This window comes from Melanotaenia boesemani, chromosome 17 (genome assembly GCF_017639745.1).
Source record: "Melanotaenia boesemani isolate fMelBoe1 chromosome 17, fMelBoe1.pri, whole genome shotgun sequence".
Lineage (NCBI taxonomy): Eukaryota > Metazoa > Chordata > Actinopteri > Atheriniformes > Melanotaeniidae > Melanotaenia > Melanotaenia boesemani.
The window spans coordinates 19,065,560-19,209,738 of NC_055698.1; the positions used below are offsets into that span (position 1 = coordinate 19,065,560).

General features: G+C 38.1%; 1 protein-coding gene and 1 long non-coding RNA gene across 5 annotated transcripts; one reads left to right on the forward strand and one right to left on the reverse strand.

Annotated features, from left to right (window-relative positions):
• Positions 1 to 1,017: 1,017 nt before the first annotated feature.
• Positions 1,018 to 116,372, reverse strand: trps1 (trichorhinophalangeal syndrome I). 4 transcript variants are annotated; one of them, XM_042012609.1, is made up of 12 exons: positions 116,257 to 116,372; positions 96,349 to 96,809; positions 72,514 to 72,618; positions 63,464 to 64,168; positions 62,924 to 63,039; positions 59,346 to 59,946; positions 58,933 to 59,147; positions 58,343 to 58,553; positions 57,900 to 58,140; positions 52,463 to 53,225; positions 11,904 to 12,026; positions 1,018 to 7,240 (listed from the first exon to the last, which is right to left on the reverse strand). In XM_042012609.1, exons 4-12 carry the CDS (start codon positions 64,164 to 64,166, stop codon positions 5,678 to 5,680), a joined length of 4,536 nt encoding a protein of 1,511 aa, XP_041868543.1. In that variant the 5' UTR covers positions 64,167 to 64,168; positions 72,514 to 72,618; positions 96,349 to 96,809; positions 116,257 to 116,372; the 3' UTR covers positions 1,018 to 5,677. The 4 variants fall into 4 exon arrangements, with proteins under 4 accessions (XP_041868543.1, XP_041868540.1, XP_041868542.1 ...); XM_042012606.1 differs by lacking the exon at positions 72,514 to 72,618; XM_042012608.1 differs by lacking the exons at positions 72,514 to 72,618; positions 116,257 to 116,372 and adding an exon at positions 115,724 to 115,922.
• On the forward strand, positions 115,914 to 116,710 carry LOC121657205. Its single transcript, XR_006013533.1, has 3 exons — positions 115,914 to 116,214; positions 116,309 to 116,492; positions 116,629 to 116,710. It is a non-coding gene; the product is annotated as an uncharacterized LOC121657205 (long non-coding RNA).
• The last annotated feature ends 27,469 nt before the right edge of the window (positions 116,711 to 144,179 follow it).

Below are 144,179 nucleotides of genomic sequence, written 5' to 3' on the forward strand. Positions count from 1 at the left end.
GTGCTGCATTTCCAGCCTAGTCTGCATGTTGTCCAGCTGAACTCCAAAGTATTTGTAGTCATCCTCCAACTCTTCTCCCAAACTGGAAATAGTGTTTTCCTTATTTCTGTTCCTCCCAAAATCTTCTCTTAGGTTTAGTTTATTTTTAAGATGAGATTGTTTCTGCACCATCTCACAAACTGATCAGCCAATTCCCTGCAGCTTCTTGTCGATCAGTGATGCACTTTACATCTGAACAGTCATGTGAATATTTTTGCACGTTAACAGGTCTCAAGAACTGTATTGGAAGTCTAAGGCACGAAGAAAATGGTTACAGTGCAGCCTCATGTGGTTCTCCTGTGCTGCTGACAACCTCATATATTTCAGTCTGCTTATTAGGTGGTAATCAGTCTCTCTAAAATCCATGCTTGATGAGTGGGAAATTATTACATTTTACTTTGGTAGCAAAGCTTAAAAAAGGTACAAATAAAAAACACCACCTGCTATTTACTGCTGAAGTGAAAACTGAAAGATCCCAGGTCACCAAAATTATAGGGAATCCATCTTTAGTTACAGTTTGAACTGTGATGCATTTTCTAAGATGGAAAAAAAAGAGTTAAAAATCTGATGCATCTGTCAAGTGTAGGAGAAAGAAAAAGAAATCAGGTAGGTGGAATTAAAGAACAGATCAAAAGAGAAACAGATCAATGACGTGGAGATTATAGTTACAATCACACAGCCCAGGCGGAGGATGGTTTGAAGGTTTAAAATGGTCCCTTTTCTCCAAACATTTGCCTGACTTGGGATAAAAGATTTATGTACATCTAATTAACCTGCAGCCTCCAGACTTGTGTCACTCTGACCCAAAGTTCCCAGCTCGTCTCAGATCAGAACCCACTCTTCATGATGAGGATTTACTTATCCCCACCAGGCCGCAGCTTCTACGGAGGATTACAAGAACACACACACACACACACTTTCCTCTCGTTTCTTTATTAAACCAATTTTGAATAAAAGACACATTGCCCGTTTTGAGAATGTTTGTTATTACTTTTATTAATTATTATCATCATCATTAACGTTATTCTTCAAGTTTAGCTGTGTAACAAACTTTTCTTGGCTGTCAAAATATGTTGAAATATTTTGCAAGAAATGAAACCTAAAAACAATGACATACAGAAAAGTAGCAGAATAAAGTACAACATGAGAGAACCAAAAAAAAAAACCAAAAAAAAAAACCAAAATCTTTTCTATAAAAGCCGCTCAAATGAACAGAGACAAAATCCTACTAAAATATACTGATTAAAAGTACATAATTAATGTGTGTGCATGCATGTGTTCAGCCAATAATAAACTGGCCTTGGTTAAACACTGTACACTCCCAAACGTACACTCACTTCGTACCACTGTGTGTGTGTGTGTGTGTACTGTCCCTTCCTTGGCACAAAAGAACTTAAGTGGAGTGCAAGCAACAGCATCATTTTCTATAACACAAAGACAAAAAGTAAGACACTTGTTAAGGCCTCCCAATGTAAACACTGACTTGAAACGCCATCGAACCTAAAGCATACACATCACTGAAGTAAAACAAGGCCATGTCACGCGTGTTCGACAGAACATGATTCCCTAGCATCATTGCATCACCGCAACCTCGAAGTAGAAAAATGTTCTCCAACAGTCATTTTGATTTGAACATCTATTTATGTGGTAGTTTAAATGGCTTCTGTGGGTAATGCAGACAAAGCTGGTAAATGAATGGGAAAGATACATGCAGATGGGACAATTTCGATAAATCTGACCAGATTTCATCATAAAATATGTTTGTTCCACTTTCAGGTTGCTATCAGGGTCTTTCTACAAAAGCAATTTGATTAAGATGACACTGTTTCCTTCCAAATGCTTTTTTAATAATCTTTTTTCTTATAAGAAGTAATTATGGTCTTATCAAACATCAATCCTCTTGGAAAAGTGGTCAATCTAAAAGCAAGACAAAACATTTTAAACATACTAGAAGTTGATTAGAGTCAACATCAGCAGAAAAGTCCAGAACATGAATACTTGAATAACTCTCAATCTTGTCTCAAAATCATTTCCCATCTATCTAAATAAAAAAGAGGTATGCACAGACATGGAGGGACGACTGAAACAAAAACAGGATGGTGGGGTTTAACACAGATGCACTTTTTCCATCAGTTTGCCTCATCAAATTCCTCCAATACCCCAATCTGTTCATATATTTCTTTGTCTTGAAATATATCGTTGCATTAATTTATCCATTTTTTTTTGTTTTGCTACATTTACAAATGTAAACAGTATTTACTTCACTAGCAGCCCCTAAAGAGGTACCAAAAGATCCAATTATAAAATCAGTATACATTAGCATAATGCATTGCTAATAATAAAAGCAATTCTAGCATAAATATATGCGTATTACTGACTCCAACATTGCTTTGATGAAGGGAATGAGTTCAACAAATAAAGGGTAAACTTCAGAAGTAAATAATATTTAAACCATGTTCCAAACTGAACTTAGATGCCTTCACTTGTTACTCGGACAAAATAGCTAAATAGTGAACTTTTTGAGCCCAAATTCAAACATGATTTTAAACATTATGAGAAAAAAGTGTTTTGTTCTATCTCAGGACTTGAAGGTGACAAATTCTGACTGTGTGTACATGTTAAGCTTTCATGTCAGTACTTTAAAAGAAAATATGTACTTTGCTTTTATAAACAATGACAAATCATCCCTCAAATAACAGTATTCAAGATGTTCTAATGTCAAAGACTGCTTTTGGTTAAAACTGCAAGTATGAACATGGAAACGGCGCTCCTGGTTATTTTAGTCAGAAGTTGGGCTATTTCTTCTTGTAGCATTTCACACAGGAGACCGAATTAGCTTTTTTTGGTCTTTTTTAATACATTATTGATTCAATTTAATTATATTTAATCTTTTTTGGACTCAAGAAACATTATTTCCTGATATTCTCTTCATTTAACCAACGTTACATTTAGTGGAGAAAATAGTTTCAAGTTATGGTTATGGTGCCGAGCAGAGTCCAGCCAGGGTGTGGACAAAGAAGCTGTCCTGGTGTGTGTGTGGTACTCGGAGATTTGTCAACAGATCTATTAGCTGGTTATTAAGTTTGCTTGACAGCTTACTGTCGACCAGCCTGCATCACCTTTGCCAAGATGTGGACACTGATGACATGACTGTATGTCAACGCTCTGATTTTATCAAACACGAAGTATTGGCCTCATGTCAGCTGAGCCTCCACATTTTTCATACGTAGTGCACATAAATACATACAAGTGGGGAAAAAAGCTAACTAGTGAAGAGCTGTTGTAATAGCAACAAAAAATGGATATTTGTCCAGAGACTGAACATAATAAGTTTGACCAATCATATAGTTTGTAAAATCGGTAGATGCCTGAAAACCAGTACAAAAAATGATTCTGCCTGACACAATACAACAACAAAACAATCATGTCTGAAGAAAACACAACAGGTAACCAGGCACTGAGCGGAACATTTTTCATTCTGTTCTTTTGGATAAGCATAGAAAAATATTTTTTCCTCTCATTCGTTAGCTCTGTCCTTGCATCTTTTCCAACTCCATCTATACAATCCTTCAAAGGAGTCCCTTTATTTTGTTTTCTAGCAACTAAGGCAGCAAGGCTGGAGGAGTCTCAAGATGGCTAAAGATGCTTTTTAAGGACTCTCAACTCTAAAAGTTAACATAAAATAGGATAACTGTAGGGCTTTTCTGCGACTATGTGTAAACGATGGATTGAAAACAACTAATGGGAAATATAAGGGATTAATCAGGTAGAGTTGGAAACGTGGTAATTTTACTTCAATGAATTAAAAAACAAAGTTACTTCATAATGTCTTCTGATGGTTTTCAGTTTTTTTCAGGTTTAACATGAAAAAATTTCCCATGACTAGAAAAGAAAATGCATTTTGCAGATGCTAACATGCTACATAGAGGCAACCTACTGAACTCTCCGCAACATGAGATAAAACACTGTAGGCAAGAAGCTCTGTAGAGTCAGTACAGAGTTTATACAGTTCACCCAAACAAGTTGATCCTTTCCATAAAATTTAGGGGTTTACTCCCTAAGCTCCTAAGTTTCTCTATAAAACTTTATAACCTAAAAATATCTAGACACTAAGAAAAAAAATGTTACTACACACATGTTGACCTATTAACAAATAAAAAACACATATGTTGGAAAACAATGTAACATGCTATAAACCACTGAATAGACCATACAACATGTAAAGATGTCTCACATGCTGTGAAACAGGCGGGTTGGTGTGCAACACGTGTGACCCCTGAGGACTGAGAAGCTTAGCACAAGCCTTCATTATGTTTACATCATCATTTGGGGACGGACAAAGCCTTTGATCCTCACTCACATTCTGTAAATGCAATTACGCAACGTGCACACAAACCCCCTCTGTTGTTGTACCATTGCTGTTAGACGGCTATTATCAACAAGTCTCATTAAGAACGCAAACAACAAAGACAAAAAAAAAAACAACAACAAAAAAAAAAACAACACTCAAAATGTCTAATTTTTTATAGTACCATTTCCTGCAAAAAAGCATTATTTTTCTTTACAAAATAAGATAAGTGTAGCAAATTGCATTTTTGTACGATAACACCATCATCATTATTATTATTATAATAATTACCATTATTATTATTATAAATGTTAAGCAGGTTAATAGATGGTTGTTCTATTAGGCAGGCAGCCAGGCACATAGCTAGTATCATGGCACAGAGGAAGGTAGAAAATAAAGTCACTTAGTTGATCCAAATGGATGAAGATCATTTCAGTCTGGACTTAAACCGGCTTTAGGCAGTTTTCAAAAAGGCAGGGTCATATCGAGCCCGAGCAGTCTTCAGCCACCATGCGGTGATGGTGATTTTGCATTGATCTGGAAGCTTGATCCGTTTTAAAAAGAGCGAGGGCACAAGAAAAAACAACCGATCAGGTTGTTACAACTGAACTGCAGCGCAGCCCAAACCGGTTTCAAACAAACCGGGTCAAATAATCATGACTTGATTGTTCTTTTTTTTTTTTTTTTTTTTGTTTAGGCAATTTACAAAGAGAGAAAGAAAAACAGGCAATGGGCAAGAACTCAGCTGATCAAACCAGATCAGATCTGGTGGGGATGAAATAAAACCATCTGAATGACATGTGAGACTAGTTTGGACCAGCTTCTTTGAACATCACAAAGTGTTTTGTTCTTTTGTTGTTTTTCTTTTTTGCTGTACTATGGCTATGCAAGTGCTGAACTCCTCAAACCTCCTAAAAAAAGACCAGTCTGACTTTCAGTCCAGCTTCCAATCCTCTTATATGGAAAGCACATGAAGTGGCTGTTTATAAAAGGTGATTTCAGCTGCATGCTCGCACCCTGCTGACTTCTTGCCACAGGACTGTCAAGTGACCGTTACTCAACAAAGGATTTGGGCCGTTTCCCCAGACTACCTCTGCTGTAGTTCAGCTGGGTCCTGCAATGATTTTTCTGACCGTTTGACAGCGGAGTGCTTCCAGCATGAGGATGCGTTCCATTTAGTGCCCAGGATAAGCCCATTTAGACATGAGCTAGCCTCACGGAACATGAAGGCATAGAGCTTATTTATCCAATAACACGTTTTTAAAGGTTTACATGAGTCAAAGATGTCATTTAATTTCCATCTGTGATCCCGTCTAACTTCTGAGACTCTGTCATGACTTCTGTTGTTTTAGTGATGTCATCTTTGATATCTGTGCTTCCTGATTCCTCTTTTGTTTCACCCTGCTGCTCTCGACTTTCCTCCTTTTCAGCTGCCATTCCGCTGTCACCGGCATCGCTGCCTGTGTTTTCCTTTGCTTGGCTGTCATTACACGTTCCTATGACATCATCACAATCACATGTGATTTCTCCATCTTTTTGCTCTGAAGTCACATCTTGACACTCGTGATCAGACATTTGAGTTTTGCCGTCTTGCGTGTGACCCGTCTGTTGTGGCATTTTGTCTGTGTACCTGTGTAAGCCCCTCTGTATGTGTGTGGTGAAGTCGTAACGATCCGCACACACGTGGAGGCAAAAACTGCACTGGTATGGTCCCTTGTCGCCGTGGCAACTCATGTGCAGGGCATACATAACCTCGTCTAGGAAGTAGATCCCGCAGTGGGAGCAGCGATTGGTAAGGTCGTCCTGCGTGGCTGCTTCCACCTTTGTGCGATTTGACGCGACATTTGACTGACATTTTGTCAAATTATTTTTCTCATCCTTCCCCACCTCACTTGTGTTCCCACCTTCATCTGTCCTCTCCTCCTCCTCCTTCCACTTCCCTCCCAGTGTCTCAGTTAGAGGCGACTCCTGTCTTTTCCTTTCGGCGCCATTTGTTGACATATGTGTGTTCAAGGCACTCTCTCTTTGTCTTATTGCAAGATCCAAAGGAGCATCATTTTCTAGTGATGAAGAGGACGAGGTTTGGGTATGAGGAGGAGGTGGGTAGTGAGGAGGGGCTGGAGGAGGTGGAAGAGGAGAGTAGGGAGAGGCACAGTAAGGCACCGTGTAACTTTGCTGGGGATGCTGTACCGGAGTCACCATTGTACCAAGATAGTGGGTGTTATTTCCAAGGCTGCCAGGGCTGCTTAGATTACTGATACTACCAGGGAACCCAGAGGTGGCTGCCATGTTATACTTGGTCAACAATCTAATCCAATCCACATCAGGCTTAAAATCAGGGGAGACCGTTAATGGATGGGCCAGCGAGAAAAGAGGATATTGATATTTTTCAATCGGTGAACCTGGAGGAGAATAACTAGAAGGTTTGGATGGACGCATATACTTTTCAATAGGACTTCCTCTTTCTGATCCCCCTCCTCCCTTCCCACCTTCTACTTTTGATGTCATCCCTCCCTCTGTAATGCCCCCATTGCCCTCAGCTACCATGGCTGAGGCGGGGTGGGAGGGGAGGAGGAGAGGAGGCATGCGTCTGTGGATCTCCAGCGTCTGATTGGCTAAGAAAGCCTGAGTGGATCGGGGTGAGCGCGAACGCGGTGAAGGCTGCTGGTTTTTCACAGATGAACAGCTCCTGTCTGACTCCTCCCCGTTCATGCGCTCCTCGCTGGTGATTCGCTGTTGTTTCTGGGCGGGGTTTTCAGATGACAGCGAGTCAGGGTTGAGCCGTTTTCTGGTTCGCCGTCGGATGATTTGTTCCCCGTTGTTCTGCTTAATGATGTTCAGGGGTCTGGGTGTCTGAAAGAAAACGAAAAAAAAAAAAAAAAAAAATCAGTTTTAACTTTATTGATAAGTTTTTATTTATTTTTTAATGTATAGGCAACTTTGGTCAGTTAAAAACAGCCAGTAGTAGCATATCTCTCACTAATGGAGAGAACTACTGGCTGCAGTTTTTGCCCTGACCACAAGGGGGAGCACTTACATCTTATGTAAATGCAGGAGAACTTTGTTCCTTGAAGTTTCATTTTACAGCAAAAAACAGTCTGTCTCTTTCAAAGTCAATAGAAAGGTCAAGTTTTATAATACATATTCATTTTAAAACCAACTTCTGTTACATCCAGAACACAGAACTCCTTTAATACTCATGACTTGTTCCATTTCCACTCCAGCAGCCAAAATACATTTCTAAACAAATTAGGAGTTTCTTTCCCGACAGTTAAATAAACACTACAGAGTCAGTGATTATTAAACAACTAAACATGCATAATGAATCATAACCTCGGGATGCAGTCAAGTTCAAAAGCTTGTCAAAGTTGCTTAAATAATTTTATTCAATCTGCCAGGTTGAAAGATTGCCCACATAGTTCCAAAGTAGTGATTTTAAACTCTTTAGTTGTGTAACTGAATTGATGTAACTGCTCCATTTAATTAAATTTGTGATTATTTGTGTGATTATTTATGACAACTAGGAATAAAGGGGGAAAATAAATGAGTTGAAGGAGTTTGTCACTGTTTATGTGTATTCTTGTTGCATTACGGGGAAAGCCTACATTACTGTAAATGCCTACATTAAAACAACTGTCTGTATGCAGGTAGAAGGTTAAAGTCTGTCACTTTTGGTGTAGAGTGTGTCTGGTATAACAGAGCCGCTCCTGTAGATATTTAAGAAAAATCATTCATAAGTAATCCAAAGATTAGTGTGAAAAGTCTCCAATGCTTAAGTGCGCAAATTGATAAGTACAAAAATGAATAAATAAATAAAGATCTGACCCTGATTCAGCAATCTACTAATGCACGTGTGGACAGGTGTCATCATTCAGCAGGCAGACAGCTAACAGTGTCTACTGTTCACTAGGGAGCTGTCTAAATGATGACTTTCACACACAGTTCAGACACGTGGATCAATATCAAAACGAGATTACATCATTGAGACCAGTGACACTCTAAACGATGACAAAATTATAACGCTGACACTCATATTCTCTAAGGGATTTTTGTGTTTCCAGCTAAAGAGGAATAAACAAAGAGGTGAGCTAAACCACGAGGGGAAGTGGTGTGCAGAAGCAGGAGTGAGAGGAAGGTCATTAACAAAGAGAAAAACAAAAAAAGAAAGAAGGCACTGGAGACCCACTTCTAAACTACACCTTCATTCCAAGGAGCTAACTCTAAAGTAATATTAAACATATATTAATATTAAAAATATAAAAAGTTAATTGGGCTCCAACTTCTGCTCTTTCTGTACCACAAGAATGTTTTTAGCCACATCACCCATCCTAATTGTGGCCATATGTAAAGGCTAGTTACTAAAAAAAAAAAAATCATTCAAATACAAATTCAAAACTTTCCACAAAGACAGAAAGTAAAGATTATTCTAATTTACTTCTTAGTTTTAAATTGTATTAATACCCTTAAGTTATTCCGTGTGAGCTAAGTTCTGCTCTGAAGACAAAGATGTTTTATTTAAAAATTGGTTTTTATGGCTGTTACAAGCACTATTTTTTTTATGTTCAGTAAATTGTTGCATTTTCTGAAAAATGAACCAGTGACTGGTTCATGTTAAGAGGGCTGTTCTTTTCCTCTTTTAAATCGTAACTGATATTTAATAAGACAAAAGTGTTTCTTATCCAAATACTTGATTACATAGGATAACTGATAAAATATTTGATTACTTAAATAATCATTCGCTGCAGTCCTCGTTAAATCCTGTGTGAGATACTCAAACCAAACGTGGCAGAAGGAATGCTGCTCAGTTTTATGGTTTTAGTGTTGAATTAGTACAATACTTGGGCTTGGTTACTGCTGGTAGACAAAACTCCTGATTTATTTATCTGTTTTCCAACTTCTCTTTTCCAGTGCTCCTCTCTGCATTTTCTCCTTATCTCTTTCTCTCTTTCTCTATACACCCCCCAAACTTTATTATCTCACTCTGCCTCTATTTTCTCCTCTTTGCCTTCCAACCCTTTCTCTGCCTTTATTTGTCTTTTTTCCTTCCTTACTCTCCTTCTACCTTTTTCTGCCTCTTTATTCATAACTCTCTCTTCCCCTCTAAGACTCAAGTGTTTTACTAGCTGCTATCCCCCTCTAATAATGTGTGTAGAGCGTATAAAAGTTTTATTATGGGATATAAAATATGGTTGCCGTGAAGACTGCCAAGAATACAGGGAGCTGGAACATGATGAGATGAACGGGTTGAACCAAGGACATCTGCAGGGGCAGGAAGGAAGAAAGTTTCTTGTCACCCTCTAAAAGCTTTAAGGCTCCATTTGATAATTGTAGGATGTTGTAACATGATGTATTTATTTACACCATGTTGTTTCACAACAAAACATTGCCATGAATTTTTTACGAGCTAAGCTTAAAAACTGTGTGAACATGAATCTGGTACATCAAAAGTACCACATTGTTTTAATGCCAGTGATATGTAAAGCACAGAGTCGCGTTAAATACCTTCGGAGCATGTCTGAAATGAATAAGCTTGATATTCTAAAGTCAAATATATTACAGACTGAGTCTTTATCTAAGCTGCACTTCACGCTGTTTAATTAAATTTGGGATTTCCACTGACTTTCCTCAGGCTTAGATCGTAAACTCGACTCCTTCCATTATATTATATTCACTTTATGAAGCAGGCTTTTCAACAATGCCACTTTTCCACAGCAGGATTCACAAAACAGAAGCTGGAATTTAACTGCATTATGCACCATTTAATTTGCATAGTATGCTAATTAGCCACCCGGGGGGAATGATAATTAGTGGTCAAAGCCACCCTGTGAATGTACTAAAACACAGTGCTCCATAAATGGTGACATTACATTTGTGAGTCTCTTATTATTAGTGGATATGGAGTTGGCACTTCAAATTAATTTCTGTAAAGCTTGTTACATACTCCGCGAAAAAAAAGAACTTTGTTCTTGCTCTCCGGGGGGCAAGAAAAAAAAATAAGAAAAGTTTGTTTTGGCTTAGTTTTTTCATACTTCGTGAGAAGCTTAATACACAGTGGGGGACGGGGAGGGCTGTCTGTTTCTTTATGTGTAATGTACAATTGGTTCGGTCATTTCACGCATTATGAGAAACTTTCCTACTTTCAGATTTCATTCTTTATGAGAAACTTTGTCCGTGGCAAGGTGGAGCTGTGCATGCTGTAGTGTCGGTGTCTGTAAGGGCCGTGTGTTGTGCCCATTTCGTACTTTTCGTACTGCTCCTTAAAACTATCCATTCAACGTTGAATCTTTTGCATCAGTGGAAAAGTGGAAATGAAAAATTTCTAAACAATAACACAATTTTTCTCAGACACCCTATTACCATGAACGTTCTGCTCGGCTGATGTTTTTAGAACAAGCCGTAGAACTCCCACACCACGATCACAAGAACAAAATGACGTTATTCTGTTGTTGTAGCCTAGAGAACAACAACAGTTTTCTGTTCTCGTGGAGGATCTAACGGCCTTTAGATGACAAAAATTTCACCTCACTTGCTGAGATCACAGTGCTGTCTTATAGTTTAATTAGAAAAAACTTGAGGGAATATTCTAACCAGCAATTAAAGGCTAATATTTATTAGTAGTGCAAGTTTGATCAAATATGCAAATTAGACAATTTGCTTTCATTTCCAGAGTTAAAATCTAAAGATTGGATAAAACAAGGATTAAAGAAAACAGTTAAGCCCATAAATCAGCAGACAGAAGGGAAACTTTTTAAAAAATGTTTTAAGAAGACATTATTATTAAAATGTAGCCATCAATAATTTCTTAAAAAAAAAAGAAAAGAAAAATCTCAATATAAACATTTAAAATATGGGAAGGGGTTTAAATGGGCTAAGCAGAATTTTTAAGCAAATTATATACATAAATAAAAGAAAAAAAAGAAACGAAAAATCAATATTTAGAGACAAGGCAAATAAGGCATTTACTAATTAGACTAATATGCATACATGTGAAAAGACAACTTTAGTGAGTATTCTGGTTCTTTTCTTTAAACAGACATTTTTAAAAGGGCAAAAAAAGGCTAAAAATATCTTTCTTCCTTGGCTCCAAAAACTATTATTTCAGTTTTGTCTTCATTTAACTGAATCGAAGTTCTGGCACATCCAATCTTTGTTGGATCGGACTGTAGTCTCCTCGTGAGTTGGTTATGTAGATTTGTGTGTCACCAGCATAATTGTTGTAACATATTTAGTTGTTGTCATAATTTGAGCGAATGGAAGCATGTAGATGTTGAACAGCAGTGGCCCAATGATGAGGCCTTGGGGAACCCCACGGTTATTTTGGTTTGCTCAGATTTATAATTACCTATAGACACAAAGTAGTCCCTGTCTTTTAAATAGGACTCAAACCAATTAATTGAAGTGCCAGGAAGTCCTCACAGTATTATCTGAACCCACCAAACTTCTGTTGCTACTCAGTTTAGTGTAGACATCCTACAGTGTGAGCATGTACTGGCTCGCCTGTCTGTTAATCACTTACCGAATGCAGTTTTTGGTATAACCCACATGCATTGCAGACATAGCCCCCGTTGGCGTTTTTCCTCCACAGCGATGTCTTGGTGGTGAGACAGTTTGCACAGAAAACTCCACTACCTCTGCGCCGCTGCGGAGAGAGAACAGAAAACATTAGAGACTGAAAGTAAAAACAGAGATAACAATAGAAAGATACTGTGAGGATGACAGGGATGTCAAGCAATTGAGAGAAAGTAGAGGAAAATAATCCAGAGTATGTAAACTTAATTTTGATCCTTTTTAATGTTCACACCACTTAAGACAAAGTGACTTATAGTTAAGGTTAAAAGACCAATGGAAACAAAGAACAGTGTGGCTTGCTGGCTGATAGATGACTGCTCTCATTTTTCATGCCAAGTAGGAAACCCTACTGAAAACATTTCTCTTCCCCGCTGTGATCTTCACTCCAAAGAACATACTTATTTAAAAAAAAATAACAAAAACCCAAATAAATCTGAGAATAAACCTAAATGTAAATGACTCTTGAGATTGCCTAGTAATTTTGTCAAATATGACTTGTAAGACATGAGGAGACTTGCATCGGCTTTCTGCCTTGCAGCAGGCACATTGCAGGCCAGACTTTCTTTGACTTTTACTGTATTAGTGAAAGTGTTTTCATATCCACACCTTTGCAGTTCACAGTACAGTGGTGCATGAAAAGGTAGTGTGTGTATGGAGGGGTGGTGGGGATGGAGGGGTGGGGGTGAAAAGGTCAATTGTGGTACCAATGTGCTCCATCACAGTAATGAGCCAATCAAAATGTTTCTCCATCCCATTAAGTCTTTGGCCCTACTCGCCACCTTTTTGACCCTGAGAGGACAGCGTACCTCATCTTTCTACTCCATGACTTTGTTTCTCCCCGTCTGTAAATGTCTAGCCAATCCTCTCTCTCTTGTCTTTAAGTTAAATCTAATCATTGTTCCTTTCCCTTGTCTTCTCCTTTCTTCAGCCTTTCCATTCTTGTTCTCAACCATAAGAACAGGAAATGGAGTATTAGCTATGTTTCCATCCATGGGCAAAGCCATTTAAAACAAACTTTTAAATTATATTTATTATCAATGTATATATTACATTATAATTTCCCTTAGTGGGCTAATAAAAAATAAATACGCTTCAGAGTTGTTTGGTGTTTGGACAGAAGTTGGTGTAGCGTCATCAGCAGGTGGCGTTACAGGCTATGTTGTACATGGTTAGTAGTTATGATCAAGAAACAGAAATCTGAGGAAAAAGATAAACTAAATTCTGAGGGAAAAATGAAAATGTCTAGTAATTATTTTCAACTAACTATGCTGTGTTTCTTCACTAAAAGAAGAACCAGCTGATAGTGACTCATTGTGACAAAGCTGTTCAGCATGACAACTGAAAACAGGTGATTCTGCCTCTCAAAGAAAAAAACTAAAATACCCTAAAGTGAGCATAAAAACTTTCATGCAAACTATTTTTCGTCACTTCCATCAACCTTATATAATGCACATCTGCAAAAATGTGTACCATAAATTAATGATACCCACCAAGTTAAATCTAAATTTCACACATTCTGTGTTCATTTCATTCTAGTGTCAGTCTGATTTTTTCCTCTTCCCTCCATCCTGGACTTTTCCTGTCAGGACCTTCTTCTGTCAGTGCCGGCCGCTTGTTGTTTTATGTTTATAACACAGCTAGGAGCAATGCATTCACTTCTAGAGGAAAACACAGAAGAATGCCTCATTTCAATCAGGCTTTCTGCAGTCTCAGAGCTACAGATGGAGCCACTACAAGCTCTTCCACGGAGCATCTGTTTTGTGCTGCCAGCTATACCCACAAGAGTCTGGCGAATGCAGCTCTTTTTAGTTTATTTCTGCAATCTAATGCAATGCAAGAAACACAGCACTCTTGTGTGTCCTCTAAAAGCAACATACAGACATGAGCATACTTCATCTGCACGGCCTGATCACGTGCGGACAGCAGAATTTGTAATGTGAAGAAGAAGATGGTGCTGCAGCTGTGAAGAGATTAAATTTAAATGCTACATGATGAAGTTGGAGAGTTTGCCGGAACCTGATGAATCACAAACTCAACAGGCACCAATTTGAAAGAAAGTGCACTTTTGTGTATTTATCCTGCAAAAAAACCTTTGTTTCTCGCTTTTAATGTGTGTATTATAAACCATCCCGTTTCCAATAATGCTGCATGTTATAAACACCTGAGTTAATTTTACCAGAGTCTCTGTGGAACACATGTTTTCAACCATCTGACATCAGACAGAAGAATGCTTACATGACCGAATCCTCAGTGGCACACTGAGTCGGAGTGAGTGTGTGCCTCTGTGTGTGTGTGTGTGTGTATGGTGCACACACACCATACGGTCACCACATGTAGAGAGACAGAGCCAGGTGATTGATTGATGTGCACTTCCTGTGTGTGTCTGTGTATGCGCATGTATATGTGTGTCTAGTGTTGCAAGCCAAACAGTGCGTCTGTCATCAGAATTCAGTTTCCCTCCGAGCATCCAAATCACTCACATATGGCCCCACAGCTGCCCCTCACTGCAACACACACACACACCTGAAAACATTTGCTTCCACTGGCTAATGAAGGCAAGCTAGATTTGGATGAGAGGCTGTAATCCAAAAAACGTGTGTGTGTTAGAGATACAGTGGCTGGACTTGTGCTACGATGATAGTACAGAGTGTACGTGTGTCTCTGAGGTAGTGGTTCAGGTGTCTGTTACACAGGAAAGTACAGAAATAGACCGCACAGCCACACACAGCATTTGGCTCATGATCTCCAACTTCCTCTTCAGTCATCACCTGGTTGGCTTGATATTTGTGCCTCTTCTGTACACACACAGACACACACAGCTCAGTGTAAACATACAGTTGAGCATTAAGTACTGTAACATACCTGTCGTGGTATCTCAGTCAACAAAGTTTCTGTGCTGGTGTGTGGAAACAAACTGCGTGTGAATCAGTGTATGTTTTGTTGATTTATTACAGATACCTGGCCTCTCCCACTCACCCCAGCCTGCAGAAAGGGGCTGTGGGTAATTAGGGCTCAGAGTCTTAATGACATCTATTTATCTGCAGCCTATAATTGTTCAGTCGGCACCACCAATAACGCCCCCTGACACACACATACACACACACACACACACACTGGCAGTGCACACATTGGAAAAAAAGACATTTAAAACTCTGAGATGTTCAGTGGTCAGAAAATTCTATTTAATGCTACTGAAGAAACCTTAAGATTTATAGTTAGATTTCAAGTTCAGGTGATACAAACAAGTTGGAGAACAGCTGACAGTGGACCATGCCTGGAAACAATTTATTGTTATCATGACAATGTAAAAGAAAAAAACAAAACACAACGAAAAACCCTAAAGACAGCCTTAAGCGTGTTTCTGACTTATTTTGATGGCACAGTGACATGTATTATGTTCATTCCTGTAGCTGTCCAGCAGCGTCCCGGGGCCGAGAAACCCTTCACAACTTCGGGTTCCTGCCTGGGACCACATGATACTTCAGACTTTTGCTTTATGCACCGCATCACACACCAGCAACTGGATATCAACACACTATCCATTTTACAGTCCACCGTGGCTGAGTCAACATTGGACTGACTTATATTTGCTCAAGGTAGGAAGCAAGATGGATGCAGTGCTTCTTTAACAATAAAACAATATAGAATATAGAGTGCTTTGCCATCTAGCCCACCAGCCAATCTGGCTAGGCAGCTAAAATCTAGCTAGCCAACTATGTAGCAGCGATCTGTGAATGTATTTTTACTAGATGCACAAATTTGCATCTGAAGCAGCATCATCTTCAGTTGAAATGCCAGCAACACAGTGAGCTGCCTTCTGTGTTGAGATATCCGCCTTGTGATTCTGTGATTTGTTTGAACATGCTGAATAATCCAATATTACTATACAACAATTATGTTGCATAAGATACTCAAAGGGAGTGGGAAGAAGCTCAAGCAAGCCTTGTTAAGTGCTGGTGTGAGAACCACCAGTCTGCTCCTTTAGTTGTCATTCGCCATGATATGATTTTAAAGCCTTATCTGGTATCCATGCAGATTTTTCAGTGGTTAATAATGTGTTTCTTTTTGTGGTTTTACTGAAGTACCGATATGAAACTCTTGAGAAGTTAAAAGGTAGTCTAGAGAAATGAATCCTTAAGAACTAAAACGCAGAGGTTGACAGTATAAGCAGCTTTTTCTTGGTCTCGTGATGTTTATAAAAAAATGCCAAGAAGAATTAAGAGTAAAATCTACACAGGTGACGCTTCATATAAACCATTTACTGGTGTAATAGCTTTCACAATCAGTTGGGTCACTCTCTGCTCTAATACACAAACAGCTCTAGCAGAAAGCCTTTCGGTCCCTTGTGGTGTTAAATTTAATGGAAGAACGCATAAACACGGCAACACAACCCGACTGCCGTTGGTTGGAGAAAGCAAGCACTCTGAAAAGAGGCTACATTTAAGCTATCTATGTATCAATACTCTGATTTAAAATGTGCTTTTATTTTCCTTTTAAGAGTTTTTACTGCTTCGCCAACTTCCCATGAAATGGGCTACAGTGCTTTTTTTTTTAAACTCAAACCAAATTTAGGGTTGTTTTCAGTGGCTTTTTGTGACTCTCCTTATAAAATGTACTAATAAATTATAAGTAAAATGTAAAATGCTTTTTAAACATCTAACATATGGTTTAACCGCACAGTGGTTGAACACTTCAGCTGTGGCTTTTATTCAACTTTGAGATTCTCTTGAAGCCATAAATCTGCAGATGTTATACCAGCTGTTTACACTGCGTGGTCTTTTGGATCTTCAAGAAGGAACTGGCCGGAACAGATATGCATCCAGAGGTTTAGGTCGTGTTCTAACACTGGGCCCTTCAAATGTATTTCAGCATCTGCCAGCAATGTGTAGTAACGTCTTTCAGCTCTAGCTTAAAGCCTACATGTGAGCTGCTGCATCTCAGAAGATTTTATATCCATCTAAAAAAAAATCAACTCTCTCAGAAACATGTCCATTTCTGATGATAACAGTTAATATTCAAATAACTTTCAAATCTTTTCAATTGCAACAGTGATAAAACATGGAGAAAACATTTTTAAAAACTGGAGGTGGAGGGACAGACAAGAAAGAAAAATGCACCTAGACCCTGTGGTCTAAAATGAATTTAAAAAAAAGAAAGAAAAAAGAGAGCTTTTGAAACAAAGTCTTTTAAAATTAAATTACATTTAATTCACTTAAGGAGCAAGTCAGCCCTGTTTTTAACATACAGATGCATACACACAGACTGACATGCATACACACATACATTTGTATGCACACTGACTTGCATTAAATCAGCAATTATTTAATCAAGCGAGAAGACTAGCTGGAGGAATTAACTGAATTCCATACTGCCAAGACTAATATCCTATACAATGGATCAGACACACACACACAGTCTTACATACAGATACAAAGGGGAAGAAGAAACAGAACCTGAGTAGGAGGATACAGGGATAATTTCAGATAAAGATTCCCCCGTTCTCACACAGACACACTGAAGGCATTTGAAACTAATGTAACAGGGACCTCCTGCAAGTGCTGCCAACCATCCACTGCCTCTGAGTCTTAGCACAGGTGAGTTTGCCTGCTAATGCATATGACTGCAGAAGTCCATCTATGGACTATAATTTAAATTACTTCTCCTAATAGACCGATTAGATTTCATTTCAATGATTTCAAGCTGGATGGATTGAAATTAATTCCATTTGTAGGGGAAAGATAAACAAACAGAGGGGGGGGGGGCAGATTCGACACTATCTCAACCATGTTAGGTTATTTGTGGGACTGACAATTTAAATTCCTTTGCAGAGCTACAGATTTGCTTTATGTTTTATCCCTTCTACTGAAGCAGCGATTAAACAGACGTTAGGTGTGAATGAAGCAAGCAGGTGACACTCATTGCTCACTTTCTAAAACGCAGATACTGTTAATAAAAGAGCAAGTTCAACAAAGAATTTGCTTAATAACAAAACACAAGATTCCAGTGAGCAAATGTTCAGACAAACTAGAGACCTCAGGTGGAGAAACAAGGCCAAACTCTTGAAGGCGGGCCAAGACATAGCTGATGCTTCAAGTAGATGACTGTAAAAAATTTGAATGACAGTAACAGACAGATGTACAGGAGGCATCTAACAGAAGAGAGAATGATGGTTCAAACTGGCATTGTAAGAATATAGGGTTCGAGGGTTTTTGCCCACTCTGGTGATTGACACCTGCCTCTATGGTACAGCTGATTAAGAAGAAGTGAAACTCTATTCTTCAAAGATATCTCGCACCTTGCAGTGGAGGATAGTGATCCAAACATACATCAAAGTTTTGGCAGAATTACTTGCAGGATTACTGCATGTCGCGGACTTCCCCCACCAGGTACCGCTATTTTGTTGTTGACTGAATAAACATATGGAAATCCATGATGTTATTAAAGCAAACAAATACCAAGATATCCTGACATTTTAAAAGAATATTTTTGTTCATCTGAATGCATGTGCGCATAGAAATGACTCAAAAACTAATTAAATAAATTAAAACTGCAAAAGTCACTGGGAATTAGAAGATTCATTATGAACTGAGCCTCTGGGCTGTAGTTTTGGGTTGGAGATGCTGGCACAGCACAACCACAACATACAACAAAAGGCTGAATTTCCTGTTTAAACGACAGCAACATTAAGGCATAGAAAAAACATGTGGAAATAAACTTCCAAAAATGCCTTGCCCTCACAACTCTGAAGGCGAGCAACCAAAAGGCTAATTATTCTTTTTAGGGATTATTAGAATAAATAATGATAACACTGTAGAAAATGGGATAGGCTGCACCTTTATGTGAGCTAGCATAAACCCAATAGGTGAATCTGGTAAGAAATTTAGGAGATGTTGCACAATTTGTTTAAAAAATGTCAATACATCTTATTTATTTCAACAATTAACCAACTGTTGATTTTTAATTTGGTCACGTATGGCAGCCTGCAGAAATGCTCCAACAGTTTGCTTCAGCAGGCCTCAGATTTCCCCGCATAATCCAAATGATATCTACTTTTAAAAGGCTGTGGTGAAAGAAGTTATAGCACATCAAATTTCAGGAAGAAATCCTCCACTGTGAGGCTGCTATAAGAGGCTGGCAACTGGGGGAAAATTGGGATAACTTGTAGAGTAAAATCCATCCAAATACATTAGGTATGCAGAGTGAGCAGCAGCAGCAGAGTATGAAGATGCTGGATTTGTAATCATTTACTGCAATAACACTAGCAAGGGCATTCCCTGCTCTGAATAAACAGTACATATGGCATGATAACAGTGTTTGAGGAAACACACCTGGTACTATTAAAAAAGTTGACTTAAAACTACTTTAGCTCCCAAGTCATAGTGGTATTGTGAGGTCAGCTTAAATGGTCAAACTTATTATCAGCTGTCATAAACCTGACCAGATGAGCCAGACTTGCTACAAGAGAATCAGTTTCACCCCTGCCAAGAAGATCAGGTGTAACAACCCCTTTATCCCTGCAGCCTTAGGCTTGTACGTGATGGTATAAGCTGAAAGAATGTGATGATCGCTCGTCATTGATTCGTGTTGGAGGCCTTGGAGACTGCGATAATGATGACGATGGTAATTTGTCTAACAGTGGTGGCCTGAAACTCTTTATCAGCAGCTTTTAATACGGACAGTCAGTTTTTAGACATCTTTGTCTTCCTGTATGAGCAAGATGCAGCATAACCAATAACTTATGAAGAAATGGCAAGATTGACATGCATGTTTAATATGTGTGGGGATAAACTTAGTCTATAAATATGGGCTGGAAATGTAAAACTACAATTTATCTGTTGCATAAGAAACATCTTATTCTGGAAGTGTTTCTTTGTGCACATCTTCTGTTTGCAGAGGCACAAGTAAAGAAGAATAATAGCTGAATGAGAAATAGAGAAACTACAAAAAAACCAGAGCAGGATGACATCATTGTAACACACGCACATACATCTCTACTTCACACACAAGAAGAGCGAGGTCAATGTCTTTGTCTCTCTCTATCTCCTATCCACCAACACACACACACACACACACGTAGGCCACAGTGTGTGGCCCACTTCCCCCTTTTCTTCCTTTCACTCTTTGTGATTACTCTTTTCCGGCCTGCTTTTCTCCCTCTGCCACTCTTTTCACGCTTCCTGTGTTTAGTTAATACTGTAGTTGCTACCTTTTGTTGTGCAGCAGTGATGGTCTCAGTATCTGTGTGACTTAAAGCAAAAACACAGACTGGACTACACTTAAGCAGAATCCAATTTTTAGTCATCTAATTTTGATAAACGATTGCAGACGCATGGACTTTGCAGTTATGCATTCTAGGATAAGCCTGATAACAAGTAAACAATCAGCAGGGGGCTGCATGGCGTGCAGGTGAAGCATCAGAGAGAGAGAAAAAGGGAAACTGTTCCACACTGATCTAATTTTGATAAACAGCATGTGGACCTGGAGTCTATGGACCTGGTGATCACAGCTGGGGTGTTTGTGAGCGTATGTTCTGCACTAGTGTGGATGTGGGTTTCTCTTTTCTTTGTGTTTGGATCTGAACTACTGATATCCAGAAAAGTGTGCTAGTGTTTTATCAAACAAGTCATTTTTATAAACCTTAAATGTATCATTTTGATAGGATTAGATATATTGTGTATTTTCTTCCTTTTGTAATTGAATAAAAGTTCTCCTGGGACTATTTATGTTGTGATGGGGCATGTTGTACTCTCCAATATTTATACGCAAGTCCTAGACATCACTCTTGAATCTCTTCTTATTCCCATGAACCAGACAATCCATAACAAAAAATGTGAAACTCCCTTGGTGATGTCTGAATATTACAACTCGTGATGAAAAGTCTGAAGAGGGTAGGATAATTTCCCTGATCCCTTGAGTCCCCCCCCCCCCCAACGTTTTCAGGTGATACATATTCTTCATTAAAAAGCTAAATGTGCATTTCCAGGGTTCAAAGTTATTTTTCTTATCTAAAATTATATTTCCTTCCTTGAGAGTCTGGAAAGTAGTAACCCACTTCATGCTGACCAGTAAAGCACCATGTCAGTGTGTATTTCAAAGGAATGTATGTGAATGCTTGCACAAGAGTGTGTGTTAGGAAGAGAGCATGTGTGTCGTCATGGGAAGGCCCCTTAGGTTGAAATTAAAACACCAAGCTGCAACACACACACACACACTTGCACATAATCTGGTGTGGAAACCAGGACACTGAAACCTTAACTCGTCCCACTGCCCAAGGAAGAGAAAGCAAGAGGGAAAAGGATACAATGCGGGAAGAGTAAAAGTTATTATGATGTGCATCCTTAATACCTGCAGTATATCCAGTGGTATTAAGTGTCTTATTAACTGTCTTTAACTCTGTTTTACTGTTTATCTGAGAATGGGTCAGTGGGCTGATTCCCACACAACAGAGACCAATCTGACCCATTCAAGTAATCTAACTTGGCCATGTAAGAAATTTATATGTGAAGTCCTGAAAGTCAGATCAGATGAAACATCTGAAATGTAACCCAACACACTAAACTCATCTAATTAGGATTAGGGAATAAGACCAATCATAGAAAATTTCTGAATGATTTAAGGCTCATCTGCTGTGTTTTAAGGAGAACCTTTCTGAACTGGGACTATCCCACCAGTGCTTATCTCAAACTGGTTCATTCAGATAGAAATGTTGTATCACTGCGTAAACAGGGAAATATAATTAGGATTTAAGCAAAGCTTCTAGTGAAAGATTCCATAACCTAAGAATAAGGTTTTCCATGCATGAAAGATGCATGGATGGGAAGCCAAGGTGTAGCAACAGCTGTCTAAGGATATCTGGCAACTTTTTCAAATTCATGCACTGTAATATTTGACCATCCAAAATGGTAAAATTTTATTTTACTGCAGAGCTGCACCTTTCGTTTACATTCCACACACAAACTACACATGTGCACACATATTCAATAGTAACCTCATCCTGCACAGTGGCAAGTCCTGTTTTGCTCCCTTACGTACATAATAGATACATTTCAAGCATTGCTATATGTCGCCACCGTTTATACTTCCATGGTTATGAAGTCAATTCACCCACTAGTGGGCAGTGATGAGTTCAGAGTTCACTCCCGCATTCTGATGTCAGTTTCGGGGGGGGGGGGGGGGGGGGGGCACCTAAGTAGAACAAACTATCATCTCAACCTCAGGCTATTTTATTGTATCACAGAAAAGCAGCTTAACCTCCCCTAACCCATCATTTTTCACTGGTAATGATAGCTGTGATGGTGACTTTGTTGTTTTTACCAAATTATGCACACTGCTGCAAACACACACACATCATTCATACATATTAATTGCCAAATGACCTTGGACAGACAAGAGAGAGTGAAAGATAAAGAAAAAGAGTGAACAAGAAACCAGGTACAGATGGAGAGAAATGTGAAAAAACTTAAAGACTGAGAAGAAATTATAAAAAGAAGAAAGAGAGAGTATAATCACAACTGAGCTACATTACAGAGAGAAATACACTTTTTTAACCTCACACCCACACAATCCTTGCCAAATGACTTCATCTTTCCAATTAGCCTGGTCAGAAAAAGTGAAAATGGGAGAACCAGAAGAAGAAAAGGTGAAGATGGAGTGAACGGACAAAGAGAAAATGAACTTTTGACAGCATTGCCATTTTTATTACCGTTAATTCCCAAGCAATAAGCTGTCCTTCCCAAGAACATTCACCAACCCCTCTTAGTCGCCCAGTTGAACGACCTGTGTATCAACACACCTGCCTCTATGTTTCTCTGTACGCTGTCAATATGTATTGACAAAAGTGGAAAATACACCATTTATGGCCGCAGGGGAAGGAAACATAAATAAATAAAGGGATAGAAGGTGAGCAAGATGCGCCTGGAGGGTCGTCACTGAAGTGGAACAATTTTAGAGCTTCTCCTGGGCTCAGTCCAATGGCAAATTGGGGAATTTTATTCTGCGGTATACGAGCATGTTTACGTGTGTGTCAGAGGTCATGGCGGTAGGAAATGAGCAACACCGAGTGGGCACAAGGTTCAAGGTGAGCAATGAGAAGAGGAAGACACAGGGAAACACACATGGAGTGAACATACACCCATGCAGAGAGGGGAATTCAGTCACAGTAGGTGCTGACTTCAGTAACACAGGCTTTGCAACACAAGTGAAGGAGCTGAGATACAAAGTAAGCAACAGAGCAGCGATTCATCTGAATAACCCACAGCATGGTTTAGCACAGCAGCTTCCCAATAAAAATATCAAGAATTTAGCTATGACTGACTGCAATCACTCCCTGTGTTAGTGTGTTCATCATAGTGCATGTGAGTGAAGGACTGTCCAAGTTTCCTTCCACTGAGCTTGTTGAACTTTGTTCTGCTTTGATACCCTCTAAAAAGCCTGGCTCTCATTTCAAGATCTAGGAGCTGCTTGATGGATTCCTAAATTCACCATTTTTACATCTATTCAGATATTGCTCTGTCTGCCATCTAACAGGTCCATCTCAACCTATTCACCCAGTGTTTACTTTTTTTTCCTTTCTTACCATATTTACACAGTTGTGGAAGCACTTCATGCCAAGAGTACTAGAGCCAGTCATAAAGAGTGCCTCAAATCAATGATACACTGTGACCTTTGAGCATCATTACTTCAGAGCTGACAGTACTGTAGCACTTCTTTAAGCAAGTCTCAATATGAAGCACCTGTCAGAAATCCCCTAAAATATTTCATGGTGAGGTTGGCTGTACATTGACTTTGACACTGAGCAGTATTGATAATGGAGAAATCAGTTTGCTGAATGCTTTATGTGATGCATCAGATTTCAGGAACAAAGGGCGTATGGGATGCTCCTGATGAGGCTACATTATTATTTATGGGGAGGGACTTTGAGCTGTTGATACGGGTGCACTTGTTACAGAGAGAAAGATACCAGCTGCTATGAAATGTTTAGTCTCAGTGGCTACAAACAGACACACACTAAAAAAAAAGAACGCACCATGTCTAATTAGTTTACATTGCTCCCATGTGGAAGCTGCTAATTTAAAGTTGGCTTTATACTCTCCATTTAAATAAGGTTGCTTTCAGCTTGATTGGTGATCCTTGATTCTTGTCACCAACAAATAGGCAGGAAGAAACTGTTTGGTATATCATGTGTATGTGTAAAGGGTAAGGGTCTTGTTTTAGAGTAACAGCTCTGTGAAGCTGTAAAGGCAAAATATGTATTCAGATGAATGTTAATGTCAGCATACTCCTAGGTCCCGTTAACAACTGGCATTAACATGCATCCTGGGCGATCCAATCACCTGTGAACAACTCTATGTATGTCATTAGTATGCATCTCAGTTTGCATCTGGAGGGACTATTTGTGCTCAGACCTTACTTCCCCAATCTGCATGCAAACAAACAACGCAGCCTTTATATAATTTCTCTTTGCAAAGACTGACTGAATGAGTCCTGCATACCCACAATCCCCACAAGCACCTCAGTACTGAAAACAAGCCTTAATCTAAAGTTACCATCCAGACCTACCTATAGGAATTGCAAGTCATTGAGTTTCACTTTGCAATAGGCCAGTTCAGCTCTTTTGAGTAGTCAGTAGTAGAGTCCGATCAATTGATCGGCTGGCCGATTAAATTGGCTGATTATGTTATTGCGCCATTTTCCACTAGACTGAGCTCTGACTCCATTCAATCCTCAGTCCTCACCGTTGTCAGTAATTACAGCAGTAGCTACAGCCAGGCAACACTACAGGGGTGGGCAGAGTGGAGCTTGACGTCAGGTATGTTTATAAAGACGGTGTGAAATAAAGAATGACTCAACATGTTTCCAGTTTCAGTTTAACTTTGTTAACTGTGTCATGATAGTGACCTGTGCTGTGTTGCGTCTGTAATGCTTTTCATTTACGTTGCATTGCTAAAGTTGCGCTTACCTAGCTTAAATTACTCTGTCTGTTTATGTTAGCAAAAATATCGCTGTGGTTATGCCAACCTAGAAAAGCGTTAGCTAACAGCTTAAAAGCCAGTAGGTAACTGAAATAACATAAGTGTACAAAATATTTGAGTACAGAACGAGTGTTCATCACTCCATCAACTGCGTGTTGAGATGCATTTAAGGAGGAGCGATGTGAACGCAGAAAGGAGGAAAGTTAAAATGATGAACATTACTCTCTATCTTCAGCAACTGTCATAAAATTATACAATGAGACTCAGGCTGTAACAGCAAAGTACTGGGTGTGTTGTTGTGGAGTAACATAAGCGCCAGACTATTTAAGACCATTATATGTTTAAAATGCAACTCTTAACATTAAAGGGCATCAGAGGGCTGCATACATAATGTTTTGCCAGTAACTTCACTCATATTGCTTATATATAGCATACACTTATGGCATAAATCTAAATATATCAGTACAACTGATATCTATATTATTGCATGCTCCATAGAAAGAAAAACTTGCAATTCATATTTAAAATAAAATAAGTTATTTTATTCATATATATATATATATATATATATATATATATATTTATTTATTTATTATTATTTTTTTTTAATTAATTGGTCAATCAATCTGTTATCGTGATTTTTTTTCTGCCAAATACCGGCCTCAAAACAAATCCATATTGGTCGGGCTCTAGTCAGGAGCTCTAGATTCATGTTCGCTATAGATCATGCAGTGTTGTCTCCTGTTGAGTGAACATGGACGTCGTTCGAGTTGGAAAATTGGTGGTGATAATTTCATATTGAAAACAGCCTGGGAGTTTAAGAATTTGCAGAAGCCATATGATTTTCCAGGGATTTCCTTCTTTTTTTCAATCTTCAAATGTGTGCTGCAGTGAATGTACATGGTGTCCCACAGGGTAATGCTTTGAAAACTTTAATTCAAAGAAACAAAATGTTAGCCTTAAAATTCAGGGGATCACCAAAATTAATAAGGATTTTTAGTCTTGAAATGGTTTCTGTAAAAACATTTCTTAAAAAAAAAAAAAAAAAACCTGAATTAAGATGGATTGTCACAGGATGTATTTTTCTAAATATATGTGGTTTATATTTTATAGTATGGCTGATGCAGGTCTGTTTGTGTTTGTTCTGTGTTACCACTGAGGCTCCAGCGATGCTAAGTGGTGCCACAAGCTTAGGGCCCATTTGACATTTTCCTTCTTGACAAGGCCTCAGGGCGGAGTTAGAGACTGAAACATCAATATCTGGATTACTCTAACTCTTTCTCCAGCCCTTCCTCCTTTCATCCCCCCTCTTTCTCAAAGTCCTTTTGCTGCTCTGGGGCCACACACATACGCAAAGGAAAAGGGATGCACATACACGCACACAAACACTTAGGGTGTTGATGGCCATGCTTGAGCTGTCAAGAGGAACGGAACAGATCAGCTATACTCCAACTAGTGTGTGTGTGTGTGTGTGTATAATCGATGTTTCATCTTTGTTCCATTTGCTCCAGACAGCAGCATGTATGATAACCCTCATGTTATCAGAGAGACAGGGAGAGAAATGGTTGCTTGGGGAATATCACCTGACACCCTATTTGTTGAGAGATATTCATACTGTGATTCACACTGCCCTCCATCTGTTGAGAGAACAGCATCAGAGCATGGAAGTAATCTGTCTGGCAGCAAAATTTAGGCGTCACTTCATGAGGCCTAATTGCATTTCTCAAAAATCCTCTCACACATGTGTCAGAGCCTCGACCAAACAGCTAGATCTATCACTGAGTTTCAAACCTGGCTTATAATCAAACTTGTCTCTGCCACAAGTAAAGGTAGCCTGCTAAAGCTACATCAAGGCCAGAAAGCCTCATCTTAACTGATCTATACAACACAATCCAATAAAGTTCATAGTGTTTATATTTTCTATAGCTGATTTAGTTCTTATGTTATCAAGTATGTGAAAACATAAGTACTAAATTACCTGATCTGTACAACACTACACTGCTGTTTACTCTGCTTCATGGATCTCCGCAGTGTGTTTGTGGCTCCACTATCTGTATTTTTTTTTTCCTTTGGGGGGGGGGATATACGCCACCTTAATAATGCACAAAGGCATACAGAAACAAAAACAAAAAAAACCCCAAATGTATAAAATGTTAAAATTATACTCATGTGTAATAATAAACTATTAAATGCAGAACTAAATTAAATAAAAGCTGAATATGTGGAAACCTGAAAGTAATTCTTCTACACAGATTGTGGAAAAGGGTCTTATTTAAGCAAATGCGAGCACATTTTTTAACCTGTGAATTAAAGACTTCAGTCTGTCATGGTTCAGACTAAAAGCTGTGCAGATGGATGCTTTAGAATTAGGGCTGTCAAACGATTAAAATTGGTGGTGATTAATCACCATTCGCGACTATACCTGAAATTTGCCTGTTTTTACTGTACTGTATCAACAGAAAGAACCAATGCTTACAAATATTTACTGTTAATAGTTAGATATCCAATGGTCAGTAAATGCAGCATGTAATGTACTTCTACATGATGTTCTGAAACATCTCTACCATGTTCTGGATCATAATTCTAAATTAAAACTTCTTTTTTATTATAAGAATAAAATAAACAGCAGATGTGGCGACTGTAGTTAAACAGCAAACATTGATGAAGAAACTCTGATAAACTGATGATCTGGATAAAAACAGGTTTTTCCTTTTATCATTGAAGTGTGTTTGTGCAGCAGCGATAAAAGTCCAACAGCAGCTTCACCCAAAGTAAACACCTGCTGATAAATTATACCATTAGGATGTTTTTCTTCACTTCTTTAAATTAGATGATCACTTTAGTTGTAATAATCAGTTCAATAATTCATAAAATCTAGACCTAGAAAAGGACTAATTTGTGCCGCCCCCCCGGTCAGTTCTCCTGCCTGGCCCCTGTCAGAACTTTTCTTGACCTGCCCCTGCATAGCTGAAATCCTTTCCACAACTATTTTCTGTTGTCAGCTACATGCTTTAGTCAGCTACTTTGTTAGAGAAGGTTCTGCCAAAAACAATACTTTGAGGTGAATATGTGACGTGTGAACCATGAACCGCTAGTTTCCTCCTTCTTAGCTGATCCGTAAACACTAAAACTACTTTTCAAGAACATACGTACAACTATATAAGTCATGTTTACATTCTTTCTTTTTTTTGCCAGTTTAATAGAAGTTACCCATGCCTTGGCTTTACCTAAATTACGATGAATCATTAACCCTTTTCACATTGCTCATTGAAGGAGGGGCTGTTGCCAGTTTGTTGAATCTTGCTGTCCTACCTTCTACTTGGTTAATATGAATGAGCAAAAACAAATAATGACATAAGAAGTGTATGTATGAGAATAGTTGGTAGCTGTTAAAAAGGGAACAATATTAATTATATTACAAAATGTGATGCTGTGATCTTTCTGAGGCACAGTGGTTGAAAAAAACTACAAAGAAGATTTTTTTTTATGTCAGGGTGAGGAGCAACTGGGTTACTCAAGGACAAGGAATCTCAATTTTTCTCTATCAGTACTTGTGTGCCACCTCTGCAGAAAGCAATCTGTTTGAGAAGGAGACAGAGAGGAAGAACAAAACACAAATGTGGGGAGAAACATTTGGAAAACGAGTGAGCAAATTACTACTGGTGAACAAGATTTTGTACTAACAGCTTGATTACCCTCCAAAACCATGCACAAACTTACACATACATACACATCATCATTCATCCAGATACTGCCTGAGGGCTGACTTATTCTTCTCACACTGCTACATGCACTCTCATAATGAGACACACAAGCTTGAAGGCTCACTAAAGACACCTACAGCTTTGCAAATACCAAGATATTCAAAGGGATAGTTCGCATGTAATCATTACTGAGAGGGAGGAAAAAGGAAGGAAAAAAAACAAAAAAAAAAAAGGGGGGGGGGGGGGGCAATAAAATCATAGAAATAGAATGACAGAGGGATGGGGGAGACTCATTGTACATATTTTCCTTTTTTATTTTCATTTTATCTTCAGCAATATCTATCCTCACATCTCTTCACAGCAAGTAAATAAATCAAAAGGCAGAAAACTTACAGGTTGGAGAACAGTAAACATTACAGGGTGGAGTAGAACTACTGATTGTTTCAAACAGTAGCTGTGACACAGAAATCCAACACAAACAAAGGCTATGTTCATATTAATGCTGAAATCTGATATTTAAGTGGCTGGTAAATGGTCTTGAGGTGACACGCATGTGCAGAGAAAAGCCTGACGTCTGTTTACGGAAGTAAATATGGATGCATCATGTGTTTGTGCATCAATTTTGAAGTACTTGCACGGTTACGCCCAAGTAATGAATAAAATGATTTGATATTGCCATGATTCAATATTGCCACACTCCCCTTCCAACGGAGCAGAATTGTGACATTAGTCTCACTTCTGTGACGTCAAAGTCGAATGAAATGCAGCATAACCATTTATACTAAGGTCGCTTCTAAACAGGCCGAATATGTATCAGATCTCGGAGCACATATGAAAGTGGCCTGGGTAGATTGATCTTTCTATATATATTTATATATGAAAATGGACCAAATTATACGTGTAACCCACCCAGAAGAAGGATAAAACTGTCCGTCCATCTGCGTATCTGTCTTCTGCGTCAAGCATAAATGGACCTTTAGAATAGGCCAGTTGTTCCTAAACTGGGGGCTTGATCAGGTAATGCTCAAGTAATGGTCAATAGTGGGTAATAAAGGAGAGACTGCTGTATGTCGCAAAATTATGAAGCTAAAGAAGTTCCAATGCTACTTGGGAAATTCTCATCCTGAGCACAAAGGAAAGTCTGATGATTGCTTTAGAAATAAACTATTCAACTGTCGTATATAGCAGAGTTGTTTTATTAAAGCAGCATCCATATCATCTAAAGCTCAACACACCTGAAGTGACCAAACGCTCAACATTGAATTGATTGTTCCTTCTGCTACTGACATGGTTTAACTACAGTTAACAGAGTTGCACCCAGTAAGGGGGGCAGCTTGACAATATTGTTATCAATGAAATGGGGGTCTTGCAGAAAAAAATGTATGAACCAGTAGTAGGCCTACATTACCATTATCTTTACAAATAAAAAAAAAAAAAAGATTATGGCCCTTTGGTAAGTTAAAGACTGAAATAATTTCTTAGGCCACATATGGATATACACAGATACGTCAGCATTTTTAAGGGATGACTTCCTGGAAAAAGCTCAGTAACAGTAAGTATTGTTATGGAAAAAAATTACAATCTGATAGAAACTGTAGAAAACCACTTGAAAGTGCTGTGAGACAGCTAATCAGTCCTTTAAATCTGTTTGTCATGCTGAAGATGACTGCAAAGAGTGTCTTTAGAAAGTCAGAAAATTGGGAGCTTTAGATCTATCTGTGCTGCTTGTCGGCAAGTATCAACAGGTACTTCATCAACCTGAGATAAAGAGATAATGAAAGGTTGAAAACAAGGCACTTCCTGTGAATTTAACAAAGATCAGAGCATTGTTGGACTTTCCTGCAAGTGTTTCATCCATTTGTTAACAAGGCAATTATGAAATACTTCTACAAAAACAGAACCTATATGGTAAACAATAACATTGCTTTTGTTTGGCTTTTCTCTGTTAAACTGCAATCTTATTAATATTAACATAAATATACAATTTTTGTCCCTTAGTCAGCTCTTGATGAGGTAAAGTATTTAAAATATTTATGATATTCTGAAGAGAGCAATGAGTGTGGGGAACAATGGGGATATTTACAAATCTTTACTGGGAAAACTTGGATTAAAAAGATAGGTTGATGCTCTATGTCATGTTAAAAGGCTGAATTTGATATTTGACAGGAAGCGATAGGTTCAGCATTATGCTGCTACAGGTGTGGATAAAACCAAGACTTTATATCCAGACTAATTTCACTTACCACAAAATTGGAAGTAAAGTCATGCCTGCAGCAGAAGTTTGTTTCTAGGAAAGGCCTGTTGCTGTCTGTGGTTGAGGTAAATACTGTCTCCACGTACAACTTGAGGAAATACAATACGTGCTCAATGTGTTCTTTTAAAATAGCAATAGGACATGCGCAAAATAAGTACGCCTCATTCAAGATAACCAACTTCAATAGAGAAATCAGACAGATGACAGCAGCCTATTAATCCTGAATTACCAATTAATTACCCAAAAGATACAAACATACAGTAGATGAATAACTGCCAAGAGTTGGACATCCTTAGCACAGATGGTATAAAACGCCTGTAAATATAAATTAAAGTCAGTTACACTGCAGAAAACTGTCTTACACTTGCACACGTGTACCTATATGTAAGAGAATATGTCCATATGATTTCTCTCCATCAGCCTGAAAATAAAGTGTTAGGACCACGACAGGAAGCAACGCACATGCACATTCCCATGAATCAACTCATACTCCTTCACATACACACATGCACGGTGAGCAACAATGTTATGACAACAACTCTGCGTTTTACAGCCCACTATAGCTGCACATCTGGAGAGCATCAGGACGTGCAGGCACAGATAAAGACACACACACACAGACACACATACAGATGATGTCGAAGAAGAGATGGCCAAAAAGAGAGGGTGCACACACTGCCAAGAAAAATGCAAAAGTCTTGTTGCTGTTCCCCTCCTGCTTCCTCCTCCTTATATTATCCCTCTTTCCATCTATTTCTCTCCTGTTCTCCCTCTCTTTCCTTCCTTCTGTTCTCGTTGTCTCTCCTCTAATCCGATACGACAGAGACACAGAACACAAATCTTCCTGTTGGCAGAGGAAGCACAGTGAGTTTCAAGTCAGAGAGGGGAGAAAGAGGGGGAGAGAAAGAAAAAGATTGACTGTTGAACACTAGTAGAAGTGATTTATGAGGTTGGAATCTGTGCTGGAACATATGTAGACACTCCTTGTCTTTGGTTACATCTTTCTAGGATACACACACATACACACACGGATCACAGTCTTTAGCCAATCTAAGTGTCTGGCACGTCGTAGGTTGGTAGTTGGTGTACAGTGGAAAAATACACTTATGTGCACCACATCCTCTGTAAGTTACATTTGAATAATTACCTGTAAACTGTACCCTATACAAACCGCACATTAACACATCCATGCAAACACACATACTCACATCCTCATTAAGCCGGCAGGCTTAAAAACTTACACATTCAGGTTCTCTGGACATCTACGTTTCTTCAACATTTTTAGCTACAATCCAACAGCTTTTACTAGAAAAACATCCAGAGTATTTGGATAGAAGAAATTTACCAAGACAAAAGACCACTCGTATTTCTAAGCTAACTTCTTGGGTGTTTAGTTTGCATTTATTTTGAGTATATTTGTCTTTGATGTTACATTTAAGGTGACCTGAAACAGCTGCCAGGGGGCAATTTTCATCCACATTTATAAGTTATAAGTTCTAAAAACATGACAGTGTGGTTTAAGGGCCAAACACAACTGTCTTAACCTGCAATACAGCATAAAAAACTAAACATTAATATCTACATAACTGAAACAATTATTCAGTTAGTGAAATCTTCATTTCCTGCCTACTAAACAATAAAGACTAATAAGGTTCCTTCTGTTCAATACTAAAACAATGGCTGACACATTTTTGTATTTTGAGGTGTTGGTTTGAAAGTAATTATGCCAGCTTCACACAGGGAACATGGCATGTAAGTTGTGTGCGCCTTGCTTAACAGCAGCTGGTTTGTACTCGTACCAATGACCTTTCTGCTGTGGCGCTACTGCAGCGTTGCAACTGCTTGTACAGCCGTTTAACACAGCAAGCTTCACATAATGGTGAGAAATACAGAGTTTTGTTAAATCTAAAGAGAAAAAATGTCAATTGCCAAGCTGTTGCTTAAGAACAGTTACATTCAGTTATCGACGATGACTGAAAATAATTATCCTCAATCAACATCAAGACAGGTAAACTGTATTTTTAATGAATGTGATATATTTTTTGTCCACTGAAAATAAGATGAAAATTGTATCGTTACAGATTTTAACTCAATGTGATGACAAGCAAATATTAACATGGATCTTCTGTACTAAAACCTCGTTTCCAATAAAGGGTGTGTGTCGGGTGCGGATATGGTTTGTAAATTGTAATCTTGTTGCAATTCCACAGCCAACCATAAACTTACCTGAGAGGCAGAGTATCAGCCGGAGAGCGATAGATGCCTCAGCTACATTATAGCATGACGGCATCGTAATGCTGCACCTTCTTTAATGTATAACCAAAATACGACTCATAAACAAAAGAGGAGAATGGTGTTCATCCAACAGTTTCTGTTCTTCTCAGGGGTGCTTCGTAACGTCCTTTTAAAAGGAGATTCAATCAACAAAAAGAAAGCTCTAAAGAAGGAGCCATTCCTGCTTTATTTTTATGCCAACTTCAACAGGAAGTGACTTTTTTGAAAACCAATCAGCCAATTGCAGTGTGTCAAAATTTAGGTCACTTAGATTGGTACCCCAACGAAATGGTCCGAAAGAAGTAGGACGGGCTGGATATTAGGTTACCCTTCCCAGTTTTTGCGCGTGGAAACACAAAAGAAAGAAAAGTGTCCCAACCATAGACTGTATATAAAAGATGGACAGAGCCTCTGTGACGTCACCCGTAGGTTTTTGAAGAGCAGAAGTGAAGCTCGTTAGGCGTTTCCTACCATCGCCATCTTGGCAGCGTCACGCGTGCCGTCGCTCCTGGAAAATACAAAAATGGGCAAAATGGCGGAACTGAGAGGGGGGCTGTGAGTGTGGGGGTGGATGATTGATGTCTATCAAACGCTGAGCTGCCTGTAGCTAAGAGCTAACTGAGCCAACCCTGATCTAACATAAGTTAACTGGGTAACGAGGTAACGAGGTGGGCTAAAGCTAAGGCGCATCATTAGCTAGCTAAAAACCGTGGTTGTGCTGCACTCTCCCTTCTTGCCGTGGATATTGGATACACATCAATCAAAAGGACATGCCCCTAATTATGTCGAATTTCAAAATTAAATAACTTCCAAACAGATAAGTTAGAAAAAAATTCACCCCCCTTACAGTTGTCATGAAGGTAAACTTGACCTATTAATCCTAAAATGGCTTTTTGTACCAGGCTTTAAACAGCTTTCTGCTGTGAAGTTGGCATTTTTTACATGGGAGTCTATGGGGATTTGCTCTGTTTTGGAGCCAGCCCCTAGTGGATGAGGGGTGAACTGCAATTTTTTGTGCGACCTCCGGCTTCACATTTCACCACTGGAGGTTGCCGCTTGGTCCCAACCCAACCCACCCCTCCCCAACCCAAACCCATTGGTGGAAACAGGGCTTTAGCATAAATGCACCTAAGACCTGACTCTACCAGTGAGTATGGGATGAACAACGAAAATAGAAAATGGGGGAAAGCGTGCACGTACAAGGATTACTAGTATCAATCTAACAGATGCACCAAGTAGTTTGCCTTCCAATTAGTGGATTCTGTAATCTAGTTTTCCTCCTTTACATGCCCTACCAGTCCTTCTCCTCGGTTCCCATAGTAATCATTCAAACCTTATTACACTGATCCTTTAATTTTATTTGTCATTAAATAAAAGGCGTACACATACAAATAGAGATCACCACACAAAGACACAGACGCCCACGAAGAGATAGAAACAAATGCCATTTAATCAACCAGTATAAATAAATAAAAACTTTGTATTTCCCATAAGTCCATCTGGTCCCCTGCTACTCATCACACCCACAGCTTTCATCTACTGGTCAATAAAGCTAGCACACACACCCACATACACACACTAAATGAAAGGCACGGATGACCACACACATCGGACTGTGAATCTAAATGTAGATGAGTTCAGTCTGCTAGAACCACTTGCGGCAAGAAGGAACCTTTATCGAGCAAATCTATTTGTTTTCTGTTGTTTCACTTACTGCAGTTTGACCATCCTATCAATCGGTTTAACAAAATGTTATCGACAAGCGTTTCTTCACTTTAATTTCACAGTACTGCACGTTTTAGTTAAAATGTGACTACAGTTCAGATCCACTGGTTCACTTAACAAACTAATGTACAAGAGGAGAGAAAGAAAGTCAAAAGACCACACAAACACAAGCCAAGGGGGAGAATAAAAAAGGATCCTCTATACATTCATTTGCTGATTGATGAATTTTACCTACCCAGCCTGCATGTCTCAGTTATTTATTTATTTATTTTCCCTTACCGATAGGAACAGAATAGGATTATTTGAAGTCTGATGCAACACAGAGCACAGAGTGTAAAATGTGTGTGTGTGCAAAGAAGTCACTTGTATTTGTATTTCTCTACTAGACTAAACCCATGGTAGTGGTTAACCAAAAGCAGACATTGTGTTAGGGCTGCTGGTCTTTGTTGTTGTAATTTCCAATCAGCCACATTGCTCCTTTTACCGCTGAATTACAGGTAATAAAAGGTTGCAGAAATTAAACTCTGGGAATAATTAAGTATTTTTAATTCCAATTCTGGATGCTTAGTAATGACTGTTTTTAGTCTGTTTAGAACACAAAGAGTTCATATCCCTTTAATGTAATTTCTGAACCTGCAGAGCCATCAGGCAGAGGATAACGATGATTCACTCTGCTATAATGTTGTTTATGTCATTAAATAGTGTTTTCTAACCCACAACATGATGTTTTCTTAAACCTAATTAAATATCTTAGCACCTAATCCTCAACAAGTAGTTTTGATACCTAAAGCTAACCCACAGTAGCTGACCTCCAAATGTAGACAAGTATATTTAGTGGGTAAATATAAACATAACTACATTAAATATTGAAGTTTCTTGTTATAAACTTGTTGATACTCAATCCTTCAATCACATTCAAATTTTCCCCAAAATAAAGACAGAAAATGTTTAATTCTCAGCGTTCCCTTAGGACAGCATTGCTCCTTTTCTTTTTTTATGTTCATAGCAACATAGTAAACATAATATTAGCTATTTCTATTGCGAGCTTAGCAAGGCGCACATTAGGGCAAGCTGGTCCTTCAGTGCCCTCTACTGGATCACAAAGGAAACTTCTACTGGACTAATTGTCCAACGTGTCCATGTTTAGAGGTTTATGATGTCATGTACTTAAATCTTATTTGGTCTGTTAGTAACATCTGAACGCTCGTCACATGGAAAGAATTTGTTTGAATTTGGAAGAGAAGAATCACGATGGACGTAACTTTGCTATTAATTTAATACCCATTCTATATAATGACATGTTTGACTAAAATGAGCAAAAAGGTAATAATCCATAGCCAGAAAATCTGGATATTTGACATTCCAATGGTTTCAATAATGAGTAGAGAATTTGAAAAACTCTTACCAAATGCATATCTACAAAAGACACTTGCAAAAAAGCCAAACCCCCATCCCTGCTCCCGCTCTGAATGAATTGTTTCTTGTCTCTGAACTGATGGAGCGATAAAGTTGGTTTAAACAGCCGTAGACACACCGGCACACACTGTTAAGGCAGGAACATGTGTTTTACATCAAGAGCTCCCAGCTATACAAGAGCTAATGTTACCAGCTGTGTGTGCATGCGCGTCCATGTGTCAGAACAGGGGTGCAACATGTCTTTGCAATCTTCTATCAGTTTTTAATCTCCCTTCGGCAGAAAGAGGGAGAGAGAAAGAGGGAGAAGCACTCAGTGAGAGAAAGTGATAATCGCAGAGCGGAGAAGAAGGGGGTGGGGGGGCAAATTTATCCCCAATCTCTCGATCCTCCCATTATTCATTTTGTTTTGCAAGGCTCTTTGGCTTTTTCCTTGCCTCAGGCGGAGTGCGAGCGAACAAGCAGGACTTTGGTTTGCATGTGTATACATGTGTGTCTGTGTTGCGGGGGTTATGTGTGATTTAATTCTTATTGTCTGAAAACTGTGGGAGTCTACAACTTTTATCTTGGCTTCTTGACTTAGAATGCTGCGTTGCAGGCAGAAATGTCAGAATTCATTCCTCACTTGGTGCATTCACACTACTCAACAGTTATTATTTAGCTTGGAGTGGTTGACTTGTTGAGTTTGTTTAGGCCCTCCACGGTGTTCCTGCTGCCCAATTTGCAAAGCTGTAGCCTCTGTAATGTCCAGGAAATAAGTGGATGCAAGCATGGAAGCCCTGTAATAATGTCTCAGCCCATGAACTCCCTGTGCTAGTTTAGTTGGAAACTGAAACTGGATCTCAATCAAAATCTTATCATCTAATTCTTTTGTCCAATAACTGTGTGCAGAAGTGTTTAACTCCTTCATTTTGACAAGAACAAAGGAGGTGAAAGTGAAATCTTCATCGCTAAATACATTAGAAACTGTCCAATTACAGTAAATGACTAAAAGCTTTTCTCTTGCGTTTGGCCTACAAATTAGATCATGACTTATTGCTTGGATGAGGTTACGCAACTTCCACCTTATTGTGAAGGAGGTTTCAGCCTGCAGTAAATGTGCAGGTGAGAGGGCTTTTGGGACTCAAGACGTCGGCAATTAGTACATTTCAGAAAATGGTTGAAGTACACGATAGCAAAGTCTACTTTATTTATATTGTGGAGCTGGTTTACTTTATTCTAAGAGTACCAAACATACATTTTAACATTTGTGATGCTCTCATAGATTGTACATTAATGAGGATGAACTTTCCAAACACACTGGTTTAAATATTTAAGTTCAGAAACAAGTTATTGCCATGTTGGCCTCTCTGAATCTCAAAGTGATATTTTTAACTAGAGGGTATAAACATATATCTACAATATATCAACAAGACTATGACTAGTTAAAAATATGTACCTCCCCCGTTCTTGAAAGATGTTTTAAAGTTGGCACATAGCTGGGATTTGTACCTGAGCCCTCTGCATCGAGGAGCTATTTCTTCAGTTCATGAGGCGCCCGCTCAACCAGCTGAGCTAAACATCATTCCTGAATCACATCCTTTGACCATCAAAATGTGACTTTGGGTTGTCCTGACAACTGTAACTCTTAGATATCACATTTGTATCTCTCATGCTGTAGAAATGATGTTTTCTTGTCATCACACAGTCTGTTGAACAACTAAGTCAAGCACTATTAAATGTTTTGTGTTTCTTCTTCTTTTTACCAGAACAGAAACGTGGAAAAATAGGCTGCTGAGACCAGTTCTGACCAAGTGAATCTGCTTGACTTGTAAATGAGTTAACCACCAGAATAACTTAAAATATTACATAGTGTAAGGTCAGCACAGGAAAACTCCTCCACAAGATTTCAGCATTATGCATCACAACAATATTCAGCTTTGTGGGCTCTGGGGGCAAATGTGATTTACTGCTTACTCTTGCTTATTGCAGAAACACTGCTTTTGAACATTGGCCAAGTCTGGGTATATGTGTGTGCGCACACACTTTCAGACCTTATTAGGTTGTACTTGTGGTGATGCTTAACCCCACTCAGAGTTTGGCAGCTGCTCCCTTTCTCTCTCTGTCTGCCTTTATTTCCTTCCCCTGTGTTTTCTCTGTCCTCAAATCGTCGTCTCCCTGCTCTCTCTGCTGGTCTTCTCTTTCCTTCCTCTGTCCACTGCTCCCTCGGTGGTCTCCAAGTAATATAAAACTTGTTTCCTGGCTAAATTACAAATAATGGGATTTCAATAATGATGATCTTACACATATGTCTGCAAGGTGTGTGACGGCTTATATGACAGAGTTCTGTGTGTGAATGATTAAAACAGATTTATTATGTATATTAACTGCTTCCGCTGTCCATTTCCCACATATAAACAAAAAACAGTAAACATAAACAACGTTAACATGACACAGAAAAAGAAATTGGCGGCTAATCCCAGCTGACAACAAAATTGGATCTTATTTCGGGTAGATTTGAGTATAAAATATTATAATTCTGTTTTAGTCAAACTATTTCCCCAAGTTCTGCAAACACAGTTGTGCTAAACAAAAACAAAGTGGAGTAAAAAAAAAAGACAGCAGTAAGCAGATGGGCGATAAACAAGTTTAGCCAGAATATGTGAAGGGAAAACTGAAATAAGTTGAGATTGTGTCATTAAATATTCGTGTGTAGAACTTCAACAAAAAAAAGGAACTTTAACGGTTTGTGGGCTGCAGTAAATTGATTAATTTTATTACTGCTTATCAGGTCTATTTAACAAACAAGGTTAAATAATGCTTTTTATTACCTAAACTGATTTTGTTTTGAGCAAAGATTTTGTCATTTAACTAACTGGACTAATATTGTGTTTCTTTCATTAACAGACCTGGTGACCAAAACTAAACTGTAAGATCCAAGAAGTGATAAACTTTTTAGAACAAGAAGACTTAAAGAGACAAAAAGAATTTATTCCACAGTTTTTCCCATCAGTCTTACAACTATTATCAGCAGAGTCGACGGGTCTCTTGGCCTCAATGCAACTCTGAGGACTGCAGCTTTGAGAGGGAGAGTTATTCTTAATCAGTGAGCCGTGTTAGATCAAAGGAATAACATGGATCCACTTTCAGAAAAGAGTTTCTTTCCAAAACGGGTTTGATTATCTCAGTGACCAGAAACCAAAACACATGAATTAACGCTGGACTGGAAGTGGATCCTATCTGACTTGGCTTAGATATCGGAAAAAATATTCTGTTACAGTTAGAGAGATGGCTCATGGCTCCAACATTCCTGGGAGAAGAGGAGATAACAGCGTTGTAATTGTGTTGATCTTGAACGAACAGACTTATGAGGCCAGTTTCTTTGCTTTCCTCTAATGAGTAACAAAAACATGGACTACAGTTACAGTCAGATGCTGTGTTAGTAAAACTGAGTGTACTTTGTAAGACCTGACTGAAGTAGAATCATAAAGATAACTTTGAAAATAAACACACACAGACTCAAGGACATGGAAGCACATTGGTTACAGAGAGAAGCAGACAGAGACACACAAACAAGGGCATGCATGCACGCACCCATTGTGTGGCTGCACCTGGCCTATTAAAGAACAGGATAGATGGGACTAGGGGACCCAACTGTGTGAATGTTTTTGTCAGCATGTGTGTGTGGACAACCTCAGAAGCCAAACATCTGCAACAATGACGCACCTTCAAGTAAGAGTTCACACAATCCATGTAAATGTGCACACACAAGTTATGTCATTTTTAACTTGATGTTTAACAACACATGAAGTGTACTGTCTTGCATTTCCCTGCAGATTTTTTTCTAACTACCACCCAAAAAAATCCCAAGTAATCCTCCCCCCGAAGAAAATATTCTGAAGTATCCTAATAATTGTAATAAATTTAACAAAATGACTGCAGGGTTGGGTGATATTTGACAGTCTTTCAACTGGCCACTATCGGTCTATTAACTAGCAACTGCAGAGAGGCAGACATGTAATGTTCACAGATAGCAGGGCAAGTAGTTCCCACATCCAACATGGTTTAAAATGGGGAAAACCAAAATATCTTAAAGTACGTTGCAGCCTTTGCAAACATACACTGCTGTTAAAAACTCTGACACTACCAATTATACCCTAACCTAACATGACAATCTGCACATGCATTGCACTGTTACTTTACTGACCTGTTTCAAACTGGGGGTCCCAAAATAACTTCTGGGGGTTGCCAGATAATTTAAAAAACAAAAATTATATATTTTATATATGGGGTGGGACGTAATGCTTTATTTACTATTAATTAATTACAAAAAACAGTTTCCAGTACACCGATTAGAGCTACACACACATCAGTGAGTTTTCAGACCCCTCAAACGATTCCTTCTTTTAAAAAGCGACTAGCAACAAATCTACAGACTTTTTCTGGTGATATTGGAGATTTTTGAAGACTGACGTGAAAGCACACATTTACTCTACTCAAGGATTTATATATTTGTATAAGATATATGTACATATACATACACACACACACACATATATATATATATATATATATATATATATATATATATATATATATGTGTGTGTGTGTATTTTGTGTGGTTATCAGTCTCTTATACATCTAAAAACAGACTACAGTTTCATGTTTCCTTCATTTCACTGGCTCAAAAACCTATCTATCATAGGGTAAGAATGAGTGGGACACTTTTCCGTTCATGTTCAAAACTGCTTCTTTTTTTGCCACTTTAAATGTATTAAAGGTCCCATATTATGCAAAATTCACTTTTTAATGGTTTTGGAACAGTCATACTGGTCCCCCCGCATGTGTAGGAGACCCGTAAGTGTGAAACTCTTTCAGGCGCTCTCTCTCCCCCCTGCTCCACCTCTAGGGAAGTAAGCGCTGAAATGAGCTTGTTTGAAAGCCTGTACGTTATGACGTCATAAGGGACAATAACCACTCCCCACAGAGCGATGGACCCGTCTACCGGCTCTCAAAGCCCGCCCTCTAAAAATCACCTAGCGCCCAGTGTTTTTCCCTCTTCGGCAACCCTCGTTAGCGGACATGGCTAAGCGACAGAAGCACTGTTCTGTTTGTGGCTGCATAAATGAACACGAAAACGTTTTTTTACTTCCATCCACTGAACCCACGAGGACTGAGTGGATTAATTTTATTTTTGGAGGAAATGTACCCGGAAAACTTCCAAAGGTTTTGCATGTCTGTGGCCAGCATTTCAAAGAGGACTGTTTCCACAACATGGGGGCATGGAAAGCAGGCTTCGCCAACCGTTTGAAGCTGAAGCCAGGTTCAATACCAACTGTCCGTGACACAGCTGGAGAGGTAAGAGCTGGCAGTTATTTTATCGTTTCGGCCTTATTAGTCTGATAGCTTGAAAATATATTAACCTGTCAATCACCTCATGACGGGCGATGCGATGGGCGGAGCCAACAGCTGAGCTGCTCCACCAGGGTTCCGCCCACCATAAACGGCACATTTCTGAAGCTGCTAAAAAGAGGGAGGTGAAGAGAAGCCGCTGCACTCAAACTGAGGGTCGATTTGTCCATACCATGGCGGAAATATTTCATTTAGATATTAATGAATGGTCTCAGATTGGGAATAAAGTGTATAATATGGGACCTTTAAATAAAACCATAAGCATCTGGTAACACTGGACAGAAATACTTCAGAGAAAATCTGACGGAAGTTTGCAGACAGACGTAGTTGAGAAGAACAATGAGCTCAAAATGCAATTTGAGCAAACTCAGCAGATCTCAGCAAAACTTAAAACCTGACAAAAACAATGCTCTTGTGACACAACCAGACTGCAATACATTTAGCTTCAGCTCTCCTCACAAAGCTATACAGGACAAGTAACACAATACAGTACCCAGGACAGTAACACAATATGAGTCGATATAAATACTCTAGGAACAAGTCTCCAGCAGTTGAAGCTGTGTTAAGTTGTGTCGAGTCCTGTCGTGTTGTACAGCCTGAGAGACACAGAGAGAAGAAGAAAAAAAGAGAAATGGTCTTAAGGGAAATTGAGTGTACAAGATGCATCATGCCAGTGGAGGAGAATTCATAAACACGCTTCCACAGAGAAACACACACATGCATACACTTGTGGAGAATCCGTAATGAGTGAAGACCCCACAGGGGACACAAAGGGGGAGACAGACAGAAAAAAAAGGGGAGGAGCTATGGAGGAAAAGACAGAGTGAGAGGGAAAGAGATGAATCTTTCTTTAGCTTTTACCCCTTATCAAGTATGCATGGCACTGTGTATGTGTGCGTCTATAACAAGTTTGAGGTTGAATATATGTTTCCACTGAGAGGAGTTAAGACCTAAAATCTCTACTCTGCATTCCATTCAAACACAGACACACACACACAAACACGCGCACACACACACACACACACAGTGGGATGGTGCTATCTGCCGCACGAGCTCATGCCCAGGGCAATCTTACTACCTTGCCAAGAAGGCCTTCGGCCGCCAAGGTTACCATGGCATTGCTTCGTTACAAACACACACACGCATGCATACACACTCCTTCCCTCTCTTTTTTTCTCCCTCTCATGCACACCGAAGCAGGGTGTGACTGGATGTCCTTAAGTGAAGTGGATTAAAGTGTCAAAATGACTTGTAGAGCATGCGTGTGTGTGTGCATATAATGTATATCTTTTTAAAGAATATGTGTGTGAGTTTTGTGAATCTGAATGTGGGAAACCACACCTTGAGATTCTCTTCTAAATCTACTTTTCTTGTAAATGAGGCGTGGCACTACCATCATGATTTCTATCCACAATAATGAAACTTTATCCAAACAGAAGATAGTTTGAACAATTTGGGGGTGTAGCACTAGAGCAGGGCTCATCAACTCCGGACCTCTTGGGCCAGTGTCCTGCAAGTTTTAGATCGTTCCCTGCTGCAGACAAGCACAGGTGTATTAATGAGGGCTGCATTCCACTTAGAAGAAGCTCTGTGTTTGTGGATGTTCTGCAGTTAACTAACATGCACTGTAAAAGTGGAAATCAGTCCTTATTAATACACCCAGGATTTGCTAAATTTGTATATGTACTAGTTTATATATTGCAATTCACATCATCACTGCTGTTTTCAAACATTGCATGTTGTGCGTTTTCTTAATATGACGCAGCCTTAAACTTTTCCCACAAACTCTTTATATGAGAATATAACCTGTGTGAAGGTTTTGTGACTTTGATTGGGTTTGGTTTTCCATAGATGCAATTAAATCTGACGAATGGTATATGAAGAGAGTCTGAAGACCGTCTTAACACCCCATAACTTGTCGTGCTTTTGGATGTCTTCTTGAGCGGGTTCAGCAGGAATCCCACTGTTGTCCTACTGGCAGAGGCTGATTCTGCATTAATTTTAGAAGTCTTACTAGTTACCTTTCAAGCCTAAAACGGCATTGCCAGATATATCTCAGACTTATTGACATGGTATACGACATCCCCACCGTTGAGAAATCAGATCAGGCTTTTTCCACTAGAGCTCCCACCTTATCACACTACGTCTCTAGCTACCATGAAAATCAACTTTAAAACTTTCCTTTTTGAAACACATCGTATTACTGTGTTTTTGTGAGCATGTGTCTGCTCTTAATTACCTCATCCCTACTCGTAGAGCACTTTATAACTTTAAGTGCTATACAGATAATATAATAATTATCTCTTCATTTGTACGCCGATCGGCCAAAAAATTCTAACCCTTGACAGGTAAAGTGCTCATCTTATCATGACAATGTTTAAGGAGAAAAACTGCATCCTGACTTTCACATGGATGTAACTTTGACACCTCACCTGGTATATTATAGTCTGGATTGATGGATAAAAGCAGAAAAAAATGATCATTTATGCATCTATTCAAATTATTCACCAAACTTTTCTGCTTTTTTTTGCTCTAATTAATCAAATAACACCAGTTACCTTTGCCACAGCTCTGATTGAGGTCTCATTTTCTGAACAAGTCTCAGATTAAAAGTAGAGATAAGCGAAGGAAAGTCATCCAAGAGAGCCAGGAGACAGGAGGAAGGGGGAATGCAGGCAGGGTTTTCAAATTAACTATTGGTCAGGGGTCAGATGGACATTTAATCTAACCAATCAGCTTCCTAATTACACAAGCGCTGCCAGATTGGCATATCCTATTCATTTGTGTGTGTGTGTGTGTGCATGTGTGTGTGGCGCTGGATAATGTTGCGTGTAGAGGTCTTGTTGTAGCAAAACGAACATCTGGCCTCAATACTGGTTCCATGTGTGAACACACTCTTAAGTTGGCATGCATGTTTGCGTGCACAGAGCACACATACACAAAGATATACACACTGTACTGAACCGATCCTGATTTACAGAGGCACACATAAAGAAAAGACTACTAAAACCGAGGGACTGGAAGTGCAAGTCATGGCAGAAAAACAGAGGAATTGGAAAAAAAAAAACAAAAAAAAACACACACACACACACGCACACACTTTCAGTTGTGCGTGTGTGTAAGCTGATTGTAACAGTAATTGATGTAAACGTCTAAATTACAGCTAGGAGCTAAAATAACCACTGTGTTTTACCGTTGCCATGTCGACATGATGAAAAACACCTGGCTGTTCCACTGGTGGGGAGGGTGGAACATGTGTGTCATGGGCGCCCAGCTGAACCAATGAAAATGCTGCATGACTAAGCGACGTTTGTCTGAACAAATGAAGTACTGCAATAAGACAATATCCGAGCACACAGCATGCTAGGCCCAAACCAAACTCATTATATGACATTATGGGATATAAATGAGTCAGGAAAAAAAAGGCAGTTGGTTCTGTTTCTTCTGTAAATCATTTTAGATTGACATTCTTGTAAAGCCATCATAAAGCTGTATGCAAGCTATCATTTTTCCCTCTTTTGTGCCAAACAGTTGCAGGTTGCCATAAATCAGAGCATTTACAGAGTGCTAGTAAAGTTCAGATGATTTCTAAAAGATCTTCTTTGATCTCTCATTGATTCCAGAAGGAAAAATGCCTCATTTTCTGTCTGTTCTTTGGAGGAAGGTCTGTAAATCCAGCAGTAAACCAGGTGCAAACTAGGGCCAGTTTATGTTTGTCAGTTTGCATAGCTCTAAGCTGTCTCAGAGTGAAGGATTATGGGAATTAAATCTAAACCAAGTTACAGACACAAACTGGGCAATGATGAATGCTGGTTTGGGTGAGGTTGGTTTGAGCTAGAAGTGAAACAGCTAGAGCACACAATCTAGCTACATAGGTGGAAGAGCATCTATAATGCTTTGCATAGAACCAGTAGAGGTGGAAAGCACCGTCATACCAGGACCTTAAGCTTTCCACGTCTACGATGAGTGAGCCACATGGGAAATGAGTCTGAACTTTCTGGTTAATGGGACATCTGACTAATCAGGGCCCTGCCCTGCTTCCACAAAGTAACCCAAAGAAAACCCACACTGTTAAATCCCAGGATTTCAAAAGCGATTTACTGCACTTTCCTGTGAATGATACACTTTCAGAAGTGGTATGATGTTGCAAAAAAAAAAAAAAAATCCTCATGTTTCCCAAGCACCATTAGAGGGAGTGTTTGACTTTTAATCTTTATTCTAAAACAAATCAGAATCAGACAATTTAAAGCACACATGAACAGAGGATTACCATCACAAGAACACGTGCCAAGTAAAAATGCAAACACTTAATGTGCACGGGCCAATCACGCCAAGCTGTCACTTTTTCCGAAATGTCGCGTGTGTGAGCGTGGCATGTATGGAATTACCTAGAACAGACCTAAATGTGGTTAAAATGGTATTATTTGTTATTTGAGCCGAATGTAATGTTCCTAGCAGACAGACTGCTGTGGACTGTCACACAGAGTAAAGCCACATGCCACCATGGCACACATACACACATAACTCACACACAGAAACGCACTTAATTACACATGGCCTTATCTACCAATATTTCCATACAGACGCCATAAAAAACATGCAAGTTAAAGTTACTGAAAACAGGTTCTATGATTTTGTTTCCGTTACATTAAACACAGCCAGTCTTTTATACACTGAGCACACAGACACACACACACTTGCAGTTATTCATTTTATTTTTTTTCTTTCCAGTATGACTGCGTTTATTTGAGTCTGTGTCCTGATGGGAAATGTGACTGCTGCACAAACAAACTGAACCGCTTAGAACAGACAACTCTGTCTAAGAGTGTGTGGATGTGTTTCCGACAGACAGACTGCGCGAATATTAGCGTCAATTTCTTTTTTTTTTCCATATGCACGCGCACATAAGCTCAAACATTCCAAGTAGAGAAAAAATAAGGCACTTTTCACCCCATCCTTAAGAGACGCTGAGCATCTTCAGCAAAGGATCTTCATCTATGGGCTGAATTTTTTAAGGATGTCTGCAGAAAATGTGCCTCAGAGTTCAGCCTGATTTCAGCTGTACTGCCATATCGATGTTTAACGGCTGGTGGGCTGGTCAATAGCTAGCGGCAGGTAGTACAGAGGTAGCTGCTGGCATATGCACTTTACAAGCACGACGCTGCTTGCCTGACAGACTAAAGAGAATCAGCACACAGAAGCAAGTCACGAATGTTAACCAACTTTCTCTCCGAGTGATCGTCTTGCATGTAAATACAGCCCTAATCCAAGCCCAGCAGATGTTTGGGGGTGATTTTCTCCAAGGATAAGGTAGATGTAAAAAAAAACATTTGAAAAAAAATCAGCAAATGTAGACTAACATGTAGTCGTAACAGACCGCATTTCATAACAGAGCAAATATGTTAGATATTAGCCAACAAGAGGCAGAAAATAAATAATTAACTCGACCACATTATTAAGTATTCTTCAAAAACACCTACCTAACTTACCGACAGGTATATCTTGTCTACAGGAATTTCTCTGGACAGAAAACCTTTATTGAAGATTCTTCTCCAAGATCAGACTGAGAAGTATAAGACAAAATTCAGCTTTTTGTACATAGTAGGTGGATGTCTCATCATTCAGCTATAAAACTACTGCGCAGTCAACCCTCATGTCTGTCCACGTCTTAGAAGATATTCGGTTTTGTTATGTTGCTTCATCCTACTGCCAGAAATCTGTTTGTTATTACACATGTTATGTTATTACTATGCTTCATTATATGCAAACTCAAAACAAATCACACTTGTGTCTGTTCTCAGTACCAAAGGTTTGATAGACTTCTTTATGGTTGAAAAGAAGAAAAGCTCTTCTGTTTGATATGGCTGCTTGTATGCAATGTTGATATTACAAAGAAAATTTTATATGAATTAGGATGTTGTGTTTTAATGGATGCACAGGAATGCAGTCTGTTAATGAGCCATATATTGAAACATTTGTTTATGTATGTTGAGTCATATCACCGCTGCAATGCTCAATATTGCAGATTGCATGTTTTTTTTCTGTTATGATATAGTGCTAATGTTTAAGCTTTCACATCTTTTCTCTCTTTACAATCTACAACAAAACAAACCAGTAACCTAGATATACAAATGATGGAAGGACTGGTCAGTTTTAGGAACTCTGCAACTGCAAAGCAAATAAACTACAAACGAACCTAAAATTTATGCATTTGTTCTCAAGTCTCTTGTTTCCCATTTCAGTGAGATCGCTATATTGAATAAAATAAAACATGGGTAAAATATATCTTCAACACTATGAGCCTATTACTAAGGTCCACCTCACATCTTCCTAGAGAGATTCTTTTTTTAATTGTTCTCAACACAGCTTTTTTAACTATTTAAATTAATCACTTTTTTTGTTTTATTTTTACACCCCTAAAAATAAGTGTGCTTTGGGTGTAAACTGTTGTGTTTGATTGTAGAACAAATTGGCACAGGTACAACAAAACATAACAGACTTTAAATAGATAATATTCCCTTAGGAAAACAAATTATTTTTACAGGAACACAGTTTCTGAGCATGAGGCACACAAACGGACAGTGTTTTACACACACACATGTACACTCACACACAGACAACCATAAGCTCTGTCATTTCCTGCAGCGGATATAAAGTGATGTCAAATTATCAACATGGCAAATAAGTTAAATTCGTTCTCTAATTTCCCTTCAAAACACACACTCCGGCAGAATGCAAATGCAGATTTGTTACGCGTGGTTACACACACAAACACACAAATGCATCCCTGAATTGACTTCCATGAAAACACAAACAGAGGAACGAAGGGAAACACAACATCAACTAGTAAGAACTGCATGGAAATCCAGCTGTGTGTGTGTGTGTATGTGTGTCATTTGTGTGTGTGTCCTTTAAACATAATTAGGTCCATCAGGCAGAAATGTAAACAAGAGAAACTCTTCTCTGATCTGCTGAAAGCACACATTCCCATGTATCTCTTTTTGGTTGTCTTTCTCCCGTTTGCTCTGTTGACTCATGTTATTGAATGCCGTGCACGGGCCTCCTAAAACCCCAACGGTTCACGTTTTAGTAATGCATTACGGCCACATGAGATGAACACAATTATACTGTGTTTGTAAGATCAGATCCACAAATTCTCCCTCTCCCCGCTTGCGTCCATTTACCCTCTCTGCTGTCCTAGAGGTGGAATTCCTTTTGAAGATGAAATCTGGAATTTATTAGATGTACCAAATTTTCTGTCGATTCACATATGTTTAGAGATATCTACATGTGTTCACATATGTTTGGCTCAAAGGCGAACCTTTTTCAGCCCTATTACATTTAAAAGGCCACCATTACTCAAAGTCTGTCTCATTCCATTTATAAACTAAAACATCAACTAAGCGCTCTCTTTTTATTCAGTCTCTAAACTTCATCCCATTTCCGTCCTTGTCTTATACATTCAGTCAAAAAAAAAATAAAATAAAAAAATTTCAGACAGAGAAAATATGTTGAATGCAAAACTAAAACACAAAGCCAGTAGTGAAGTGAACAGTCTCAACAAGGTAGCACTGTGAAACAATTACAGATCAGGCCCTTTAAAAGGAAAATATTCTCTCCTCCCTGGAAAGCAAAAAGGCATCACACAGCAGCATACTAAGAACTCAGATTCTCCGTGTGTATATATGCTTGCCTATGCCCGTGTGTGAGCGTGTGCGCACTGGAATGCATTTTTGCGTGTGAGCTGTGCATCAATCCCTGTGTATCGGGTGAGCTGTCCTTTGAGGAAAAGGAGGGAAATGAAAGAAAACGAATGAAACGAGAGGGGGAGAAACGGATCGATGCAGCAGAGAATAGAAAGCACAAGTGAGGATGAGGGGAAACGCGCGCAAACACCAACGCAGAGACCCGCAGACGGGCACAAAATGAAAACACACTCGGACACACCCAGGTGGAGATTAAATATGACTTCGGGTATTTGTTGCTGCTTTTGTCTCTTTTTAATCTCTCACTTCCTCCCTGCATCCTCCCATCACATGTTGTTTGCAAAGAGTCAATTTGTATTTTGGACATTTTCACTTACACAACATCAGTCTCTGCCCTCAAAGGTTTCATTTAGATTTAACTGAATGCCCTGTGTGTGTGTGTGTGTATATCATGATAAACAGTAGATGTGTGCTTGTGTGTTCTAAACTGTTTAAGATGATGCCTTGCATTGATGCCTCTCCTTAATCCTCTCCCAGTAATGATTCAACTCCACCCTATCTGTGCATGTGTTACATTTGTTTTTCTGTGCGATAGCGCATGTCACGGAAACAGAACAAATGCTGAGCTGTGTGGGTGAAAGATAGCAGCAAAGACCATATCTTATAGAGCTATTAAACAAACAGACCATGCTCAAGTTTTCCTTTATTAAAATGTTTCTTCTTGCTCTCTGCTTCTTTCTTAACCTCACCCACACGCTTTTTCTTATTGATTGCTTATGAATACATTGACTCTTTCAGGCACACATCTAACACAGACATGGGTTAAACCGAGTGTAAGCAGATGTCTTCACAAAAAAATGTGCTTTAGCCTGAACTGATCTACTGACAGGTGTACCATTACAAATACAGGACCCAAGATTTAAAACAGCTCTGTCACAGACCCTCTTCTGTGTATATATATATATATATATATATATATATATATTGTATTGCAGAGATATTAGTAAAGTACCCATGCTAAATGGCTAATACTAGCCCAAAGTCTTGTGTTAGTAGGTGAGTGAAACTGTGAACACAATAATGGTTTGGGTTCCGGTTAGGGGGCCACTGAAGAGAGGGATCAACATGGTGAAGAGCTGGCTGGTTAAACAAAGATTACTGTTCTCTCCTGACATTCCCCCTATAAAGCATCCCATCTCCAACATTAGCATTAGGAGATGCTGTGGACATGTATGACCTGTTTATACAGACAAAATGTTCCTGCCTGTTTCAGTGAACACTATGGGCTGTATTCTGGACGTATTCTGACCTCTTATATGATGGCTGAGGCTCTGGGGCATTTACGGTGTACATGAGGCAAGCATCTCTCCAAAGAAAACCTCCTTAAAATCAGTCATGTTGCATAAATAATCCTGTGGATGGTGTGTAGTTAATCTGATACGATGTTGGTAGTTAATTGGGGCTGGAAGACATCATATGGAGAGCATGCATTGATAACTGGCTTATGGGCAGCTCAGGTTATCAAGAGTTATTTTGTTTTTTATCTGTGCAGATCTGAGGCCCAGTTTGTGGACAGCAACTATCCACTATTCATATAGTGGCAGCTCTGACTTTCCGTCACCTTTATCTGGCATAAGTCCTCCACATTTTCTGTTTTTCTGCAAATGTCTACCTCTTTAGGTAGACAGCATTGTTTGAGTAACATCCCATCATTTTCCCTGCATTACTGTACTAGAGGATCTTCAATATTTGTGATCAGAACTCATCATTAAAGTTCATCTTCTTCTCACAACATCAACCCTTGGCACAAAATCAAAAGCTTAGCCTAATTTTAATAAAAAAACTTGGGAAAAGGCTCTTTTAAAGTGAAAGTCTAGTGAAAAGACATGCACTATCAGCTCTTAATATCTGTTGATTCTATCCAGAAAGAAAACAGGGAAATCTATCATCAAGGGAAAGTTTCATGGATTTTTGTTTTTACAGATTTTTTTTTCTCTCAGGGAAAAATAATTAAAGTTTTAATGTTTCTTTAAAACACACTTATCTGTAACTCTCCACATCTCGTTCTTCATTCAAATATGCAGGTTTTTTTTTATTATTATTAATTTATTTCATCGTTAGACTACTACTGTCTCACTGAGACATAGCCCCACCCACAATAATGAATGAACCTCGTGCTGCCCCACCCTGCTCGGTCTGCCAAGTTACTGCCAACACCTCACGCAGACACACAAATGCACACATGCAACAGGCCACACCACAGCTGTACAAAGAAGCCATAGACTCAGCTCATACACCGATGTGTGTATTCACACTCTAGCCCTCTCACACTCCACTACTACCACTTACATAGACCCATGTCAGCCTGAACATCACACACACACACACATATGCACACACAGTTGAGCCTATTCTGAACTAATGTGATCAGAGCAAATAAGCTGTGTGGCGATGGTGAACCACAGTCTATTCCTGCCAGTCCATGACATCACTGTGAAGTGAAAGGCATTGTGGTCCACAAAGTAGGGTGAGGGAGCTGAGTGACAGGTGGTAACCAAGGTTATTGTCAGTTTGTCCCCTGGTTGTTATAACAACATGGAAATTTTTCAGTTTTGAGAGTTAAATCCTAATAAAAACAAAAAGCTAAAAATGATTTCAGTCGATGGGAAAAGAAAGTAAGTCATACGGTCATAAACACAGATACGGATACCCGCGTGCATGAGGAAACGCTTGGACGTGCTTTGCTAGCAAGCATAAATTTGCATAAACCCTCTAAATACGATAAAAGAATAACAGTTTTCATTGTAGCAGCTCGCTGCATGAGATCTAATCCTCCTATTTGATTCAAAGGGAAGATGATTTGGGGATGAAAGTGTATTAATAGAGGCACTTGACTAATGCTCTCAGCAGGTAGGATGTGGATATGAAATCCGATCTACAAAAGCCTTTATTCAGAGAGCCTGGGCTAAACACTTATGTCTGGGTGTTAATGAGACAAAGAAAATAGATAAGGCTCCATGAGCAAAAAAGATCCAAATGAAGGAAGTGCGAGTGTTTGTTCTCCTTACCCTTAGCAGGGATTGGGATTCCTCTTTTGTGGCTCCTCCTTTCCCTTCCTGTGCTCCTCCTCCACCAGCACCTCCTCCGCTTGTGTACTGTTGAGGGGGCATCTGGTTCTGTTTCTCCCCTCCTCCTCCACCACCTGTAGCAGCTCCTCCTGGTCTCCCACCTCCAAACAGCTTGGTATCTCCCAAAAACGACTTGGTGTCTCCCAGGTAAACCATGCTAGGTGAAGCCACGCCTCTTTTCTGCTGTGAGGCCTCGTGATTGGCTGAGACAAAAGACAATGAGAGGGGGGAGGGGAAAAGAGAGGGGCTCCCACTTCCTGCTCCTCTTTCTATTCTTTCAGGTCCCATACGCTCCTTGGGCACCCAAAGTAAACCATGGGCCTGCTCGCCTCCTCTTTGTCCAGGTCCTCTTGTCTCCCCAAGAACCCAGCCCTTCTCTCGCTCTCTTTCTTTCTCCTCACCTCCCTCGCTTTTTACGACCCCGCCTGCCTCCTCCCTGACTCCTTCTGCCAACCTTCCCTCAGGCGGCGCAAGGGAGTAGAGGAGGCGTATATCCCCCTTGCTCTCTTCCTTAATGGCTAGCGTAGAGGGAGCTGAGCAGCCATTAGCTGAGAGTGTCTGCGAAGGTGTCAGCGAGGCAGGCAGGGAGCCTAATGAGGGAGAGGAGTCGTGACAGTGGGCGGAGTTAAAATGGTCGAGGAGAGCTGATGAATCTGGAGCCGTGAAGTCACAGCGTCGACATCGGCAACATGCGTGGACACGCCTGCAGGAAGATAAAAATGATTCAAATTTTTATTTTCAAGTTTAAATCAGGGGAGACAGATTTACTCATCATGTGAAACATAAATAGTTTAATGTTGGAAACGTGACTTTTTGTGAAATGCATCTTCCCATTAAGAGTCATCTAAACTGAGTGAGTCACAGTGAAGTCATAGCAGCAACACTAATGTGACTAAAAGCAGCACCGAAGACATAACTGTGTTTCATTTCCTCTTTATGGCAATACTTAGTTCATCTATGCATAGGCCCATTTAAAATGTAAAAGACACTCATTCGCATTGCTTGACAGTGAAATTGCTCACACTTTGGGGGGGAGGAGGGGGAGGTTCCACTCCCGGAACCGACTAAATCAAAAGTGCATTACTTCTGCTTGATTTCCTCCAACCACTCAGGTAGAGTTTCATGCAGCTTGTGGCCAAAAAGTGACTCAGTATGCAGCTAAATCACAGTGAATTACTTAAAAATGGCGAAGAACATAAATGAATCTGAATGACAAGTACTGAATTACCCATCAACAAACCACCTTCATTTCCTGTTGGCCCGGCCCTAAATGACCACCTATATATCTAGGATAATGACATCAGAACTTTTTCCTGGCTCAGAAAACCGTTTTGGTGCTTCTTGTGCGGGCCAACAAGCAAAATCAATAAACCATCTACAACACAAACTTGGATTGCTGTTTACAGCGGCCTTTGGTGGGCAGCTAATTTACATCTATAGTGAATGGGAACTACTAACAAGCAGCTGCCACATACTGTACATACATGCATGAATATGAGCGAGCCCAGTATTAATACTCCTAAGAGGATTACACAATTATCTACATTTATACAAAAAATTTGATTTTGATTTCTTTCACAAATGTTTTGCAATCATGCTAGTTTGAAAAAAATTAAATTCTCTTCCCTCCATCTTAAATGTCTGCCAACTATTTGCTATTATACAACCTTATTCTCACAAGTGTCTTCTTAATGATTTGAGGCCATGGTGCTGTTTGAATGTTCCACAATAACAGGATGTAAAAAGCATGAAAATTATGTTTGCACATATGAGGGTAAGAAAGCAAAAGCAAAAGTAAGGGGAAAAAGAGCCTTAAGATTAGCCTATAAAATAAATGAGATGCTCACAGAGATGAACACCCACACATAAAAAAGAAATGTATAGTTTCGTACGTTCTCATGTTCTTATACGCTGCAAACAGCAGGTCAAAAGGGTCAAAAAGGTCTAAATATTTATGGAAATTTGTAAAAACATGCCAGTGAAAAAGGCTACCTCACACCAAGTTACATTAAATGTCTCCAGATGCAGAACAAAGACAAAGAGGCTTCTGTCTGTCATCAGCGAACACACATTTCACATGCATGCACACTGACTCATTCACTCACTTCCTTGCTGTCACTGTTCCTCTTCACACACACACACGTTTATGATAAATGAACCTTATATCATTCTTTCTGCACATGCAGCGTTCCAACCCAACTTTCCCCGTAACAGTTACCAGCAGCATCTTTCTCTCTAAAAATGAACTTTCCCCCCCCCCTTATCGTGAGAACTTGCCAAACTGTTTCCATTTGCTTTGTTCTAACAAAAAAAATGTTATATTATAATTTGATGTGGTGTGCTTTGCAACTATGATAAGTCAGACTTTTCTACCAGGGTTATTAAAACTAAGTAACCAAAATATATTAATTTAAGACTTTAAACAGTAAAGTTTTATCTATATCCTGCTTTAATGTCTACAAATAGAAATGCATTCTTTCTGTTTTCTATTACATTATGAGAACATCTTAAAACCTCAATATACAGAATATGGCAAGGTGTATTTTTCTTAAAAAACAGGTTGTTATTCATCTAAATGTCCCAATAAGTCAGGAATAAAAAAAAATCATATTTTGGTGTTTTAGTTGCTCTTTGTGTTTAATCAGCAGGTGGAAACATCTTGTTTTAATCTCTACTTCCTAAATCTAATCAAACGCGTGATATTTGCAAACATAAGAATAGCTATCCATATTATTGTACTGTGATTAAATTGGTGACTTACACCCCTATTGCTGGTATATGTTAAGTTGCATCAACTACCTAAAAGTCTCATTTGCATAACAAGTCTGCAGAAACACAAATTCACTTTGCTTTTATATGTCATGCACAAATACACACATTCTGTTGAAAAGATTTAACAAAGTATTATGTTAAATTATGTAATGTGCATTTTCATTTAGAACAAACTACCTTTGAGTGGATGAGTAAAAGGTATTTCTATAGATTGATTAGATTCTTTCAGCTGGAGACTTTTTTTTCATCCATCTCACCACGATCTTGTCTGAACAGCCGATAATTAAATCCTATATTTTGTTGTCTAAAACTTTGGAACCCTTTTAGCTTTGGTTGATTTTACTGGTAGTGCAAAACTTTCTGTCTTTATTTCACTTTTATTTGATTTGAGCTCCAAGATTCAGAGCTTAGATTTTGTTAAGGACGTGAGTGGACTGTTAAATCCCCTCCTAACTCTGCTTTGTCACCCTCTCTCTCTCCCTCTTCTCTCCATTTACTTTTTTTCTCTCTCACTCTACTTTCTTCTTCCTTATTCTTTCACTCCATCCTAACTCCTCTTCTCTTTTTCGTTCTCTGATATATGTTTTTGCTGTCTAATGAGCCAAACTTTTCAATCTTTTGCACGTTTGTGGCAGAAAAATTTTGCTAGAATGGCTTTGTTAGTCTGTCGTGTGTGTGCGTAAGGCAGAAAAGTTGTGTGCAAATTTAGTAGTGAGCACACATCAAAAAGCATTTCAGATCTGCAACCCAGATCAGTATTTAAATAGAGAAAAAATATGTCACACAACTTCTATGTCCTTCTTAATGTATGACGTCTTCAGTCCCGACTTTCTCACACCACTCCTCTGACTTTCCCACCCTAACTTACCCAAGTTTTCTCTATCATTTGCTGGCTCTGTCATTGAAACACCAGAGAGCGTGTGTGTGTGTGTGTGTGTGTTTATCTGTGTAGACAACAACAAATTGGCTCTGGAGCCTTGTCTGATCTCTTCTGAGTGATAAAGATCTGTGACATTGTGCTTATGAGTGTTTTAGCAGGTAACCACATACATGTACTTGTTTTCCTTCAGTTAAAGTGAGGGTGCAATCCAGAGCACCACGAGGGGTCATAGGGTTGCTGTGTTTTTTTTTTTGGTTTTGTTTTTCTTGTTTTGTTTTTTTCAGTAGTCTGAATGCAGATGTATCCCGGGCAGCAACAACTTGTCAAAGTCCTGCAACAGGTAGAAAACCGACTGCAGTTACTAGCCATTTGTTTATTATTAGGCTATTGGCCAACTGTGTTGTAAAGTAAAACACTTTTAAATAAGTGACTGTCTAGCCTTAATGGTTTGGGTCCAGACATGATGTCAGTGTAACAAGTTGGTTACAGTAGTTTATAAAGGTTTGTAGATATTGGTTTGCAAACCTGGAACAGTGGCTTCTGGTATTTGATCTTTGCAAATGCAAATAATGTCGGCATTAGTTTGAATATGGAGCAGAGAGTGAGCGCTCAAGGCCCATGTGGAGTTAATGGTATTTGCTGCATTAAATTTAGCCTTTTAACCTTGTCTAGGTTCTACTAAGCGCCTTACAATGACTTTCTCATTGATCCATATAGTACTTCTTATTCTATACATACGCAGGACTTTTTCTCTATGGTCATATTGGTCCATACATGCAGCTCAGCGTCTTTTCCAAGAACACTTCAACTGGGGCTGGAGGTTGAACCATCGATCGGGTTGGAGGACAACCTCCACCTTAAGCTCCTTAATGCCTTATAACTGTCAGATCATTCAACATGCATGATAATACCGGATGTAAAGACAGCCTTACTCTATTCTCACCCTAACACTGGACACAGTTTTCAGGCTTAAATGGGCTACGTTCTTAAAAGTGTAACATCATCTGGACAAATTACAGAAAAGTCTAATGAGCTTGTCACTGTTATTGAGATGTCTGGCACAACTTCACCTACATCCAAGGAAAATTTCCAAAGGAAGGCTACCACCAGCTTGTACAGGCAAAGAACAACTTTATGTGAGACCAATGGATTTAAGCAAGAAATTGTGGCCCATGTGTTTATGTGTTGATTTCACAGCAAACTGCAGGAGTAAAGCTACTGCTGCTATGCGATGCTCAACACATGCTTATTTAAAATTCAACTTAGAATGTGTGACAGACTACAAATATGTGATTAAGGCTGTATGGCTTCCAGCTATGAATGTCTAAAAAGCATCTCTGAGCGTCTTAAGTGTATGATTTTATGAAGGGGGCCATTGCTGAAAATGAGTGTGCTCAGTCAACATGGATGAGTTTTATTGACAAAAAAAGAAAGAATTACAGGGATATCAAGGAGCAGGCAACACTCAATCATCATTTAGACCTGAAAATGGACTATTTTTGGGTAGTTGATTTTTATTCATGGGTGTTTAGTCACACATTCTAACTGGAATATTATATCTTTGGATAAAACTCACATATTTCTAACTGCTGAATGAGCCCCTGTGAGTCAAATCTTAAAGAAATATGCAGTGTAACGTCAAAAACCCTATCAGTTAATAATATTATTGAAAAGAAGTAAGGAGAAAAACACCACCAACAATAAATTAGTCAATCTCCTGCTTACCTGTAGTGTCTAAATATCTCTTCTTCCACTTCTGTGATGAAATGACACTTTGAACATGAGTATTCTCTTTCTCCTGCTCCTCCTCTGCCTCCATCTTTCTCTCCCCCAACTTCCTCCTCAGCCTTGACATGTGTAGGAGCCCCCTTTAGGTTGATCAGGGTGTGGCAGCTCTCGTAGTGTTGCAACAACACATCGATGTCAGCGGTGGCAAACGCGCACTGGTCACACAAGTGGGTGACGCCTAGAAAAGTTGAACAAATCAGAAGCAAGAATTGAAGAAAAAAAAAAAAAAAACCCAGAAGATTCAAGCTGTAGAAAAAGCTTGAAAAATAAACTTGTGCTTAAAAGATGATGTTTGACTGCTAAATCTATGTGTTTAAAAGAAATGATCAACATATGTTATAGATTTTCTGCACGAGGACCCTTTGTATGCCTTTAAATACCTTGTGTGACAACAGGATGTGCAGGGTTAGAGAGGTGAAAGGTTGAACCAGAAATCACACCGGGGTCACCTCTCGAGTTAGGAGGGGTCACACTGGGTGAGGTGGTGCTAGCAGGTTTTGAACTGATGGCATCCTGCTGTTTGTTGGGCTGAGGAAACTTTGAACAGCATTTTGGACAGGTGGACTTCTGGCAAGCGAACGGATGGGACACCTACAGAGACAAATTAGACAGTTAAAGTTTTGTGGAACGGTGTTTGCATGCTTTAGTTTTATTTGGAAATATAGTGCCCGTACGATGAATTTAGTATGTGATGAAATGAGTGGGATCAGAACAAAACCCTAAATCATTGCATGCTCTGTTTTAGCTTTTTGTTGTTTTTCTGAGCAGATGCATTGACTGTTTGGCAGCTGGCGTTAAGGACAGCAAGCAAAAGAATTTCAACTAAGCTGGAAATTATGACAATTTACACTTTATACTTGTTTGGATATTTTCATAAGCTTGCAAAAAAAAAAGCAAGTTTTTGCATTAATTGCCAAGTAAACACAGTAATGGCACAAAATTAAACAATTCAATATTCCATTAATCTCACCTCCCCCAGGTGTTTATGTGGCTGACAAAGCCCCTGAGGACAATACATGCAGTGCTGAATGCAGCAGCGGTGAATGGAGTGATTGTGCTGGTAGTGCAGCAGCAACGGAGCTACTACGATCACGTCCGCACTGTGGGCCATTGAGTAACGGAAGTCACACAGCTGGCAGTTATAACTGGTCACCACTGCGTCTGAATCGCTGCTGTTTGGGTCTCCTGGGAGCAAAGAGTAGAAAGGTTCATTTGTATGTGATGCTCAAGGCAAACAAATATTGAAAGTACTATAAGAGCCCTACAAAAGAAAAATACAAATAAAACAGGATGTAAGGGGGTATTTTAAAGCTGGCAACAGCTGTATATTTATGTAAGTGCCTACTAAGAGAACATGTCACCCAACTTTCTCCTGTTCGTTACCTTGACTGGAGCTGGACGGGTTGGATAGCTGATCTTTGCGGCTTTTGGATACCATGTGGTCTTGCTCTCCTCCATCTCTTCTTCCTACTCTTTCCATTCCCACAGGAGCAGCATTGCTGGGGCTCACAGCGCCACTTCCACGCCCTCTGTGTATTTGTTCATAGTGCTCCAATAGCTTTGCTGAACCCCCCGCCCACTCACAACTCCAGCTACAGAATTTACACCAATAATACACCTGCAGGGCTCCTCGACCCGTCTCCCCCGTCCAGCCCGAAGGATCTGAACACCCTCTGATTGGGATGAAGTACCCAACCAGAGAATCGTCTTCGGCTCGAACTGCCACCCGCTCGGCCACGTCTAATATTGGGCTCCTCCCCTTCGACAGGTTGTCATGCGTCGTTAGGTTGTTGGTGGCCAGCAGGGGTGTAGTTGGTGGAGTTTTCACTTTGTTAGGATGCGAGGATAAAAAATGCTGTTCAAGTTCCACAGAATTACTTCCCATATATGTGAAGTTGCAGAATTTGCAGCGGAAGTACTTAGTGTTCCCCTGACAATCAGAGGTCTTGCGGCCAATTCCAATCAGCGTCCCGCCCAACGTCACCTAATGAAGAGCAGGAGATGAACATAGATTTATTTAGATTTCAAATAGAAGTTGCAAACATCTGTGAAATATACTGGATTTTACTGAAAAAATAATCCACAGAGCTGCTGAGGAATGCTACAAATCCCAAATGAAAGGTGTATCACTGATGTGTCACTGATGCTGAACATGCAACGTGTCAATGCTTAGTGAGATAAGAGCTACAATATCTTTTTATTTATTCATTTTTTACTTTAGTTACATCATTTTAATTTGACTTTTCACAGGTTTATGATTTGATGCTAACTGATAACAGTATAGTGTGAACAAAATGAACAGCGATGCTGCATTTCAAGTAAGCGTTAATACTAAAAGGCTGGGGGAAAAAAATTTTGATCCTAATTTAATCCTAATTTTTAACTATTTTTTTGTGATTTTAAGTTAAAACTTGGATGATTTCTCACAAATCTTATATTAATACATTTTTCTTATCATTCATGCAATTGTTTTCTTTGTTTTTCTTTTATTCTAGGAAAAAAAGCAACTTGTCTTTTATGCTGTTTTGCAGCTGGAACAAATACATTAGAAAAACACAAAACATTCTTCAGTACATTTTCGAAGAGGTATGGGCTCGACGCAGTGTGCAAAAAAAAAAAAAAGAGAGAAAAATTAGTTCAGATAGCCAAAGCTTTTTTTCTTTTCTTTCTTTTCACTAAATGTGAAAAATTAAACAATAAGAATTTAGGATGTGTTTGATTTTGCAACTGAAAGAGAAACGAGGATATAACAGAGAAAAAAAAGTATCATTGCACCTTTAAAATAATTCAGTATTTCCTGCAGAAGGGTCAGTTTTTAACATCTGCTGAAAGTGTAAGAAAATTACCTTGAAATCTAATATTTACCATGGAAAAAAAAATAGTGCCAGATGGGACATTTTAGCTCAGTTGCAGAGAAAAAAGGCAGAACAATAAATGAGTCACTGATGCGTGTGATCACACAACAGCAATACTACAATTATCACAGCCCGCAGGACCCTAATCAAGCAATTAGTAAAAATGCAAACAACTAATCTCACTGAGCTTAAATAATAAAAAGATATGAAGGAGAATATGAGCGGGAAAAGGGAAAAAAGAAATAAATCAGGCGTATCCCTAAGTTGAAGGAAAAGTGTGGAGAAGAAAAAGCTGTGAGATGAGTGAAAATTGAATTAAGCAGTTTGAGAAAAATGTATTAGTCAGAACGACAGAGCAATGAAAGGCAGAGCAGAAGAGAGTGATGAGAGATAAAGATGCAATAAACAGACAAATAGAGGAGAAAGAGAAAATAAGAAAGTTAAATATGTCTGACAGCCGTTTTATTACATTTTCTAGCAGCCGATTATAACGTCTGCTTCTCCGTCTGCTGCTCACTAACTTCTCTTCTTTCCTCCTTCATCTCTATCCTTCTCTTCTATCGTTTCTTTTCCCCTCTCCCTCTGATTTTTTTTTCAGCATCTCATTGGTTGACAGGGAATCTCGTCTCGGCAAATGACAACATGGAATTTTCCAAACGTGGGCAGGAGAGAGAAAAATTAAGTGAGGGATGGAGAGAATAGAGACCCCTTTCATTCGATTTTTTTTCTCTTTTTTTCTAATACTTTCACTTTTTCTTAATAATGACGATTTAAGCCCACTGGATTTTCTATTTCTGACTCTATGTCAGTGTGTGTGTGTGTATGCGTGCATTTCTGTTGCCATTAAGTGACTTATATTCATTACAGACTGCTGGTTTGAATGAAACTCCTTGACTATGCCACACAGACACACACACACATTTTTATAAAATAATCTCGCTTAAACTTTTCACGATTTCTGGTCACACAGCCTAAACTTCACCCTTGATCCAGATGTTAGCCAAAAATGATCAATGATGACTAAAAAGCTCATTTTACGTACCAAAAACTTACATACAGCATTAACAAGTGTTTAGTTAACACTTTTAATTAAAGGTATTTGGAAGATTGACGGACCTTACCAGGAGATAATGTAAAATTAAAAGGCTAATCTATGTGTAGATTGGCATTAAGTTTTAAAGCTGCAGGAAGTCTCCAGAAGGCCATAATCTGGATAAAAATGCCTGTTTCTTGGCAACCATGGGAGCCATGTTAGAAGTTTTACCTGATGCTTTAATGTTTATTATTAGCAGGAACAGCAAATCAGTGTTGAGTGGAGGTGTTGCATGTTTTTTTTTTTTCTTGACAAAGTCTAGAGCTGTTGATTTCAGTGATTAGGACCCCTTGATTTAAAGTGGAGCCAAATATAACAAAATTACTGAGGACATTTTTAACCTCCGATTGATTGGCTCACCTGTTGACGGCCAGTCACCCATGTAAAAATGACAGGCGGCTACTTAATGCGCACTGTGGGTGTGTGATTACAAGGGAAGGCAGCGTTTACCTTGTAGAGGGAATTAGCTGAAAATCTGCCACATGCCCGTCATTAACCTACATTTTCTCAGCAGGACAAATCCTGCCAGATCCTAGCCTTTATTTTAGCCTGAGAGATTAGCAAAGCATTTACATTTATCAGCCAATACATAACACCAATACAATGATACATATGTACGAGACAGATAATAAGTAGGTGTGCGTTTCTGAGCTTAAATATATGAAGCCTGTCTGCCAGGTGCCCAGCTTACCTCCTTTTCAGTCTTAATAAATGTCTATAAATTTTCAAAACTAGCAGCACAGGGCCTCACTGTCCAAGTAACACACACACTATGTTACAAATGAGCTGCAGCTTGCACTACGCAATAAATTATTCAGTTCAGTTATAGGCGTTAAGTCCCAGATTTATGATTATAGTAAATTTATTTTATTATTTTATTTTCTTACACTGAGTTATTTCTCATTTTGTGTGTACGAGTTCCTTTGGTTGCTACAGTTTATTGATGTATAGTTCTGTGTTGAGCATAAACGCATCAGTTAAACTCCAGTAACTAGTCCTCCACCAGTACTTACCTGGACGTCATATGTGCCGTTCATCATGGTTGTCCTGTGCTGCTGATTCTGTGTATCTGGTCTCATCTTCACAAGCTCTTTGGTTTGGTTCCTCTGTCCCTGTCCTGCCTGCATGTCTGACATCAGAGACACAAAAAGAGGTTCACTGAGAGAAAAAGATAAATGAGAAGGGGTCAAGGTGCTCGAGGGAAAATGAGACCAGGTGACATCTGGTAGGAAGGAAAGCTGTTAGATCAACAGTCTATAAACTGTTGTGGCATGTAGCCCTCTGCCAGCGTGTGATCTTAAACTTGCTCAGAGATGCTAAATTCATGAACCTTTGAGCCTCACAGTAAAAATGTTCAAACCAGTTGATCAACTGTGGCATTAGCATTTTTCCCAGTTTTAGAAAAGCATTGGATTGAAGCATTGGTGGTTCTTAAATGATCCCATGACCCTCTAAAGAATCAAAGTGTGTATATAAAGTAGCTATGGAATAACTTTATGGTGTAGAAAGAACCAATAGAAGTCAAACATGTACATAAACAGAGCTGGAGTTACCTAGGTTTGTGTGTTGGGGAGCCATGTTGTGGAGGGCCAGGATGTGTGTGTCAAGGGCCGCATCCTGTCGTGTGCGGTTGTGCAGACCCAGGTGATACTTCCTAAAGTGCTTCACCAGGTCAGCAGGGTCATTGCCATAGTAACCATAACCGCACACATTGCACTTGAAGTCCTGGAGTTTAGGAGAAGGGCTGGAGGGCAGCGCAGGGGTGTCAGTTGCCGACTCCTCCCCTCCTTCCTGTCTGGACAGGAGGTTCAGAGCAGACGGGAGAGGAGGAGTGAGATGATCTGCCTCCCCTCCGTCTCTGTGGCTCCTCTCACCCTCCTCCGCCCCCATCTCGCCGTCCTCAGGCTCCGACTGGCTCTCGGGTCTCTCGGCCAACACCGCTCGTGCTTGTTTTGCCCTCGCCTCCCCTCCTTTCCTCCCCCCTCGCTCCTCATTACTGTAGCGTTCGCTGACGGATGAGGGAGAGATGGACGAGGAGATGCACTCGCTTTCTCCCTCCTCATCCTCCTGCTCCTCATCTCTAATGCGCTCAGAGGACTCTGGCTCGGAGGGTCGGTTTATTCGGTCGGCCTCTGCTCCCACTCTCTCCTCCTCCTCTCCTTCCTCCTCTTCTTCTCCTGCTGGCCTCTTCCCCTCTTCTTCCTCCTCCTCCTCACCTCCCACACTCCGGATAGGGGGATTCTTCTTCCTCACCATCTCTGAAACGGTGATCAGAAACAGAAAAATATTTGTTTTATTATTCACCTGATGCTCAAATAATTATATTTACTTTTATTTTCCCTCCAAGGTGCTTCCAGAACTGTGAATACAAACACAATTAACTTTTCAGAGAGTAATGGGAACTGTGCACAGAATGCCTTTAATTTCATTAACAGGCATCTTAAAAATCTGTAACAACCATCAAAAACAAACCCCGTCAAATGAAAACAGAGGCAACAAATGAGAAACATCTCAGGCGTGAGAGATTTTTTAGAGATGGACGTTCCATCTCATACGCAAACCAGTCATGCTATTTTTTTTTTTCTCCTTTAACTAGGGAGAGAATCTTTTTATCGTTATGGAAACCATCCGTGAGAATCTTCAACACGTGACCACATCAAAACAAAAACCATATCACAGAGACTGAGACAGCAAGGAGGGTGAGGCACAGAGAGACGTGGGGGTGAGACAGATGTAGGAGTGAGACGGGGAGAATGGCCAACGCACAACCACATCAAACGGAACACCCCATATCAGAAAGATGGATGAGGGAGGCTGCAGACGGCAATTCATCCCCTCCAGAGCGCCAAATTTCTCTCTCTTTTTCGCATCTCTTTCCACTCGCCTTTCATTCATTTTCTAGCCTGCAAACTGCTCTTTTTTCCATCTCTCTCGTTCCATCTGCATCACCTCCTGTTCCTTTGGTTTCCTCTTTTTGTTTTTATTCTCTTTTTCTCTGCTTTTCCTTCTCATTTCACATCTAATTTTACTGCTTATTTTCCTTTTTTGTCTTGACTTTTCACCCCTTTCTCGCCTCTGTATTTGCAAACAGTCCCACCAAAGTGCAGCTATTCAAGCAAAAACAAACTAAACACACTTGTCAAGGCAGTTCGTTTCAATTTCTAAACATTTTCTTATTCTCTATCGCCCTCTTTCACATGCAAGAATAATTGCTACAATAATTTAAGCAATTCCATGAATTATTTTCCCTTCTGTTCTTGCCCTCCCTGATTTTTTCCTCCCCTTCTTTCCTTATAATCACTTTACAAAGCCATGTGTTTTATGTTAAACCCTAATCTTTCTTTTGTTCAAAAAGAGAACAATTGTGGTTGCACTGTTCGCAAAAGTCGTGACAGAAAGATGCTGCATGTTTTTTTCTTTTCTTTTTTTTTTTTGCGAGGGCTTGCATACCCATGGATGCAATGTGTTTATTTGTGGTCGTTCGAGTCAACCCGTTGACCCATAGGCAGTGTTTGTATGTGTGTGTGTCTTTAGTTGTAAATATGGTCAAACCCAACAGATACCTGATGGACGGCAAAAGTGATCACTTTTAGATCGATGCAATATGAAGAGGGATGGCAGGGAATGTGTGCGAGTGTCTCTGAGTGTGACTAATGCATATTTGATGATACGCCTGGAGGAGAGATAGCATGTGTGGCCAAACTGTGAGGAAGCCTGTGTTATAGTGAGACAGACTAATGTCTATTGTTATTTACTGATAGTTACTGGCAAACATTTTAAGCATGAGAAAATGGACACATGCACACTTCTAAAGAAAATAAGTTAAAAGGAATGCAGTTGAAAGCCAGTAATCAGTTGACCATAAAAAAAACACATGCAGATACACATAAACAGATTAAAAAGGACACTTTAAAAAGTCCCTGTAATGTTATCAGAAGGATTAGAAAAAGAGAGAGGAGAAAAAAGACAGGAGGAGAGCAGGAGCTGCTCTCTCTCCTCTGTTGAATTCAATTTTCTCTCTATGGTCTTTGTAGTATTTTACAATTTTCTCTCCCTCTTTCTCTACGCCATACAACTATTAAAATAAAGCAATTTATGTCAGCAAGGGCCCACGCCTAGACCAGCCCTGGCACTGGCTCTGTATGTGTGTGCGTAACAGGGAGTGAAGTGCAGGGAGCAGAGGAAAATCTCATCTGATGTTCACCACACCCAGTCAGAATTCATCATTCACTTACACACACATGTGCACGCACACACAGTGGAAAACTACAGATCGCTGTGGTAAAGCGATGAAGCTGAAATCCCGACCTAAGTAGCAAAGACTGACCTAAATATGTTTCCATCTGCCCTGTGTGACTCAAGCGGGGGGGGGGGACTTAAAAAGTTCATAAGCGCAATAATGACAGTAATAATTCGATTTATAAATTATTTCAGTGGAGCGTGAAATCAGCACACCATCAAACAGTAAGAACGTTTGTATTATATAATATTTATTTACAGGGGCATCCGTTGTTTTGCATATTTAGAACGCATTCACATGAAAGAAAAGAGGCAAAGTAAGTTGGAAAGCAGCCTTTCAGAGTGTATGCCTCCTGTTTTCTGTGTTCCTTTATGTCGCAGTGCAGCCTCTGTGTGCTTCAGGCTGTATACACAGACTGGAACTATTACTATCAACTACAATTAGGTACAACCCGCTACAACATGCGGCATAACAACTTCTGCTACTAGCTACAATTAGCCCCCTATGCACCACAATGGCCTCAATACCACAGCGAAGACAAATGTGACAGCTAATCATTTCCATCAACTACAATTAGCCCCAACGCCAGTGAAGCTTTTATCTGAAATTGCCAATAATTGTCCCAGGACAGCTGCTGTAAGATCCAGGAGTGTGGTATACATTGGTAATATATGGCATATATGGTAAGTTGGGGAAGTGTGGACGTACAGTAGCTGGAAAAAGTTCAAAATAATGTTTAATATATCAAATATCTGGATGTTTTTTTTAAATAAGCAACTTGTTCATTAAGCCTCATAACAAAATGTAAAAAGAAATGTCAGATTGTTTTGCCTCACCAGCAACTTGTAATAAAAATAAAACTAACAATTGTATGAAATTTTGGAAAAAGATTTGACTTCTAACAGTCACGTCATTAACTTTTCGATCAGGTATCTGTGTTTCGAATTACTGAAAATAACTAGCACAATATGAATAACAGAAGTTTGAACTAAAAATACAATTCTTCACAAAAAAAAACATAATAATAATATATTTATAACCAATAACAGATGTAGAGTTGCATTTGTTTTTATAGCTCTATTCAGCACACACTGATTAAAAACAAGGAAGACAGATATTAACCACAAAAATGTGTCCCAGAGTAAAACCAGCTTAACATTAAAATTAAAATTCATTCACCTTGCAAGAAATAAAAAGGATGGTTTTGTCATTCAGAGAACAATGTTAGATGTCACTAATGGAGGAAAAACAGATTACCGGTACATCTCCACCACTTCACCCAGTGACTCCCAGCTAATTCTCTAAATGCATATTATTGAGTCACAGTAATGGATCGCTTTGATACCAACTCTCAACACATCCCTTCGCTTCTGCTGCCACCAGATATCTCCCCCCCTCCCTCTGTGGAACAGCTGTAGTTGGCATCTCTGCCTTTTATAAACACAGGATTAATGTGCAACACATGAAGAAATAACACTTAATGCAAGGTCCTTGTTAAATAGACGGAGCTCTCTCCAACTTTTCTTTTTGTTTCTTAATCAGTGCCATTATTTGTAGCTTTGTCTGAAGTAGGAAGAGAGATGGTAGAAGAACGTCAAGACTTTTGATTAGACTAAAATGCTAACACTGTCACAAAGAAAGAGAGAGAGGGGGGAATGAAAGTAGAGGACAGAGGAGTAGCAGAAGGAAATGTGTTTTTCTCTTTTATGAAGGAAATATATTCACAGAGGGAGGAGGGAAAAACCTCCGTACAATAAGAAGTAAAAGATGAGCTACACTGGAGATGGAGGTATTCAAATGAACTCAAATTTAGATGATGTCATTAAGAAAAAAAGGCCAATGACAGTAAGTGACGGCGTGTGGACACAACAGGATGAGCTGTAATGGAGATTTTGTCTCGTGTGATACAATTATGAATCACTTCATGTGGATGCTTTTTACAGACTAATTTTTACTTGCAGATCTGCTAATAAGGAGATGTGAAGGAGTACCATTTAAAAGGTAGACATCGTGACTGGCTATCAAAAGTAAAGCTTATCAAGAAGTGTATAAAAGAACAATTCCACCATCAACAACTAGACGCTGGCTCCAAGACACTTAAAAGCATCAAGCTGTTTTATTATATTATGCACAGATACATTTTTCTAACAAGTCGTTAGGTTTTGTAAAACTTGACTACATATTTTTGTCTAGAAAAGTATCGTTACTTTGAAATTAACCAAGAAAAAAATGCACATAGCTAAAGCTGAACTTAAGGCTTCAAAAATGGCATCTCAAAAACCAATAAGTAATGTTTCTCTTATGATCAAATATGTTTATTTTATTATATTATTTATTGATGTTTATTTTATTTATTTATTTAATTATAGACAGTAGGGCTAGGTGGTTAATTGAACTTTAATCTCAATTACGGGTTTTCAACAATCATAAAAATGAAATGATGCAATTTTTTGCTCCTTCTCAGTTTCCTCTTGTGCTGTTTTCAGTTGTAAATTGAGCACCGCTGGCATTTCAGCGCTCTGCTGCAGACTCCTCCCACCACCCTAATTGCTTTGCTTTTATTCAGCGCGAGTTGCCAACAGCTTTCAAGTTAGACAGAAGAGTCGCGACTAAATAACCCACCTTTTTTCGTCTCGCCAAAGACCAGTGCTCAGTTAACACAGTGAACAACCCGGGATTTAAGAAACCCATCAACATTTTGGACAAACGGTATTATTTGCCATGTGGTCACCATTGCAGTGGAGTGTCTCTCCCTGCCCTGTATGATGAGTGTCATGAGGGTGTTGTGAAGGACGAAGCTACAGTCTGATGTTTTGCCACCGCTACAGACCTGTGGTCAGGCCACACCATAGAGCCGTATAGAAATGTCACACTGCGTTTCATTGACGCGGATTTCAACGTGAAAACAAAATGTCTCCAGACATCATTTTTTCCAGATCACACTGGGCAGGACATAGCTGCTGGTCTGAGACAAACAATATCTATGTGGGACCTGTGTGGAAAGAAACTAGTCTGCATTACCACAGGCAAGCTTCAAATGTCCCACTGGCTCTCTCTCTAGATCAATAGATAGCTAGATAGACAGAAATTCATATTATTAAAGCGAATAATGAATAATTGTTAAATAATCGAGATCTCAATTTCAATAAAAATAATCGTGATTATTATTTTTTACCATAATCAAACAGCCCTAATAGAGAGTCAATTTTAGCCTTTTTTAATTTTAAATAATTCACACAGTAGAAATAATAGCATAATAGTAATGAAGTAAATTTTTTTGTGTCTACTACAATGGATTATTTATCATTCACCATTAGTTTCTGTCCACAAAGGTGTCTCTTCCAAAAACCACACAGCATGCAACACTCAGTTTTTCATTTAAATGAGAATGCTGGTGATCATTTCTTTAAAGAAAAGCTATTAATGCACAATGTGGTAGGAACGGTGAGAACCCTGTAATAAAAGAAAAACAGCCAAAAAACACATTAATGAAAGCATGCATGTGATCCGCACAGACAAAACCGATCAGTCCCATTAAACTGAGCCTATTTAAAGTGGCTGGATAATAACAGGAAACAACCTCGACTGCATGTTGTGTTTCACTTGAGATCCAAGTGTCTTGCTTCTTTGAAAACACTGGAATAAGAAGAAGTAGAAAAAAAAAAAGTTGGATGAAGGATTTCTGTTTGGGGGTTTGACTAGTTAGAGCTTGGAATTGATTTTACAGAGGCGGGGAGTCTAATTGAAGGTAGGGAGGGGTTTAAAGGGGAAACAGAAGGAGGAAACTGAGTCCACCTGCCATTTTAAGACTAGAAGCTTGCAGTTAACTAGTAGACCCTTAATCAATGCCAGAATTCCTACGCACACACAATCTGCTGTGGACCAGAGGCCCAATTCTCCTCTGCCATGCATCAAGCAAATCACACACATACCGACTTGCATGCAGACACTCTCCACAAGTGCAGGACTCATTTGTAATAACCTAACAGCATGCAAAATATGTCATCTTAAATGTCAAACTTAATCAGAGGTTCATATTTCAATACCTCTCTCTCATTATGGGCTTCCCTCCCTCTTCTTCCTCACTCCCTCAATGGTTCTCTGGTTTGATTCTCTGTCACACATCGGCACACACAAGCTAGTCCCATGAACACACCTCACTCCTCCCCTCCTCTTTCTCTCTGTCCATCTTTCATCCAGAACTCTCTCAAATTAATCTCTCATCCGTTTCCTTCTCTCATGGCCGTCTTCTCAATCTCTACTTCTCTCCTCCCATCACTTCTTCACTTCCCTAGCATTGATGCATGCCTGCATGCTTGTGTGTGTGTGCATGTGTCTAAAGCCTTAAGTTTTTAAAGTAAACCAGCTTCTATCACTCCAAATGACTTACAAAAACAGAAGATATCTAATAAATGAGAACAGAAAACAATTAGTACAGACTTCTCAAAAGGGAAATAAGCTAACGTTACTCTGAGTAATTTGCCTTGATGTTCAACTTTCATATCAGGAACTCTGACTTCTCTGTGTGTTCATTTTTTCCCCATTCATTGAAGGCTTTACCCTTCACCATTAAAAAGACTAATTCAGTTAAATTTAGACTGTTTAAGCAGCTAATCTTAACTTTAGCTGCCAAACACAGAGGAATGTAGTGATAGTTAAGTCCAAGTTTTATGGTGCCAATATCTGACAGAGGAATTACTACACAAGATTTTTAATGGAGTATTAACCTACCTACCAACACCTACATTCCTTCAGCCTCTCCATCTGTAGTGCTGTGGTTGAGTCGAACCAAACAGGGAGACTTCTGGTACAGGTTTGATTCAGGTTACTGCATCAGTAAAGATGGCTGAAATAGCAATGCTATCCAACTGGCTGACTCGGACAAGCACCCAAAATGAGGTGTGAGCATTTGCAATTCAAAAGTTAGGGTAGGTTGACCACTGATTGGTTCATTTTTGGTTTAATAACCCTCTCCTTTATTGCAAACAATAGACAAGCATTATAAAAGACAGTCTATATGCTGTTAAATAACCAACAACAATGTTTTTACTTGGTTAGAGTAGCACAATTTAAATATGTCTTGCTCAGATTATCTGTTACAGATGCATCAAAAAACAAAGATTAGGGAACAATCCTCACTGATCCCCAAAAATATCCTTATTCATTCTGAAGGTGGGGAAGCAGCCCAGCCTCCAACTGCAAAAACTTTATTAAAAGTCTATTAGCAGAGTCTGACCTCAAATAACTACTTTGGATTACTGCACCAGACGCAGTCTGGGAAGTACTGTATTGTATGTGTCTAATACTCTGTAGGAGGCCAGTCTAACCCTTTAGGGACTCAAAGGAGAACGCTGGTTTACATCACAAGCAGACACAACCACACCACCGTGTAAGTAGAAGCAGCCTTTTGGCAAATTTGGGATGCAAAGTGTTGATCGAGTGCTACTTAAAAACAACGGAGAAAAAGAAGCCTGTTTCTTACCAACTTCTCCAAACTGGTTGACAAATTGAAACACTACATCATCTGGTTTCGCACTTTCAAGCTCAATTAACAACACACACACATGAATGACTGTTTTTAGTGACAAGAAACCTAATCCAATCAGGAAACTTTCCCCACTGTGACTTACTCAGCGTGACGCAAACTAGCTGTTTTCACCAGCAAAGGCAAATATGAAAGTACTACACCGATATCCCACGGCCAATAAAACTTTATTTTTTAGCAGGTGAGTCAGAGGACTATAAAAACAGGTGACTCAGTTCGTCTACTGGAATCTGGATAAATTTATTAGGTCCTAGTATGAAAACAAAACAGAGTAGACACAGTGAGACAAAATGTTGGACCATGACAGTCAAATACCTGCAGAGACTTCACTGGTTTGATTCCCAATGGGATGGTAAACGGTGCTGGCATAAATCAGCATAACAGCTTACACACACACATACGCAGATCAAGGCACACACATCGTCATCCCAAACTTCATACACACCTGTGTTTTTCTATTGAATCAACGTGTTCACATCTGTTTGGATTTTGGGGTTGTCTTTGCATTTTATGATACTTAAGTGAAATAATGAAACAGAATACGTCTGCACTCACTCTCACTCACACACACACACACACACACACACACACACACACACACACACACACACACACATAAATGAAGACTGTATATCTCCTCTGCTATTTCAATAATCTGTGACCTGAGAGTTTATAAGACTCAATAGTCTGGCCTCTGGAATGGCTGTCTGGATTTTAACTTTACACACACACACACACTCAGATACAGACACAGCTCCCCTGCTATGGTCCTTAGAGCATACTCTGTCTGTGTGTGTGAATGTGTGTGGGGAGCATACCATGTGTGTGTGGTCACGTCTTCGAGAGCTCCTTTAAAAGTAGATCTGAGTCGCTTTCTCACCATCAGTGATGATGTCATCTGAAGCATCTCTGTGATGGACAAACTGTAAACAAAGGCCATCTATAATGTGTATTTCTGCATGAAAAATTTAATTTATTTACCCAACAATAAATCTTAAAGCTGTCACATGAGGCACACTTTCACACATGAGCGAATAACACACTGACACACACGCACACACACAGGGACTGCAAGGAGTGTGTGTAATTACTTATTGCAAACTGGCTGCCAGGAGACAGTCTGGCAACGAGAGGGACAAAAATGGAAATAAAAGGAAAATGCATGTCCACATTAAGAACTGCACTTCATGGGTTTGTGTTAACAGGAAACTACCTCACAAAGATTGAAAATAGTTTAAATATTAAAATTCTGCCAAGATGTGGCCAACACAACAAATACACACACACACACACACACACACACACACACACACACACACACACACACACACACACACACTTGCATAATGTTCCAATAGGGATTGATCAAAAAGACATTAATTACGCTTCAGTGAATTGTGCACATTTGGAATGAATTATGGTTAGCTAATGGGATCACATTAAAAGGGTATTGTGACCATTTGCAAGATTTAAATGTAACCAAACTTAATATTTGCAAAAAGTCCACTTGCCAGATCAAAAATGTTCTACTGAGTGTCAAAATCAGTAGTTTCATGTTAGAGGTGACAATAAAAAAATAAAATATCAAACTTCCAAATATGTTTACTAACCTTAATCAAGAAACTGTTAATACAAACAATAACTAACAACATATCTAAGACTTCCATCACCAACATCCTACAGATGCCATATGTAGGTGGTGCTACGCAAGCTCAACAGATAAGATGCTTTTAAATTTTATTTATTTATTTATTTTTTAAATAAAGACCTGAAAATTCCCCTATGAAGCTACAATAGTTTCAGCATCCAGATTTTATTCTTAGTTTATTTTAATCAAATTTAAACAGCTATGCAGATGTGAAAAGCATGTCTGCAAATAAAGACAGTTTAATATATTTAATGAATATATTAAACATATATTTTTTGATATATTTAATTAATATATTTAATAAAGTGGCATAGTGCAATAGTTAACATGGGACTGACTTTTACCTGCTGGAGAGGGCTCAGAGAGGAGACAGGATGCAAGACGGATTAGCCTTTGTTGGGGGAACTAAAGTGTGAAAATCTGTTTACTAGTGCTGCTTTAAAGTACTTTTTAAACTTTAAAGTCTAACTACACGTCCTACTTTTTTGCCTAACTCTACCCGCTGCCGAAGTTGTAAAAAAAATGCCTGTAACTGCGAGGTTTGGGGTGATCAGGGAGTGGAGCGTGGGCAGGTCGGGATACACAGGAAGAAATGATTGTCAGACAGCAGCTCAGCTCACTGGGAAGATACAAAGTGAGATTCACAAGCACCTTCACCACAGAGTGGTCTATGAGGTGGAAGACTTTTCCCCTCCTGAAATCTCCTCAGCTACACAAGAACAAGGTGGTCCTGAACCGTATCAGTCTGAGCCGTTAGCGCTGTTGCGCTGGCCTGTCAGCAGCTCCAGAAGACTCTGGAAAGCTGCAGAGACTCGTGGCAGGTTGTGACAGCTGCAGGAAGTGCTGCTGTAAGTTGCTGCTGCTACGATTTGAGCTGCTGTCTCTTATTAGATGAGGAACAGCAGGTAAAGAATAAAGTCTGGTGTTACTTTTACACCCCTCAAAAGCATAAATCCATCCCATTGCGGGACTTGATAGTTTCACCAGAAACTATCAAATCAACCTGATATAAGTTCACATCGCTTCATATGCGTTGGTGGGCGTGGTTTTCTATGCCTGCCAGATGAGGACCCGTCTGTTTGCATCTGGAGGGAGGGGGCTGTGGGTTTTTTTTAATTTTCTCGTGACGTGGATAACCTCTCTATGTCTACCTGGTTTTACCTTGTAGAGGACGTTATGAGCCATTTTTTACCCACAAAATCCCGCTTTTAAAATAAATAATTTTATCAACAGTGTATGTGGTCTCATCACAATTAAGTAAGTCTGTGTTGTTTACAGCTCAAAAAACACATTTTTGGGTGCACTACTGCTTTAAATCTCTGTGCTTATGACTCATTTTAATGAAGCTTTTTACTGCTGTGTTTAGCCCTGTCACATGCCAGCAACTGGTTATCAATACACTGGCTGTTTGGAACAAACCTCACATCTGATTCAGTACAAAAAAAGAGGCGATATCAGACGAAGTAAGGAATAGGAAGAAGGTGACTAACTTTTACTTGCTGGAGAGAGTTCAATCCAGTAGCGCCGCTTTTTAGGATCACTCAGGAAAAAGATTAAGTAAAAACACATGGAATTGTAAGCCTTTTCTTCTTTTATAAGCCAGACATTACTAAGTAATCATACCTGAAATGAAAATAAACTAAAGTTTTTCTGTAATTTATCATTTGCAATATACTATTTTTACCATGTTTGTTTTATTTAAACAAGCACAACAGATGTTTCCCCCTTCATCAGATAAGAAAAAAAGGCTAGTTTTTTTTTTTTTGTTTGTTTTGGTTTGGTTTTTTTTTTTTAATAAAAGGGGCAAAATTATTGATAGTAATAAATAACTGTATCGTACACTTGCCACGCTTCAGATTACAGCATGCATCTCCCCCACCATCAGCCATTCCTGGGGCAAGGGGGAGGAAATGTATCGATGGTGCACTACAACAAGTGAAAAACAAACTGAGGTGTTTTTCTGGTGAAATAGGTTGAAACTGACTCTCCAACTTAAAAGAGAGATATTTCACACTAAGATGAAAGTACTAAATCACAGCCTTAAGACCAAAGGAAACACCCTGACAGTACACAGATACAGAATGCACATGCACAAAAAAATACATCAAACACTGTTTGCTAAATTATTGAGGGGCATTCTCCAAATACCCAAAATAAAAGGGTTTTGTTTTCAACCCCTCCTTAACAAAGTAGTAAAAAAAAAAAAAAAGTTCTGTATGAAGGAGAGAAAACATCCATGCTGATACCACGTGTCAAAACCACAAACCTGAGAAAAATGAATATTAATTAAAGACCAACCTACAGAATGACATTATAAGTGCTAAGGATATTCAAGAATGACAACCGTTCCACTCAGTCTGGTAGTCACACCAGTAGACACAAGCTGTAAAGAGTTATGATCTGAGTCTCCAGAAACTTTTTAGATTGTAACGTAACATTTCTCACAGTTTCAAAACAGACATAGCGGCTCTCCGATCAAAGAGAGAAAGAGGGAGTCATATTGATACCGATTTACTATGAAACCATCAGCTTTGCACATACACACGTTCAACAAACGACAACTTAAACAGTCAAAAAAATACTAGAAACTGCTTGGTGCTACACTGCAGAGTCATAGTATACTGATCTGAATCTGTGCTCAAAAGCTGTGTTTTATAGCTGTAATGAGGGGGTTTTCCACCTTTAAATGATTCGAGTTTTGTCTTGTTCTTTTTTGTTTTTCTTTCCAAATAATGTACAGCTGAGCAGGAAAAAATTATTTAGCATATGTGTGGGTGTTAACCTAACAGTTGCCCATATTTTAAGGTTTTATGGGGAAAGATGTACAGTGACTCAGAAGTGATTGGAAAGGAGTGTCACACAGATATCACAAGTTAACCAAAATATGACTCAGGCTATTATGAGATGGGACTAGCGATTTATGGTTACAGGCCAGTAAAACTCGCTGGTAAGCCGTCAGAAAATTCAGAGCTGAAAGCTTCAGTGCGTGCTGATGCATCAGAGGTGCGCTAATGAACTCTGCACCATCAAAGATCATTCATGCTAACATGAGCCTTCCGTCACTGTGTACTCTGTGTTGTCCACTTGCGATCAGATCATGCAGAACAGATGATAGCACCGAATTTTCCTCCCATCCACCTGCCTTCTCAGTGAAATGTTTCCAGACATCAGGCTGTGATAGAGAGCAGAAAGTGAGTGAAACACACTCTTTCTGAGCTTTCTGAAGAGTGGCAGATGCTTCAAACTGAACGTCAGAGCCAAAAAGAAAAGATGAAAGAAAGAGACAAGGTGGTGTAGAAGCAGACAGGCTCCTCACACTTCATGAAGAATAGATAGCACCACATGGAAAGGGGGGGGGGAGACCATCACACCTGAGCACTCCCCCTTTCCCCCTTCTCTTTGCTGCTCTTCACCCTTATTCGCTCCTCACTACCATTTCCCCTACGAGTGTGAAAGCGTGGGTGTAGGGAGGGGAGTGTGTTTGTAACAGAGACCCGACAACTTCCTTTAAACTTCCTGTGATTAGAACTTAGGGGTCGCTGGGGGAGAACCAGGAAATTACACACACACACACACACTTACTTGAACAGAGTTTACATTAAGTTTTAAATAAATGAAGACTGAACAACAAATAAACAGTTTAACTTTCTGACCTCAATACTGAATATATGCAAGTTACATTAAGATAAAATACCATATTATTATTTTATGAAAATATATCCTGTGACATCACATAGAAGGAAGGAAATAACCCAACTCAGAGCATGCTGTGATCTACCTGGCTGTGTCCACAACTCAAGTTTAAAATAGCAAATTCAACCTACATGGTTCATGTAAATAACAAAAAAAGAGGAAGAAAGTGGCAAATTTCACAATTAAAACTGAGATTCAATCACTTCCTGACTGTGTGCATACAATGCTTACATATGTGTGACAGGGTGTGTGCCCATGTGAGCGTTCCACAGCAAGACGACGACACTGCGTCTGGATTTCTATTTTCTTATTTTTTTACTTTCAACTCGAGCATTCATGGGAGTAAACACACACAGAGAAACATCAGCATGTGGAGGACACTAGGCCAATTTAGAAAGCCTGAAGGCTAAGTCTGAGCTTTCATTTCCTCTATCCTGCACAACTGTCGGATACACACAGACACACTGCGCAGATATACATAGACAGAAAATGCAACGTTATGAGACTCTTCACCTGCCCAGAGGGACTCTCGACTCTCGCTGCAAACAACTCTAATATTAGAACGACATGTAATAACTACATAACTCCACTTTGTATCAAAACAATCAAAAACATTTAAAGTAGATTAAATGAATGATAATCAGTTTGCCTGGGAATAGAATTTTAGATGAACTACAGAGCTGCATGTTTGTAGTAATATAGAGATAATGTCAGCAGTGGAGTAAGATCCAAACAAGATGTAAACAGTCAATTTCTAAGACACGTGAAGCTGTGAATTTCTACAAGATGTAGTAGACTGACTTCTATTTAAGTCACGTTTTGTTTTTAAATTCAGGCTCTCTTTCATTTGACATGACAAGATGTTTCACTTTTACAAGATGGTCAAGTCATGAAAGCCAAAGGAAACTTCAGATGTGAGGAAAAAGTTACCCCTGTGATTCAATCTACTACTGAGCTGTCTGTGAATAAAGTGAAAGAAAAGGTCTGATAAAAAAAAAAAAAAATCATTCCTGAGTTTCTGTTGTGAGCGACATGTTTTTCTCTTACTTGTTTCTTGATTATTCACACAGACACACTAAATTTAGTTTCCTTTAATGTTAATTATGCAGCCCTAAATCATTACCTTACTCTTACCATACGATCTACATTTTAAAACGTAATCATTTAGAGGAAGGGGTAAAGTGTACACACACACACACACACACACAGACTGTTAGCTTTTCTTTTGCAAGGGGAAGTTGCACATTGTTGCGACATCAGTGTTTTAGATAAGAGCTCCTCAACAGAAAAACAAGTACACGAAAAACACAACATGTACTATATATTCAGCTCAAAGATTTTTTTATTTTGTTCCTCATTTATCATGAGTGGGTTCTAAGGAATAACTGTATTATGAAGTGTAATTTTGGAAGAGTTATCATTCATAAACAAAATGAGGAACTTTGCTTTCTTATAAAAATGAGGTAATGCTGTGATTTGGTTGCCTATATGAAAAAAGATTAGTAGGAGGCGTTAAGTAAACCCACTATTGTAATATTCATTAATTTAAACCTAAAATAAAATCCATCCAAAATAAATCTGAGATGTAGTGGTTTCATCCAGAGCAGCCAATCAAAAAGTGACTTCTCCCACTGTATTTGAGGAAATATCTTTACAACATTGGATCTAATTTATGTTAGTAGGTTAAAAAAAGCCATCAAGGTGGTTCAGTGGTTGATAATGTTGCCTCAGAAAGAATTTTCCCCAATTCAAACTTCTACTGAGTCCAATCTGTGTGAAGTCTGCATGTTAGGTTCAATAGGGACTTGCAATTGGCCAAAGAAATGAGTGTGAGTGTTCGCAGTTGACTGTGTCCAGGAGGTAACCCCAAACCCCAGTGACCCAGAACAGAAAGGGTCATCCATCCATTTTCTACACAACACAACTTATTCCTATTCAGTGTCGTGCGGAAGCTGGAGCCTATCCCAGCATTTAGCAGGCGAGAGGCAGGGTACAGCCTGGACAGGTGGCCAATCTACTGTAGCGCCTAGATGGAAGGATGTGAAATTAAAAAATAAAAGATAAACTCTTTGCCTTTAAAAGGTTGGTGATATTCCCACAGGAGTCAATATTATGTGTTATTTAATATAGCTTGTATTTCAACGGTTATCTAGTTTATAAATGACCAAACACAAAGTCGGGCTAAAATGACTTGTTGCAGCCTTTGCATCAATCTGCACAGATTACAGACACCATCCAAGTGCCTGTAATACACATGATTTGATCCAGTTCTGGGTTCTGAACTTGATAAACTGAAATCGATCAGGTGTGACTATCAGTCTCCGAGTGCTCGGCATGATTTTACGGGAGAGTGAGGAGTGGCGGCTTTGCGAGCAGGATGAAGGTGGAGATTATTCACAGAAGGCTGTCTTGACGCGAGCGCTCTGACTGAAATATCGGCAGGGTGGCATCGACCATTCATCGCATATTGTGGACCAGGCGGCAGCTTCCCAGCGGCGATGCACTTTGGAGAATAACTTAAATAAGTCAAATAATTCTGTGTAAACACAGGCCTGTAGTTGAAATTCATTTTGTCTTCAATGTATTATTTATCATGAGGATATATAAATTTTTTTATAGCCACCTTACCAAAAACGTGCAGTAAGCTCATTAGATGCTGAACAGAGATAGATTTCTTTTTTATAAATCTTACAAACTCTGTGCAGCCCAAAATATAACTTAGAGCTGAACTTTCAGGATCTATTCTCTCATATAAAGAAATTTAGCAACAGTGAGGAGTGTGCAATCATAAAAGACACTGTTAGAACTCTTGATCTCACCAAAGCAAGCCAGTTTTAACAGGATGGGACATCCAGTACTGTGTTTGCAATCATTAGGCCTCCAGCTAAAGACGTCTGAGAAAAGAAGCTAAACACACCCATTCTGTCAGAACTTTTCAGCTTTTCTCAAAGTATGTAATGAGGATGAATCGCAAATCAACCTAAATCAGGACACCTTAACTAGGTCAAAGATTTACAATAGATTCAGGTGTGGATGAGTAATAAGAGCAAAGGTATGTAACGTTTCACACCCATCCAACTGCTGATACACCCTTAAGAAGACACATTAATACACATAAATACATGCATGGACACGCACAGAGTTAAGTGCTTAAACCTATCTAGCTGATACTACACCCTAAATCCTTTCATCTCTCATTTTAGATCTAGCCCATCCCTCCGTCCTTCCCTTCTTTTCATTTCTTTTTATTCTTCTCTGTAATCTCTCTGATCTATGTTGCTGATGAATGACAAAAACAAGAAATAAAAAAGGGGGCAGCCTTAGTAAGCTGCTGAAAATGTTTTGGTTTTTTTCGTGTTCAGTTTTTCAATTTTGACAAGTGAAACTGTCATCCACATGCAAGCCAATGTTTCAAAGCCCCAGGGTCAAACCACAGAGAATATTGTATAAAGTCAAATGAACATGAGCATCAATGGGGAAATGAGCCAACGCTGCGGCTGACTGCTACCCTGTACAGTAACTGTTTTTATAGTCAGTTTTAAAGATCATGCAGACTTGTATCGTTACGTTTGAATTATGCATGAATGAAACAACAAACCACAATTCTGGCAAGAAACACCAAAGCATGAGTTGTTTGTTCAGGACTGTTTGGCAGCTGATGTGACCGTCTCATCACATCAGGTCTCTGTACCTCCTCAGTATCACCAACTCATCCTTTCTGAGATCTACTGAGACTAAGTGAGGCAGGCAGGCAGGGTGGTAATTCACAACAAGTTTTTTTTTTTTGCTCCATGGATGTATAAATGGACGATCTGAATCAAATTCATATCCTGGTATTACAAGATTAAATGGCAATTTATAAAACATGTAGGCATTTCATACAATTTGGGAAAAATATTTGGTTTTAACTCAATGCCAGACGACACAAGCACTTACTTTACCAAGTTTCCCCTACTACTAAACAAAGTGTCCAAAAATACACATCTGCCTAGTGAGATAACTAGTAAAAGCCACAATCACATTTTTTCCAAGTCTGTTTTAATATCAGTGGTATTTCCATGTAAAAAGACTGTTAGTTCTTAGTTTTAGAGAAAGAGTTGGTATATCACCGAGTCCTCATGGATGGATAAACAGAGAAAGATGGGCAGAATAATCTGATTTGTTTGACTTTTAAAGATATAATAGACTGACAGTAAAACTACTGTTTTCATATTCATTATGCGTAAGAACTGTTGTAAAATTAATCTATTCCTGATTTTAAAAAGTGAACAATAAAAAAAAAAAAAAGATTCTCAGTCTTTCTTAACCAGCCTGTACAGCACTATACACAGCTAATGGAAACAGGTCTAGTTAGCATTTTATTTACACTTTTTAGAGATTAAAATTAATTTCACAAATATTTGGAAAAAAAGCTAATTAAAATTTGACAATAAAAATTTTATAATAGACTTTGGAGATAAACATGGGGATCAATACAGGAGCAAAGAGAGAGATATGAACAGACCTAGGCAGAGAGACAGAGTATGAGATGCAAGTTCGTTGCCTCAAAAGCAGTTGTGAGTCAAACAGTTTGCTAAGAATCAGAAGTCACACACACACACACACACATTCAAGATTGATAAATCTTTACTTTGAACCTCTTTTAACAAATACGCAGATAAGAGGTGTTCAATTACTGTTCAATTATATTGTACGTATGCGTGAATGTGTGAAAGCATGCAGGAAAAAGAAAGCCAGCATGACACGAGAGGAGATGAGATTCTTTCCACCTATGTGTCATTTCCTCCCTCAGTCTCACTCTCTCTACATCACCCCTTTATATCCTAGCACCACAATTCTACTCTAACAGTTTTCTATCTCTCTTCCCATCTTACTCTTGTTTGATCATCGTGCCACTCACGGCGCATCTACCTCCTACAAAAATGAACTTTTCCTTAAAAATTTTTTTAAAAAATAACCCATATTAATGCTGTCCAATGGAGTTTATCATGAAAAGGTTGTCAGTTTGTGGCAACCTGACCAGATATTATCAGTTGATCACGTGACTTGTGTGCAGTGATAATATATATATATACACATATATACACACACACACACACATATATATATATACAATCCCTATATATTCTATTTTTTACTTGTTTTGCTAAATGATGCAACATGTGGTGTTTTCAGTCATGTTTTCATGCATATTTTGATATTTTGCATAAAAAATTGGATATAAGCAACAAATCTGACAAAATCTGACAAGTATCGAGACAGTTTAGCTGGTTTTGAGCGTGAGATTGAGATTGGCCAAAAATGAACGCAGTTGAAGAGAGATGGAAACTTCTGATCACATGCCTGAGCAGCTGTTTCTGCTTCCATGAAAAAAATTGTTTATACAAGCCAACATGAAACAATTACTACGACTACCAAAAAGAAAAAATCCTGAGGACCTCTCTACTTGTTTCTTTTCTTTAAAGGCCAAAGCCTTTGGTTTTGTTTGTTTATTCTGCATCGTTTTGTTTCCAACTAGCAAAAACTTGCCTTTAGTTGTTTATTAAAGCCATGCTTAGCCTAGCCATTATTGCTGTCCCAGCAATAAAAACTCTAGTTTATTATTTCTTCAAAAAAAAAAAAAAAATGTTTTAAACTTACAATTTTTTTTTGTCTCCAATGCTGCAACATTTCACAAATTTATTCCGATTTACTAAAAATTATATAGAAATAGCGCCATTAGCCTAAAGATTTAAGTCATATTAATGGGTATGGGTAAAAAAAATAAAATAATTTATATCTGACAACAAAGAATATTCTTGATCAAAGTGCATCTTCAGTTGACTTCAACTAACTTGTTTTGTTTATGCAACAGCCCAGACTAAAAAAATCTGTTTACCATCATATAAACATGGTCTTTTGCTTAAAAAAAGACAAGTTATTGATCAGTTTTCAAAACTGTGTACATGTCATACCTACTGCCTTCTTTCTATCATATCTTTCCAACTCATTTTCAAAAAAACATTTGAGAGGCATTGCTTTAGTCTTTATCCTTAGAAGGAATAAAGTGGAACCCCATTACTATTTGTACACCCCTGCTGAGTGAAGATGAAGGTGGAGCCAAGAATCCCAGAGGTGCCTTGTTTTTCCCCACACTGGAAATTTGACAAGCGTTTATCAAGATAGGGCAGCGTTCAAGCACACAAGCCGAAGGGGAGCTGAGAACTGTGGTGGGGTGACTCAAAAACTCAAGCATCCTTCAACCAGAAGGCCAAGTTATCTCCCCTGTGACCTGCTAAAGTGTCCTTGAGCAAAACATTGAATCCCTACTTGTCTCCGGGGTGCTGTTCTGTGGCAGGGATGGCAATCTTAACAGGAGAGGTAAGAAGAGAAATTCCTCTACTGGGGATCAGTGGAGTATCACAAAAAAAGCCTTTGGGTAAAAGTCACCAAAGTTCCACGCCTCATCTCACCACAAAACACTTCGGTGGCAAATTATCTGCCTCCCCCTCCTTCTGTGTATGTGGCACTCTTTTCTCTTTCTGCCTCCCTCTTTCCTTCTCCTCCTGTCCTATTATGGACATCGCAAGACTGTTGCTGTCAGGAGGACTAAAGATTTGATTCACTGTCTGTCCCTGTCTCAGCGAGTGTGTGTGTGTTAGATAGCAGATAAGAGCCATATATAAACAGCACTTGAAAGCAGAAATGTAAATGTTTAGAAGTCACTGCAGAACACGGACCATATCAAGATACCAGAGAGGGCAAGAAAGAAAGAAAAGAAGAGATTAAAGCAGAGTTCACACCAGGAGAACAAGCAGACTGCAGACAAGACTCAAGTCAGATTCCAGCCATCAATAAGGCTTAGTGGAATTTAGCATCTCAAAGCTATACTTACAAACTCTTTAATCTGTTACTGAATGCACCAAGTTTTGAAAAGAGTGAACAGGATGAATGAGACACCTGTGGAACTTTGTCAGATCTTCTTCTTCAGGAGTGTTTCAGCATTTATTGACAAGTGGGTGGGTCAGTTCTCACACAGGTTTCAAGGTTTATGTTCAGAGACATTATTGATTTAAACACTGTTGATGTTCTGTTGTAATACACCAATTCAAACAATGATATTTTTTCAAATAAATTCAGGAAACGTGGTGGAAACTTAAGCCCTGTTTCCACCAAGGGATCCCACACGGAACGGGACATCACAATTTGGGGTGGTAAGCCATGATTTCTCTTCCCTTACCTGGTAGGCGAAGTATAAGCCGGACAGAGATAACCTCAGGTACATAATAGTGTGATGCCATAGCGGCACAACACCTTCTTTGAATTATAACCAAATAAAAAATAACAGAAACAAAGCAGGAAAATGGTGGACATCCAGCAGTTTGTCTGTATCCACTGTGTATTTAAACATAGTGCTGTTCCCAGTGGGAAGGGATGATTCTTTTAACCAATCAATCAACAGATTGCAGCGTGTCAAGCTCCACCGTTTAGGGTTCAGATCGCCAAAACTTAGATGCAATCAGAAGGGTCTCAAAAAGAAAAAAGGACTCAGTCATTCTGGCACCCTTCCCAGGTTTTGCCTGTGGAAATGCTTGAAGATTTTTAAATTATTAGCTCAAGCTGGCCATATTCTGGGATTTTTCAGATGAAAGATGACCAATACGCTACATTCAGGGACTTGTATCTTAAAACGTTTCTGCTGCTAAAAACTTCTGGCTAACAAGCGTAATTGCTAAAAATAAAATATTATGCTAATTACTGCAACACATAAACAGATGATGAAGCTAAAACTTACATTTTGGACAGAATATTTAGTTCTGTCATTACAGCAAAGATCAGATAATCAGTTATTATTATTATTATTATTATTATTATTCAATGTACCATAATACAATGTCACAGATTAATTTAGTATGGAGCAGACGTTAAAGGTCTGTGTGGATATTTATAGTTGCATTGTGCATTTCAGGCAGTCCATCTATTTTTCTTCTGAGACAGCGGCATATGTTCATTTCTTGACATATTTGATTTAAAAAAAAAAAAAAAAAAAAAGCCAGCACATATTCACTTAAACATGACACCTTTGTGTAATTGGCTTCCTCTCCAGGAGATGTACATTAGCTTCAGTTCGCGCACACAGTGAAACTGGAACAAACTTCATGAATCAAATATGACAATTTTCATGCGATAATGCCAGTGCTTGCACATTGTAAGATGCCTGTTGTTGGCAAATATGCGTAAGGGTGTGCACGCTTACTTGTGTAGTTCTTTCTTTGTTTTTGCAAGTTTATTCTCTTTCTATAAAACGTCTGTTTATGCATTCTGATTTGAGAATGTTTATGAACGTGCGCTCAGTTGCACAACCATGTGCTTTTGCATGTGTGCTTGCAAGTGAGTGAGTGATAGTTAGCAGAAGCTTGTTGACCTCAGAAGTCATTACCACAGCTCTGAGGTTTATGCCAATTAGACAAAATAAACGATGAGCGACAAAAAAGCAGACAAATGAAAAACAAAAAGAGAGAAGACAGTTGTTACCGGAGAAAAAAGAAAAAAAGAATAGAGTGATTATTTTCACCAGGTTGGAAACAATACTGTTCCCAAAATGACAATGGAGTGGGAAAAGCAGCTGCTGAAAAAGAAGTAATGATTGAAGAAAAATAGAAAAAAATCAGCCAAGTAAATCATCACATTTGGCCCATTAATTCCTGATACAAGCTAAGACACAAAAAAGGAGAATAAAAACTGACTGTGCATGCATGGATTAAAGATGCTGAAATTATCTGATTCTTCGATCCACTGTGATGGAGATCTGAATGACAAAACCATGTTAGCCATTTCCCCCTGACCAAACATATGCAGTCTCACAGAAGACCATCAGCCCAACTAATCATGAGAGAAGCTGTCAACAATGTGATCCAACTCTGACAGAGAGAACATAATCACCAAGTCTGTGGCAGCTTTCAGAACAACAGACACATTCGGCCGTGGACAATCCCAGGTTTTACCAGCTCATGAAGTTCTTGGCTCTGCAGTTCGAGCTTAATATTTCCAACTGAAAGAGCTTGAACACTACTGAGGTGGGTCACTCAAACAAAGACACTGTGAAGATGGAGCTTTTTTACATTTCAGACAGTTGTCTGTATTTGTGTATATATATATATATATATATATATATATATACACACACGTGTGTGTGTGTGTGTGTGTGTGTGTGTGTGTGTGTGTGTGTGCAGTCAAAAGGAATTTAAAGATGTAAGATGGGGAATTTATTTAATTCTTTAGTAAGTCTAAATTAAAATTATATTATTGCTGCATTAATTGAAATACTGAATTTGCAAAAGTATAAAATAAGAAAACATAAAAAGGAAGACATTAGGTAAATCATTTGTCCCGGTAAAAAAAAAAAAAAAAAAAAAACATTAAATCATTAAATGGTGAATCGTAATCAGATTGAATTAGGAATCAAGCAGGAGTTTCACAGTTTGAGTACATATGAGTATAAATGAGAAGAAAAGAAGGCAGACATCACTGTCTTCACTACTACCATGTTGGTTTTTTTCTCCTGTTCAATTTTTGTTTTTACAGCTTGACTCTGGACAGTCCAGACCACTGCACACACACCAATACACACAGACAGACAATTTCTTGCCTGCTCACTTATTCTCTCTGATACACACTCTACACACACACACACACACAAAAATTATATATATATATGTATATGTGTGTTTGTGTGTGTGTGCGTGACACACACGGAGCCTTTTTTCCACATTGGGCCATATGGTGCAGGCGTATGGAAACAATTATTTTAAAACAACACACAGTCTACACTTAGAAAACTGCTATACAGCTATACACACATTCTCGCTCTCTCTCTCTTTTGCTCTTAAAAAAAAAATATGTAAAAACACACACACGCACTAGACAGTTAAAGCTGCTGAATGAATTGGTGCCTTGTTCAGTAGTGCACTAATGGCAAGGAACCTGCTATGGAGATTACCACACACACATGCACACGAAGAGGCTTAGCATTAAGCATTCTAGGGCACTTATCCATTAGAGAGTTTAGTTATTTTTCTCAATCTGAATGCAAGAATTCAACTCAATATTCCAGCAGAGATGGTTGTAAATCTGCTCCTTTAAGCACCTGACTGAGATCCTCCAAAAGCTGGATTTCTTCAGCACCAGAGAACAGTAATTGACTAGTTATTTTGGCTAATATAGTGACTTATATTTTACTTCTTTGGCACTGAAAAACTGTGATACCATCATGGCATACCCATCAACAGCTGGATTCTGGATTTAAAGTTCAATGTTTTGAAAAGTCACAGCTGTATTAAAGCTTTGGATTCTAAAAATAATCTTAAACATTTCATCTTAAATCTGGAATTTACACTGACTGGCTATAGTCTGTTTAATAGTACAAGCATAATTAATGAGTGAATAGCATGCAGACTATCAGTTAGGTACCATGACCTTCGTGCTACAGCAATCATAATCAAAGAAGACAATTTGAGAGATTTACACATTTCTATCTAGTCTGCAAAGTAAATAACTGCCACGTATGACACTGGACTACTGTAACAAAGCAATTTCCCTTCGGGGATAAATAAAGTTGTCTGTCTGTCTGTCTGTCTGTCTGTCTGTCTGTCTGTCTGTCTGTCTAACTGCCAGAGTTAAGAGGATGACTTTTGTCAAACAAAATAAGTATGCTTCACTGGGTTTTACCAAGATATTTACCTTGAGAATTTAGAAACTGCATTAGACTTCACAGAATCACCAAGCGTTGAGTCAGATTTCACTAAAGCGATTTAAAACAGCAGCCGTCCTGGAGCTAAGTCATGCCCTAAAACCTGAAGAGAATTTGACTAAAAGAAGCACCAACACTTCCTTAAGTATGCCTTGACATAGCAGCATTAACATAAATGCAGTCTCTCTTTTTACCTCTTCCACCAAAGTAATTGCTATCTTTCTTACAATTTCAGTCACATCAGTTTACTCTGCTGCTAAAAAAAAAGGATTTTCTCAGCTGTATTTTCTATGACAGTAGTTAAATCCATTTTGCTCCCAATCTCTCAATTTGCTTTTATCTTCTTGCATTCAAAAACACAGCAGGTCTTCCAATACTCTTAACAATATGGAACAGTTCATGTTCCATTACAGACAATTGGCCATGAAAAGATTCAGGAGTCAAAATCAACAGTGTTTGTTATTGCTGTCAAATGTATCCGAGGGAGTCAAAGCAGCTGGAGACATAAATATCCAATTTTTTTCAGGTCGACTTACTCAGCATTGATTTGTTAAGATTAAGTAAGAGAAATCTGCGAGACATGATGCAATGAAAGAGAGCCAAGGGAGAACTGACTCATCTCACAGAAAGGAAAACTCCCTTTTCTACTAACACCGCAGAAACTACACATAACTGTGTGTATGTATATGTGTGTGTGTGTGTATATATATATATATATATATATATATATATATGCATATTAAATAAATGCAAAGTTTCCACTGTGATTAGGTTAGTTTACTCTAATAATCATTTTTTGTTTGTTAAACAATTTTATCTGTTATTTAGTAATTGTTATGGTTGTCATGTACAGTTGTGGTGCTGAATGTTTATATCCAATAATTATCCATGACTAAATTAAAGAAAAGCAGAAAATAATAATAATAATATATATATATATATATATATATATATATATATATATATATATATATATATATATATATATATATATATATATATATATATAAGAAAATAAATAATGGTGTTCACCACATTACAAGTCGCTCGTTTAGGGTGAAGATTGGCCTAAACATCTGTGTTTTTGCGAGTATTAAGTCTGGCAATGTCGATTTTCTTGTTGCACAAGTTCTGCTCTGCAATGGAACACTCCTCATTAGCCATCACGACATTAACAAATAATATAGGCCATGCCATGTAGAAACACAGCAATCAGCACAGAGAAACATTCAGTATACATCTGTTGAAAGTCTTTTTTTTTTCCCTCCCGTCATTTGATAATTTTGGCTCTGCATTGCTCCATATACCAGCAGTCCCTCACCACTGGCAACACAGTCAAACAAACACAGCAGTCGACTGTAAAAAATCACTGCAGCATGGTGACCGACTTGGTTGCATTTGGCTTTGGCGGGCACCTGGATGTGAAAAAAAACAACCATTTGGAACTATCTGTAAGCCCCCAGCTACTCTGTTTTTATTGTTCTGGCAAGTTGCTCTGCTGCTGCCAGGAAGCCTGGCTGCTGCAGCACCACCATTAGCCACCAGCCTGTCAGCTCCCAGTGGTGCCGTCCATTATCGCCCAGCGGTTCTGGTGCTGCCGGGATGGCAGCAGAACTATCAGCAGCTGCTTCAGAGAATGTTTGTTCCTTCTGCATTTTTTCATCGTTGGTGAACATGGTTATGGACCCTGACAACAGTTACAAAATATGAAGCAATCCCTGAAATCCACTGGTTATTCTGAATGTTGTATTGACTGATGTCGTCCCAACTTTTCCTATGATGTCAGGACATTTAAGTTAATGATCTAAGTTGCTACAGTTGGCTACTGTGTTATAGATGGCATCAGTAAGGCACGTCATTCCAATGACTAATACATGGTAAAAGACATTTCATATCAGCAAAGTTTGCCTTTCAGCAAAAAAAAAAAAAAAAATCTCAGTATGCCTTTTTGTCGGTATAAGCAGCCACAGTCGAGCTGACTTAGCAGTAGTTTCTGTACCTCACACAGGGCTGTGACTGCAGAGTGATTTTTTCCAACCAGACACACCAGGAGCAGCACACAGCTGTATAGATCACCAGCATATGGATTAAATAAATACAGTCTGCACAGAGCTTGTTAACACTTGTTCACTTGGCTAGAACACAAGTTTTGGGCAAACCAAATAAAAAGCACACACCCACATCTGAGCACACCCAGACGAGCGCACACATGCAAGTTGCATGTGCACAAACACAAACAGGTAGATCACACAGAAGCAAATGTCCCCCTCCATAAAAAAAAGTCAATTTGTTGTTGTGTAACTGTGGGAACAAGTTGTGATGCTGGTCTAACACAAAAATGCAAACAGACAAATCCATAAAGAAAGCAAGGGGCCTTTTTGTAACTATAATGTAGCATGACAGTTAGTGATTATCAAAAACCGAGAGTAAATCAACATACCCAGTTCCTCTATCAGCTCTGCACAAATATGTTGGACTCTTATTTATACACTTCACAATCAGACTTGATCAATTTAAAGATGATCTATGTCGTTGTAATTAGAAAGATCCACTGTGAGTTGGATTTTTGCATTTTTAGACTTAGAGGCCAACTCTGTGCTTTATAAAACAATTAGTTAGGCTCTGTTTTTTCTCCACATATGTGGTCCAGTTGCTAAACTAACCAGATTTCAACTCAAACTATGTAGCAAATAAAGAAACAGACAAAGATGCTGGTTGATGCTTTGGAAACTCGGTTGGGTCCATTGCCTCTGTTTTGAGGCACCAATCTTATCCTGATTAATGGATTTTCCCTCAAAAAACAAAAACAGCAGTGGAAAATTAATACTCCAAGGAGCTAATAAATACCAGTCAGTTTTGGCTGGGACAAATGCTACTTGCAGATGTAGTGCATTACTAGTTGGATTGTAGGAGAATAACTTCAGAGGAGTTGAAGTGAAACCTCCCAATAAAAACAACATTTATCTTCCATTTAAATATATTTGCTTACTTTTCACTGTGGTTCTGTTAATATATATTTTTAAGTTCATACATACATACATACATACATACATACGGTACCATTTATTGGTATTAACATTAATTTGTCAACACAGGGTCTTAATGAGATTATCCTACAAGATACAACATAAACCGGAGGGTAATGACTGACCACCTAGCTATAGCAATTATCAAACTGACTTATCACATATCACAGCTCAAATGAAGAAGCTATTTTGGGATGACCGTGCTGACTGTAGATGCAGTCAGATCAGAACTCAGCTGAGTGTTTTCACAAGATTTTGCAGCTTTGAAACTTCTGTAATCTGGGCTGACAAAGAACAATCGTTAGCAGTGCTAAGTGTAACTCTGAGGCACAAGCACCCCAATGAATTGTCCCAGAATTTGGAATAGGCACACACGTGTGGGCCAACGTAATACAGAACACTTCTTATTTTTTACGTTCTGTCATCTTCAGTTTAGAGTGGTTTCATCAAGGCATTTCACACATTTACTGTGTTTTACCCTTTTCTTGCCTTGCCCTTACAAAAAATAGAAGACTTGAACTCGAATTAGTCAATATCATCTGCATACAAGCAGATGTGACTTCTGTGAAGGAGCACCACTTTATCTAAAAAATTTAACAAACGCAAGGGGATCTGTACGAAAATCAAATGGATAACTTGTGAAGCAAGATCCACCAAGCTTCATGAAATTATGTAGGGGAGTTTTTGAATAAGTTTGCTGACTTACAAGAATACATGCTTAAGACTGAAAACATCCCACTTCTTGCTCTGACAAAGGAATGGGGTGATATTCTAAATGTGCTTCCACCAAATTGGAAAGCATATTTAATGCATAATTTTAAAAACTTCTCGTTTTAGAAAACGAGTATCAGTTTTTGTTGTTGCTTTTATTTTGATTACATTAGCTTTTGAAACAAGTAAACTGGGCTTTGTAGTGTCATCTACATGTGGAAGTAGACTGGATTAAGGCTCATTTATGCATCCTTTAAGTACATCAGTTTGACATGTCAAACGTCATTGTCCACATACTCCTATGTATCCTTTACATTGGCATGGCTGTTACATCCAAAATAGATCCACCTGAGGTAGGGCTGGGCGATATGGCCTAAAAATAAAATCTCCGATTTTTTATAACCAAATCCAATTTCCGATTTTGATCGATTTTTTTTTCTTTTCTTTTACAAAACATAAATAAACTTATTAAAACATTCATTTGTTTATATAGATAAATGCTAGCAAAAATAAAGCATATAATGTCATAGCTCTTCCACCATATAAACGACTTCATATCTTACATTGAAATATGCGACACAATGCATCCGTGATCTCTTTCCATCTGGATCCTTATCATACAGGATCCACTGCAGGAATAATTTCCCCTGATGAAGGTTGTCTCTTAACAAGGGTTTGCAGCATTTCTCACTGCAGTTATACGTACAGCTAAATCCCTAAATGAGTGAAGGGTCAATTTACTGAAAATCTGTCAGACAAACACCGTTCTGGTGTGGAGGGAGGGCTAAGTCTGCTGCTAACTAGCTATGGGAAAAATCCCGATTTTCAAAAAAATTAATCTCCAGAAATGGAAAATTCAATTTATCGATTTTATCGATTAATCACCCAGCCCTAACCTGAGGGCAGTGCAGAGTTCAGAGTTCACTTTTGAATTCTGACATCAGTTTCAGCCCATAGTAAACATAGGGATGGTGGCGGCAATTATGATCATGTAGATTCTCTGAAAGACAGCGGTAGACAGCTGCGCATCTGTGCAGCTTTTAAATACATTGTAGATTCTCCTTCTCCGTTCCTTTTGATGGTCACACATGAGCTATACTGCACAACATTGCCCCTGTGGATTTTGGTGGTAACACTCAGTTTAATACATCTGGAAACCCACAAGCTATAATATACAAAATATTCATTAATGATGCAGAAGGCAGACTCTCTGCGAGGCTCTGTGCGAGTGCATATGAATATTAGAGCATAAATGAGGCTTTCCACTCAGTTGTAATAAACATTGTACAAGTTGTTTAGTGGAAACAAAACTTTGCGAAACAAGAAAAATCTAACTCATGAACTGTATCACATATGAAATAAAATGAAGTAATGAAAAATTCACTTTAACTGGATGTATTTGTGTGTATTTTTCACATTTTCCTTTACTGTTTCCATCAACATGTTCTTGTGCACAACTCCAAAATATGCATTAAAAAACACTCAGAGACCCAACTACTGTGACAAACCCCATAATTTGGTAAACATTGTACAATATGAATCTGAAAACATCCCAAACAAAAACAGTACTTGGTTTTGCAGCTAACTGCTGATATACGGTACGTATTATACACCGGTAACCATCCCAACTTTAATGAAGTTATTAGAGGCAAAGCAATCAATTAACAGCTAAACAGAGACTCTGTCCTCCTCATTAATTTGTGATGTCAAAGTGATTTAGAGGCCTGCTAAGTGTTAACTGAAAACAGGCCAAAACCACTTTACCGTGAAGAGAAAATGAGATAACAGTGTGATGACACAGTCATGTTTGCTGCCTTTATACAAATAAAGTTAATAGAAGAACACAAACATAGACAGGATCAAACAGAAAGCTCATCCAGAGGATGAACGCACATCTGTCACTTTGTTCTTTGATTGATTCTTTGTTTCTTAAGTCAGTCGATCATTACAAACTAACAAATTAACTCATTAATTACTGTGACAGCTGGTGACACCTCCTTTATAAATCTTTTTTTCTACATAATTAATAGGTCTTAATTGGGATTAATTAGAATTATTTTGTTGTTTCGGATTATGAGGCCAGAGGAGCTGTGTGTGTGCTCATGCATTTTTATTACCCTTTGTACAGTATGATGAATGTTTTATGTCTTGCTGTCCTATACACACACACACACACACACACATACATATATATATATATATATGTATAAACACTAAGACACTGAAACTGAAGTTGGTTGTGAAAACTAAAAATGATGCACCCTGCTGAAAAGTTGGATAAGGAGATGAGGTCATCTCACAGACAATGAGCTAGCTTGTGGTCTATTTTGTGCATATAGGTCAACAGGTAGCTTGCATGCTCACGTTTCCATTCTACACCAGGCTTCGTTAGGACAACACACACATAACCAGAGGATGACGTGAAGAAACCCAGAAAGCTCTACTGAGACAGAGGGAAGGAACGCACCAGACTCACTGCCTCAGAGAGGAGCCAAAACTTATTTGGGTCTAAAACGTCACAGAAGCAATATTCTGAATGCTTTATTGTGCATGTTTGTGTTCAGCATGACCATCAAACTGTCTTGTGAGGCTGACTGAACTGTCTCTACACTGCATTCCTCAGTTTTACACAAGTCTGAAAAAAACCCCAGCCAAATCTGACTTGCGATAACATCAAAGACGATGCAATACCACAATACATGCACACGCAAACAAGACTGGATCCATGAACATGCGCATACACATCTGAAGGAATGCAAATATTCACATGCAAAAACATAGTTAGACACATGCACGCAATCAGAAACCATGTCTTAAAGAATCAAGCAGCTCAAAGCAATCAATCCACCATGCTGGATAACCCCACCAAGGAAAGCCACTACGCCACATAATGAAAAACATGCAAACACACACTATCAGAGACACAACATTTGACTCTGATGTGGACAAATCATTAATCTAAACATTCATTCATAAAAATGCTCTAAAACTCACACGAAATAATACCACGGAGCGATCGAAAACAGACACAAATGTCAAACTCCATGCTTTTTCAGTTAAAGGGTTGTTCCATCAAATTACTTTTAAAAAAGGAAAAGAAAAAGAAAAGAAAGAAAAAAAAAACTCCTGCCACATTTTTCCCAGCTAGTGCAGCCTTGCTGATAGTTTGTACTTCTATTCGAGGAGACTTTAAGAGATCCACCTCAGTCTTTTGTGGCTGTACAAATATAATCTCGCTGGATGGAAAACTGTAAAGTTACAATAACACAGTTGCTCAGATCATTTAGAAACCTCACTGTTGGCAGCTTTTTACCCTTTTTTAAGCAAGGAAAAAAAATGCTACCAATGAAATCAACAAAAAGAGCATGACTGTGTGGGTACAAATGGAAGTAGGCTTATAAAAATGTAAATATCCACATCTGTCTGTTTACATTATTTTCAAGCAGTTTTGCTTTAAACATAATCCAACTAAATACAATGGTATTAACAGTAAAAAAAAAAAAAAAAAAAAAAACTCATGTTCTGTGTCTAACACAAACAAACACATATGTAAAACAGAATAAAGGGCCTCTAAATATTCAAACCACATCCAACACAAATCTGCAGTTTAGCAAAGCAATGGACAAAACTAAATCACAGCAGCTTTAAGCTCACACTACCACATTTCCTGTAATACAGTAACCTGCATGTATCATGGCATTCATGAAGCATGCAGGAAAAAGATACAGCAACATGCCAAATTCACATGCTTAAGACATTTTTAAAACATCTAATTATCCCTGAGAGATAAATAATCATTCAGCAACTGCAGATTATCAGCGTGCATAAAGTTTGCTTTTGGCACTTCCTTTAGCTCACTGGTCCTTATCAACATTACTGACTGTATTCTGAAGTAGTGAGGTTAAAATTTGCAACTATCTGCTGAATCCAAATAATTATTGTATCAGAAAAAAAATCTGTTAACACTTCATTGTTGTCAACAGTTACACATTTTGTTTAATTGTGTTTAATCTTAGGCTACCAAACTGCTACCTTTAATTTTTACTGTGTGAGGAATTAATGAGCTCTGCAAATGAGGTTTAATGAACTTGACTGTAACAGAGCAGGCTTGATGGAAGCGCAGGTAATATCTGGGCATGAGTCGGTCGCTCTGCTGTTTATAATGTGTAATGTTACTTGTGTGCTTTGACTTTTTCCAAATGCAAACACAGTTAATTCAAGCTGCACGAGAATCAGCTAACAGCTGCACATTTAAGATCGCATCATACCAACAGCTTTTCAATGCAACACAGTCACTTCCTCCAACAACGATGACTAAGAAAAGTTTCGTTCATAATGCTTTGCTGCTCTGCAGCAATGCCATCGTTATCAGTTAGTCATTTAGAAACTCCTCTGAACACAGTTTAGCTGGACCCAAAAAATTATAAATAAAAATTTATATTCATTAATGATGTAAGTAGTGTTTGTTTTAAATGGAAAAAACCAAACAAACTACATACATGCATACACACATATTATATATATATATATATATATATATATATACACACACCTATACATATATATATAAAAAAATACCAGTTTTACTCCACAAAATATGAGTTAAAAAAATTAAAGCTTGATCTACAGGATAGGGTAGATATTATCGGTATAAATCTGGTCTCAACATTAAATGTCACATTTGATAACATGTTTTACACTTTTTTTTTTTCTTTTACTTTGTGTACATTGAGATATTTCACACGTTTTCATTAATGATTTAATTCAAAGTTTTAACTGTAGACATAAAAATTGTTAATCATACAGAAGTACTGATGATAAAAAAAAATTTAAACATATCTCCTACCTCTGCTGATCATCAGGTTATAAAAACACCATGGCCAACTCTTGGCTTTGGCATCAGCACGGTTTAAGCAGCTCAATTTAACCCAGCACTGCAACGGTCCGTCCAGTAGCGCAGTTCGGCTATGGGTCCTCTGTACTCCACAACAAAGTCATGGAAAGCAGAAACCAGGCGTCAGCCCCAAACTAGTATCCCTCCATCTCTTTAGGTCCGCAGAGGTCCATGAACACCAGAGCAAAAATGTTCAGCTTCTTCTGACTTGTGATTAGAAAGGTCCTCAGCTACAGGTAGCATCAGCTACCTTTAGTCCAGCGTTCTTATGCTTAACAGCTGGGCATTACGGTTGTAAGTTTGAGCTGTAAATCTGTGGAAGAAGTGTGTTGCAGGGTGCCTGTCCTGATCCCCTTTATTTTGTTTTGTCAGCTCAACCTGAAGTCTGCAGGTACAGATGTCACCTTACCAACCTGCAAAAGGAAATGACAAAAATAAGAAAGAACTTCAGAGTGCATTTGTAACATTTAAAGGAGGTTTATACACACATATACATATAAACACACACACACATACATATATATATATTATATATATATATATATATATATATATTCAACTCAAACTGTACTTATTTTATTTAATCACCAGATTTGACAGATGACATCGTCTTCAAATAAAGAAAACTAAAGCAAATCTCAGGTAATTTTATTTTCTGTAGTTTTAAAAAAAAATGTGATTAAATCTGGTTAAAAAAAAAAACTTATATGCAGTATGCTTAACAGATCTATGTGGAGGGATTGGGTATGAAGGAAGTTGGTCCAGTCCTGCACATACAAAGCTAATATTCACAGTCACTTAAGAAAAAGCGTTCAGTGCAATGAAGAAAAAAAAAAACCCTGCAGCAACCAGTAGTGTCTCATTTTCTCTAGTATTATTCACTCAATTTCAACATTGATCGCTCGCTGAATCAGAAGAAGGCAGTAATCGATGAGTAATTTCCAGGGATTTCCATATCAAGTTTCCAGTGGCTGTGACTGTTGACAATTATATTTCCTTTTCTCTGTATTCTCTACCATTAAAAGTCAGGCACTTTGGTTTTCAGTTCCCCCTTTTGTTGCCTCAACCACAAAAAATCACCCCACCCTCTCTGTCTGTACCACTCCTCTTTCTTTCTCTCTCTGTGCCACCCCTTCTTCTTTCCATCTATCCGGTCTCTCTCTGCCTCTTACCGCAAATCTAAATCTGAGCCTGTGTTTATCCTCGGCCAGTTTCCTTGGGACAGTCTGAACAGTGTGTGCACATGTAGGTGTGTGTATCAGTGGTGGATCGCAGACAAGTCTTCAATGTACTCACACGCACTATTTAATAGCACAGGCTACAGCTTGAAGTTTACATCTAATTTGCAATGCTGATAGAGCCCAGGGTAGTTATAAAAAAGGATGGGTATTCATATCCTGGACAACCTGTTCAGTGGTTTACCTTTGGTCCTGACCACTTCCACATACAGCTTTAACTGTGTTTGGAGAAAAGATAGAAAGTAAATACACACAGAATGGAGTGTGTCATTATGAGAAAAAAAAAACAGATATGTACTGTTGCAAAAAGACAAAAACAATTGCTGGCATAAAGCGTAGCGCACATTATGAGTCATTACTGAAATTCTGAGTCATTTTAAAGACCCTCCCATCTTTAAAAAAAAATTATGTTTTCAGGGATAAAAGCATGTTTTCGACTAAATGAAAATATATGTCTTCCAGGTGGCCAATTGGAACAAAACAGCTCCATGCCCCCAGGTAACCCTGTAAATCATCTAAGCAAGCCCAACATCACTCTGTGTGGACTAAATGCAAAAATACAGACACAAAAGATTCTGCTCATGCATTCTAATGATTTCTCCAGGCTGTAATATCCCAGCTGTCAAGTTACCCATGACGCACACGCATATACACAGATATGTTTCCTGTTGTTTCGAGACAGACCACATAATAGTATTAGCTATAAGAGCGGAGACAAAGTTAGAATGTGTTTTCTTAAGCAGTGACCGAAAGCAGAAAGATGACGACTGAGAGGCAATTTAAATTAGTAGCACAAAAGGAAAAGAAAGGGAAGAAAACGGTTGTCTTTATTTTTTCTAAAAAGTGAGCGGAATTAAATATTTTTCTTGTGGTGCTGTGACTCAGTCGAGCTCCCGCTTACTCATTTACTTAATCACTGTCTTTTGCTGTCTCCCTGTTTTTATTTCTCTAGTTATTTTTTCTGTATTTCTCCACAATGACTTATCTCCTTTCTTTCCCTCCTTTCACACCCCTGCGCTTACTAATGCCACATCTCACATCCACTGGTTTTAAACTCTCCATCTTACTTTTCCTCCCTCCCTGTCTTTCCCATCAATCCATCACTGGGCTCTGTCATTTTTAAATGCTTCTTCTGTCTGTTTTTCCAACTGTCATTGCCCCCCCCCCCCCACCACAAAATCACCACAGCCACCTCCCCCTGCGTTCAGACCCCCTCCCTCTTCTCTGTGAACGTGTGTGGTCCGGTCCGACTATAGACCGTTACATTGTCCCAGACAGGTTGGACTGCGCCACTGGCCAGCAGACGAGGGGGAGGGAAGAAGGGAGGTGGAGAGCGGGGGTTCCTAGGGAATGTTTGTTTTTCTGTTTCCAATTTGGTCCAGCCCGAGGAACTCCACACTCCGCTCTGTCTCAAACACACCATTCATGACGGCCTGACGTACATGATTACACACAAACACCCACTCAGTAACTCTCGGCTCGCTCACAGGCGCACATGCGTGCATGCGTACAGATGTGCACACACACGTATTCAACAGCCTCCCTGCCTCCTGAAAACAAATACACGTGTACATTTACATGCATGAGCAACAATATGTGCAGGAACCACTCAAACTGCATTTAAATCATTTTTGCCGTGCAACATGAGCCGTTTATCCTTCTTCTCATCTTTTATTGTTTTCTGATTTGTTATTGTTAATGTCATTTCAATTGTTATGGTGGTCAAACTAATTATGTCCGTTCCTTCGTTTTTCTGTGATTTTTCCCCCCCTCTGTCCTGAGGAAAATTATGGTTTTTGAAAGGCCTTTTTGATGTGTATTACTGTTTTTGTTTTTTTTAAGAGAAGAGTTTCAAACTCAACTCTTCCTTTTGGATTATTTCAATAGTTTCATTGATTGGATTTTTATCTTTTTTGTTCTGTTTGTATTCATTAACAAATTTATACACGTGTAATGCTGACAGTCGCAAAAGCAGTGCAGGATGCACTGTACATGTGTTCACAGCTGAAAGTTATTTCCAACAGAGGTCCCTTAATGGGCACTGGTGGATCGAGCAGTCGTTACATGACATGGTAAAGTTTCACATCTGATCTGATCTTCTAACAAAGAAGAAGGCCAGCACACTGAGAGGTTGAATGTTCTGGTACAGGATTATTTTGGTTATGTTTTCTTTCTTTTAAATTTTGTTAGACTAGATCTATTACAATTCAGGTTAGAGCTACATTGTTTTAGATTAAAATAAAGCCAGATATTTAACTGTTTTTTTTATGAGTTCAAAATTTTTGTTAACCCACAGCAGCCAAGTTTGTTGAAAGCAAAGCATTTTACTGAAATGATTGCCTTTTTGGCTCAGCCTATTTTGCGTCAGATTCTTAAAAACTAATAAAGTGTGGTAGTTAAAGATCAAAATTTAACATGAAAGCATTTATTGTTGAATTGTAAAAAGTAGGATGACAAGAACTGAAGTTGCAGTCCAACTTTGTTTGCTTTGAAAACACAAGCAGAAAAGCTAAAGCAGATTTTTTTTTTATGTTGACTCATCACTACTGCAGCATGGATTTAACACTAAGCTGAATAAGAGATTAAAAAGCAGGCAAATGCAGCAGCAAAGGGGTATTCCTCACACCTGATTTAAAACTAATCTGAAATTACAAGGAGCATTAAAATGCTTGAATCTTGAAATTTATGTACATAAATTTTTATATATACTTAAAATTGTAAATGTCATCATTGAGATGCTTTGTTATTTACTCAGAACATTTACCAACCAACAGATAACTGGTTTTAGTTTTAGTTCAGTTTTCAGGAATCAACCAAAGCATCACCAGCTCTGCATTTCACTCAGGTTCCACGTTTGTGGATCATTTTCCTTGATTCTTGATTCTCCGCAGGGCTGAGTTTTCTTTGACATCAGTGCAAAAACAACAATCCTTTCATGCACATTACCATCTATACTTGTTTTTAAGCAAATCATGATGTTATCCATTAACATCTAAAGGGGGAGAGGGTGAATTAGGCACCCACTTTAAAAGGGATATACATGTACTATTTATAGGTTTAACCACAAGTAAAACTGTCACATTACCTTTGACATTAAATTTAATATCTGTCCTTATAAATGATCAAAACCTCTGTACTAATGCCGTCTTCCAAGCATGATATTGTAAGTAAGTGAGTTAAAACTCTGTTAAAACAGTTTTCTGTTTGACAGACTGATGGAAATTGAAAACAATAAAACAATATGTTTTTTATCCCTCTGCTAGGAAATACTTATAGCTCCCAGAAGAGGACATGTCAGAAAAACGGAGTCCACTTTGAGCAGCTGAAGAGCTGACACTAAATGCCGATTGTCCATGCCAAAAGACGTGTAGGACTGATTGTCATACAGAACATGCAGAATATTTCCCCATTCTAGCTGGATGTCTTCCATTTAAATTGCTTAAAATCACAGTTTGAATAAAAGTATAGTAAAAACACCCACCAAGAAAGCAGACTTGGCCAAACGTGAGATCATAATAATGTCAGGACTTAAGGGATTTTACTTTTCTAGGGATTTCTTTAAAAAAAAAAAAAACCTTGAGCTCCACAAAATTCTGAAATGAAATGGAAAAACACAATCGCAACCTTTCTGCTACGGTTGTGTCTATATCCACTTCGATCAAACTCACGCCGTCTGCACCGATTTATCTTGCCTGTAGGCCACTTCGCCTGCTGTCGACAGTACGCATCAACAACAGAACAAAGCAGAAACGCCTTCATCAAGTTTGTTATGATTGTGCCAGCTGGTGTCAACATCCCTAAGTAACCTTGATCAACCAGATCTGTCAGCTGTTTTAGGTGAAAGTTGAGGGAGTGGTCCGTCTATTGAGAGCTGTGAGCAACACCCAAAGCTTTCACGCTGAGCTCTAACACAGATTCACGTGCAAGCTACTGACACATTGTCACTCCTCCTGTAACAAACGGATCACCTTAGTGACTTTAAATATATAAATAAACAATCCCAATAATAATTTTAGTCTCCTTCTTCCTGTTAGGTGTGGAAAAATTGTTGAAGGATTATAACAATAGGCATGCAGGAAAAATAAACAATGATTTACAGCTAGTTAACTAAACAGGGAAAGTTTTGAAACTGCTGGCCAAAAGTAAGAAAACAGGAAAAAACGATTCCTAAGTGATGACTGGTAAACTGCTGCTGTGGCTGGTAGAGGAGACAAACTTACCAACCACAGACAAGGGAGTACCCACATCTGCCTCGTGAACGATGTTAATGTCCTGCCTTGATGTACGATAGCAGCAGGGAACCATGAGCTGCATAAATCAACACGGGACTGTTGATTCTGACCTTGCACTCCACAGCTAAGACTCTCATATATCAAAAATAATGGAGAACAAACTCTGCTTCAGTGGTGGTTGTAGGCGTAATGGAAGGAACTAGTAGCTGCATAAATCAACATGTTGATTGTTGACTCTTGCCTGGCCGTCTTTCCCCCCAAAATTCAGAAAATAAACTAAACTTCTGCCAAAAATGCACACACACTTACACTGAGACACACACACCATGTCTGAGTGTGCCAGACATATCTGGTGATTTTAAACAAACACATACACATGCACACACCCCGTACGTATGTGTGTATATGTGCGTTGTGATTTGGTTTCTTTCTGTCTGGGAAAGCTCAAACATTACGTCATTCACACAAACAGAACCATGCACTTTCTGCTACACACTTGCCAGTCAACAAAGCTCTTTCTCAAGCGCATACACGTACAATTTCCATTCCTGGAGAATCGGACGTTTCCTGCAAGCGCACGGCCCAACATAGAAAACGTCTGGACAAACTTAAGATGCACTCGCACATACACACAAGCACACACGGCGGAACATTTTCAAGCCACAATGTTGACATTATACTCTTTTCCAGAGCTCTTCTATCTGCACGCTGTCCAAGTGAAGCAGTGTGTCCCTGTTGAGCACTATCGGGAATCAACAGCCATTTTTTTTTTTTTTTTTTTTTTTTTAGGCCCTCCAGACGTCAGTGCAGGGCTGGGCTCCATACCCAAACTGGACTTGAATCAAAACCCAAAGCCAAACATGATCAACTCAATGAAAAGCTCTCAATTTAAGTATTTTCATAGAAATAAAAGCATTTTTAAAACACACACTAGTCATGTCTAAAGTATTGGCTTTGCTAACTATCCCTCTTTTAAAAAGTAACAAAACTGATCCAGTGTGCACACGCCAAAGTAACTTTCATTTTCCAGAAGTGTTGCAAGATTATCCTTCCAATGATGTTCATTTGCAAAGAGGGAGAATAACTAACCCAATGCCCAGGAGTCGTATCATTCCTCATACTCAACACTTTCCAAAATCCAGATCAGAAAAAAAGAAAAAAAATGTACAAATGTTTTAAATATTGATAACTGTGCCTTTCTTTTTCCAGTTTCACAAAACAAAACATCAGTCAACGGCTTTTTGGCTCCAGCAGCTACAATCTGTTACAGTCAGATTTACAGACCAGCGCAGCAGCACACTTTCTCTTTGCGGACCAATAACCTGCATATGAGCATATCATGTTTAAAATAAGGCCTCTTTTTAATCACAAGCCGCCTCCTCACACGTTCTGCATACCATTCATCTGGTGGCAACTGAACATCATATATGACCCCCCCCCCCCCCCCCCCCCCTGGAGTTTTCCAGTAACATTTTAAACACAGAAATCTGACTAGCTTGGAGCTAGTAACATATCTGTATCACTTTCAACACAGCACAAGTGTGAACTGTTGCATTCACATTAACAGGCGAACACTCACCAGTTAATATGAAATATGATCAGCTGTTCAGAGGAATCGGACAGGCTGTCATATTAAATAAATAAATGTGCACTGTGTGTGCCTCCGTCATGGTTTTTATCTACAATAAATACCTGTTGCACTGAGTCATTTCATACTCTCAGCCAATTCAAAAAGAAAGAAAAGTGTTTAGGCTGTAGCTAAAGTTTATCCTTACTGTCTGGTCATATATGAAATCTGCATTGCCCCAAAGGTTTGTTGCACTTTTTTTAAACCCCCAATCCCTTCTAAAATCTCATCTGCAGGGATCCGAGTTCCTTTTATTCCCCGCATTTCCTTCAATCTCCTTCAGACTGTTTAGTTTAAACACAGCCCACCATGTTTAGTCAATATTTTTAAGGCAAAACTAAAACTGAAACTCTGGATAGTTTTCTGTGATGCTGCAGCTCATCTTCTGACAAAGAAGTGAAATAACATCACGTTTTCCCCAGTTCTGGTGATAACAAATACACTGTTACTGCATGAAAATTAATATCTCTACATAATATGATTTTAACACTGAGTGCTGAACAAGCTTAAACATGTAGAAAAGGGATCTTTCAACGGCCTTCCTGCACTGCTGCTATCTATTACACAACCACTTCACAGTTGGCATGCGAAAATCAATTCTTAAAGTGATATGACATGTTGCTGTGGGTAAGCTGTGACTCCATGAGAATTATTTTATTATACTGCACTTCATGTACAATCCAATCTTGAGCAAATCTCACATACTGTGAACACAGTGGCTCTTTCTCTCACATTCTCAGGAATTTCTGAATGAAGGGTGAGGAACATTAACTGAAAGGTGGTCCATGTGTGCATGTGCCGTGTCTTTAAGAGATCACTGAAGCTATTAATGTTCCATATCTCATGTGTAAAAAAGAGCATTAGTAAGGCAGACATGGAGCTACAACCTCAATTTCCATCCAAACAAGCAGAAAGTGCTGTACGGAGGTTTGAGCTGCAGCACACTTGAGGTTTTATTCAAAATAATTTTCTCTTGATGCTGAAGGCTGTGAATGGCTGCCACGAACAGCATGGCGCTAAACTGCAATCATTCAACAAATATTACAAGATTTTCTCTTGTGAGTTTAAACAAAACTGCAGTGCCCCAAACATTCGCTCTACTTTTCCAACCCTTGATCCCAGCTCATCTGCTGAGATCTGACACTTCTTTTCTTCCCACATTTCCTCCCCATATCCACCATTTTCAGCTTTAAAATTTAAAACTGCCACTTCTTAAGTTATTATTCAGAGGAGAAATTTAACATCTAACAAGCTCTTTGATACCCTTTTGCTTCCTAACCTCATGTGTATAGCCTAAGTTAAGTTGTCATCCCTGAGTGGAATATTACTGGAGTAGATTATATTTTAAAAACAAACCATAAAGCACTTGTTTTGATCTTACTCCTCGTGACATAAAGCTGCTTTCAGTTCCCCACAAGATAAATCCAAAGTGCATTTCTGCTTGACACCTAGCCGAACTAATCCTGAATACAATTTAATTGTTTGAAAACAAAAACATGGGGTGGTTTTTATCACAACCTACAAGAAACATGCAGCCTAAAAGTGTCAGGAAGCATTACCTTTAACTGTTTTATACAAAACATGGAACGTCCAATCATATGAAATAACACAAGACAGCAGAGGGAGTGGCTACGTGAAGAGTTTACAAATCTCTGATCATGCAAGATTCACCATAGTTTTGTTAAACTACTTTCACAACAAGAAAATTCAGACACAATGCAGACATTTGTATACGGGTTGGGAATTTTACCATTTAAAGAGAGAATTTGCAAGAGAATGAGAAAAGGAAAGCAATTCTTCCAGCTTTATGAAATCAACCTCTAAAGAAAAGGAAGAGGACAACTTGAGTGTGAAGCACTAAAAAGCCCAAAAGCCATGTTGCAGAACAAACGCCATGCCCCCCACTGTGCTATTCCACCCTTTGCAACACACACACACACACACACACAAAGTGCACTCTCACACATGGGCCTGAGGTAAATTTAACTGTCAGCCGTAAAGTTTTCAACCATAGCAAATGATCTTTTGCCCCCTTTTCTCGCCCCACTTTTCTTCCTCTGGTTCACGTTAATGAGTCTGTTCTTCTGTTGTCCATCCCTCCTTCTGTCTGCCTTTTTTTATTTATTTTTTTTTAACTCTTATCCTTCTTTTTCCCCTCACATGTTCAGCACCTTTATGTCAATGGCAGCTTTTTTTTTTTGTTTGTTTCCCTTTCTCCTTTCCTCTCTGCTCCAGCCAGTTTCTCCATCCCTCACACCCCAACACCAACCAGGAATGTTTCTATATCCCATTTTTCTTATCTCCTACTTCCTAGCTTCCAAGAAATGAAAAACTATCCTTTCCACTTTCCTTCATCTGTCCGTTAGCCTGACCCCCACCCCCTCCTCGATTACCCCAACAACCCACACACACTTCTGACCGTGGGCCTCTGACACCCACCTCTTCGTCTCCCGCCACAAAGGTCTGAAAGACCCCCAGATGTGTGCCCCTTCATTTCCATTTAAAAAAAAAAAAAAGAACCACCTCCCTCCCGCCATCATCCATCTATCTGTGCAATCACTTTTTCACACAGAGGAGACTTCAAAACACCCTGTTAGACACTTATCAGAGAGTTTTTTTTTTCCATTTCCTGGGAAACAAAACCTTAAGAAAAAAATGCACAGTTGGCCATGACAAATATGTCTTATCACATCCTTCAGGAAGGAGTTCTCCACTGTTAAACACAATCTATTATAAATAATAAGACTTCCTCTTTTAGAGATACTCTTAGAAAAATATGCTGACTATCAAAAATAGAAGAGGAAACATGCTGATGAAAACAGATTTTGGATTTCTGAGAATGTCTCTGGTTTTACCATAATGGCTCAAAACAATGACATGGTCCTTTCTGATTTTAACACAGATTTGCAGACATTAGGCCTAAATAAATCTTGATTGTTTAAGATTACTGGTAACACTTAATCCTGGTGAAATCATTACTAGGGGTGTTGAATTTAAATAGTTTTTTACGATGCATCGTAATGCAGACGTGGACGATTCTGCCACGATGCAGAAACAGAACATAATCAATTATAATGATGTAATGGTTTTGCTGCTTTCTTTCGTGCGTGGCGTGATCTAGCTGCTGCAACCGCTCGGCAAATCCAAGGCTAAATAAGTTTTGAAACCTTCACTTAGGAAAATTGTAAAACTAAGTAAACATACAGAAAATACATCATTTACTGACTGGAAATACATTCATTGTCTCAGGAAAATCACGTAACATTACACATAAAAATGTATGAAAACCGAATGTTAGCTTAAGGCTAACATCCATGGAAAATACCATTGGCAAGCTAGCAGTTAGCATGCAAAGGGATTTAAACAACTTTGTCCATCAACAAATGTTTACATCAACATTATTCTCTGTGTTAAGTTACAAGTCGACTAAACTATTTACAGGCAAATGTTTGTTGGCCATACGAAAAACATCTTAACTTCCATATTCTGTCTGAAATGACCATGGAACGACAAACACACTGCTTTACTGCAAGAAACTTAAACTTAAATAACAATGTCACATTTTATTAATGTCTCTGAATTTCCCGGCAATATAAAAAAAAAAAAGTTAAATAATGTAGTTAAAAATAAAATAATTGTTTTCATGTTTATGATGTTTTTGTCAATTTTTGAACATTCAGATAGATCTCTGAAACAATTATAAATTAACAGGGAGTTCATAATTATCTGACTGCTTGTATTCATTGGTAAAGAAAATTGAGGATGCAACACATAGTGATACATCGCTGAATCGAACTGAACCGTTGACAAGATAATCATAATCAAATTGGGAAACCAGTGAAGATGCACAGCCCTAATCATCACACAGGTTTATAAATCAGGATTATATAAGATAATCACAATATTTTTGTACAAGTTACTTGGCACTGCTTTGCAATGTTGGTAGAGCAAACACAGATGGAGGTGAGTTGCTATTGATAAGCATTTAAAAGTGGACATTTTAACATAACATTTTATTAAATTACTGGAAAACATTAAGTGAGCCTCACATCTTAAAAAATGGACAAAGAATTATCAGCTTCGCCCTACAACAATGAGAAATGGAAGAAAATCACCAAATTTGTGGCAGCTTATTAAGCCAAGGATCACCTTAGAAACCTAATTTTACCAGCTAGCTTTAAATATAAGTTCCTGTCACGTTCTTCTTTATGAATAAATTACTTTTCCTGTACTCTGCAGCCATACTAAAGCTCAGGTAAATCAATTCAAACAGCCATTTGTGAGTGATGTAGCATTGTGTTGCATATTGTAGCAAAATATGTAGCACTGGGAGAAAGATGCTGCATTTTAAATTGTAGACAGTTGTCTCATTTTATCTGGCACTAAATAAAAAGGAGATTTAGACTAAGACTGAACTGACTGGCTGCTTCTATTAAGAAAAAAAAAGCCATTCTAGTTGTATATTATCATTTGATGCTGGAAAACTCAACTGTTAACAGGTGGAAATATACATACACATGTATGTATGTACACATAGACTGTATGTATATACACACACACATTACAATCAAATAATAAATCAGATTTGCTTCCCAATTACCTAATTAATATTTATGAGGTGAATCAGCAGGTCTGTTCAGTAAGAAAACACCAGCTGTGGAGAAATTTTTACTGAAATCTAAATTATGCAACTTGCCTGTTTACCTGGTCTGAAGAGAATAAAACAAACTGCAATCACTAAGTGAAAAGCAAAAACTACAAGAGGCCCCAAGTAAAACCAGTCTCCATGTCCATATAAAATAAAAAAAATAAATGAAAAATAAAAATTCTTTCAACTGAGCACAATAAGATTATTCTATTATGTAACCATAAAAAGAGCAGTTCTATGATGTAACATTATTTCCAAAGTATGTGCAACAATAAATACTCCCTTCAGATCAAACCATCTAGTTCATCTTCAAAAGATATTGCTTTTTTTGGAAACAATACGGCACTAATTGCACATAATCTGCAGAAACTATCCACAGAGCCAGTACAAGCGTTGCAGCTCCATGCACTAAGAATTCTGTATGGCTGTAAAAGAAGATGAGCCCCATTTTTATTTTCCAAAGTTTATGTGGTTTGAAGTGAAGCCCTGAGGGCACCATCTCAAACTGCCTTCAGGGCTGCAGCTTCCAACATCCAAAGCAGCAAATGCAGTATGATTTTACAGTATCAAAGACATTAATAAATAAATAAAAATAAAAAAAAGCCCAGCCTCTACCTGAAGAGAACAGGTGAGACAGTTAGCTTTGCACTTGGAGAAAGCCAACTGTCTCACAGACTCCTTCAGATTTGGGATGCAATGTCAAGCTAGACCAGAGGCGAGTTGAAAGGGTGTCATATCTCCCCGTGCTCTCTTCCTTTCTTCCTCACTGTTACAGCTGAGCCAGCCAGGGCTACATGAATAAAATAACACAACATGCCAGGCTGATCATGAACTACAGTTCTGTTTCTTCATTTTCTGTTGTCTACAGCCAGAAGCAAACAAACAAATAAATAAATAAGGCCGGAAAGGCAAGTGTGACTACTTGCTTTAATAAAATTTAAAAAAAAAAAAGCTGTGTGCATGTTAGTCGCTTAAATAACAGTTTTAATATGATGGAACACCATAAAAAGTCTGCTTCTTATAACACACACATGCATACACACAGAGGAAACCACACACTGACAGACACATGTATGCATTCGCACAGACTGAGGACAAAGACTACTTTGAAAAGTTACTCAGCCACCAGATGTTTTAGGCTGATCCCAGACTACAATACTAATGGGGCTGTCGGTACATATGTGTGTGTGTGTGAGTGCAGACAAGTGATTTTAAAAAGCAGCAAAAATGAGTCCCTTTCCCTCGGTAGGTATAGTTATGACAAGTCTACCTCTACACCTTTAACAGTCAAGCTAACTGCTCCACATTACACACTATAGCACACAGATACAAACAAAACATTAATTAACATATGTGGACACGTGTATGGATGAATGTGTGTAACATGCTCACAGCCAAACACATGCATCTTTGAAACAAAGGGGCATTAGCCCCCAATAATGCTGCACCACATCAAGGTATGATATGGATAAAAAAGGCAGAGAGGCTACAGAAAACTGCCACTAACTCTTAGTCAGAAGATAGCACAATAGCAAACAAAGGGCAGTGCGTATTTACACTAGAAATGAAAGTTAAATGCAATCTTTCAGCAAGAAAATACACTACTTTGACAGTGATTACAGTATAATCACAAGCACATGACAGTAGCAGTCTTTCTTGTCTTGCATCGCAATAAAAGAGAAAGATTCAGAGATAAAGACACAAAGCACTTCAAGGAACAAATGAAAAGGTAGCAGACTAAAGGGAAGGAACAAATCAGATAAGAAATCTGAGCATGTGTATGCATGTGTGGGTTTTTAGTTTGACTGTTGACCCAGCAGACAGTTAACCTTCAGTACAGAAATTAAAACTATCAGCAAGTCAGTTCAGTCATAAACAAGCAGCAAAGGAGATAGATTTGACCTCAACGGAAGGAGATAAGCTCTTAAAGACTTTTACACTAATTGATAAGCATCTATCAACAAGGTTGAACTGTCTGTAGATCAATGATGAGTAATACTGCATGCTAAGCACGAGATGACTGGCAAAGATAAACAGTTGGAGCAGCTGCCATATTAATGAAATACACACAAGGATTGAAATCACTTGTGAACAGATAGGAACCACATCAACAATACCAAGTAAAATACTCCGATCTAGTTAAGCTGAAGCTACATAAAGTGCAGTTAGTTTAGCATAAATCTGTTAACATTTTAATTTGCCTGCAGAATTTAAATCTTAAACCTTATAAAGTGGAAAAACTAATGCAAATAGCAGGTGGCTGTGTTGATTCAGAGATTGGTCATTTTCCTAACTGCATAAAATCCTGACAATTGCCCGCTGTGAAGATAAAGACGGCTTTTTCTCCAAGCACATACCTTGATTTTAAGTTCATTTAAAAAAAAAAGTCTTAATCAAGCATACTTGAGGAAAATGCACTCCATCCAGAGACTTTTTAGCTGCAATACAAGGAAGCTAACAACATAAATCCCATTTAAATTCATGCCACTTATGCCACTGTCACATTTTCCATAGTTCATTTTCTCTGCCTGCCTACTGGGTGTTGTGTGAAAACTCTGCACAATTGCAGATGGCGTTTCGTGCAGGAGTACACTTTAGGAATATGAGTGGAAATTTACTCTCAACAAGTTCAGATCCATTGTTGCAGCTTTTAGTGGATGTCACAGTCTCTTGATTAAAGTACTCATCATACATGCTCTAAAGGATTTCTACACCATAGAGGTACTAGTGCACACGTTTTCTGACTTAATATTATGGTAAATCTGGATTACGAAATTCATAATTACCATCAAATCAGACTTCTTCTAAATTGTGTCATTTTAGACTTTTCATACATGAGTAAAGGCTTTAGACAGGTACTTCTGAGGTGCTGCTGTGACAGATGCTGGTATAATTGGTCCACTTCACTGTAAGCCAGACAAAAAAAAAAAAAAAAAACTAGTTGTCAGCTGATTACCAAGGACTCACTGAACAAATTTTATTCTCCTGAATAACAGGTTTAATTTTTATGCTGTAAAATTTCCAATTTGTTCATCTTAAAATCTACGTCATAAACTTTTAGATTTTTAATGTTAAATGTTAACTTTCAGATGACTGATTTTGAGTCTCAATGAAATAAAAAATAAAAACACAAGGGGGCTTTCAAACTTTCCCCTTCAGATCTGCGAGACACCAATATTTAGAACATGTTCAAGTTTTATTCACACAAATCTTATAAGATGTTCGGGACTGAACTCACTCTGTCTACTGTGTTTTAACACAGTCACTGACAACTGACTACTGGAAAGTTACTTTATTTCCTCATTAGTTTTTAGTTGTTTATTTTTCTCTTTGCATAATCTTCTGAACCTGGGAGAACACCTGAATTTATCTCAAGGAAAGTGTGATGGTTAATCACAGGTTGAAATCCTCACATTCGTGAAAAACTTAAGTCTAAAACACATCGTCAGAGCCCATTTTAACAGTGATTTACATGTATGTACGGGAAGCTTCGCAATGACTCTCGCACTGCTGAGTCAAAGCAGTCAGAGCTCACAACTCAAAGCACATCACATAACAACCCAGCAGGTTTCATTTTACTAGCTGTCTAACAAGCAAAGGCTGTAAATGCTTCCCTAATTATTTTTGATTCTGTAAAACCCAGTGTGCATGTTTGCAACTAGTGCTATCTGCCACAGTTTAGAGATTTTACTCAAAAAAAAAAAAGCACTAAGCAGGCGTTTCAGGGCCTGAGTATTACACACTTTGATAACAAGAGAGTCTCTGTAACCACAAGGCTATACTGCTGCCTGTGCCACCACCCTCATGTCGTGCATGTTTAACTCCGCCACTTATCAGATTCCACCGTATCATGACAGAAAGGTTTGCCATCTTTCAGATCAAAGACAGAAAGAGTGTCCTGTATTTAAGTACATAACTTGGAAGAAAAAAAAAAGAATCTAAGAAAAAAAGCTAAAATTAAAAAAAAAAACTTGGAAAAAAGAATCATCTCATCCTAAACTAAGACCATGTGCTCGTTATCTGAAGCAGGCCATCCAAAAGAAAGACTTTTAAGTCTGAAATAGACTAAAGACATTAGAGAAACTCAAACCTAAACACGGCTGTACAAACCACAGACGGAGTGGGGATGACATTTTGGGTATTTAGCAGACACTCTTTTCCAGACTGACTTCCAGTAAATGAAGCAAGAGAAGAAGCTCAAATCCTTGTATCACCACCATTACAGACAACTAATATAAAGCCATGAAAGACCCAAAACAATAAGCCCAGACAGTAAAAGAAGTTGCAAACAACTGTGTCCTTGGGATATGAGTGAAACAGGACATTGGGTAATAAAACAGTGCTAGCTAAAGAACTGCGAGCCAAGAGAGCCAAAAGGCTAGTAACTGCTTTTTTTTTTTCTTTAAATAAACTGTGTGACAAATGGGTGTTTTCCTTTATCTGAACTGCAGGCAGAGCCGAGATGAATAACGGCTGATTGCTTTAATAGATGCCATCTTTTCTTGCTTGTTAGAAACAATGAAAAGTTAGGACAGTCATGATCATAAATAAATAAATGCGATTGGAAATTTGAAATAAAATAAGAGCCTTGAGTTCCCGTGAAAGAAAAGTTCCTATTAAAGAAAGGAATGTAACGAGACGTTTGGCCAGCGTCAGCTGAGAACATTTGTGATGAACTACTGAGGCAACAGCTTCCTCTATTTTAACTATCTGACAGGTGAAAATAAATAAAGCAAAAACATAACTCAAACTTTAGTTTTCCTAACATGTTCAGCTGAGATAAATGAGGTATCTCCACATAAATGGTACTCAACATTTTAAATATTCCCTTTTAGAGACTCATCCAACTGGTTACCATAGCAATCACTAAATACTGGTTTTTTTTTTAGCTTTTAGTTGTGCATTGTTTGGACCAAAAGAATAATGACAGCAGAAGCAGCATCTGCAGACGAATAACGTTTCCCTACACTAGGGATAAACCTGACAAGTAACTTAAGTAAATAAGATACTTAACCTCACACGGAGCTTCTATTGTAGCACATAGATGAGGAGCAAAGAGACTTTGATGGAGGTTTTACAAACTTTTAGCAAGCCTCCAAACTTGTTCCATGTCTATGTTCTTCTCTGGAATCAGTGAGATTATTGATTTTATAGTGTAAAATTCAAAATCCCATCCAGTTTGAGCAGCTTTGAGGTAGCAAAAAAAAAAAAAAAAAAAAAAAAGACCAAACATCTACGGACTATTCACACCTAAAAGCTGCTTGGACCGGGTTGAAGTCTCCTTTCACACTCCCGTCTCAATTGGCCTTTTTCCCCCCTCTACTGTAACGCAATGCTGCTTTGAAAGGACCAGACACAAACACATGGCAGCCCACAAAATCACTACAGTTGTTCCTCATGTCTTCCAGAACATCAAACCATCAATAAAACACACAGGAGATACATTCCAGCTAGTTGAACAGGACATTTCTGACTTCCCTCGCTCCATGTGTTCTCTCTGCCTCTCTCTCGAAACTTTCTCTCCACCACAGGGACTTCACATATTGCAGCCATATGAGCGAGCCATGGACGTCTCTGCAGCACACACACACATACATTCACACTGGAATAAGCCCTTTGCTGTCTCCCACTTTGTCTCACACACACATTCAGGAATGAGTTTTACAAGCAAGAGGCTCTCTTTAGGAAGTTGTCAACTGTTTTGACGTTTAATAGCAGCTACGAACAAGGCCGTAAGATACAATAATATCTAGTGTCTGGAAAGCGGAAATTTTTAAAACGTCACCAGACTGATGCATTAGAGGCGTCAGCATTTCAGTTATTTTATAGAACGCTGTTAGAAGATGCACAAGTTTGACATCACCCATGCAAGTTATATGATCGCGGACCGGTCGCTACAGAGTACGACAACGGCTTTGGTGTGTCCGATTTAAAGCAAAGAATTCACTGACATAGAAGATGGATGTGTAAGGACATCAAAGGACAATTTAAAATATTACAAACTTAATTAAAAGTTGTTGTTTTTTATGAGAACTGGAAGTTTATTAGAAGCAGATGATCCTGATGAGGATCAAACTGCTGACTTGATCATATCTATGTCAGCTTTTTTAAAATAAAACTTTAAAAAGGCAAAAGAAAAACTTAATTACTACGAAATATGTCATCATTACACATTACAAAGCATTGGAAAGCATATGTGAAAACACCCAAAGAAAAATTTAAATTTGGAGCCGAATACATCTGAGTTTCTCTGACCCGTTTAGTGCTCTTTCCTTCTCATCCTTTATGTAAAAATCACAGTCAAAACACAAACTCAGAACTACAAGTTGTGGTGTTGCCATGCTGCAAGCAAGACTGCAACACAAACTTTACCTTAAAAGTTGAATCCATCATCTCTCTCTCTTAAGATGACCCTGACTGTTTTATAAGCATCTGGTTAACTTTTCTTCTTGAGTTGTGGCTGACAAAGAGGTCGAAACTTGCCCCCATTTCTTGTCACTCGGGGGAACAAGTCGCAGCCAGAACTCAAAGTATTCAAAATGCAAATTTAAATTTAAAAATAATCATGTGAAAGTGACTTTATTTGACAAAGTTTAGAATAATTTTAAGGTGATAATGGAGTGTTTTGAAGCTCCAATTTAGACAGCTTAATCACTTCATAAAGTATGAGTTTCAGACAAGCGCAAGGGTACGGTGAAGTCTAACAGGCCTGCTCTGCTTTTAAAAAAAACTTTGGGGGTTATCTGCAGAATAAAAGTCGATCCACACATAAGCAGCTCTTTTTGGGGGGGGATGGGGGGGTGCAGATCTGGAAGAACTCTGGTGAAGTACTATGTAAAAAGCTTCCTTGCAGTGTGTGCCTCATTGTACTGGCTTCACATACTCTGCTCTCCCCACAGAGTTGTCATGCCTACCCAGCTCCCTTATCTCAAAGGAACATCACAGTTTCTTACAACGAGGAGGAGGGTACGGAGGGGGGGGGGACTTTTGTCAAAGTTGAGTGGAAATGCAACTCAGGCTTCCCGACATCACTCATGAAACCTCCTGCAACAACAACAAATAAATAAACCCGACATACTTGAGCTAATATGCACTTGTTTACTTTAAAGTTGATAAGAGAGGATGTTTGGGGGAGATCTTTTACGGCGATTCACATCCACCATGCGCTCTTCCCAACAATGAAAGAAGTGAGAAAAAGAAAGAAAACAGCGCCATATCGGTTGTAAAACATGTGATAAACAAAATCTTTGATCTTGACACGCTTGTTTTTTCCGCTTTTAGTCCAATAAACTGCAAATCATCTGAGCGTGGTAGTCTTTCAACACTTTCCCTCTATCTGTGCGACGTGCGTCATTCGGAGGATCAAGAAATCTGAACTTGAGTATCAAGTTTGCAGTTCGAATAGTGATTTTGAAAAAGTTATCAATGAAATTTTGTTAAAAGTAACGTGTGAGCAAGCGGTTAGACGACAAAAAAAATCACCCAGAGTAGCCGGCTTTCCCCTCGAGTAAATGAGGGATGCCACTTATCGTAAACTGAAGGCAGAAAGAAGAATCAAAACTTAGAGAAAACACAAACCTACTTGCGGCGACTAAGTCACTCCACGGTCCCCTTCTTGTTGGCTTCAAACTCAGTCTTAAATCAAAGGCTAGTAGCTGCTCCCGGTAAGCCCCCCTCCCTCCCCCCGAAATGTGTATTTGTGTAGCGTTTGGGTGTCCAAACCTAAATGTAAATTGCCATGTGAATGCAAAGCGGTGCTGCTCTTTTTTTCCTCCCTCTCATTCAGCAGATCCCTCTTTCCCCAGCGACGCTGCTCAGGCCGTTAGTTACATAAGACGCAAACCGACTGCTGCCCGTCGTAAAAACTACCAACGGCTAACAGCAACAATTTTGTCTCCTAAATCGCACGGCTGCCTCCCAGGACGAACAAAATTCATCTTCCCCACTTGTCCGAGAGCATGCATTTCGCTGTCTACAAGTCCAAACAGGCATCGCCGATGCATTCATATTGTTTTGGTTGAAAAAAAAAAGAAAGAAAAAAAGGAAAAATCCCCTGCACCATGTAGGAGAGTGGTATGCATTTGTGTTGCTAGTGTTTCTTTTAGTGCTGCTTACCTGTTGATCAAAATAAGCATTAGCCTCTTTTCTCTGTGTGTGTCTCTTTCAGCAGCCTGTTAAGATGGTGGCTGGCTGGCTGGTTCGTCTCTTTGTGGGGTTTTTGTTTGTTGATGATGTCGGACGGGGTGAGTGTGTCTTGGCTGTCTCTTTTTTTCTTTGGTCTGAGAGGGAAAGAGAGATAGTTAAAGCTTCACGGCAGCACATAAACTAGGCTAATACCGACTGATTAGTGGGTGAGTTTGGCTCTGGTATTGCAATTTTTCCTATGGAATAGGTTTAATTTTTTTTATTGAGCCGCCCGGATTTGCTGGCCACAGCAAAACCAAAGCAGAGCAGCTCGTTATCTTTTTCTTTTTTCTCTTTTTTCAGACTAGTGTTATCGCTTTGCTGTGACAGGACCTCTCTGCCTGTCTGTAGGCTGGGGCATTACGTCAGAGGAGGAAGACACAGCAGCTCTATTAATATCAAGAAGCCACCCGAAGACTGACTCTTAAAGCGACACACACTGTAATCCCACTTCTACTTAGTTTACGATTTAGTACTTAAGGAAAATCAAGAACAAAGACCCACAGACTGTAATCACAGCTGTATTAGCAACAAAATCCCAAATACCAAGAAATGTTTGCAACACAAAGCAACCACTCAGCCAAAATAAAGACAGATTTCTTTAAGTGGTTTATTAAATAGCCAAATCAGCTACTTAATTTCAGCAATACTGCCTGTTAAAGATACAGTGTGCAACAAAATAAACGGTCAATAACAAAAAAAAAAAAAATACTGTTCCTATTGGTATCTAATCATTTTACTAAAATAAAAGTGTTTTTATTCAGGTAGAATGAGACATTTATGACTAATTACCATGGCTCCACATACATGGAAGCTGCCATATTTGTGCCACCATTTTTTAACCAACTGGACAAACAGCTATGTATGTGAAGTGCAGTACTGGCAGTTTAATAGGTGGGATAGGTAGCACTTTAAAAGGCACCAAAAGTAATTACCTTTAGAGTAGTCATTGCACCCGAGGCCACTGGATCCAATAACCGATATAAACAGAAGAATTTTGGCTACTAACGGCTGCCGTCCATTCACAATCATGCTTGGCCTATGAAGTCATTGCTGTTCCCATCTTCACCACTAGATGTCAGTAATTCTTAGATGCTGGACCTTTGAGGTTGTGGCGTGTAAAAATAAAGATCTATGAGAAAATTAGTATAGACAATGTAAAGTTGATGTTTTGAGTTGGTTTATTTAGATGTCTAAATGCTTATTCTTGTTTGTTTTGAGACCATTTTTAAGTAAAAACCATGAATTTTAACATCAGGATATTATTTCTTAAATCGAGCTGCACAGTCAGCCTCCAAAGTCAACTTTAATCCTCGTAACCAAATATTAAATACAGTAGCAGAGAGCAACCATGCCTGCAGTTATTTATTTTGAAACCATTGTCTTGACATCATGAGAGAAATATTCTGTCATCCCGAAAGGAAATGTATCGTGTTATCTCAAGAAATCAGCCTTGTTTTCTCAAGATAACCACCCACTTTAACTTGTTCTCACAAGAAAAAGAGTTTTGTTTTCTCAAGATCTCGACATGCTCAAACTCAAACGCTCATAAATGAGTGGTTCATCTGTTAGCATCAAATTTCATTGTTTATTGTCATAACTGGCAATAAATTGTAATAGTAAGTTAAGACATGCATGTGTTATTCTGTTTGCTTCTTGGCAATGAACTATAACCTGAACTCAACCAAATAAAAATCTGCTTGTTTTATTACTGTTATCTTAAGAAAACATGTTTATCTTGAGAAATTGTTCATGTAGCTTTATAAATCAATGCTTAATATCTCTAGGAAACAACATAAAAAAATTATGAGATACTTAACTTATTATCTTGAGATAATGACATTAAAGATTTTATTGGTATGACTGCTGTTTGCTTCCGTAATTAAACATATCTCTCCACTGCATGTAAAAGTAAACTATATTTTAATTAATTTTAATATTAAAACAAGTTTATTATCAGAATATAGAGACTCATAAAATCCACTACAAATGATTTAATGAAATAAAAACATCACCAATGTGTTTGGAAGTATTATCATTTGTTTACTTAATTGAAATTCACCAAAAAAAAAAAAAAAAAAAACATGTTGATTTTGCAGGTAACACATTTCAGCACAATCCATCTATCCATTATCTACCTCTTATCCAAGGCTGAGTGGTGGGGCCAGCAGCCTAAGCAGCACAATGACATTGTTAATTAATTATGTTAATCAATAGATAATGATTGCTTTTCATTTTCTTTCTTCCTCTACTACTTTATTTCATTTAACCAATTGCTGCCAAACAAAACAAAGTGTTACCAGGCAACAATGGCTGCAAAGCATTCCTTACAAGACGGCACACCTTAACAGTATGCAACATTATGATCTACCGTCACATTTTCTACTAATAAAAACTACATTTCTATAAGCATGAATGCTAAATTAGTTGTCACATTCATTACACCTATGAAAAGCACAGAAAAAGAATATTGTTTAGAGGTCATCAAAGAAGAAGAAAGGCGAGGAATCTGTTTTGAATACTGATTTACCAGAACTTTGAAGTCCATGTTTGACAGTTGGAGGATCTAGCAATGATTAACCAAAAACATGACGAGGCAAAGCTGTTTCAGGAAAAAGCTAGAAAACAAGAATAAAAATCATGTGGCTTTTCGCTCAGTGGAGATCACTGATGATGAGTAAAAAGTCTCTAAAGTGAACTTGACTGAATTGCCCTCATAGTTTAGTTTACTAGTACAGATCAAGTACAGTCATTTATAACTAGATGATGGGTGGAAGGCATTTCAGGTGGTTGCCATCTCCAGCTTCACTACTAGATTTCAGTAACTGTAGCAAACTGATCCTTTAAGGAGAGACATGTATCATGAGTGCACTGGTCTTATGTTAGATTCTGGGCTTTACCCAGTGGCGTATCCAGGAGATTTTAACGGGGGGGCAACATAAGACAGAAGTTAGTGTAGCGTGGCAACATCGCACTAACTGCAATGTCTAGCAAGATAATTGCTATATTTGGTTAAATTAGGATTGGCTTATATATATATATATATATATATATATATATATATATATATATATATATATATATATATATATATATATATATATATTTATTTATTTATTTTTTTTTTTATTTTTTTTTTTAATTTTCAAAGTAGGACTTAAAACATAAAACATGGTTCACATATTGTACTATAAGACATCATTCTCTTCATGTAAGTTACTGACTCTCCAGGTTTGATTGTGTTTCATATTTAAAACATATGGATTTCTATAGCATTTGTATAGAATAGTAAAGCCATAATGCTTAAATAAAAGAAGACAGGACTTCTGTCCTTGGTTAACAATTATGTTAAACTGCCAGAAAGAAGACACCAGTCCTGACTGACTGGTGGGGACTTCAAGATTGTATGGAGTCATATAGGTTTGTAGTATTTTTCAAATACATTTTGACTTCATAAAGTAGACCAGAAGTCACCATTTCAGTAGCACACTGTAGATGTCCTTATTGTGTGTTCCAGCTTATTCCACCTATATCCTAAAGGGTTTTACAGAAGGCTTTGGTCATATATCATTAATAGCCTCATTTATATAGCAATACAGGGAGACAAACAACTGCACATGGTCACACACATCCCTACACTATTTAACTTATCGTGCATGTCTTTGAACTGTAGGAGAAAGTCACAGTACCTGGATGAAACCAAACACAGGTACAAGGGCGAGTATGCAAGCTCCACACGGTCAGAGCAGAGCAGATTCTACTGGTGATGCAACTGTACTAACCGCTGCCTCACATTGTTAAAAATGCAGACTGTCTGTAATGTGTCAGCAAAAATAAACAAGAATTTGGATCAAGGCACTATCTACTATTATTTAAATGTATACTAATTTATAATACAATAAATGAATCGCCTGAGTTTCTGTGGGTTATTTGTTTAGGTTAAACTTATATTCACCTGTCTGGTTTTGTCCACATGTTTGACTTTTTCAGTGACGTTCACTGCGTTGTCACTTCTTTTATTGATAGTGAGGGCACTAATCTGAATTAACAACTAAGACTGGCACCTAAAGTAACATAACATGTATTCTGTTAGGCCAATATTTCTCCTATATTCTTATATTATTCTTAATAACATAGTTAGTCTTCTTTATCTTCAGTGTTACTTTAAAAAGGGAATTACAGTTAAAACCCATTCCCTAAATCACACGAAATCTGACAAAGATAGAATTAGTAAAATCTCACCTGCCTGCCATCATTTAAAATTAAATGAAAAATACTTTATTAAACCCAGAGGGAAACTGCAGTTTTCTTGCTCCTTATCATCACTGCCACAAATGAATTATATTTCTTGCCATGTTTTACAGTTAATGTAAATGAACATTTCTCACCTGCTAAATTATTGGCTTTTGAATATGTAAGAGGATGCAGCTCCATGAAGCTGTAATCAATAAAATACTTAACAGTGCAAAGATCAGTTTAACTAAATATTGCTCTACACTACCTGTAATGGTCAAAACACCTGCAAAATAGCTTAGAAATCATAATACAAAATATAGAAACAGTTGGTGGGAGCATATAAAAAAACACACAAGGCAGTTTTCCTTGTGACCATGTGCAGTTTTTTTCTTTTTACAGTAAAAGCTGTTATATAGTTTTAGTTAAAGATGTTTGAACCCTGATTTTGAAGCAGGTGTTCACTTTCAGCACAGTTACAGGTATCTAAATTGTAAAGCTCAACCAGTTTTAAAATAGAAGTAAAATTCAAGATAAACCACAAACATGTCCAAAGACAAAGCTCAAATAAAAGCCAATGGCCATCAGATAATAATAATAATAATAATAATAATAATAATAACAATAATAATAACAATAATAAACCGCTTATCATTTGTTTTCTTCCACACTGAAAGATCAAGAGTACTTCAGTATTACTAATTCTTATCTTGAATCACTACCTGTGTAAACAGAAGCCAGCATGATCAAAATCTTAATAAATAATCAATTTTGAAAATAATCTTTTACCTCAATGCAGCTCCTGAGAAATCTGCAGATAAAGTTTGGGCTGGGAAAACGGCTTGATGAACATCAGCCTGTATTGTCTGATAAATCATTTATGATTTCATGTTATCTCAAACCCACACACAACAAATTCCTTAACAGAGTCATTCAAGTGTTTGGTTCGATGGAAATCAAGCAACACAAAAACGAAATGAATGTTGTAAAACAGCAGTGATGCTGACATGCAGCTTAATATTGCATTATCCAGAAAAATTGAAAAGACTGATTTAACCTGAAACTAATTTCAACTTTAAATGTTAAGCTATGGACCAAATAAAAGGTACCATAAACCATTAAATGTCCCATCTCTGTTAAAGTCTGTCTGATGTCAGACTAAAGAGAATTATTAAACATCAAATAGATGCACTATAGGTGCATAGCATCACACCAAGTTAGCAGAAATTACACAATATTTAAAAGACAATATTGCAAAAGCAATCAATAAATAGACTACAGGGATATTTCAGGAAGGGGTAAAAATAATAAATCTGGCCTTGTTAGCTTATGTGAAAACCAACTTATTGACTAACCACTCACAAGCTTCCCCTCACCACTGTCCAGAAGTGAGTGAATGGACTTTAAACTTTTTAGTTTCTTTCAAACATTGCTCTTCAAAAGCCACAGGTAAAAAGAAAAGATTTTGCTTACAGAAGCGATTCTCCAGTCATACTCCCAGCTGGATCCACCACCTCCAGAGCAGTGCAGGGTCTGCACAGACCTCAGAGAACAAGTCACATTTCAAGAAACAAAAATTTAACCAAAACACCTGCTCCAGACCTATAACAGATTTTTTTTTTCTTTTTGAATTTTCATACCCCCCTCAAACACTTTCTTTAAGCAAAATATTACATAATTATAACTCTTATCTATCATTACTTACTGAAGGATGAGTGATGCACAGGCCAGCACAACTAAAATATGAATCAGTAATTACTATATAAGATAGGAATTTATCATAATATATCAAAACTCAGGCAGGGAAACTGCTTTGATCTGTTGTTGGTTATGTTTTCTCCAATGCACAAAAAGACATAGTGTACTCCAAGCACAATGATAAATGCAGGGAAATGTTTAGTCACATGGAAATCAAGATAGATAATGACAAAACGAATGTTGGGAAGTAGGAATCATTTTGCCATGCTAGTTATACTGAGTATTCTTGCATGGAATTGGATTTTCTTTCCTTTTATCCTTATATTTGGTCAATAATACAAAACAGTCTGCAGGGATGCTTTGGGAATAGACATAAATGATGAATCTGACCTTGTTAGCACATAGAAATCCAGCTTGTTGGCTAAGTCTCTCACCATTCTCGTCACAAGCTTCCCCTCACCACCGGCCCTCAGGGAGGAATAGACTGTAAACTTTTTTCTCTATTTCAAACACTGTCCTTCAGCAGCCACAGGTAAAACATTTTTTTGCTTACAGAAGCAATTCTACAGCCTCCAGTCACACACACAGCAGGATTCAGCACCTCCAGAGCAGTGCAGACCTCAGTGAAAAAGTCTCTTTGAAAAAAATAAAACACCTGCCACAGATCTTGAAGAAAAACCTCTAAATGAATTCTTTCAGAATTTCCCCATTTTTACAACATCCTCTACTGTCTTCCCTGTTTCTGTAATCACTCTTCAACTAAAACATCACATTTTGTAATCTTTTTATTGCTATCAAATACTGGTATACAGCATGTACATTTATTGGCAGAGGTCCTGTTTATGTTGACGTTTCTACTGTGAAAACAACTGATAAGACTTAGTCATGATTCACTGTTTTCCACTAAAACTACCATAGTACTTCTTTGCTGTATGTTGTCGCCACAATTTCTGTTTGACCTTTAGTTTTAGTGATGTGACATCCTTTGTTTTATAATAAAGCTCACAGTGGTGTTGGTGTGAGTACAAAGGTCTTTGTATCATCCCTCACTTCAGCATCCAGCTTCATGCCTTATTTTGTCACAGAAGTCATAACTGACTGGTACAATTTTTATATCGATGCTGATTGTTTTTAATTGTGGAAATTAAAAATTGCATCCTTTTTAAGAATGTAGTTATCCCTCCTGCTTCAACAGTTCTTTTCCACCAAGGATGTAGTATTTAAATCACAGAACTGTTGAACACAAAGTAAAGTAAAGTAAGTAAAGAATGGTTTTTAATAGCAGAATTTTACCAGACAGGGACACTAAGTACACTTAAATTCATATCTGCTGTTTAAAGTCTGCTGGGACAGTATCATGGGATTAGCAAATGGCCAATTAGCATATCGATACAAAGAAACATTAAGGAAGCTATTTATCAATATTCATTGATAACATACACACAGCAGATATTTTTTTCTATATGAATAAATCTGTTTCTACACACTGACCAGAATCAGTGGGAGAAGGAAGAATACTTTAGGACAATTATCATTTGATATTATCTGCTTATTTCAAGATTTTATTTAGATTTTTTTTTAAGTGATTTGTTCCTTTTGTGTAATAAGTGTAATAAATACTGTGTAGAAATCTAGCTTTTTTAAGCTTGTGATTTCATTAATATTATTTTTAAAGTAATTAAACAAATGTGCAGCACTTTGTAAAACTCTAAAGAGTTTTCTTTTTAAATAATTTTGTTTTAAAGTATTTTAGTTACATTAATGTACTTATATTGTGTAGTTTGAAACAGTATAAAAAGAAGCACTGGACTGAGTCTTAAATTGTTCAGATTGGTATCACAGACAAAATAATCTTGATGTTGACACCCATAGTGCCTTTTCATGTGTTTTGCTTTTAGTGAGAAATTTGGTCCATATTAGCTTTGTAACGTAAAGGTCTAAATAAGTAACATAGTCTTCTTCAGATCAAAGAAACTCAAGAAAATTAGTTCCACTTTAACTTTTACAGAATAAAAACTATCAATTAAAGACCAAACAAAAGCTTGATCACAAGTCAGTGATAATTGTGCTGCAACAAAACAAAGTGACAAATGTGTTGCAATACAAAGGAACCCCAGACACTGTCTTCCTTCAATGTACCAAGCTTGAAAACAAAAAATTAAATAAATAAACGAACCAATTTAAAATAATGTATAAGTATGTGGGATTTCTCTTTGCTCTGTCCTTAAATATGAACACTGTTGTTGCACTCCCACCCAAGAGATTCTGGTGATGAAGCTGTGGGAGATATATTTCATTTGTCAGAGCTGTTCTCACATCTGTCCTTTAAAGTGGGTCAAATGACGTGATTCTCCTTATCCATGTGTAAATGATGCTTTCTAGAACAATATGAGGTCTTACTCTCATGTAGACAGTTTGGCTTTCTGCATGACAGATTAACCTTATGGTCACAAATAAAAAAAAGGGGGAAAAAAAACAATAATTTTGGTGCTCAGGTTCTTTTTATGTTGCAGAATTCTCACTGCTGTGGTTTTTATAAAGTGTAGCCACATCCAATACAGGGACATATGAAGTCTTTTTACTTCTTAAAAATACAAATCACAAATCACCGCAAATTCAACTACACGAACATGAAATAATGTATAGCTTCATAATATTTATGTACTGAACTATAATTACTATTGGAAACTTTACAACAAAACTTTCAAATGAAGGATGACAGTTTTTCTGGACGTCTAGCAGTGTGATTATTCCTGTTAATGTCCAGGGGTGTTCGATGAGGACTGATGCTGACCACAGAAACAATACAACATGGAATAACGCAGTATACAGTTTCCATGGTCAATCAATAACATGTGACACATTCAACAACATAAATACAGATATACTCTCACTTGTCAGGTAAAATAAATCCCTGTAATAATATTGTATATTCATTGCTAAAAAAACAATCTCCCCCGTCCAAAAAACTAATGCAGCAATAAAAAGCTTCTTCTGTTCCTCTGTAGTATTGGATCAATGCACGTTTTAATCCTTAAAGCCAATATTTGGATCTTACAGGCCTTAATCAGAGAATAAAAGAGTATAATGAGTAAGTGGCTATAAAGATAATAACAGGACATATGCCAGAAATCAGCAATAAACATAAATACAGAATAAAAACTTTTGCATCAGCATTTTTCAAAAACTGCACTTCAGTGTTTGTGTTTTATGTTTCTACATTTTCCCCATTTAAAGGAGAAATGGATCAAAATTTAAACAATGTGAGAAAAATAATTGTTTTTTGAAAACTGCCACCTTGCCATAGCAAATAAACAGAACCATAAAAAAATAAGAAATAAAACCTTATTAAAGTATCGGTATTAACCAGTTAACTTTATATAGTGAAAGATAATATAGACTGAAATAGCATGCAGAAGTTTTATGTTATAGTTTGTGATAAATTCAGATTCTGTGTCACAGATGGAGCCCAATAAAACCTCCACACGATGGCATGATATTAGGTTTGCTCCTGGATGTTTAATGGTCCCATTTGACCATCCTTTTGAAATTAATGCTCCTTTTCTGGTTCTGTTGAAGTTCTACAATTTAAATGGGAAATTACTAAAAGATATAGCCACATGGTAGCTAAAGACAGACAGCATTTGCCAAATGTTCAATGAGCTGATTTGACCTCTAGATTAAATAATAAACGCCTATCAAGCATTTTATATAGAATTTGATGCCTTTTGGTTTTAGTGTCTTTGTTTCTCAACTTTATACATTGTCTGTCTTCTCTACTGTTCCCACTCTGTGCAGTTCAGTTTTCCGATTTTTTCCCAGATGGTCAGAATGCCTCACTTGAAGTCAGCTGTCTTGAGGGTAACTCTTAACCTCTCCAAAGGGGCTCCTTCTGCATCTTCCTTCACAACTTCCTAGTGACCTGGGGTGTTTTTTAATACCCATTTTCATTTAAAAAAGTTTTTCTGCCTCTTTCTTATTAGAAACATTGTGATTTTTTCCAGTAAAGCGATGGGAAAGAGTGAGGCTGAAAAAGCAACTAAGCTGCTCTCAAAAATGACTAGAGCCTTGAAATACTGAGTCACCAAGATGCCCCACCCTGCTTTATATATTTTCCACATTAGACTCTTGATTTCTTGTCAGTTTCAAGACTCATTTGTAGTTGTGTTTGCCAAAGTGAATTAGTTTTCTCTTCAAAAAATCATCACTTATTCATACCCATGACCTTCACATTTCCATTGGCAAGAAATGTTTTTTTTTTTTTTTTTTTTATTAAAGACATTGACACTTTAATTCTTTAATCTTTTTTTATTGTCAATGTGTAGGAAAACCTTAAAATGGAATTTTTTTTTGAGTAGAAATCAGTCAACATAGCAAGCTGTTAAATTGCCCATTCAGTCCTTATATGCAGTGGGAAAGTAAGGGGCTGCAGAGTCTAAGCATCAGCCAAAATAACTGCCAGCCACACTGCAACTTTTACCATGTCTCCCAAAGCAACATTCAGTTCGTGTCAAATCCTTGCCAAGTGCTTTATCTGCAAGCTGGACTGGACCCCAAGAGTCTGAAAAATAGATGACTATTCCCTGTGCTGGTCCAGCTAGGGGACAGTAGCCAGGATCATGACCACAACCACTATTATCTGTGGAAGGAATGAGCCAAAAACTGTGGTTACAATTTCTGTGTTAGGGTTTCTTATCACCACAGAAGAGAAAGGCATTATGAGTTGTATGTCTTTCATTTGGTATTTTCTTCAGTCCTGTAGGGATGAAATAAGCAAATATGAGAAAAAAATGCATGCAAATGAAAAACCCAAACTATTTTATTTCACAGTTCAGTCTGCCATTTAGCTGCAAAGATATGAGTCAAACAGCCTAGAATCTTATAAACCAAGTTGTCTTCTTCACTGTCTTTGACCTTCAAGATGCAGATAAATCTTTACCTTGTTGTTGACTGACCCTCAGTAAAGAAGGCTCTTTCTGATGCAATTACATCATCTGCTAACACAGTCAAGTCGGCCTGTATTAAATCTGATGGGTAAGGTTTCTGCAGAACCTCGAGGATGTTTTTTTTCATCCCCTCTTATCAATAAAGTCACTAAATTATGCCCGGCTTATTAAGTTCCACTGAAAAATGATTAAGGGAGTGCACCATCACAGAGGGAACTTGTCAGCATAGTAATCTACGGAAAAGTGTTTAGACTGATCAGCAATGCAGGATGCTGTTAACATGACAACGCTGACGTAATGATATTTTAAATATTGTGGATTGTCTTTAAAAAAATATGGGGAAGGAACAACAAACAGGAACTGCAGAAGCCTTTATTTAAAAAAAATAAAAAGGTGAGGCTACCCTGAAACAGGATAGTATCTTGGTGGAGTAGAATGATGAGCCTGAGCTGGATCACTAATGGGAACGGGACACCACTTCGAGCCAGGCTCCTGCAGAGTGGAGGAGGATAACTTATATGGGTTTCTATCATTAAGGTTGAGCTGACTGGACCTTAGTGGGCTGAATATGGACTGAAAAACAACTGCCTATTTCTGGATAGTGCTACCTTCAACTGTCATGCAGGAAGACATTTGCAGCATTGACATCATGTGCATCCAAGGACTGCACAGCTTGGCGAGCCAGCAGAAGCCTTGAAGATAACTTAAATAATGAACCGGGACTTTACTTGACTTAAATTCTGTTGAGAATTCATATTTGACACCCTCTCAAATGTGAAATTTACAACTAGGAAGAGAACAAACAGGAGTAAAGAAGTTGTGGTTTCTGCTGATTTTCCAGTGAAATGTAACTTAAACATCAACTGATTTAATGGCAATGCTTGGGAAAAAAAAAAAGTTGGCTGTACTGGTAACATGTCTCACACCATACTGAGATATAGCAATTTTTATTTTTACCCAATAGCTCTTCTGGTGCAAAATAACCATTTTATGTCTGTCAGAAATGGTTTTTTTGCAAGTAAATGAACAAAAGAAACCCTCTGAATATGGTAAGGTTCAAATGTCAAATGGAAAACTATTAAATACTTTCAGAAAGTCTGAAGAATTATTATTTCTGTTAGATTACAAGATACTTGACTGCTTGGATGAGCGTTATGACACAGATGCAGCCTTCGATTCTTCTGGTCACAGAAGACTGTTGTGATTGTGTAAAGCACAATTCCAGTGATGTTAAACAGTGTCTATAATGTTAAAGAGTGCCTACGCAAACATGACAGTTTAAGTTCACTTTTATTTTGCCCTCTATTTGCTTTTGTACTATATTTACCAGTTACTGAAAGATTTTCACATCATCAAAGATGAACCCTCCTCGAGAAGAAATGAGGCTTTTAGGGTCAGCCTAAGATTGAAAACAGAAGCAGCAAAAATCATTCAATTTTACAGCAAGAGGTTCAACTCCTTTAAAAAATGGGTTGATGGTGAAACCAGCATGATATCAACCCTGAGGTCAAGATGATAAGCCCGTCTAAAACTTGGTACAATTCCTAACAATACCTGAGTAGAAACCACACCAAAGAAATATTTTCAGAGATTTCCTTACAATAACTCGTTTTCCATCATCAGCAGTCCAAAGAAAACTGATAAAATATGCTACACATTCACTTAACAAATCAATTTCCATTACTTAATTATTTACAATTCCGCCATGGAAGTACATTTTCTGTCCTAATGATGCCTCTGATTACAGGTGATGGTGTGTGAAAACATGTGGAACAGATTAGACAAGTTGACCAAAGCCTGAGTAACAATACGTGCAAATAAACAAGCCACATTATCTGTACTAGATTTTTACAGAAACAGACAAACTAAAGTAGATAGAGGTGCAATGTGAGGTGTGGTGCTGAATGGTGACATGTAAGATTGTCATTTACCTTTTTTTTTTTTTTTGCATTGGAAGCTGCAAAGTGCATGCTAGAAACATCATTCACTGATCGTCACCATAATAATAATAATAAAAGGGTGATCAGTGGGTTCATGTAGAGTTCTTCACTCCCCAAAGAGTATTTCATATGGAACCTTTGCGGACTGAGTAAGCAGTCATGTTAAGGGGGAAATTGTTACCCAGGAGGGAGCATCCTGTCACAAGACAGAGCAAAAAGACAGCCTAATGACTCTCATGACTCTCTGAGCTGTCACAATTGTATTATTTTGACAAGTTATGTTTCAGATTCCAAGTTCATGGCACCACACATTAAAAACAGCATGTAAATTCAACAACAAACTATAAGAATGAACAAATTAAAAAGGCTGTTTTATGCACAGCTCAAAGATCCATTTGGCACTTTATATAATTTTGTTTTGTTCTTTTTAAAAACATACAACCTCTAGATGCAACGAATGCCACATTTATTGACTCATAAAGTGTTTATGTTCAGAATTTTTCTTTGTGGTGTTTCACAGCAACAACATGGTGTTTCATTCAATTCAATACAATAAAATTAAAAAAATGTCCAAACCACAAATAAAGATTTCATGCTTCAGAACGAAAGATACAATCAGTGTAGCTTTATTGATTCTGCTGCCAAGACAGGATGTATATATAAAACAAATTTGTAAAAGCAAAGGAAATAAGTTTAGTATGAAATACCATATGGGACAGTTTATGTTTTTAACATTATTTTAAGATGATGCAAACCGTGTTTGCTATTATTTCACTGACGGCATTTCATAAAGAACAAATATGCAATACAACATCAGCTCACACTGACAACAATATTATTATTGTTCAAAGCCTGGCAGGATTCGCTTAAGGTTGGGAAAAGATTGTGGTTTGGTTTAATACTGGAAAAGTCTGCAGCGATGTGAGACACAAAGTTTTGTTGTTTAAAGCCTTGACTGCTCTGCCTTTACTTTACACGCCAACCAGTTACGCCCACTACTTTGTGACTCCAGAGCAGCACATAAATGTAGCATTTAATTCATTTCAAAAACACACAAAAAAGGAAAAGAAAAAAAAAATGTCTCTGATTGTAATCCAAGCAGAAATGTTAAGAAGCGTTAAGTAGCACAACAGTTTATTAAAGCAGAAATCAAATTTCAGGCTGTAGAGTAAAAATATAAAATATCTAATATATAGGCCTATTATACACGCAGTGCAAATTATTATTTCAAATATGAAGTAAATCACACACAAGTCACACACATTTGATGAATACTCAGTTTATTGGCTTCATGAGGAGCTGCACCGGACACTGTTCATGTCATTAAAAATGTCTTTTCACAGAAATAACTGCAGAAAAATATCCTAATATGTGTAGTGTAATGTTATTTTTATCCTCTGGTAATCTACCACTAAAGGCATGATTAAAACCTAATTTTGTTGCCTGCGTTCTTAAAAGTAAACTGAGGGCACAAAAGGTTTAAAAGCTCTGAAACAGGAAAGAAAAAGCAAAATAGTCTGAAGGAAAAACTTATTGCTTATTTTGTGTAGTTGTATTTTGTTACTGTAAGTGTGTGTGCAGCTAGAGTGGAAAGTCTTATAAATACTATTTGAAATATGTCTTTTATACTCCAGAGTATTATAAGTATTTGTTGATTGATTAAGGCTGTTATACACTATGTATGCATAACTTATTTTTTCTAAATATTGTACGTAAGTATTTGCTAAATGATAAATACCAATAATTGAAAAGTGTTAAACTTGCAAAATATTGAAACATCAACTTAAAATCATGCATCATGTAATAATAATTCAGACCAGTCATGGCTCAAAACTCCAAAACCAATGCAATGCTCCCTATAAATACTTAAAGAAGTCCTATGTAAACAGCAAACATGTGGTTCTTATAATTGCTTGGATGTGAATGTTTTATTTGGATAAATTAGATTTAAGAGAACAGTAAAAATGCACAGAAATACATGAATCTGTATCTACACTGTTTGTTTTAATGCAAAATGCAACTCATAACATGCTGTGCTTAATGTTCAGTGTAGCTGCAGAAGTTGCATGAACCAAATCAGAGATTTGTGAGGAAATTTATCCACATATTTGCAGTCAGCATTGCTGATGACACCATTTATTGCAGCTCCCTACCTCAAAATCGTGTAAGAACAACACAGGTGAAGGGACAGAAACATGGGTGATACTTTTAATCTTCTTGTTTTATTATATATATATATATATAATATATATATATAAAGTTTGTCAGACTTTTAACAAGTTGAATTAAACTTACAGAATTAAAAGAAATAAATTTTCTTTCCTCATAAAAATGGTATTCTCTCTCTAGTCAAGGGATATAAAAAGATGAAGTTCTAGTATGTTATGCAGATGAAAATAATACTCTAAATCTGTGGAAATCCATTACTTTTATTAATATAAAATCCAGTGTCTGTCTGAGAGCTGTAGGCTGTGAAAATATAAAACTGTAATAGAAGTTTTTTTTTTTTTTTTTTTTTACACACTGCGCACTTCTTGATAAATTTTCTAAAGGCTCTTTGCTTTGAGAGGTTTCTGTTTCAGAGTCATCCGTCACAAGCAGCCCATCAAATAAAAACCATCCCACAGAGTATAATAATATCTGAATATTTGTTCACCGGCAGTAAAATCAAGACTTTTCTAATTATATCACTGAATATGTGATTGAAGCAATTTCCATAAAATGAATATATACGGCGGAGTTTGGATTTCACATAAAGAGAGAAGTAGTACAGGGGAATGAATGTGAGATGCAGTAAACGGAAAGCATGACTTGTGAAGAGTAAATCTGGTTTCAGTTTACATGCTGCCTCTCTACTGGTGCATCCATATGTCAGAATAACATTTATAGATTTTACATACACACTTCTGCTCATAAATCAACAGCCTTCCTGTTCCCCCCCCTCTCTTTTCTCTGCCATTTGCTCATTGTGTCGCTCAGCTTTTTGGACATAAGTAGGACACATTCATGTAGAAAGACTCTCTGAGAATTTAAAATGCTGTTTTGGAAACATTGAAGCTTTTAATAGAAGTACAGATATAAATCTTTCTGGTTTCCACTGTGACACGCAGCAATGATAGGTAAAAAATACATATAAAAAACACAAAAATATATAAACAAAAATAAAAAAGAAACACAGCTTTGGTTTGTAACTATGGAAAGACTTATGTTTGTGTGATGGTTTATTGAATTATTAAATTGAACAGAGAGAAAACAATTAGACATTTACTGATTAAACTCTCAATAACCCACTAATCTACACAGCCACAAAACTAATACAAAGATCAAGTCAGTGTTTCTCCTCCCCACCCCACTCCACCAACAGCAAGCCCTGCCCTCCCAAAAAGGTCAGTTTAAGTTGCCAAAATTTTTTAAACACAAATCCTCTTTTTACCTACATTTGCACACAAGGAAAATCCAACTATGATGCTTGACTGTCATTTATTTTTCTTTTTCTTTTTTATTGTGAGAAACAGTTTTCGATTAGAATTTATCTATACACAACATTAGGTGCCCCCCAAAAAACAAAACATTTTTCATTTAAATGTATTTTAGTGGATGATTGAATCAAATAATCGACACTAATATTGTAAACTCAAACAATGTCTGGAAAAATGCATTTAATTGCACTTCAGTTTAAAACTGTAGATTAAGAAATTGAAAAAAAGCCATGGCGGCGAGTGGAAAGTTTGCGATTTTTCTTTCAGTATGACCCCTCTAGCAGAGGTGAATGTCTCCTGCACTGACTGCAGCTGTGAGTGCTTTTAGACGGGGGAGGGGCCTGTGGCAGCAAACGCAGCTCATTGAAAAGAGTAAACTACGCAATTTTACGTCAGTCTCCTATAACATCCGAAAAAGTTGCTAGATTTGTTGCTGGTCGTTTATTTTTTTTAAATAGAGTTGCTAGAGAGCTCTGAAAACTGGCTAAATATACTGCAAAAGTAGCTAAGTCGGCAACATTGTGTTAGCCCAGCTTGGATATGTGCATCAGTGTAATTGACAGACGTTCCACATTATTTGGAATGCAAACTGTGATTAAATGCCTGAATTTTTTTTTTTTTGTAATTTGTAAAGCAAGAGAATAAAGTCCTCTCCCACTGACAGTAGTCAAATCAAATAAAATTTTATTTATAGATGACTTTTCATACAAAAAGCAGCACAAAATGCTTTATATAATAAAAACACTAGATTTTGCAAATTAAGCCTTCACATATCCAAGTATATGACTTAACCAAATTAAAAACCACACTTAATCATTCATACACTAACACATGTACACACCTACATCTACATGTACATCTACCCTCATCTCATCCACCAATCCCAATTTGCATAAACAAAAACTCCAATCCTTAATTTACAGCTGTCTGTCATTTCTCTAATGACTCTCTCATTTTGCATGTAAATGCGTGTGTGCCAGCACCCACATGAGATTGGCTATGCTCAAAACACCTTGTTTCCTGCCTGCTGAGGATTGGCTCCATCCACCACACCTTCACCTCCTACCAGCCAATTGGTTAATTGCCTGGCCAATCATCAACGTTGCAACCACACTCTGGAGAAATATAAACAGCTGTGGATTCACCACCATTGTTTTTTGTATGGTTCCTCTTTTCCACTTGCCACAACAAAATCTGTTAACTCCCAGTTTTACATCTGTCCACAGTTCTTTTTTTTTTGTTGTTCCCTTCATACCCCTGTCCTGGAGTCCTAAGAGGCTCGAAGCTGCTGTGAGGAAACAACATGTTGGGGATCCATCCAGTTATGAAGCTCAGGGTTACAACCACAGAACACCCAGTAATACTACTACTACTACTACTTAAGGCCACATGACAAGATAGGATTACGCTATATCCTGCCTGCTGTGCTAGACCACAATTTCTAAGATGGATTTTCTGAGCTAATTTGGCAAGTTTAATATTTTTGACAATACTGTGGGCATCTGCACCTCACAACTGTGAAGAGATTGAATGACCAGCTCCCTTGCAGATAAGTAAAAACAATGAATTTTGTTTTACTTTGTCTATAGCTTGATAGCACTTTTGAGGGTCTCAGAGTGAACAGTTAGAATCAGTATACTGTATGTGCAGTGTCCTCATTGAAAATCAGCATGCACACCCAGGTCTTATGTTTCCATCAATGCTAATTAAACAGAATTATATCTGTAAGTCATTTAACACAGGACTGAATGTCAATTAAACTCTTTCTAGTTGCATTAAAAATCCAGCTGTTAGGGGTTGTAAGCATTTTTAGACACTTTAAGTACACACAATTTATGACCTAGGTGTCCACATGGAATTGGAAACATGTTTTTGCTCTTTTTGCAGTGTCTAAATAATAGCGCAGCACGTTTGCTGTTACTGTTTTGTCCCATTGTTTTCTTCTGTTATTTTTCTCTCTCTATCTGTCAATGCACAAACTTGGCTTGCTTTGACAGCTACTATGTTTATGTTTTCAACTGTATTAGGAGTTGCCTGCAGCTCCGTCAGAGAAACAAGAGTGACACTCTGAAAGCAGGTCACCACAGCCAGACTGGAATATTCTGTTTACAGGTTTACTCACAGTGACAGGTGGGCTCAATTCTGTGGTATTAAAGAAAACATCAAATGCCAAATAAAGACAGTTTTTCCAGGCTCAACCTGGAGCTTTGGTCTGAACAGATCAAACCTGAGTGACTGCATAATTATACAAGACAGTTTTACGGCATATAGCAACATTATCCCATTTTTATTTCATGTGTGTGTGTGTGTTAGTGTGTGGGCATCTCCTGCACTAAGGACAGACAATAGGACAGTTATACTTGTGAAATTACTAACTCAGCATCTCAGCAACCCGCTCATCACATTTTCCATTTCACTATATTCATTCGCTTTGCTTATTCCTTCCTTCCTCTTTGCTTTCTGCTCAAAGAAGATGAAAAACGAGGGCTCATTTATTTATACACAGGTCTGCTAAATCTTGTGTGCATGTATGTATATATATATATATATATAGCCAGAATCTCTTTTTTCTCTCTTTTCATCCTTCTGTTGCTTACTGGCACATGACACAATGTAATTCATATGCTTTATAAGGACTAAAATAATAATAATAATGATGATAATAATAATAATATTACACTGTTACATAAACATAAAAGTCTAATCTCTGCAAAAAGACACATGTTTTCTTCTGCAAACAAAAGTAAAATAATTTTAAAATCTGTTGCTGAAAATATAAACTGGAAATATAAACACATTTACTGTAATAGTCCCTTTTTTGTTATTGTATTATTATTATTATTTTTTTTTCATTTTATGATCTTCCAGATGTGTTTATTGTTCTAGCCAAGTACTGGATCAGCTTAAGTTAAAGTCTATTGTGTAACTAATCACTCATGGCTCGTTTGATCATGTTTTATCTGCACTGCAGCTTAATTTATGAAAGGCTTTCACAAACAGCTTTAATCAAACCAATACACACACAATGTGTCAGAGTAATTCCCTTTCTAACTCTGAAGTTGTTGCTGAAAAGATCCAAATGCACGGCTACTCACACATTTCATTTACAGCTCAAAGAAACTCAGTGTGAGAGAGAGAAACCTAAAGTGAGTCCCGAGGCAGCTTTGTTAAGAAGAGATGTGAAACAGCTAAAAAGTTGTATTCAGCAATCAAAACGTGGCTGGTACGATGACATAGAAAATACACGAAATAAGAATTATGTCCATGATTAAACTCCTAAATAATAATTTTCAGACTTTTTGTACAGATGTACAAACTTGTATCAGTGATTTATATGAACATGTTATCCTGCTGAATGTAAAGAGATCATTAATTGAGAATGGCTCAATCTAAATACCCATAACTTCAGTAGTAGAGTAGTCAAAAGTTTTAGTATCAAGAGGTTTAGTCGAACTTGTCAGAGCATCGTCTTCCAATTAATCTGTCTGTGCAGATGGTTAAAAAATGTAGTAAAAATTTTATTTTGTTTTATTTATTTATTTATTTTTTTTAAGAGAGGTTTCTGTTTCTGTTTTTAAAGCCTTCAAAGCACCTGTAATGTTCTTTGGCTGTGATTTATTGAGATGTCAAGACGAAAAATAACAACTTCAACAAGTACTACGAAAATATGGCTGTAAATGCTGTCCCTCACCACAACACTAATGACAATGATGGTCACAAATAACGTTGTTGGAATCACTTTTGGAGTGACAGCCAATAAAAATACTGCTGGAATTATATCTGTCTGGTGCTGAATGACGGCTCCAAGGCTCTGCATTTCACTGTTTTCTTTAACTCATCCATATTCTCTATAGTAAATACTGACAAAAGCCAAGTAGTGTATTTTATTAATGTTGTTGTTTCCTTTTCTAACCACAGAAGAACTAATTAATGATATAAGATAACTTCCACTAAAACAGCCCAGTCGTGACTATAAAGTAGGTTACAACTTAGTGTCAGATTAACATGATATTATGAAATTAAATATAAGATTACCTGAAATTGGTCCTTTGTAATGTCATAGACCTTTTACTTCTTCTGTGCGACACATGGCTGACCATTAAATTCAATTTAGTCTGACATGGACTGACACCTTGTCCAGGGTGCACTTTGCATCTTGTCTAATAGCAGCTTGAATAAGCTCCAGCTGCCACTTCAACCCTGTACTGGACTTAGTAGGTTAGGACAATGGATGGATAAATGGATGGATCTGGATACAGATGGAGCACACGGTATGTATTTGGTGTTAATATAGCCCCCATTTTAAAGTCTGCAAAACTCTACTGAAGGGTTAGACCACTGCTCTTCTTGAAAATAATCCTTTTTTATTTATTCTTAATAATTAAGCACCCAAATTTAAGAAAGGCTACTCTGATTCTCATTCTGATTACGAACTTCTTTCTGAGGGAAAGCTTGAACATGTACATCAGTGTCAGAAAAACAAAAACTTCTGATTTGAGGAGTGGTGAGTGCAGGTCTCATGGTTATCAATTGGTCATACATCACGTGTGACCATATTATCTGGTGTTACTTGTTCTGGAGATGACGATGACAAATTCCAAGAAGTAAGATGAACTATTAATTTGGTTCTTTGCCTCCTGTCATCGCTGCAGCCTCCCTTTTCATGCACTTGTTTGCAACACTGAACAGCCAATAGCAAGAGCTCACTCGCTCAGAAAGACCTGATGCTATATATATATATATATATATATATATATATGCCAAGTTGTTCTTCTAACCCAAGTTCCTATCACTTATCCCAAAGCGATGAACTCTCTCACCCTGAAGATCTTCCCTTGTTATTTAATAAAAAAATTCTACATGTATCGCAGAATCCCCTGTGCCACCTTTCTGTACTTTACTCTTGTCTCTTAATGGTCCCAAGGCTCAAAATACCTGATGTGTTTCACTTTTCCTTTTTGTAACTGAAGCAGATTTATGAGGTGAAATCAATACAGAGCGAGAGCTTTAACCTCCATCCACCTGCTCATAACAGTTTTGTGAAAGGAGCAGTAAGTTTTGATATGTTGTCCACTCAGTCAATAATGCCAGGCAACCTTTTCAGTTGCCATTTTTGTGAATTAACATCATGTGTTTCCAGGAATGCAACCAAAAAAAAAAAAAAAAAAAGCACATGAGGATTAATAAATTCAGACCTCCCAAGACATAAGTTTATACATACAAAGCATCAGGTTAAGTCAAGTGTACTATAAACAGAGTTGATGAGGGGAACAATGGCATAATTCATTACTGTAACACACGCATAAATACAAGATCACATATACATCTTAACTAGTGTAATGCCTCAGCTTTAAACACACATCCACACACATGCAGAGAAATGCAGATTTATCTAAACACAGTCTAATGCAGTCCTGCACACTACGGAAAATGTATATGTGGAACAAATTTGATGTATAAATGGGAAAGTTTCAATATGAATCTTCGCCCAGTTTCTTATGGCTGAGTAGCTAAAATAAAGCTCAGCCTGTGGAAGTGGGGAGAGGAGAGAGGAAGGGAGAGAGGGTTTGGATCACCATTCAAGGTGATTTGAACGATAGTTTCTGTCTGGAGCTACAAGACTGGTTGAGCGAATATGAGCAGCCAGCCAGTGAAGCCAATTTTATTCATGACTAATTTTTCACTCATGTTATATACCTGAATGCACGCATGCAAACACACACATACACACACACACATATCTAAATATGCACAAACTGACACCCACTGGTACACAAGCTCACATATCTTCATATTTATAATCTTTTCATCCTTGTGATGACCATTAGAGCAAATTTGAAAACACAAGTACATGAAAAATCTATTTGTCTTATAAGACTCTAATGGCTGGTGTGAACACACAATGATGGACACAGTACAAGAAAGTAATAGAGGAATGTAGTACAGGTCAAAAGCAAATGAACACAGTGCCTAAATCTGCATCTGGACCGATGTAAAAAAAATATTCATTTCAAGCAGCTAAAAACAAACTAAAAGAACGGAAACAGCTATATGAACTCCTGGGTGAAGGTAATACGATGATTTTATCTTTCATCAAGACTTTACATCATAACTAAGATACTACCTAATTTAAACTATTCCACTCTATATGTTTGTTTCCCCATTAAGTAACCTTAAATAAATACCTCTAAAGGAAAGCTGCTTCTCATTAAAGAAATGACACAGCAGTCATGAAATAAACAGATCAGAAACAAAATTAAAGCCAATGACAGGCGAGGTGACAATGCTCATCTTTTAATATTGCAAAGTTCTGCAGGGAAAACCTGCATCCTGGCATTTCCATGGCTGTTATCTATCTAAGCATTTCTAGAGACCAGTCACACCCCAAACGACAGTACTCCCCTACAGTAGCAGACATTCAGTCCACAAAGACGCAACCCTACAACCAACAGAGACTACAAGATCTGCTGCTGTCATCTGGTACTGGACCATGCTGTGTCAATGTTAAAGATGATCATTTGGCTAAATTTAGCTGGCAGCTGATACACATTGCCTTTATCTTTTTTTAATTTTTTGTTTATTTTGTGTAATGGTGAAAAATAAATAATAGAAATTTGCGTTGTGAAAAAAAAAAGTTTTAAAGTATTTCAGCGCTTCATTAAAATTTGTTTGACTGAGCACAAATGTGTACATAAAACTTTCAAAACCTTTGTTTGAACTTAAAATAGATCTAAAAAGATTGTTTCAAAGGACTTTCTCTTGTTAAACTATTACCGATTAACTAAGTTCCTACATGACTCAAAACATTTTTTTATCCAAACTAAATCAAATCACGGCCTTCGTTAAACTGCATATCAGCTTAAACTAGTGTATAAACTTATCTGTGTATCCCTAACTAAAATGTACTGTAAGCCTTGATCCATAACAACAAGACATGTTGGCAGTTTCTTAATAACTTTATTGCACAAATAAACTATATTTTTTTAAGATGTATTGTTTAGTTTTAAATACATTACTAAACACTGTTAATAATATAAAAAAATGTATTTAATTTTATTTAAAAATAACTAAATAACTGTTCATTCAGCAGCAATAACTAATTAATGTTCCTAATTGTAAGATGTTGCTTTTTTCTGCCAAACAAAAGCTAAACACATTCACTCCACACTTCTTACTTGACAAATGGCAAAGCTTAATAGAAAAAAAATAATAGTTTATTCATCCTCAAATAGAAATTTCATTATTAAAAAAAGTGGAATATAACTATTAAAAGTTCAGATACCTGATTCCCCTCTAGTTAACCCACATTTAAAATGAAAATGTAGTTATTTTATTGTTTTTCTTAATTAATTACTGCAACACTGGCGATAGAAAAGGCAGAAATGAAGGAAGAGAGGAAAGAACAAAAGTAGATTTTGTCTAAAAGAAGAGAGCAAATGGGATGCAATCACAAAATTACGAAAGTCTATTTCTGAATCATGAATTAACTTGAATCTAAGCATCTTTATGACTACATATGGAACACAGAAGCAGCTGCTTGTACTCTCAGTCCAGCATGTCATTAAATCTGCTATAATGTACATATGACTGTATTTCATATACACAGTGTCTTAAGAAAAAGTGAAACAAAATGGAAAAAATTACAAGTTCAGGATACAGATAAACAGTATTTGCCAAAGCACAGGAGCGCCCTGTGTTCTTTCCTTCTTTCACTCTGGGTGTGGTTCGACAGACAGGAAACGGTCCCCTCTGCTTTTAGCTGGGGCCTTACTCAGGGTGTGCACGTACTGTACATGTGTGAGTATGTGTCAGGGTGTAGTGTACCCACTCACGTCAATAAGTAAAGAAATATTCTTCCCAACTCTTTCGTCAGCGCGGCGCGCAGCCATCGGTGTGCTTGTGTTGCCAAGTTTGAGTCATATCTGAAAGTGATTCCTAAATCTGAGAATTTTGTTTATTCAGAATCTGCAAGGACATCTCACAGCAGAGCGAAATCCAGTGTTGAAGACAACACTAATAAAAGAAAATATATCCATTATTAATTCGACATACAGCACAAATATTTTACTCTGTTTTCCTCTGCGTTGGTCCTTTTCACTGTTTGTGTGTGCCTGTGTGTATGTGTGTTTCCAAACGGACGTCAAAGTGGTCAGTTCATCTTAACTATGTTGCCAAGGGCTGGACCGCTGTGGTTGTGTTTGAGCTTAGTGCCAATGTACTGTGCAAGTGTGTGTGTGTGTGTGTGTGGAGTCGACTTGTCCTCAGGCTAAAATGAGCACCAACCACAACAGACAAACAGATCGACTGATAGACAAAAAGAAGGGAAGAAATTGAGACAGCGACCACAGAAAAGAAAAGAGGGCCTCCCTGTAAAATTTAGTTTCCAAGCACAACAACTCCCTCACAGTTTTTTTCAGAATGGAGGCCTCGGACCTCCACTGGCCCTTTGCTACACATGCACTGGATCTACACGGAGCTGATTCCTTGTTCAGTTACTTTTGTAAGTACCAACATAAAAAAAAAAAAAAAGATCTGCTTTGCACTACGTCGCAGTGTAAGTGTCAAATCTGAATGTCATATTTCCGAAAGCACATGCAATTATTTAACACATCACAAGCAATAAGAAGGATAAACATGTGCAAATAAGGAACATTCTGGCGTAGATGACAACTATGACAGAATGATTTCTTCTGAACCACTCCTAGCAGCTGATTTGTGCTTAGTTCAAAGTAAAAACAAGACCACATGAAGAAAAAGTCACACCTAGTACCTGCATTCTCCCTGATTAAATAATTAAATACCTATTTAAGCAAAATAGCTAAATATGTGTCTAATTCTGAATAATGTAATTGTTATTAACACTCCTGCCCTTGTGCTTATTGTGTTGCCATAGATACTGTACAGACTGTGAAAACCTGACATGATAATGATAACAAAATAATATGAATAAACTGATAGTTATTTACGTGAGTTTTCTCCCTAGACACACACTTTTGCTGCCAGACTTTCCAACATCATGTCATTGCTTTTCTAGGAGTATCAGAGCTGTACAGAATATTGTACAAATCACAGACGGCTTTCCACAGTACCACGGAGCAGCCAAAAGAAACTGAGGTTAACCTGTAATTGGGGTCATGTCCATTATTGTCACTTGTGCAGTATATGACTGCAATGATTTGGCTTTTCATGTCTCAAAAAACAGCTAGTTGCCATCACAGCTTGTGGCTTTAGAGCTGCCCAGCCACAGGGCCAAAGACTCAAAGAGGCCTCTGCGCTGCTAAAGACATTATTGCTTAGAATAACCCTGCTGAGAGTGTGTCGGGCCCTTCATGCATGCAGGGATGCATGTGTGTTTATGTGTAGCTGTTTTGACCTGTAGTTAAAGGACTGAACGTGCAATCGGCTTCTGTGGTGAAATTTCTGCTTTTCCTCTTGAACTTTTTCTGTTGTTTTCATGCTTAGCCATCATCTGAGCCTCCACCCGTTCCTCCCTCCTTCTGTTTCATTCTTTTCTGCTTCAAGTCTTCATAAAACTGTTTTTGAACTTTGTGTATCTTTTCTCTCTTTTTGATGAGGTTTTGCCCTCCTCTCCAACTCTGTGTCCTACTGTTGTGTGTGTGAGTGTGTGTGTTTTATTTATTTATTTATTTTTGTCAGTCTTGTCCAGCTCTGTCTTTGTCTATCTTAACCCTGAACCTCCGTGACCTTAAAGACTGGACCTTTTTTATGGGGATACCACTCCATTTAAAAACCAGGACCACTTCTGTGTCCAGATAAGAAGTTGTTTTTACCAATTCTGCTCTGGTTTAACTGCTCTTCAAAGGTCAGCTACACTGTTAACTTGCAATAAGTTTTTCATTCAACCATTTCCCCCAACACAGTCACTTGTTGATATTCCAGCAGAAATGAGATAAAATAGCCAAATATGGCAGTGTTGGCTTGCCAATCCAAAGCCCTATTCACACTTGTCATCAGTGTGATTTAGCCCTGCATTTGCATGTTCTGTTGCAGTTTCATGAGATAATCTAAGTCAATGTTATTCTCATATTTACTAAGCAAATCCCCAAATCATCTCCTGATGCAAATGAAAAAGTTTGAGACTGTTTAATTTATACCAGCCTGGTCAATCTGAACTCCCAAAAGAAATGAGGGAAACCAAAATGAGACAACACATTAGACACCCCTATTTATGATACTTATTCATGTTGTATGACATTATTAGATTCTGGCTTCTGTATTTGGACAAGTTTGTGGAAACACTTCATTTTCATGGGATTTAAAACACAAACAACCATTAAATCCATCGCAAATCAAGCAAATAACACTAAAGTGACACACATAAGTCTAAAGAGATTATTACTGGCTAAAACCAGTTCAATACTGGCCACAGTGGACACTGTGTAATTTGTTTTTATCTGCAAAGTTGAGATGAAGACTGCTCACAGTTCTCTGATTTAGTTCATTTTGAGAGAAAGAAACTTAATTACATTAAAGTTAGTACTTATTACCCACGGATGTTTTATTATGTCCAGTTTATCCACCACTCTGCAGCATGCCACTGGTCTACTTTGCTTTCAAGACTAATAAACAGAAAATGACAGGCAAAAATGTCTATAATTAAGGATAAATGTAATCCAATAAATAGACTGAGCCAAGTCCACTCACACCTTTTGCTCCTTGGTCCTTTCTTGTAGCCTCCTGCTTTTTTTCCCAAACCCATTCATCAGATGACTGCACGTGTTCAGTCCTTCCATTATGTTTCTTCTCATTAAAAAAATTGGGCTTTTCCTTATTGTCTACTTTGCTCATCATGGTGGTACCCATCGCTAATCAAAAGACTCAGAATGCCCTGCTGCAGAAAAGTTTGCCAAGATCTGCTCCAGCCGTACTGTCCTTGCATAACTTATATGTCCTTGTATGTGCCAACTCTTTTGCCATTAGTATAATGAAGTACCTTCAGTATGGGAATGATATGACTGCAAGTTACATGATAGTTTCTCAAGTTTTTCCATTTTATTATGGTTTGACCAAAAAACATGCAAGTAAGGCTCAGTACATGCAAATGTGAGTAGTTTATATTTATTTTTCTTTATGGACATTAGACACAAATACATGTTGGTCTTAGACTACATTTAAATAAAGGCTGCTACGCTATAATAAAACTTTAGGTATTAAAGAGAAGAGAAGTGTCTTTTATGTAAAATGGGTTTGTAATTATTTCTATACAAATAGTATACATAAATATACACAAATACACAAATAAAATGTACAAATATAGAACAAATCATCTCTTCATCTGTAAAGAAAGAAGGCTGATTGAAGAAGAAAAGGAGAAAATAAAAAGCAGTGTGTTACCATGGTAATGGTCTCTCCAATCAAATGAGGTTAAGGGTGAAATGTTATCCAGGTGGTAACTGAATGGTCTGAAAGTCCCATGAAAGCTCTGCACCTCTTAACCATTGGCAGTTATGATCTAAAGCGTGTCACATTCAGTGATGAGAAGGAGATGAAGTCATCTTGTGGTTTAATGAAAACGAAGAGCAAAATCACAGTACCAG

What these genes read in the sequence shown, in the direction of transcription:
- trps1 (XM_042012606.1), bottom strand. An exon ending in AATCCCAATCCCTGCTAAGG is followed by an intron (nt 12,027 to 52,462) that starts GTAAGGAGAACA and finishes CTCTCTCCGCAG; the next exon opens with CGGCGCAGAGGTAGTGGAGT. An exon ending in TATACCAAAAACTGCATTCG is followed by an intron (nt 7,241 to 11,903) that starts GTAAGTGATTAA and finishes GTTTTCTTTCAG; the next exon opens with ACACCCAGACCCCTGAACAT.